At 41.2% G+C, this 122,533-nt stretch overlaps 1 protein-coding gene across 3 annotated transcripts; it reads right to left on the bottom strand.

Annotated features, from left to right (window-relative positions):
* Window positions 1–63,523: 63,523 nt before the first annotated feature.
* On the bottom strand, window positions 63,524–115,410 carry PCGF3 (polycomb group ring finger 3). 3 transcript variants are annotated; one of them, XM_063320091.1, is made up of 10 exons: window positions 115,083–115,410; window positions 92,502–92,544; window positions 85,479–85,596; window positions 78,538–78,634; window positions 75,735–75,790; window positions 74,652–74,762; window positions 74,078–74,166; window positions 72,692–72,829; window positions 70,701–70,781; window positions 63,524–68,900 (listed from the first exon to the last, which is right to left on the bottom strand). In XM_063320091.1, the coding sequence occupies exons 3-10, from the start codon at window positions 85,585–85,587 to the stop codon at window positions 68,853–68,855; spliced, it is 729 nt and encodes a 242-aa protein (XP_063176161.1). In that variant the 5' UTR covers window positions 85,588–85,596; window positions 92,502–92,544; window positions 115,083–115,410; the 3' UTR covers window positions 63,524–68,852. The 3 variants fall into 3 exon arrangements, with proteins under 3 accessions (XP_063176161.1, XP_063176162.1, XP_063176159.1); XM_063320092.1 differs by lacking the exon at window positions 92,502–92,544 and having other exon boundaries at window positions 115,083–115,409; XM_063320089.1 differs by lacking the exons at window positions 92,502–92,544; window positions 115,083–115,410 and having other exon boundaries at window positions 85,479–85,611.
* Between the last annotated feature and the right edge of the window lie 7,123 nt (window positions 115,411–122,533).

Genomic DNA, 122,533 nt, shown 5'->3' with positions numbered 1-122,533 from the left:
ACATGGAGGGCGCAGACCAGAGGAGAAAGAGAAAAGCAGCCTCCCAGCAAACATCTAAAAATGACCCCAAGTGGGTCCTAGAGGAAGAAAGAAGAAATCATCAGCATGAACATCCTATTCTTCCTGGCAAAGGACTCCAGATGCTGACAGGTCACAAGAACATTCCCCACTATCACCACTGGTGTGAAACCATCTTTAGCACCAACTGAAGATGCACTTTAGGGTTAGAGTCACAAGCCACAAGAAAGGCTTCAAGCTTCTTTGTTCTTCCACTTCCCTGAACTGCTCACAGCCCTGAAGTGATTAATCTCAACTCTGCACCAACTAGCTAGCAGTCCCTGTTGCCCTGTCAGAAAGAGTCCTCTGTGAAACATGCTGTCAGGGAAAGTTTCCCAAAAGCCCTGAGAATTCAAATGTCCCTTCTTAATCTGACTTAAAAAATGCTGACAGATGGCTGAGTTTCTCCATCTTCCTTCCTTCCCTCCCATGTTTATTTCAGAAGAGTCCTGCCTACATGAATCCAAAGCACATTGTGAAATGTTGACGTGCCATTTATGTTGCTGACAGGAGAAAGCCAAAACCAGTAAAACTAGAATGACAAAGGGCTTCCTACCAACTGTGTGAGCCTTCCTCAATCTAGTGCAGATATTTACAAATCCCAGTGTTTCCTCTCTACCCATTAAGGCTTAGAACGGTTGTGTCTTTGTACCGCGCCTCCAGGAGACTTCCAAGCAAAGCATAAGATCCCAATAAGTTTAATAGTCAATACAGGGTCACTCTAGCAGAAGAGGGAGGGGGTTTGTTTCTAGTCCTCCTGCAACTCTGATAGGCCTTCACAACATGGAAATAAATTGAGACTGGGGAAGAATCAGTAAGCTAATACTCCAAGTCAGGCCATAGTGCTCACATTGTCAATGGTAGGTTATCAGCCCTGGGTGCAGAGGAGAGGGAGAGTAGTGAGATCTTCCTACACTGTTATAAATTTCAGAAACTTGGTCTCCTCCCCAAAAGTCACTAAGTGTCAGGGTCTTCATAAGGGACAGCACACCCTAGGTTGGTAATAACCCAACCTAACTGCCAAAAAATAAAATCACCCCAAACCAAATTTAGACTCTTTTGTTTTGCCGTGCTCTTTGCACTGCACTGCTAGCTTTCTCATTGTCAGCAGAGAATAGGAGAGTTTTTTGAGCATTGTCAAAAGCATGATGAGAACAAATTTACATGAGAAGCACACTGTTTATAGACTGATAGAAATGATTACCCTTCATATGCCTTTTGCTACACAGTCACACACACCCTGAGCAGCGCTGAGACAGCACAGCAAAGTACTGTAGGCACAACAGAGGACAACGGAAATTCTTCTCCAAAGTGGTACTGCTATTTTGTTAGGGTATCATCAAAATTTTTCCCTAGGGTTTTCAATTTCATCTCATGGGATAAGCTCATACTTTGGCACCAATTTGTCCATTTAGTTCCTCCTTCAAGAAAACTGTAGGAAATGCTGCCATGCCTTAGTTCATGAATCCCTGTATGAATCTTAGTGAGCACACCATCTCGCATCCTGCTAGGCCATTTGTGGTGTGCGCTGTTGTTATGTAACTTTTGTGTCACATCTTGTAGCATCACAGCCACTCGTGGTGCAGCATAAAGTAGAGTCACACTATTGGTGATGCTGCTGCTAATAAGTCAAGCTGCTACCTGGGCAGAAAACAAAGCTGGCAGTCCGCTTCTGCGGACAAATAAATTATTCTGTCTGAATAATGTATACTTCCTATGTAGCACAAATGATCAATGGAAAAGATTTTCATGGATGTAAAACTACTCTGCCCCTCATTTCATGTTTCCGTGTTTGCCTGATACCTTCCCTCTGCCAGTGGTACATACACACACACACATATATATTTATATATTTAGACTCTGCTTATAACAATGATGACCAAACAGATGGAAATTGCTTGAGATGACACGGCTAGAATAAACAAAAGCCAAACACAGATTGTCAGTCTAGTGGATCATACTATGCTTTCTGTAAGGGAATCCAGTGCCTGCACAGCTCTGCAACATGCATCAGGACCTAAAAAAGGATATTTCCCCCACCACGAAGTAAACCACAGATAAAATCAAGGCAAAACCAAAACAAAGGAAGCTTTTTGTGACGAAAACTTAAAAAAAGAAGGAGCTATTCCAGTATCCCAGCCTGGCCCTCATATCATGCATCTGGGTAGTGACAGCATCCTAGCAGTTATACAAGCAGGCAAACAAACAAAGGTTCATGTTTGAAAATAAATATCCCCTGAGCTATGTATTTGGCTATCTCTATGTACCTTAATCATCACCCAGGTTACAGAAATGTTGTTATATCAACAACTCCTGGTTATATTCAGGCAGTGCGTTCATCCTCTCCCTCCATGTATATGTCTGTGTGTGTGTGTGTATGAAGGCTTATACATCAGCCTTTCTATCTACAGTTTGTTGTTTATTTTGCATTTAAATATAGACAGGCTACAGGTGAAACTTTCACTGTGACATGGTTTTGTCCTGCAGAAACACGCTCAGCGTCCTTTGGAAGGCTTGCTGCAGCATACTGTGGTAGACACTGTGGAAACAACGAATGGCAAATTGTTGGAAAAGCAATAGAAGCCTAAGAACTGCCAGCAGCAGACAGTACTCCCCGCCTCACATCACTCAGGAGAATTTTCTCTTGAAGTAACCGTGCAAAAGTGTTGATATGTCATCCCTCCTCAAAACCTCTTGTTTACAAATAAAAGTAAAAAGCCATTCTGGGGTGACCATCAGTATTCTCTTACAGACAGCACTATTGATGTGAGAGTGCTATGCCCATGTGCCACTGAGGTTGTGGGGTGTCAGGGCAAGCAGCATCCTTCACCGTCACATTGGCTGCTGAGCATAGCGCCCCTGACTCCCTGCAGTAATGCCAATTTACTGGAGCCATGGATAGGTTTCTTTACTCCATCCTGCAGAGGAGCATAGAGTAATTCACAGCTGGAAAAGGGTCCAGCCCTCCGAGTACAGTGCCACATGTCAGAAGCAGGCTCTAAAATAGCAATAACTTTACTACTTTACTACTTATAGATCCTACACTCTTCACCCAGTGATGATGAGCATTACCAGGCTGGCGCTGAGGTTTGGTTATCAGAGATACTTCAAACAAGCTATATTAAATTCATATGTGTGTGTGGTGTGTGTGAATGTATAAATATATAAATCTGTATTTGTATTCAAGAAGAATGGATTAAAACTGCAATAACCAGCAATGATGTACCCTTGCACATTCTTCTCTTAATTATGTGCCAAGATGAAGCTTTAATTTTTCCAGGTTTTATTGGTCTGTTCTTGCTCTATCATTATCTTGCAAATGCAAAGTGGCTAAAGGAACACTGCCCTGTAGGGCAAATAAAACCAACACGTGCAGCAGGACTGTCATGTTATTTTAGGGCGTAAGCAAGAGGTTTACTCATCATGATTGTATCATTTTGTAGAATGTAGTGTGAAAAAGAAACATGAAAACACTTACCAGGACAAGATGTTCCTGCCACGTCTCATTACTCAAGCTGAAAGACAGTCTTGCACCAGTACAAAAATACCTGTAATGTCTTAAGCAATACTTGTGACAGAGCATCAGTTATGTCTGATAAGAACAGAGGAATTGAAAAAATGTAGGGGGAAAAAGACTAGCATGGAGAATTGTTACCAGCTTCAAAATTTTGACCTGCTATCATCACAAACATATTTTCAGCACAAAAAAAGGAAAGGGAGAAATTTTCACTGTAGTGGTGCCTTGTCCCACAGGTGTCCCCTTGTGTCCTTCAAGATGTGTGATTTTAAAAACCACACACAAAACTCACAGCCACACTTGTGCTTTTCCAAGACTTTTCTTGATATGCTCCACACACAGGTACCAAAATGATTTGGAAGCGGTCTGTTTTGAGAGGGGTTATCTAAGAGTAAAATTTTATTCATTGTGATTTGGCCATCTGCTCATTGAAGAAACACTTCCAGCAACTGCAGTGTCAGCCTTCATTGCTGCATCTGTTTCTCTACAGAGACCCCTTCCTACCCCAAAACTCTGGTGGAAAACAGCAGCTATAGATAGGAGACATGATGCAGCAATCCTTGGAATAGTAGCAGGAAATGCATGGTATGTAGGACTGACAACTCTCCTACACTTTCAAGGTGGTAAGAGGTTGCTGAGGGCAAGAGAGCACTTTTGAGAGCGTTGGGGCAGTCAAGCCCCAGGAATGAAAGGGAAAATGACAGGACAGATCCTGACACTCCAGCCAGAGACCTGTGCTTGTGAAACAAACAGGAAGAGATGGGACTGTGCTGACATCAGAAGGTTGCCGCAGCACACTATGTCACTTGAGATGATTGACTATCCTTGCTGTCCTCTGGTAAAAAAGATTGCAGCAGATCCCTTTTTTCAACCTAACATTAGCACTCAGCCTGATATCCCCTCTCACCATCTTCTCTAGCTCCTCTGCACCAATAAATACCTCTGTTTCTGTGGAAGAGCTACATCTGTGTGCCTACAGTCAAAGGCATCTTTACTGTACTTCACTTTACAGTACATCTTTATTCCTGACCTGGATAGCTACACAAGCAGTTGCACAAACTATTCAAGCACTGATGTTTCTATATGTGTGTTTACTACAGCTCACCTGCCTTTTTATTAAAGAATACCACTGCGCAATGTTGCTTGCTCCAAGGATCCAGAACACTCTGATACCCTGTATCTTGACAGTCCATGTCCAAATATGGGACTCTTCAAACTTTCCTGATGACTTTGCTCCACACTTTTCAAGCTGGGCTCTAATCCTTAAGCAAGAGTACTTGCCAAACTACAATCACCAGGAAAACCAAGCCAGAGGTGCAACAGAGCAGAGAAGAGATGCCATCGATTTACAGGGATGCACGCAAAAAGGAGAATTGCCGTTGGCTGGAGGTGGAGATGTCAGAGCACACACCATCTCTCTATGCAGCCAAAGCAATACCTTTGGCAAAGTCACTTCTCTCCTCTCTGTCTTGCTTGTCCTAACACTAGCTGCCCTAGCCTATTTATCTATACTGGGACTATACCAGTTCTTATCATGTGTCTCTACACCACAGTGAAATAGCAAAATAAGGTCCTGTGCATCACAGGATAATAGTGCAGATGCAATGATCACGTGCTGAAAACTGAATTGGATGCACTCATCATTCCTTTAACTGCGACTTCCAGAGGTCCGCCCAACTTTAAATCTAGCATCTAAGGAAAAACAGCCTCGAAGGAGTGGGAGACTCAGACGTCTGGTACATACAAATTCCCACAAGAACTACTCACTTTACAAAACATAATTTCCTGCAGACAGTGATTACCCTTGACCTTTCTGAGAGCAGGGAGAGGAGCCTAGTACTCCTCTACACCATGGTGCAAATCAATTCACCTGCCATTGAACAAATCCAGCTCCATCTTCTCCCAGCTTGGTCCGGAGACGTCTCTGCCCCAGACACCTGCAGGAGAAAGAGTTTAATCCAATTCACTCACAAAGACCAATACTGAGGAGACCTTTGAACACTTTACAATGCTCCCTTTGAAGCAGGAGAGGGAAACTTTGCAATCAAGCATTAGGTAAAGAAAATTCAGCTACAAACAGCTTTTATCCATGCTTGTACATCGGCTGCAGGATGAACAAAAGCTTTTTCCATTATGGTCAGGTCACACCTGAACACAGCTGGCTCCATGGCAAAATAGGGACCAAGCCTGCATTTGAGACCAACAGCATGGCTGCTTTCAGGGTTGAGAAGGGAACTGGAGAGGATCTGGGCTGTTCTCAAGCGTATTTGTATTTTTCAATAGTCGTATGGATGCAAACAGCTGAAATGGGACGATGCAGAAATGTAATACTAATGGACATGTTAATGAGCCTCATTAATGAGGGATAATGATATTTTTAAAAGGGAAGCCAACCAAACCTGCACAATGTAGGGGAGAGCTTCCAGTGAAGATGAATGTATCAGCAACTCTGAGAGTTGTTGATCTCGGTAGAGACCATGAGAAGAGAAACTCCTCTAAGAAAGAAACATCTCCAGAGTGGAGACTTTTGACACAAAGTGGGAAGGCTTCTTGGAGGAAGGACCTCTCCATACTTCTGTTTCTTTGTATAATTGTCTGCAGCCCTTGTTTGGGAGAAGATAACCAACTAACAGACCTCCAGGCTAATCTGGAATGAACTCTTCATCAGAATCCTTGCCTTCCAGGTGCAGTGTTTTTTCTCCTTTTTTCAGTGTTGTATCTGATGACAGATAGAAATCCTGCTGCCTCCTTTCCAGACTTCTGAAAGAACCTTTTCTATCAACCTATCAAATTAGGAGCTCTGCCTAAAGATTGGAGTACAGCACACTCAACACTGCACGTAGGCAATGGAAAACACCCAGGCTATCGTCTTACCTGCAGTCAAGCCAATAGTAAACATGCCTTAGAGCACAGTGAAGACAAGACCAATTCTAAAGTGGAAGAGGCAACGATTCACAATTTATGCATTTATCATAGATACTTCATGCCTAACTGAATTAGTATCTTTCCTTAATCACTTATTTTCAAGACAAAGGAAATGCACTAGTGTTCCTTTGTCTGGATTTCAGTGAAACATTAATCAGCTGCCAGATACAAAACTTTTACTTAGGATGGGGAGAATGAGAATTACCAAAAAAAGCTGGAGTTCTGGAGACAACTGGCAAAAATAAGACAAGAGCAAATAGCACCGAAATAAATGAGCTTGAGGGATACTGAACACCTGAAGTAATTTCAGGGAAATGACATCCACCACACTGATGCTGCTGTGTGACACAAGGTTTCCAGTACAAAAAAGTTTGTTCCATGGCTGGGAAAAGACAGTGTGGGGAGAATAAGTTTCTTGAATGTGTTTCTGGTGTCTAATCAAGGGCTGAGCATAAAATATTTTTTTTCTATTGGCAGTGACTTGCCACTCTCTCTAACTGAGACAGACATTTTACTAAAACTTTACAGCAATCTTTACTTGAGACTTCTGTCCTTTTATAAACTTGGCTGAAATCAGCTGACAGGTTCAAAATTTTGGAAGGGAATAGAAAAACTGGTATCTTTTTTCTGCACACCCACACTCATTATTCCATAGCCTTTTCCCTCTAGAAAGTCTTGTTTAAAATATTCGTCTATATATAAATAACATCTTAAATTATTTATAATGTATCACATTTAATTATAATTAAATATTAATTATAATACTAAAAAGAAGCAGGCTAAAAAGAACATTCGAAGCACCAGAAGTGTAAAGCATTAAACAAGGTTGTCACAAAGTGATGTTCTGCATTGCTACTAGGTGTTCAGATCTCCCACATATTAACTCTTTCAGCTTCCAAGCCTTTTGTTTGATACTAAATTTGCAAACTCCCTTCTCTGAAGGACAGTGGAAAAAAGACCAGGTGAGCTGTCCTGGAGATGTTGTCTGCTGTTATTGCTTACAGTGTTGAATCTGCCTGCTTTGAAGATAGAATAAGACAAACGTACGAAGGGACAAGGAAAGCCAAAGTACAACATCAAATACAGCTTCTGTGGCTTAGCACCAAGTGTCCAATGTTGCAGATCCTCTGTGCTGGTGGAGGACAAAACCAGTACCTGTGCAGTCTCAGGCTCTGCATAAGATTGCTATCCTCACGTGCAGTCCTAAAGATAATTAAATTAACTACAAACTTAGCCAGGAACAAGCTGTGTTGATTGCACAGCCTCTGTCAAGCAGAGGACAGATATTAAACAGTGTTTTGCTAGCAGAAGCAAGCCCTCTGTACCTGTACTTTGTGGAAGATGCAGAACAACTTTTACCCCAAAGGTATCTAATCACGTGGCTGCAAACCTAAGCCCAAATCAGTATGATCTACAGCAGGGTACATCATCTACAGCTTAGGTACCATTGAGAGTAAAGAGGGAAAATGGAGGTGGAGAGAAAGGTAGCGAAGCCAGGTGGCTCGAAGTAATTTCTCACTTTCCCCAGTTACTAGTCCAGGCTATCTAATCTACTGCATCTTCTGTAGTCAGAAATTATTATTTTAGGGCAAGGAAAAAAAAAGGAGAGAAAAAAAGATAAAGCCTTAGTTGTGTTTCTTCTGCTGAAAGATTGGACTCCTAACAACAAATTCTGTAATCCTGGAGGTTCAGTAGTTTCCCTGGTTCAGTGAGATAACCAGAGGACCTCATTGTCCAGGTGAGGAGGAGGGTACTCTATTCAACTAAAATGTTTCATGAGTTTGGTAGCATATTTTGGCAAGGATGAAACCACACTTTATGACAGGAATCAAATGGTGCAGAAAGTACCTGTCTTGCTTTTGAAACAACTGACAACATGCTCAGATACAGAGAAAGTATACCTCTTGTAGGGCTTTCAGCTTCACCTAGAGATTTAATTTATCTTCCTGGTCTACTCTCCTGCTCCCTTGGTAGCATATTCACTCTCGTCTCACAGTCCCTCTCCTGTCCTGTTCCTTTTCAGGAGAGGAACTAGGTTTTAATCCAGCTGAATGGAATCCTCTTCTTAACAGGAACTTCTAGGGGCTTGCATAAAGCCAATAATTAATAAATAATAATTATGCCCACAGCACACAATCATGGTGGCAAGGTTCACCTTCGCATTTCCTGTCTTTCAAGTGCCCACCCATGCAACATTTATACCCTTTTAACACAGGTTTTCTGGGGAAGTTTGAAATTGTTTGTGAAGCACTTTATGCATGAAAAGCCTCTCTTTAAATGACACATATTTATTATTAATAGTAATAATGCATGTGTAGCAGCAGGCAAGACCAATTGCCTTTTTGAGGAGCACAGATGCTTCCCACCAATAAGAACAAAAAAGCCTTTCAAGCTCTAGCTTCAACAGAAATATACATAACCCCTTAGGTACCAAATTCTTGGATTAACATTAAATAAAGTACAAGGAAGCCAGAGTGGCATGAAGGACAGTTAAGCAGTGACAAGATGCTGGCTAATGTCCTGTACACTTGGGACACTCAGTGATCCATGACAAAGAAAGCCTCCTAGCACTTAAATGGGAAACGGATTTTCTAGGTCCCTGCACACTGTGAAATAAAAGAGACTCTAGGATGTATGTTATTTCAGCTGGCACAAATAAAAGCAGCAACAGCCTCTAGCACAAGCTAACAAGCAGCATGTCAGTCCCCTGTCTGTTAATCCAGTCAAGATCTACACTTCTTCCCTTTGTCCCAGGAAGCAACATGTGAGAGGCACCTATACTAGAGACATGTCAACAAGGTCTCCCTCTTCTTATCCTGCTCAACAGGGAAAATAGTGTAATCTCCTGAACTTTTCCTGTACTTCTGCACAGCCCCAGCCAACTGCTGAAGTAAGCAGACAAAGAAGAGTCCAGGTATCTATACAATCCCTCACCCCATGCTGGTCCAGTGAAGGGCAAAGTTGGCTTCTGTTCCCCTTCCTGGTCCTTGTATCTCACCTGAGCAACCTTAGGAAAAATAATGCAAAGGCAGCAAATGTCATCAGTGCTTAACTTCCAGGCAAGGCAGTGGCATTAGTCCCTCCTCTGAAGAGTCTGAAAGGAAACAAACAGGGACCACCATGTACCACACAGCCACTGGAGCAGCAGGGCTCAGGGCTAGGACTGGACCATCGGATCACTCAGCTAGCCATGTTACTGGTCAACTGGCATCAGATAGCCTCCTTCCCTTCCAGAGGGCTACAGATCAAATCTTTGACTTAATGGCTTAATTTGGCAAGCCACAGCTAGACAAGCTCTGACAGACTAGAGGGGAGTTTGTTTCATCAAGTCCTATTTTAGTTTCAAACCCTGTTCTGTCCTGGCATACCACCCTCCTTCAGAAATTGCTCCCGCAGAAGCTCTTGCTCAAGACTCCAGTTACATGGAGGGTAGTTGCATGCATGTGGGTAGTTCCTGAAGACAATAGAGTGAATATTAAACAGTGTTCGTCCCTGTATTACTGATTAGTTTTCTACTCTTGTGCTTGTCTAAATTAGACTTCAAATTATACGCAGACATTCACACTTTCCTGCCTTCCCCTCCCCTGAATATCTAAATTCAGACTCATGGGCATATCCCTCCTCCTCTCTGCATTGGTAAAGATGCCAATGTGACTGCTGCCTGCTTGATGGCAAGTTGCATAGTGCATCTACACCTGCCTCAAGCCAAAAATCACCAGCAGTATTTGATATAGCTCCAGATTGTTCTGGGGCTGCCAAGTTAAAAACTGACTGGCATCTGCAAAAAAATGCATGACAAAACTCCTTCCAGGACTTTGCATAACAACTTGTCTTGGTGCCCTGGCAGGAAAGGCTAGCCAGCAACCACGCTTGAGGAGAATGGCACTCAGAGAAGGAAAGTGGGCTCAGTTATGCACCATCTTCCACCTGCTCCCCACTCTGAAGTTCTGTGGGGATGCAAGGAAATAAAAAACCTGCAGGTCCAACACTGTTCCCACAAGCCAAATGGGTACAGGAGGTGCTGGCAAAGCTACTGCACTGCTCACTTACTCCTGCTTTACCAAAGACTAATAGAAAGCTGTGACTGGACAAAATGCGAAAGGACAGCTCTCCTCCCATTTCAAGAAGACTCCATCTCCACCTCACCCTAGAGAGCCTGTACAGGCTCTGTCTGAAGAGTGAAACACCTGAACACTGACAGGCTGGTATTGATTACTTACATGGGATCCAGAGTCCCACTGGGGAGCAATCACAGATCACCACAACCATTAAGGGCATAAACACAGTATTAGAGGTCTGAACCGCAACGACTCCAACTCCAAGCCCATAGAAGTCAGCCAGAATTTTTCTAATGACTTCCACACACTCTGAAATTTGAAAGAATAAACAATTCTGATCACTATTTTGCTAACAGAGTTAGCCATAGCTAAATATGTAACAACTATGTAGTTAAATAGATAACGCAGTAATAGCTATATAGCTACTACTTGAATCTATATCAGCTGTTAGTTATGCTCATAAGCCCTGATATATTCTCCTTAAGGTGGACTTAAGTGATGAAGCTTCTTTCTGGTTTTGGAACCAAAACCTGCAATTTTTTTACCCAAGAACGCTAACTCAGATTGTCTTAGTTGTGAACACTGTTGCATAAATTTCAGCAGCATGAAGGCATTAGCATACAAAGGGCAGCATTAAACAGCGGTGAATTAAGTCTGATGGCAATACTAGTCAAAAGAACCAGGTTGCGAGTCAGATATCTTGTATCATTTTATTAATGAGCTGGAAGACGAGGATCAACAGCACGCTAGTTAAATTCACAGAAACACTAAATTTGGAAGTGTTATTACCATCCCTGGGGTCTCAGAAGTGGTATGAAACACAGACAGGAAAAATAAATGCATGGTTCACTTGGAAAATACCACATTCCTGCGTCTGAGTAAAAGATACAGCTCTTCTGTGGAGAGAGAAGATATTTCCTTGAGGGCACATAATTAATAAATAATAGCTTGTCTTCTTTACAAAATGAGCTTTAGTGGGGTTTGAACATAATTATTGTGCTTAATTTGCACCCTGAGAAATGCTTAGGGGTTTTATGTCTTTGTTTTGGGTGTTGGATTTTTTTTAGTTAATTTTGCTTTGTTTTGCTTTTAAAGCTGTAACTAACCTTTCTTACAACAGCCAAAAGCCAGGTCACATTCTTTGTTAGGGGGGAACAATCCAGAGCTCAGTGAGTTCCGCCTTACACTGAAAGCAAAAGCAGACACAAGGATGAAAAAACAATTTTAAACTTCAAATTTTCAATTTTGTGTCATTATAAACACTTGGCCTCCCTGTCATTCCCATGGTAACTTTTATGACACCTCCTGCTTACTAAACAAAAAGTCAGAAATACCTTTAAGGCCCCACTTTCACAAAAAATCTGAAAATCCAAGATCAGGTGAGCTTTTACCTTTCTGCTCCACAGGAGATTTCCATCTTCCCTAGACTCACCCTCAGAGACTGTATTTTGGTTTGACAGGTATACTGCCCTAGCGTGACTCCCCACCTGACACTGTCCTCTGGCACTTGGAGCTGTAAGTCCTGCACTACTGCGGGTCACACTTTCATGTAAGCTGAGTGGCCTGGCAGGGAACAATTTTGTCTTGTGCTGTCAAGAGTTAGCTGGGCCGTTCTTTAAAGTATAAGCAAACTAAAAGGAATCAAGTGACAGTGACTTTCTGTTGGCTCTTGGAGTCCCATCCTTCCTTGGCCTGCTCTCCTGGAATTATATGGGGAATTTCTGCAGAGCAGATCTGCCAGCACACAATCAAAATGACATCCCTCAGAGGTCTGGTGTCACATCAAAACACAGTGGAGCCTGTATGGACATAATAGACCAGGGTAACCTGCTCCTTTCTTTCATTAATTCTCAGGAGGTCAGCCCAAAATACACAGCTAATGGTAACCTTTGGCAGAAGACACAGTGTTTAGTGAAGGTCTTTCCTTTGCAGACTTCCCTTTGCAAGACTGCTGCAAGTATTCTTCGATGGACAGCCAGGACCATGATAGTCCCTTCCACCAGAGATTTGCCTTCAGGGTCTTCAGAGCTGTTAGCCTGCAGGAGGATTCCTCACCTGTCTCTGACACGCTGCAGCCTCCACATCCTTTGACCTTCAGACATAGCTTCCCAAGAGCAGAACAAAGAAATAGACACTATGCATATGTCTTGCACAGCTTTTTCTCTCATTAGGTCCTTTCTTGCTGCAGCAGCCCCATTCTCTTGGTCTGCCTTCATTTCTTCTTCCACTCACTGAAGAAAGGTTTTCTCCTTCTCCTTTGGCACTCAGACATGTTCTCCAGTCCTAGGGACAGCTTCACTGTTCCACAGGAGTCTCCCAGTACTTCTCTTTCACGTTTTCCTGATAACAGGCTCCTCCACAACTTGGCCTGCCCTGCAGTACCCTCACACAGATTGGTTCCCACCAGATAGGCTTTGCATCCAAGCATTTTTCACAAAGTCTCCATCAACCTCTTTCTTTTCCAACCTAGGGGTCTCCTCTTGTATACAATCTCGTGGTTCTTCCAACTGCCTTCACTGTTCTGCGCTTCTCCTCCAAGTTCTTTTTTCTGCAAGTGTCTTGTCTGTTCCTAGTCGTCCTCTTGGCAATTAACAACTCCTTCACTCATTTTGATCCCACCTCCCTTATGTCACTCATGACTAGGCAAAAAATTCACTCTGGAGTTGCACATCCTGCATCAGAAATATGGTGTGCACTCAACAGCACACACATATATACCATATGAAACAAGTCAAACTTGTGGGGATTGCCTATACTGTGTCTTAATGTATTTACAATACAAAATCATCAAAGCTCCACCCGGGAAAAACATGACTCAGTTGCTGACATGAACAGTACATGAATTATATTTACAAACCAGTGGGTCATAGAATCGTAGAATCACCTAGGTTAGAGGGGACTTTTCAGATCTTCTAGTCCAACCATCAATGTAACTTTGACAAAAACCATCACTAAACCATATCACTAAGCACTATGTCTACCCATCTTATAAATGCCTCCAGGGATGGTGCCTCAACCACTTTCCTGGGCAGCCTGTTCCAATGCTTAATAACCCTTTCCGTGTAAAAGTTGTTCCTAATATCCAGTCTACGCCTCCCCTGTTGCAACTTGAGGCCATTTCCCATACTTGGGAGACAAGACCGACCCCCACCTGGCTACAACCTCCTTTCAGGTAGTTGTAGAGAGCCATAAGGTCTCCCCTCAGCCTCCTTTTCTCCAGGCTAAACAATCCCAGCTCCCTCAGCTGCTCCTCATAAGACTTATTCTCCAGACCCCCCACCAGCTTCGTTGCCGTCTCTGGACCTGCTCCAGCACCTCAATGTCTTTTTTGTAGTGAGGGGCCCAAAACTGGACACAGTACTCGAGGTGGGGCCTCACCAGTGCTGAGTACAGGGGGACGATCACTTCCCTAGTCCTACTCACCATGCTGTTCCTGATACAGACCAGGATGCTCTTGGCCTTCTTGGCCACCTGGGCACACTGCTGGCTCATATTCATCCGGCTGTTGACCAACACCCCCAGGTCCTTTTCTGCCAGGCAGCTCTATAGCCACTCTGCCCCAAGCTTGTAATGCTGCATGGGGTTGTTGTGACATGCGGTAGACAGAATTTTAGGGTAAATTTCAGTGTCTAGAGTGAGACACTAACAGTGCTGAATCAGCACTGCAATAACCATGAACAGCAAGTGCCACAACACTGGACATCTCCTAAAAACACCATTTATAGAAATTCCCATTCGCCACACGGGGAACCAGAAGATATCTTTCTCCCTGGGCATAGGTTGACAGATCTGTTGTAGTAAACATTTCAGTTTGCTTGCAGTTCATGAACATTCAGGCTTGTCAATCAGCAACAGGAGCAACCATCTACCTGCCCGCCCAGCATAGCAAATACTGAAAACACCATCCACAGGAATGCATTCAGACAAGCAGACACAGTGGGCAGGTAACTTTGTGCTTTGTACTTGGAGAATGAGGTGGTGACGTGGATATTGATCTAGTGAAACAGGGAGCTAGATTCTGCTTTCTCCCACCACTGCACAGCCTCAAGAACTTTCTTTTATAGGCTCAACTGCTAACTATTCCCCCGCACAGTATACTCCCACTATACCAAAATGGTCAGCTGGAAGCAGGGACAAACTGCCTTCACTCTTGTGTTGAAGTTGACATAAGCCACCTCCAGCAGTTCGGGAACCATGTAGCCACATCAGTACAGGTTTATTAGCTGACGAGGTTGTCTTATTTCAAAGTCTGATGGTATACTGTTAAACCGAGTGAAGTTAGCTTGTATCTCTTTGACTAATGCTCCCAGCAGAGGTCTGAGGATATTTTCTCACTGTTTGTTCAGTTACTATAGCCTCACAGCAGACAAAGTATTTGCCTTTTCCCTCTGCTTTTGCTTTGCCTGGAAACGGACTCTTCAAGGATGAACACATAAGCCAACAGCACAGCAGAAAAGCTTCTCTAGGCACCTCAGAATTACAAGGCGCACACATTTCTGCACAGCAAGGAAATTTGTAACCTGTGGAAGTAACTGCACTGTGGGGAAAAATAAAACCTCCCAATTGGTTCAGTGCAGGTTTGCCTGAAGTACAAGGGGACCTGACAGAAGAACAACCACGGGAAACAAGACCTGTAGGCTCAGTTTGTTGTGTGTGATTTACAGAGTAATATCTGAAAGTTAAAGCAAGTTCAAGCATCAGCTTTCTGGTACTGAAATGTTTGTCTTCACAAACTTTTTTAGTATAACAGCCAGAATCCAACGGTCAGATTTTCCATATATATTTTATCTGCTAATCATAAATAAGGGCCTCTTTTTTGCTCCAGACTAAGTTTATCAGAGTATTTTTCATTTGAACTTGGCAATGACATTTAATTTCCCCCAGTCACATGGCAATTATTAAAAATCTTACAATTGTAAGTTGATGTATCATGATTAGAGCAGGACTTCTGTCTCACCACAGAGACCTGTAATCCACGTATCCATACATTTTTCTTCATACTGATCTCTCAGCAGCAGCAAAAAGCTCAATTACTGCTAAGATCTCCTTGCAGCTTCTACATGCAGGGGTGAAATTCAGACCAACTAAAGTTGTTCCACTCCCTCCTCTGTTTCAAGCACAATGAAGATGTGCAATCAGAGGACAAACCCCCTTTCAGCCACGCAGCTGCCATGCTGGAGAGTAGAAATGGGCCACAACTCTAAAGGTGTGCTGCCTGTGCTGCCTAAGGGGAAGGGAATTGGGGTCATGTGGAAAAGGGACAGCAGTATCTGCTGCCAGTATGCAAAGCAGGAATTTATAATTCTAAGGCTGAGAGGGTAGGAAAGAGGCACTCCACACCAAGATGAAAGAGCTATCAGCAGAATATATAGATGTTGGCAGACATTATTTTCATAAGCCAGTCCAGGAAGCAGACAATTCTCCTGAACTACCTGTTACAACTACCCTAAGCAGAGCTCATCAAAATGCACCTGACTGAAAAATACTGTTGATCCAGGACAGAAACAAAAAGCAATTGTACAGGCATGAGTCATTTGGCAGTGCTCTCTGCAAAATAAAAAACTGTGCTAGATTCTCTCCCTTCCTTCTATCAGCAGAGGATCCACTTGCAGAACTCTCTGCAGACAGAGATCTTACTTGGTTTGCTTTGGAGAAATAAATTCAGCCCTTAGTGGGGGTGACCCAGCTTTCTTTTCTGAGAGCAAAAGAGCTAAATGCAGGTTTTCGTTACTCAGTTCAGCCCGAAGCTATCTTCAGGCTCAGAACAGATTTCAGAAAAAAAGGCAGAGTTAATCTCTTCCCCACCCTCGCTTATCTCCTCTGTTCAAAACCGTCTCTTCTCTTTGTTACCCAAAACAGGGCCATATTATGTTGAAGGCTTTGGTACCCCTTGTGGCCTAGGTACAGAATTGTCACTTGCCATCAGCATTGACTACTGTGACTTGCTCAGCAGCTGTTCATGCCTGTTGCCGTCCTGAAGAGACTGAACCCTGCACAACCATCCTGTGTTGTCTACAATCAAAATTTCCCACTATCTCTAAAGGTAGGATGAGGAATAATTACATTAAGAGAAAGGGCTTGCCCACATCAGAACTAACTCAGAAGACAGCATTTCAGTCCTAACTCCCAGTCCCATTCTCATCTGCTTGCATCCAAACTGCTCTTATCATGGGTGTTTTAGTTGTTCAGCCTTAGCCAGCAACAAAGAACCACTAAGCTGTTCTCTCGCCTCCCCCCCCAGCCACGGAGGGGAATCGAAGAAAAAGGCAAAAGTCGTGGGTTGAGACAAAGGCGGTTTAACAGAACAGCAAAGGGAACAGGAAAACACCAACAATAACACTGACAGAGGAATATACAAACACGATTACAGAACCACCGCTCACCCACTGGACCTGGGAAGTCCCAGCCAGCTCCCAGCGGAGACTTCCCACCCCCTCCCCTGGCAGCTCCAGGCTCCTGCCTGGGCATGGCTCCATGGGATGGAATACCTGTGTCCCTGCCGGAGCCTGGGGAGAACTAACCCTATCCCCGCCAGAACCAGGCCAAGAAATTATCTTTGTGGGTTTAAGTGGACTGTGCTGATCACACAGCAAACTCAAATGGGAAACCCCAGTTAGCCAGGAATTCTGGAAGTGATCATGGACTGGCCAGAAGGCAAAGATTTAGGAATATCACCAGAGGAGGAGGTGACACATGTGGAAGAGGCCCCGCCATATAATAATCTGCCAGTATATGACAAGAAATATGCTCTGATGGGTCCTGCTGGACTGTGGGAAAGCATGGAAAGTGGAAGGCTCCTGTGTGGAGGCCTAAACGACGAGTCGCAGAAGCCACTGAAGGATGAGGAGAATCAAGTCAGTTTGCAGAGCTGAAAGCCATCCAGCTGGCTCTAGACATTGCCAAAAGAGGAAAATGGCCAGTACTTTATCCCTATACTTGTTCATGGATGGCGACAAATGCTCAGTGGGGGTGGTTAAAGCAATGGAAATAGAGCACCTGGCCATGCAGAGGTCAATCCATCTGGCCTGCTGAACTGTGTCAAGACATTGCTGCCCAGATAGATAATCTGATTGTGAAAGTATGTCTTGTAGATGCCCATATACCCAAGAGTCAGGACACTGCGGAACAATAAAACAATCAGCAGGTGGATCGGGCCGCAGGATCACAATTCCCTGCAGTGTAGCTTTGCTTTCTGGTGAGTTCTGCCCAGACTCAATGCAGAGAAACATCATAGTGACAGACAACATGGCTTCACTAAGGGCAAATTGTACCTGAAAAAATTTGGTGGCCTTTTGTTATGGAGTTACAGCAATGCTGGATAAGGGAAGAGCAACTGACATCATCTATCTGGACTTGGCAAAGCATTTGACACTGTCCTGTAAAACTCCTTGTCTCTAAATTGGAGAGACATGGATGTGATGGATGGACCATTCCGTGGATAAGAAATTGTCTGGATGTACACGCCCAAAGAGTTATGGTCAATGGCTTGATGTTCAAGTGGTGACCAGTAACGAGTGCCGTTCCTCGGCGGTCAGTACTGCAGCCAGTGTTGTTTAACACCTTTGTCGGTGGGATTAAATGCACCCTCAGCAAGTTTGCTGACGACACCACACTGCACGGCACAGTTGACACAGTGGACGGGAGGCATATCATCCAGAGGGTCCTGGACAGGCTTGAGAGGTGAGCCTGTGTAAACCTCAGGAAGTTCCACAAGGCCAAATGCAAACTCCTGCACATGAGTCAGGGCAATCCCAAGCACAAATACAGGCTATGTGGAGAATGGATTGAGAGCAGCCCTGTGGAGAAGGACTTGGGGTTGTTGGTTGATGAGAAGCTCAACTTGAGCTGGCAATGCGTGCTTGCAGCCCAGAAAGCCAGGGACAGGTTGTCCAGGGAAGTTGTGGATGCCCCATCCCTGGAAGTGTTCAAGGCCAGGTTGGTTGAGGCTTTGGGCAACCTGGTCTAGTGGGAGGTGTCCCTGCCCATGGCAGGAGGGTTGGAATTAGATGATCTTGAAAGTCCTTTCCAACTCTAACCATTCTATCATTTTATGTGAGCATTGGCACAAGAATAAGCACAACAAGCACTTTATGGCAGTCACATAACTCAAAGTGGGAATGGGAAAGGAGGTTAAGTCATTGCTTAATTTAATTTATTTCTGAAGTACGTCAACGAAATTTCAAATTCGCTGGATCTTTTTCCATTCAGAATCATGGGTTTGTTACCAACAGTCAGTCTCAGTGAGCAAAACATAGGAATTTTCAATCACTCACTATAAAACACAAAGAACTATTTAAAGGCATTTGAAAATAAGTTATTGGGAGAATTAGATCTGCACTGCAACTTTTCAGACTGTCTTCTCAAATCAAAAAGCTAGCAGAGAGACCTGTGTTTCATCTCATTGTTATTCAAAAGAGTTCAAATCAATGAAGCTATCAAAAATCAGAATGGGTTCCCCATATTAAAATTATCAGTCAAGTGTTGATTTTTAGTGCTTGATTACATTGTATAAGCACTTCAGGTTGCTTAACTGATTCAATATAAAGTCATAGAACTGGTGAAATGCCGAGAATAACACATCATCTAACAACAGATTCCAGGCTCTGAATGCAAAATACCTGTAACCAAGAGCTGCAGTTGTGGATCTGTCATTTGGTAGAGAGGTTTCCACAGGTCATACAGTAATTTGGATCAAATCTCTTTTTCAAGAGATAGAGATACATATGGAAATTCATTCAAATCCTACCAATTCTTCATCTGATTTAAGCCAAGAGATTTGAGGTCCCGTTTGATTTTCTCTGGTGCATTTTTCCACTGATTTATTTATATACTACTTCTCGTCTGGTCTTCAGATTGTCAGTTCAACAAATCAGGCAGCCCCTGCTAATAACAAGATGGTTTGGATGCATTAGTCAATTAGGTGGTAAAGTGCAAATATCCAGCATTTCCAGAGGGTCATACACACCACTTGTTCTCTGAATTTACTGTTGATTTCATAAATATAAAAGTATTTATTAAACCAAGAGAGAAGATGTACGATTGTATCAACACTTGATTAACACTAAAAAATAAAGCTGGTCACTGTAGAGGTCTATTTTCCCGTTCCCAGCCCAATTTGATTTTCACAGCTCTGCCAGTGGCATTGCCCCACCTATAAACAACTGCTAAAGTCAGGAATTAGGTATGAAGAAAACTCCCCGATGCAGTATCGTAATGAGACCACAATGATTAAGACAGATCCTGAACGGTGGCAAAGAAAATCCTATGAATAGTGGTTTACCTAGAATCTTTTGTCTTCCAACTTCATATTCATTCATTTTCACACACCTTATTGTGTAGAAAGATCTCTGGGAAGCAAGCCATTTTGTGTGGATATTTGTAACTCTGTGGCAGACTTTCAGCAAAGTACGTATGTGGTAGTCAATGATCTCACCTGGAGCACCCCAGCATCCTCCAGAGCTGCACTCTGTCACCACTCTGCACGTGCTGACTCACACACAGGGCTCTGGGAAAATTACTGTGAGCAGAAAATATTATTTTGCCATTATTTCAAGCTGCTGTTTCCTGATGTTCCTAGCCTTGTTGGCAAATTGCACAGTGTTGGTAAGTGATCCAGTTGACGTATCAGTTTCTTTACCCATGAAGCAGGTGCAGTACTATTCAGCCTTGTGTTATGACTGCAGTGGGCAGAAGACAATGCCAAAGTTTGACCAATTATTTTCCCCATGGTGCTTTATCCACCTTGGGATGTACTGAGTTTTCAGAGCATTAAATATATGCCTATACCGGAAATGGAGTTAGGGATGTGTTTCTGGAGCAAGGCTCCCACAGCACCGTAACGCTGCATTTCAGGATCCCATCCACCGTTTGCACACCACACCATTAAGATACTGAACATATCTCTCAGACTGCCCTGACCACACCTCCTGCATGTCCCATCCCTTCTAATCAATGCATATTTTCACTCCTGCTGTCCCACTCTTTCTCTTATCTCTGTGAGTACATCTATCCTCTCTGTCTGTGCACATCTCTAGACCTTAAAGGAGCAGGAATATGCTTTCCTCTAAATTGGTATAGCACTTAATACCTTACAGAAATTGCCAGGAATAAGTCAACATCAGTTAGGAGGAAAAAAATAGCAATGTTAGCTGAAAAGGCAGGACCACACGGTTTGCTGCTGCATATTTGGGGAGGTACAACAAATTCCTTGTTAAGGTTGAAGGAGTACCTGTGCACAGCAATGACCAAGGTCGCTGTTTTCACCAGTCCTTACTTTCTTTCATAGGCCTGGAAAAGTCAAGTAACATATTGAAGTAGCTACTCGTGCTGAACCTTTGGCTTCCTATTTCATCAATGTTCTGCTTAGTTTGTCCTGGTACCTTCCCTAAATTTCAACAGGCACACAAATCTCCGATGCTGGAGAAGAAACATGAAGTGAATTTGGATTATTTTATATTTTTGGAGCACTACATTAAAAGAAGCCTCAAAACAAGCATTGTTGGGACCTGTGGTCTCACTCTGGCAAAAATTTAGCCAATTACAGCATTAGTTAAAGTAGTTCATATAAAGTGAAGACATATGTCCCATTAGCAAAACAAACCTCCACGTTCATTTTTCTTCTTAATGGGAAACTAGGCAAAGCATATGATCATATCGCTAGTTATGTTGGGACTTTCAGTCGATAAAATAAAATTTCACTAACAATCCTAATTAACACAGTTTTATGGCTATTTTGTCACTAGGCAATGTATAAAAATCTCCTTTTTGAATTTCTAGAATCATATGACTGATTTACATCCCACTAAACATAGAACACACTGGAACTAGAAACACCTGAAATAACCTGGAAATTCCAGTTTCTCAGCCTCTCTCCCTGACTAGTCCTGGACTCAAATGTATTCAGGTAGGAAGCTGTGGGGTTATTCTATAGATTAAACTGGGAAACTGAGTACCCATATCACTTGTATGTTGCCAAATTCGTGGATATATTCAGGGCAAAACTGCAAGAAACCGTCAAATCTCATTTAAGTACACCAGAAAATTTGGGTCCTATGCTTTGTTCTGTAGTTGAAGTACACCATCAAATTCAAGCACAGACAATTTCAGCTGGAAAAGAGATTTTTGAAGAGAGCATGGATTCAGAGGACTCAGCTCTGATTTCTTGTAGCAGACTGACAGTGAAGTGAATCTTCATAAGCAAAACTATAATGGCTTACCTCCTGGATGTTGTGCAAGGATTAATCAAATAAATCTCCTGGCTTTTAGGAGCATGTGCAGAATTTAAGTTTGCATTAGCTATATCATACAGACACTAGTGCACACAATTTTTTCGTGTAGTCTAAGAAGGCAATGGAAGGCAACAGGTTACACTTAGAACATGTCTGGAAAAGGAAGTAACAAATTGATAATAGCCGATAACCATATTCTTTTATGGTTTTTTATTTCTATTGCATTTAGTCAGCAGTAAAGTTGAGACTGGGCACTAGAGATCAGAGGCCAAGAAGCAGCAAGCCGTGAAATCATGCAATGTAAACTGAAAACAGATAGAACTTTCTTTTTAGTTTCGAGACTCTAATACTTGTTTAAACTTTTTTTTAGAAGACACACAAAACAAAACCAACAAAGAAACCCCAAAATATACAACCAAAACTACAGGCCCACATCCACTGAATCTCTTTGGTGAGAGAAGGATTTTACAAGTAAATCTATCAATTTGGAAAACTAGGGTATTCACTTTAGCATCTAAATGGAGTCGAGCACACATGAAAATGGGAAACTACTTTGTAAGAGGGTATGGTAGGAGACAGCATCTGCTCCTTTAAGGGTACCTGATAAAGGACCTTTTCAATGCAAAGCATGATAATAAGAAAAAGGAGAAGTCATAAACAAGAACATTTAGAGACACAAATTTGACCAACAAATTGTAAGAGAGAGAGCAACAAGAAACAAACCTGTTCAGTCACAAATTGATAAAGGTGTGTGGAATGTGGGAATGATTATTTCTGTGAGATAGTCTGACTGAGAACCTTGTCAAACAGGATCATAAGGAAAAGGGGAAAACAAAAAGTGAAACATACAGAGACACAAACCTGCAAGACAAACTTAATTGCGACAAAGACAAGAAACAAACCTGGTCAGTCACACCAGCTGATGGGCTATCAAGAAACTGCAGGCAAATTTGGAACTTTGTAATGGGTAAGGATGCAAACCTCAGGGTCCAGGATGTTGGAGCAGGAAAGTGGGACTATGCCAGCCAAGGAGGAAACGTGCAGGGGAAGAGGGAGCGGGGATGAACAAAGAGCTGGGGTAGACAGACAAGGGTACAATGAGGCCAGTGTCCTGTATACTGTGGCTGGTCAGTGTGCTTGTCCAGCTGAGCCCTGCGCCTGGTCACCGCAGTCTGTCCTGTCTGTTCTTAACTATTTTGTGTAATCTCACTCTCTATCCCAAGTGTGTGAGTGCTGTGAGGAATCAGTGCCAGCTGCTGGGGGACTGGTGTGAGAGGAGTGATCCTGGCCTAATAGAACCAGCTTTTAAGGTTCAAATTTCTTCCTGTCTTGCTGTCTTTTCTCATCTGCTATGAAGCCCAAGCTTGGCTTTTCCTCCTATTTCCAGTGTCTCAGATCAGAACTACCTCCTTTTAATGTGCCATCTCTACCACCTGTCTAAGGCATTTCTTTCACCTTTTACATACCTTCATCAGCACGGAGTTAAGCTAGAAGCTATAATATACATGCAGGGGAGAAATCCACATACTAAAATCTTGATCCTTGAACTTGGATGCATTCCCTTAGGACCCAGATGTGTCTGAAGAAGCTGGTGTAAAATGCAGGTACCTCAGGGCACAGTAAGGTCCAGGGCCACTGTGTCTTGAGGTGCTTTCTGAAAAGAAAACAGTTCACAGTGCGGAGCTGCTCTCCACTTCATGACTCAGGACAGAGTCCTTCTGTCACCATCAGCCTCACAACGGCTCTTCGCATTCACCCAGCAACATTGGTAAGAGGGGACCACTCCAAATGACTCCCCAGAAACTTTGGCATCTCTAAAGGATACAAATTATATTGTGTGCTTAAGACAGACCCAGAACTATTAAAACTTTACAGGACTTCACACACAGGGTGACAGCCAGGAGGTGTCCTGCCAATCTTCTTCTTTCCAGTCCGTTCCTGGGGACTCTGCTCAGTGTTCAAGACAGTTTCCGGAGTTTGGTGGTTGTGACTTTGTCCCTGCTGTCTGGAGAAGACAACCAGCTGAATAACCTGGTGCCTCAGTACCAGATAACTCCACCATGGTGCACAGTCAGAAAGCCAAGGAATATCAGTATGAAACCATTACCGGGGCTGGGACCCTGATTTGCTTTGAGAGTCATAACATAAGTTCACCTAGCAGGTCAGACACACAGATCCATGACAGTTCTGTCTGCACTCCCTTACTTGAGTCACTTTACATCCAAAAAAAGTTCTTATCTGAGAACAATAATAAATTTATCTTTGCTAGGATGCCGCAAGGGGTGGGGTGGCGGGGGGGGAAGCCCGTTTATTCCATAAAAATCTTCTCTGCTGAACCTTTAAAATTCAAGTTCTTCAAGTCTAAACTAGGAATAGTTCTACAGCTCTCCATTCATATTCCAGAGGTCTTCCCATGAAAGAGGGGGAGGCAGGGGAAGAGTTGACTTCCAGAAGCATGAGGAGCACCAACACCCAGGTGTTAGCTGCTAATAACTGGGGCTGACAAAGCCTGAAACATGGAAACCTGTGGTTAGGAGACTGCTCCAAGTTTTCACATAATCTATCACAGTGCACAGTCAGTGCAGCCCTGGGCAGAAGGTGGCAGTGGTAACCACATTGCATCTGTACACAACTCCCATGGGACTCTCCCAAAAGCATGCATTCCATTTTGTCTCACTGCTGGCAGTCTTTGACAGAAAAGCCAGAAAGATCCATTTAGAGTTGAAAGTAATGAACTGTGACAAGGTTACAGCACAAGTGAACAAGGACTACAGTGCACTACAACACATATCTAAAGTACTAATTACCTTATAGGAAGGGGAAAGTATTCAGAGTAGCACAAAGAAATGGAAAAAAAGGAGAGAAAGGATCCAGGGAAAGATTCAGGGTGTTATCAGGAACTTCACCTTGTCAGTACCAAGTCTGCGAGTCAATTTTAATTGGAAGTAGGAAAGACTGCACAGAGACATCAGACACACCAATAAACTGGACCCTGAAATACAGCGCAATTAATTGTTGTACCTAAAGCAAGCAGAGAAGTAGAGGATTAACTCATCATATCTTACATGTACACTCCTTGTCATCCCTGAGCCTTTCCTGTCTGTCAGATGACCAAGAGACACCCACTGACCTTTAGCAGAAAGCTACTCAATGTAGCAAGTGCTTCCCAAAAAATACCTCTTGTCCCAACTCTCCGGAGAGCTTTTCCAAGGAAGGGTGAGCTGACTTCTTAGATAACAGTATTTGCTGGACCTTGCAGGAAGTTTATCATCAAACTTTACTTCTTTTTTTCTTTTTTTTTTTTGGACACAGTTCAAGCACAAACACCGCAGGAACTAGCTTGGCTCACAAGGCATTGCCAAGACCACCTCAGAATGAGAAGACCAGACCTCATAAGCCCTTCAATAACTTTATTTTTCACTGTCATCAGTGAGAAAACAAGACTTTATAATAAAATAATAAAACCCCTAAATATCTAAAATGTTTATTATAATAATTAGATAAATATATACATACCGGTTTTTTTTAATAACAAGAAATGTCTAAATACCTAAATACCTCTGAAGGCACAACTGAAACTAGAATCTCAGCCCATTATACACTGCCTACTTGTACCTCCTATTTCAGCACCCCAGAGCAGAAAAAGGGTCTCGCCACCTCTCCCACGTGTCACCTAACGTGCAGTGCTTGTATCATACAACTGAGTTGGTTGCTGCCTCCAGGTGACCTAAGGGTGTGGGATCGAAACTACAGTAGCACACACAAAAATGCCAGGGGAAGTTTCTGATAATCTGAAAAAGCAGTCACCTACTCCATGGTGTGAACTTGCCAGAAGCCTCCTTTAATTGGCGTATTGCATGTAACAGGCATTTGACTCCATGCACTGTCAGGTGCAAGGAAATCCTATAGACAGACATAACTGGAATTGCTAATCTGCAGCCATAGCAACTGGTATGTTCCTGCTGAAACACAACAGGCTTGGGACTGGCCCCAGTGGGGGACGATGGCTTCTCCGAGAAACTCCCCTTATCCTTTGGTTGGCAGCCACATGAGAATTTCTGAGATATATTCAGTTCTATTTAAAAAGCAAAAATCTTCTGCATCAATTGGGAGTTTTTGTTTTTGTTTTTTTTTTACCACATTGTCAGCAGGTCTTAATGGATCTTCTTTTCAAGAAAGAGGGCTTCTCTGAAGGACATCTACACAATATGTAAAAAAACACCAAAGCCCTCTGATAAGAATCCCTTTGTCTTAACCCTGGTAGCTTAAGAAAGGATGGAGGCCTTGGAGTTGACTGCTACCTCCCAGCTCATCGCAAAAGATGATTAACTCAGGTAGGAGAGACTCCTGCTCTGGGATCACAGCACACTTTTTTTCAACTGTGCCAGGACTCCCATTACAGGACTTTATCCCACACACTAGGAAGGGCTTGCAAAGCTGCGTCAAGAAAAATCGGTGCTGCAGAAGATGCAGGGGGTCTCCAGGTCCCTCTGGGGGGGGTGGCCTTCACAAGGTGGAGGAAATGTGTATACCTGCCTCGGCTCTGTCAAGTCAGAGTGAGGGTGCTGGAGGGAGAAGACAAGACCAATGACAGGACTAGAAAAATCACAGTAGCCTCCCACCTTGAGAACTAACAGCTTGGGGTTCTACCTCTATCTTACCATTTCCATCACCCCATCCTCCTGAGAAGAACTGTCAGATCAGGTTACCCTAAAATGTTCAGCAATGTCCCTGAAGCCAGCTAAACCAGAGGAAAAAAATGTCTTGTTTGGAAAAGAGCATTCTTCTTTTTCTCCTCCATGACTATTTAAAAATCTGCTTTGTAATTTCAGCTTGACAAAGTGCTATGAATCATCACTTGTTGACAATTAATTTCTGAGGAGTGTGGAAAACAGACACTTCCTGTTAGCTAAGGAATTAGGAAATCCTTGGTCCTTTTGCCAGTTGAAGTACAGAGCTCTTGACTCAAGATGCAGTGGACAGTATTCCCTAAGTACACTTTGTATTTTAAGAAGCTAAGGAACAAAGCATAGATTGGAACTAGAACGCATTGTGTCTGCCCTGAGTATTTTTAGTTAGATCATGATCCAAACACAAATGGAAAGACTTGTGTTTAATGTAAACTGTGCCCTGAACGAATACGTAAGAAGAGTTCTTTCCTCTTCCTAAACTTTTCAAAGACTGTGGTTTTATTTGACCCAACCACCAACAAGAGAATAGCACCATCAGAAACTACTTTGTAAACCCCAAAGCTACTATAGAGGCATCCTTCTCTTGTCAAAGGATGGTGATTAAGATAGCAAAAAGGAAAGTTATAAAAGAACTGTATTAAACTAACAATAAAAAAGAATATGTAGTATCACTGGCAAGTGATATCACAATAAACAAGACCACTGGCAAAAGCAAAATACCTCAGTCCCTGGGAAAGAAGGACTCAAGCATTAGCATTTTCTTCTTTCTGCTTTCAATGCCATTCCATGCTTAAACACACAAGCTTAAAAGCACTCGAACAGGCATAAATTGATGCTCAATGAAATAACAAAGTTATCCAGAAAGCCGTTCCTGGAGGGGATGTTTTGGTGGTTCTGACAAGAGATTAATTTCCACTTGATAATCAACAATCACTTCTCTCAGTGCTGGCTGCTGTGCAGGCCTTTGGACAAGAGATTCTCTTCCCTTCAGAGGAGAAGCATTTTTCTCCTCCTCTTGCAGAGCTGATATGATAAGGCCCACTGGGCTTCTTAGTTATTTCTTTGCATTTAAGAAATAACTACCTTTCACCTGTTTCCAAACACAACGAAGTTCCTACATCTTTCAAGCAAAACCTGTAAGATCTTTCTCAAAATCTCTTGCAACAGTCAGTCACAGGGAAAAGGGACTCTTTCAGGGTAATCTTCTCCCAAAAGGAAACTCCTTCCAAAGCACATGCTGAAGAAACAACTCTCTCACAGAGCAGGTGCAGAGGAGACCAAAAAGATGTAGGTACACTGAACATAAACTGCACATCAGGCTACTTAAGAACCAAGTGAATCACAGAAAAATTAAAGTTGGAAGAGACCTCTGGAAGTCTATAGTCCCACTATCTTGTCAAATCAAGGTTCATTTCAAAGCTAGATCAGGTTGCCCAAGCGTTTTGTCTAGGTAAGGGTTGATCTCCCCTGTCTCTACAGCCCCTGCCCTGTTGCTGCACCATTCTTATGGGGAAGCAGTTTTTACTTACACACAAACAGAATTTATACTTTTGCAACTTGTGTCTTTTGCCTCTTTTCCTTTCACGGTGAAGAGCTTGACTCTGTCATCTCTGTAGGTCACTGCAGGTAGTGGAAGACACAATTAAATCCTTCCAAGCCTTCTTTTCTTCAGGCTAAAAGAAACACATTTCCCTCAGTCTCGTCTTGAACATGAAGTGCACATGCTCTCTAATCATTTGATGACAGATTGCGCTGGACCCACTCCATTTTCCCAATATCTGTCTTGTAACAGGGAGACCAAACCTGGACACGTTTCTCCAAATGCAGCCTCAGAAATGCTTAATACAGGGAAATAGTCATCCACCTCAGCCAGCTGCTTATACTTCACTAATACAGCCCACCACAGGATGGGCCTTCATTGCTGTAAGGATATACTGCTTACTTGGGCATTATCAGTGATTGGAGCTCCAAAGAAGACCAGAGGTAAGACCTGCACAGCTGAGCTAAAGTGAAATACCTTTTTTGTGAACGGGAAACCTGGAGCTTAGGTTAAAAGCAGACTGGACTTTTTCTGCCCTGAGAAACACACATTTTGTGAATCATTCAGAGAAACTGCTCTACTGCATCATACACTTGCAGCCCGTGCATGGGAAGACCAACAACAAACATCTGATGGCACCTGTATTTCAGCAAGATTTCCTGCTAGGCTCATTCTCACTGAAGTCCACAAGACCTACCCAGCCTGTACCTGTGGACCAGGCACAGGTAAACCTGTGCTGCTGCTCTTCCAAAAGCCAAATAAAAGATACTTGCTTTACAGTCACTTCACCTAAGATTCCGGTGCAGGAGAAGAAGGACGAGGCAAAATGAGACATCACCTCTGCTACATGGTGATGCACAGACTACAACAGGGTCAGAATCACCCTTTCCAGGTGACTTTTCATTCTGAACTAGGAAAAGAATGAACTCCAACATGAGACCAGACCAAATGAGCAAAGGTTCTCAATTCTTGATCATCAAGGGAGAACCAAAGTTGCCCCACAAGCAGAGGAAACCAAACTAGCCAAAAAGAAATTCTCTTAGAGCGAGATACCAATCTTTCCTTGTGTTTATACTCATCATAGGGCAAATATCCATTTTTGGAGAAAGGAGAGCACCTGTCCTAAGGCCAGAGAGAAATATCAAAATAAACACTACCTTACAAAGAAATATTCTATAAGGGACCACTTCTCCACTCTGCTGCTGTTATCTGTGACAACAAAAAACCAAAAACTTATTCTGCTCACCACTTTGATTCACACAACACCAAGTGGATGGCCACTCTGAACAGGTTTCTCCATTTGGCCAGGCAGGTATAAACTCTCTTACTGACGTGGACACCTGAGTAGCGAGTACAATGAACACACATATGTCACTCACACATCTGCAAATGTGTAAGAAGCCAAAAGAAAACACCAGAAAATGGTGAGGTTTTGTCTTATTGTGATGCATCCAGGAAAGGGTAGCAAGACCACATGCATGGAGAAAAAGTTGAGAAAGATTCCCGCACATTTCTATAATTCCCTTAAGACATCCCATAGTATGTTTGCACGGTTCCACAAGCTCACTCAAACATCTCGTAATAAGTTTTCTCATTCCTAGGAGACCCTAGATAGTCTTGTTTCCCCCTCTTTCATTAATTGGAAAGTTCTAGTTGAAGGTCTGCTGGACCTAACAGCTCTGGCCAACATATGAAGGCTTGTGTATCCACCTATTTATTAATTTTCCTACCTCTTGAATTTGTCTCTTATGCTGAATAGCCCTTAAATGGATATCACTATAAACCAGATATCCTTATGTTCCACACATGTTAATTAGAGTGCTGTGTGCTGATAGTGCTGTTGTAATACTGTGAATCATGCAGATAATCGTGTAGACCTTGTACCCATGGCAAGAAGCAAAATTCTGCACCAAGAGAGGTTGGTAGTTCAATTGGGGATAACAGGTATAATAGTATGGCAATTGGTTTCTGCTCATGAGTGTTTCCCCAGGATCACTGCTATGAAAACGGCCCAAACTGCCAGAAGGCTTCTGAAGACAGAGCCTGCTGCTAGAAACAGCTCTGTATTGATGAAGAGCCAGTTTTTCTCTGCTTCTTTCATCTCAATTCATAATTTCATTATACGAAGTTACAAAAAATTAAATACATCCAATTACAGAATTTCAAAATGCATTCAGAAATAGGAAGGGGGCAAGCCCACAATTAGCACAGTCCTTAATGCAGTTTCGTAAAGCTTATAGCATTAAGTTGCAAAGTACTGTAATTTACATAAACAAACAAAAACAGGGGTGGGTGTAGAAATGTTTGCTTCAGAAACAAAATAGATGTCACAAACAGCTCTAATACAAGACTTTACAACAGGCTACAGCACGGATAACATTGCCTAGTGATTCTGGCTGCTGCCTGCACAGACTCAGCTTCCTTCCAGATGGGACAGCATTTGAGAAAGAGAGGCTGGAAAAGGATGCAGTGTTTCTATCAGAGGTTCCCACTCCAGGCACAACAGCTAAAATATGCCAAGAGCTACAGGACAGCTAAGAAAAATCTCTTCTACATCAGTGTCTGGCTCCAGAAAGAGCGTCAAAGAACCGAGATGCAAAACGGGAACATCACCCCTTATTTTAAGTGACAGCCTGTGACCACACTCCTGAAACTTCAGCAGGAATATTAAAAATCTCAGCTTTTTCACTTTTTGCTGGACAGCAAATCACTACATTGAAAGGGTGCTCACAGGAGCCCTACAAATGCCAGCCCTCCCCTGTACCCACCGCCGTGGTAAGAGGTGTCTGGACCCCATAAGAAGAGGGAAGCATAAATCGCTCTCTGAAGCCCTTTTTGGGGAATAACAACCCTTAACTTAATTGGGAAAAGCTACTCTGCGCCGTCATCAAATAGATTGTCAAATGCCCGATTAGCATTTTGGCTGCTCAAGACAATGGGACCAGTTAATCTCAAAGCTCCCTTACAGCCTGTGGGCCATGCTGTCTAATTTGAGTGTGTAGAGGTCAGTCCTGGCCCCCGTGGCCAGTTTTCCTATGAACAACTGGTCTTTCAGGAGATAAAGAGAACATGCCAGTCCTGCAGACTCCTTTTCAGCTAACTACCTGACAGGCAGGGGCTCTGGGGCTTCCAGTGTACTTAAGGCATGCTGCTGGAAACTAGGAGAAACTTGTCTCAAAAGTATATTCATAGGCTGCAAGAGAAAAGTGTCAGTTCCCCTCTGCGTAAGAGTGAAAAATCAGTGGAAATGTCACAATATCCCCAAAGGACAGAAATCCCAGTTTTAACCAGCTCACCACTGAAATTTGTCAGCATTCTGGTGCCCTTGCTGCCACTCCAGAGAAAACAAGCGCATCTCATCTTTCCCATCTGTGCATGCAAGCCACAAGAGGCTGGAGAGAGGAATTACAAAGTGGTTCCATCTCCTATGTCTTCAGCCTCCTCTCATTAAAACTTTAGCAGATCACAGAAAGAGTACAACAGCATCAACCGCAAGGAAGGCTTTTACTGGTTAAAAAGTGTGAATATTGGTATTTAAGAATAGTAAATGGCCTTTAGAAGAATTAAATTCCCCAACAATTTCACTGCTTAAAAATCATAAAAAATTCAGTTCTGCTATAGTTCTGTAAATGTCACATCAGCAATTTCAAAAGTGTATTCCAGCTGTTTTCCTCACAGAACTGTAAATACCCTGCATTTTAAGTAATATTATGCAATCAAAGGCCTGAAACACTTGCAGATGTCATGCTTCCTCAAAAGGGTCAAAATATTCCAGGGAAATGGTTTAATTATTTTAAGTCCTGTATAATTTCTCAACAGTTTTCAAAAACATGCATTGTGAGTGGTGAATGACACAGGACATGCCTGGCCAGCTTCCCTATTCTGCTGGTCCCATGCATTTCGTACAGGAATCATCCACCACTGCTAAGCAGCCCTTCTGAGCAGGGGAAAAGGCATGGTGGCACTGAGGAGCACTGTCACTTTTCACGCACAGAAAAACTGCTTCAGTTTAGGATGAAAAAGGGGCTCTACTTTAAACTACAGATAGTTTTTAGGGTAACATCAAGAAAATACCAAGCAATTTTGCCAAGGTGTTTTATGCTCAATGTCTTCTCTGCACTTAATTCTGCTGCTGCGCTCTTCAAGAAGTTGGATGTGTACATGCAGCGAGTCTAATATTTCTGCTTGCATCCACAGCCGGAAATATCTATACCTTATGCACACTAATACCTACTTCCATTAAATTCTATCAAAAACCTTTCTGTTGGGGAAAAGGTTCCTTTCTAACTTTCATGGATGCAAAGAAATGTGGGTGCCCTATTTGGTCTTCCTGGGGTTGCAAGAAAACCTTCACACTTCCATAGGTTTTGCAACTTGAAGACCATTGCTTTAGGCTTACCACCACCACTTACAGCAGTGCTGGTCCCACAGGGATAGTCTGTCCAGGGGTTGAACACTGGGCCCACAGTATGACTGGAGATGACTGGACCATAGAAAACAGTTCTTACGGTATGGCTAAAAATCCCTAAATGCACACATATACACTCATTCATTCTTCTAAAAGGGAATGTTGGGAGTCACCTATATTTATCACTCACAGCGTCTTCTGGAAGAGACTATGAATAGCCAAAACACAGACCTGCTTTGCTGAGTCTGATCTGTCAGGTCATTTGAACTCTGTTGTTTTTAGCTCCCTTACCGCAGCCTTTGTGGGAGGCACATCTGTTGACCTAAATCATAAAAGCCAGCAGCAACCAAGTTCCTCCACCCCTGCCTTGCTAGTGCAGCTGTTAATCTGCTGTAGGTCAGGACAAACCTGCCTTTACACTACCATTATTGCATTGTCAAACAAACAAAAGGCAAATCAACCGTGTACCTTCTCCCCATCTAAGACAACAGCTAGCTGTGCACTTCTTCTCCTGTTGTGTGCCAGAGGACCGTCCAACAGGACTTCAGCCAGTCAATCTCTAAACAAGAAAAACTTACCCTAACTGGGATTACCACAGCATGTTCAACATGTTCCCAGTTGCTCTATATGTTAGCCATGGTCACTGTCAAGGGAGACAGCATAGGTATTCTCTCTGTGCTCTGAGTCACCAGGCCCACGGCCTGAGTGGTGCCTGTCCTCCAGTGGTGTATCCAACCATCACTGTCCTGACCGCATGGCTCCCTCAGCAGCTATCACATTCCCTTGGGGGATGTCTACCATAGTGCATTCACAGTGCAACTCACTCTTAAGTCTGAGGAGCAACATGGGGGCCTCACTGCCAAATCCTACTGGGAGCACCCAAGAGCTGGTCCCAAAGGAGAGTTTGCCTGGTAACACACTTCTCTGGAAGACAGCTTACAATTAGAAAGTTAGAAGCCATTTGGAATCTAGCTGGAGGTGTCTCCCTCACAGCTCTTCACACATCAACACCTTCATACATCCTCTCAGAGAAGCAGCTGGGTCCCAGCTGACATTAACAGGCACAAATTTCCATCCTGTTCCTGGCACTGCCATCTGCTGAGTAGAAGTACCATGCCAGCACATGCCAACCCAGCTCAACCAAAACCAGAGCACCAGTAAGGATCTTACAAATCCTTAGAATTATTCTCGTCTCCTTCCCTTCCCTTCCCTTCCCTTCCCTTCCCTTCCCTTCCCTTCCCTTCCCTTCCCTTCCCTTCCCTTCCCTTCCCTTCCCTTCCCTTCCCTTCCCTTCCCTTCCCTTCCCTTCCCTTCCCTTCCCTTCCCTTCCCTTCCCTTCCCTTCCCTTCCCTTCCCTTCCCTTCCCTTCCCTTCCCTTCCCCCCGTGCACTGGTTGGAAGTCATTGTAAAAATGTAATGCTCTGAAAGGTTAGAAAAGGTCAAAATAATTTAAAAGGAAATCACAGACTTAGAACAGGCTACAAAGCCCTGTGGACTGACATCTCTGGCAGGAAACACAGCTATGGAAATCACAGTTGTACTGGCCATGGAAACAACTGAAGACTAAGACAAATATTTGGGATTTTTATCTTTAAAACACTTCAGGGGCATTAAAACAGTCAGAAAAGTAAATTTCCTGGGCAGGCCACAAGCCAAGCATCTTTTTTCCACTCCAGTGCACTTTTGGATAAAAGGAAATCAACAGTAGCTGTGAGATTCAAAAGAAATCAGCTTATTGAGGTGTGAGCACAGCTCCCCAACACCCTGAGGATGTCTGTGACATCCCTAGGAGCAGGTCAGCCTGGCCCGAGGGCAAGTGACACCAGCCTTTGATCTCTGATAAATTGAAGTCTTGGCGAAAGCAGGGGAAAGGGATGCATATAGCTTTGTTATTTGCTATAGCTAAGGAACCTGCTTTTAAATTCCTTTCTGTGCAGCAAAACTCAGAGAAGATTTTTTTTTTCTAGCTTTCTTTGAATTGCAAAATTCATTTTTCTGCTTGAGAGATTTTCCTTCTTACAGTAGAATGGGGATATCTTCCTTAGGAGACGTGTCTCAGTATATTTATGTACACTGAGCAATATAGTATAATTATGTTTACCAAGGTACTCTAAATTGCTGAATCACGCATATTTGGATTTCTGTCCTGCAGTGAAGTCCCAAAGCAGAGGCCAGACCTTTGCAGCAAACACGGGCAGCTCTGCAAGGCACCTGCTGACATGTGGATGTCACTGTTGGCCTGCTGCCACAGCACCCACGGACAAGCCCACTGAGAAACTCGCTAGAAGGTGGAGCCTGGGAACCAAGATGACATGTCTGACACATGAGGTGTCAGACTTCGAGAAGGTACTCTGTCCTTCACAAGACTGCACTAAATTGCAAAGATAAGGAACTGGAACACACCTTGCCCAACTGTGCATGAGAGCTAGAGACACAAATGCTGGTCATATTACGCATACCAAACTGGGACCATCCTTTCTCAAAGATTTGACTGCTTAGAAGAATATTTTACACTATAGAGCCAGACAGACTGTCATCTTCACTCACTTTACTGGCACAAGCATTGCCAACTGCCAGCAGCTCTTCCTTGTCATACTTCTGGATTAGAAAAAATGCCAATTCACTTCAAAAATCTATTTTCAGATCCAAACATAATATGAATCCAAGCTCAACTCCATCTCTGATCCACGGATACCAAATGCTGCCTAAGATACTTGGCACACCAAACTAGGAGACTGAACTGGAGGGAGACTGAGACATCTTCCTGTCCCCCAGACTGCCTGAATTTTCTTTCAGAAAAGGAAGTACTTCCAATTTTACAGTGGAATTGCTCACAAACAGAGACTGTGAAACACAAACACCTGGGCAGGGCTTTGAACAGAGTATACACAGCCATTAATATCTGTTACTTTTCTCTCCCTTCAGTTTCCAGAGTTCTCTCCCTGAACAAATGGTGCACATCTTGAAGATGTTCTCTCCATGACCAATTTAGCTGTGACAGCAGTGTTGATTCTGTCAAGCTTTTTTACATTTTATTTGGAAATTTATCTCGTAGACTGTAAAGTTGCAAGCACAAGCACTGACATAAATTTTGCTGCAATATAAAATAGATTGCATAAGAAATAAACAGAAGCTTAAAAAAGTAGTACTGAAGCTTAAAAAGCTTTTTTTGAGCTACTGAAGCTTAAAAAGCTTCAGTAGCTTAAAAAAAGAGTACTGAGTACTCAGTACTGAGAGACTCACATCAGCATTAAGGCACGCTAACTGCATTGGTAAACACTGTAATAAGCAAGAGACAGTATAATTATTTTTACCAAGGTACTCTAAATTGCTGAAATCTTCACTGTCTGTCCATAAAATGTTGCAGCCTTTGCTTTAGGTTATAGAAATATCACCTAGAAGAAACTGACTGAGACTATTCATAAACAACCTGTCGGAAAGCAGGCAGAGGAACATTCTTCTATTCCCTTATGTCTAGGAATCAAAGATTCCTATTGATAGATTCAATCCCAAAAATTCCCCCGAAATCTGGGGAATTACAGTATTTTTTCAAATGTTCATTAACAGAGAAATTGCAAGACAAAAGAAACATCCCTTACCAAGTACATAATGAATGGATTTAGAAAAACATGTGTTGTTCACAATGCTCTTGTATAAAATTTGACCTGCTGGGGCACAAGAATAGTCTTTAGTTATAAGTGTATGTCTACACCTATTCTCTGCCAAATACCAGACACCAGAACTTCAACCGAATGAGAATGGGAAAACTTTACACATGATCTAACCTCCCTCTAACCCTTTAAAATCCTGGAGGCTCTGAAGAAAACATTTCCAGAATGATACACACATTTCCTGGGGAAATCTCTGTACAACCCCTCATAGGCCTTTTATGCCTTTTTTGTGTGTAGTACATGACGAAAGACACACCAGTTCAGAGGTGCTGTCTTGTCTCAGCATATATCTAATAGGTAAACTAAAATATTTTTTAAAATAAAGTGAGAGAAGAATGTACAATTTGGGGTTAGGACGGACCACTTCTTAGCAGAGATCTTTGTCCTTTGGTACAGGAGGGATAGAGTTTACTGGTAAAGGCAGGAATAACTTCACCAGTGTAAGCTATCTCAGAAATCTAGATGTGGAAACAGGGACCACATAACTGAGCGTAACGCCTCTCTCACAGCTTCATACCCTAAAGCCATCTGCTTGCTTAAGAGTGCACTGTTGTGGTTTGGGCCGGGTTGGTCAATGACAAGACGGTAGATGCTCTCCCCCACCTCTCACTCCAAATAAAGGAAGAAGAGAGATGAAGAGATTTCTGAGTTTAGAAAAAAACTAAACTACATTAATGACATATTAATAATAATATAAAAAATGAAATAGTGAAATAGACACAATATATACAAATATACACAAAACCGTACCAAGCTCACAAGGGAGATATCACTGGCAGGCACCGGGGAAGTTCCAGACTGGACTCAGTGACAAATGGGAACTGGAACACACTGACCGGGATCAAAAGGCAGATTAGCTGACAGGGTCCTCCTCAGACATCAGTCACTGAAGAAAGAGAGACATTGAAGAAGCAGTCTATTGAAGAACAGCCATTGGAGAACAGCCAGTGAAGAAGAACCCACATGGCACAAGGCAGACCCATCCAAAACATAAAATTCAGGGAAAAAGTAAACACCAAATAATTGCAAATGATGATGGTGAGGAATCTCCTCAGATCCTGATGAGGAAATTGATGCAAGTCTCAAAGAAGACCAATGACAGATTAATGGACAACTGCATCAACTAGCCAAAGGGTAAATACCAAAGAACTAGTCTCATAGGATCAGTCAACCAAACACAAGGGTTGGAATGAACAATGGATCCTGAAGAAGGATAAATAAACCCAAGAATAGTCATCAGACTGCACCCTGTAGAAAAAGATTCATTTCTGCCAATGGTCCCCACAAAGACTTATTAAGAAAACAGGAGGTTTAACATTTTTCTTTGTTTTAAAAATGTTTGTAGCTCAGTTTTGGTACCAAATTCACTTCTTTTGAAATGCATGTGTGCAGAGGCTGATGGCTTCTTTCTTTTCTATTTTCAGTCCACAGTTTATTTTTAGACCTAACCTTTTGTTCTGATCCAGCAGGGGAAAAGAAATAAAGCAGTGAAAAATCCCACAAGGCAGAAAAAAAAAAAAAAAGGTGTTGCAGAATACCAATTTTTGAGGAAGACCTAGAGTGACCTCAGCCCTTCATCAAGCCCGCATGAGATTATCCCTCTGACTTTGCCTGTGGCACTATTTTAGCCCCGTCTCCTTGCCTGTGGAGTGCTATAGCCCTGCTCTTCAGAAGACTTCCTCTTGACCACATCACACACGATTTCTATCTGTTCCCAAGACCATTGCAGGTTGCTGCAATGTGCAAAAGCTCTATAGCAGGCAGGCCAGCTCAAACATTGCCTACCTAAAATCACCATAATTTCATAGATCAGTGGAGACTGGCACAGTACATCAGAAAATTGAATTGTGTAGAAAACACTGTAATCTCAAAACATCACTTTAGTGACATAGAGAAAGGGGGAAATATTTGACAGAAATAATACCAAATAAAGAAATCTGCTTTACACAAAATCCACTCAAGCACTTCTGTGTACAATTGATGTCACTGCTGACAAGTTAATCTGTTTATACTACATGGGGAAAAAATGAAAGCAGGTTTTCACTTGCAACTGGAGTTCAGCTTGATTCCAGGATAGTATGGACACAACAAGTTTTTCATTTTTGCTTCCTTAGTCTCATTGCAAAAAACATTTTTCACAAGCAGACTGATGTGAAAAGTCTTAGTCACTCTTAGTTCACAGTGCAACAGGCATGTATAAATTTTGCAGGGCAACATGTGCTGGCATTAGAAAGCTAGACTTTGGGTTTTATCAAAATTTGAATATGCATAACTGCTCTAAATCACAACCTGCTTTGGCCTTCCAGTTTCCCTTCAAACCCAGAAACTGCACCAAGAGCCACTTACTGCCACACAGTTGAGAAACAAAATTGACTCTGAAGCACTTACCCAGCATGGTTTGAAGGAAGCAGCGTTGGCTAGGGATGGACAAAAGCACGCACTGCACATGGATTGTGATTATTCAAGTCCTTTCACTTGAAAAACAGCATTTTTAACAGTCTCAGCTCTTTCACAAAGGTCCTGCCTAGCTGATAAGGTCAGTAAACTCATTTATTGCTTTGTACAGGCTGACTTAAAGCCTTCATAAACACGGGGGTTTGGCAGAGCAGCAAATGCTGGTTGCTAAACAGCACGTCTTTCCTCTAACACACTAACAGGGGAAACAGCTGCGTGAGTGGAGAAACCCATTGCTCTCCCTCCTCTCCAAAAGATCTCACACAGTCCTCACAGGCAGCCAGCATGGGAAGGTACCCTCTCAAGGGCAGCTCCCAGGGAATACTGTATTGCAGGCCATAATGTGATCCCAAAAGATCAAAAACCTGATGAGAAGCAGCATCCGTTTTCTTGATAGTGAGCAGCCTAAGATGACAGGTTCCACTGCTGTGCTACCAGAACAGCAAAACAACCAACTAAGTCATCTTCCAAGTGAGGAAAATTCGTCCAGCAGAGACAGACTGAAGAAAAGTGTTTGCAAACACTGTTTTTCTAGAAGAGGGACAGCCATGTCTCCAGCCATGTTCCCAACCACTTTCAGTGGCTTTCCCAGCTGAAAGAGTCCTACAGGGTCTCCAGAAACATCTATCTCTGTCCCTGGCCCTCTTAAGGTTGTCCAGTTTCCTCAACCAGCTGCACACTGAAACTCTCCGCACAGTCAAATGGAGCCCTTACTGCCCATCTGCTGGAGAAGCACCGTTTTAATGTAGGAACACCCATGCTGAATTTTGCAAATACTTTTTTCTTCTCACATATAATCAAGCAAGCTGAGCATATGGACAAGGCAGTTTAAGTGTGTTGCAGTCAGGGCCAGGAGATGGCATTTGTTTCCATTCTGTGCAAAGTTCTGTCAACAGAGAGCCAGGAGATTTTGTTACTAGAAAGCACCATGTCTGTGGGCTGTTTCTCCTATGGCACAACCTGACAGCTCCTGGTTCACAGTTTTCAGACACATTAGGAGACATTCCAGCTCCTGGCATCTAGACACAATGAAGCTTCTGAAGAAGGATTTCTCAGTGTGTTGCTGAAACTTGCTGCCTGTTATCCATCATCATCTGTTTTTTCATCTACACTAGAAGTAGGCTCTGAATCCTTTTACCAGTTCTTTCATATGGTTTATATGAATTTCAGAAAGCTTTGGGAAATGCATAATTTTTTTTCCATTGATACATACACAGCTGAAAAGTTGTTTTCCAAACAACTCCAATTATTTTTTTTCAAGTGGCATAAGACACAGGATGGCTCAAAAGACCAGACTCATTCTCCATGGTGACTCCTACTCTATAACACTCTTCTGCAGATACAGGTTTTGCACTTTGGTTGGCTTTCTTCCTATGGTTTCAAAGATTCCCAGTTTCCATTTGATTAAAGCATGGAAGAGGCCAGAGGCGGGTTTTTTTCTAAGTATTAGATGGTGTATCTTTGAAAGGACTTATAATCTTCTCCCAATTTACAGACTCCATTGGCTGGGTGCATGCACCGCAACAGTTTTTCTTTATAATCTCTTCTCACCTCTGCAGCATTTGCCCTTTTCTTTGTGTCAAAACAACAGAGGATGATTTATACTGCTCATGTGAGCGCTGCAAGAAGAGCAATAAGGCCATTCTGAATCACATGCCTGGTAATTCAAATCAAAACTAGAGCACAGTGCAATACAGTTCTTAAAACAAGGGAGATGAAGAGGCATGCCAAATCCAGTGCATTTCTACATCTGTTTCCAGGATGTCATAGGGCTTTGTCATGAGGAGAGTAATGGAAACTGTGAACCTGACTACTGTAGAGGTCCCTAGGAAGAATTGTGGTTCAGCTTATTAACTCTCAGAGGCTTGGGAATTGCAAAAGAGCGGATACTGTCATGAAAAGGCTGTGACTGTGAATTCATCATAGCAGTACCACTACCCATCCAACAACTTTAGAGAAAGCCAACTCTACTCTATGGATAAGAACAATGTGGTGCCTAAAAATTCATATGTTGAGCTCTAAGTATGAGTTTTGGGGGAGGGAAGGAAATCTTAATATATCTGTACATGTACACTGTTCATTTAATGAATATGCAAAGGAAAGATTTACATCTCTTTTTCAGTCACCTAAAGGAAAACGCCTTTGTTACTATCAGACAAGCACTGTTGAAAACTGAGCAGAAAAGTATGGAATCAGCAATAACAGCTTTGGAGAGGGTTGAAATCACAGCATTACATTTTAGAACTTTGGAAGCCTTTACGATCTGGATAGAAGGTTGCCATTTTTCTATTATATCAACACAGAAATGATCACAAGGTATTGAACACTAAATGCATCTCTAGGCCATAAGGTTTTCAAAGTAGCAATCGTTACTTTTTTCCTGTCTCTTATAGCCTCTAGAATAATGAAGACTTCGCTCTATTAGTCACACCTAAAATTATAACTTTCTGCTATTACTACTGATGATTGTACTAGGCTTTTGTCCAAGTGCTGTACTATGAGAAAAGTTCAATGTCATATTCTTGGGGCAAGAATGGTACAGGAAGTTTTCACACAAGATGTACTGTTTCCTGAACAGCAGCTGCTGGAAGCTACCCTGGAGGCCAATAACAACCCAGGCAGTCTTAGGGCAGATGGGACATGCCCTCATGATGAGCAAAGGTGAATGCAAAAACTGCTCTTGATGCAACTCTGCAATTAATAGCCAAGTCACATCTCCTAAGCATGTGTTTGCTTATGCACAGGGAGACAATTAGCTATACAAACAAAAGCTTGCACTGCCATGAATCTTTTTTTTTTTTTTAATTTGCCACAGTAGTTCTTCACCTATCAAACACCACCACAACTTGGGATAAATATGCCTACCACTGTGAGTCTATCGTCAATGGTCCTTTGCCAAAGCCACTAACTTTGCTATGTGACTTTATGCTGCTGCTTCTCTTATTTATAAATCATTAACAAGGAGGTGGAAATTTTCCTAGTTTTTCCACTTTCTGCATTAATTTAGCCAAATGTCAGGCTATGGATACCTGTGTGCCCTTCCCAAAAAGCAGCATTCTCTCACTAGTTCTCCTATTATCCCTAAACATCTTCACCTAAGTTCCTCCATGTAACATTTGTCTTTGCTCTTCTGCCATTCCTAGCAGAGAGCTGAAAGGTACTCTGTTCCTTTTTGCCAAAAGCTCTAATAGACAATGAAGAGCCTACGTGGCTGCTTCTCCCTCTTTTATTTTCCAGCGTGTGCACAGATAAATCTGTATTTACCTGACGTAGTTAACATGTCCAGACTCTGCTGCTGACTAGCAACCTCTCTAGAGACCACCAGGTCACCAACAGACAGAGACATGAGATCTGGGGAGCCACAGACCTCCAAGCATGCTGTCTGTATCAGGTAAATTAGCAGAAAGCCTTCTAGTGAGCAGAGCTGGTAGGCACATGTAAAAATCAGAGATACTGATGGTGGGTCATAGTGGTGTTTGTGAAAGAAAGCGGTACCTTACAAACCTTGAAACAGTTTTGATGGCTCTCAACACAGCCCTTAAGAGACTTGAATCTACCATGGGATAACAGGTTAAAGTCCTCATACAGCCTTAAACACACAGTTAAAATTGAAGAGATGGAGAGTAGGAGAAAGCAGTAATTTCTTTCCAACAGAAGAAAATCCCCAGAGAGGTGCGCGTTAGTGACCTTTGCTGTTCAGCACAGCCTCAGATAAGCTGTAAAAGGTCAGGAGAGAAGTAGGAAGGACAGAGACTTCACTAGCCTCATCAGAGTTATCCAGACAAGAGCTGGCTTTGCATAAGTTGTTAATATTGAGTGACTAGGCAATAAAACTGCAGATCAAATTCCATGTAGATAAGCATAAAGTGATGCACATGGGTGGGGGAAAAAACACCATCAATTTTATGTATAACATTAGGGCATCTGAGCTAATCATGACTGCACAGGAATGAGATCTTGGGTGCTGATACATCAAAAACTCCAGCTCTGTGCTCAGCAGTAGTCAAAAACATCACATATTCAGAATTATTACAAAAGGAGTAGAAGACCCTGTAGAGAACATCATAATTATCTTTCTGTATAAGTGAATAAAGCTTGAATGCTCTGTGCAAAGTTTTTTTCACTCAAGAAAATATATTGGATTTACAAAAGGTGCCAAGAGAGCAAGAGCGATGATCAAGTGTCCAAGACAGCTTCTGCCTCAGGAATGTCATCCAAAAATGGTCGGAACAGAGGGAGGGGTGTAAGACATTGGTTACAGAGTGTTACGATACTGAACCAAGAAAGGGGAAGCTAATGAAATGACAAGAAGCTCAGAGAGAGTGAAGTTCAGCTGTGTCCTCTGGTAAGAAGTTGGGAACATCAGATGAATCTATCTGTCATAAGTTCAAAACAAATGAAAGGAAGTGACTTTTGAAACATGTAGTTCATCTATGTGACTCCCTGCTGCAGGATGCTAGAGTTTTACGCAAGTTCCAAGAGAAACCTGGAGAAATTTACTAATAAAAGTTAGTCCAGGGCAGCTAACTTAGATCTGCCATCTGCAAGAGAGTGCTAGGAAAGGATCATGCTTGATCCATTCTTATACATGTCTCTTAGCATCAGCTGCTGACGAGGATACTGGGTCAGGGCCAGACATTTGGTTTAATTTAGGTCAGTTGAAATTACCTTCTTAGGTTCTTATGCTGACAAAACTGTAAAGCTTGTATGAGAAGAAAAGCATTACCATCCTTAGCAACAGGACAAGGGCTTTGGGTCTGCCAGAGCTTGTTAGCAAGTTCCAAATGGTTCTCTCTGTTCTTATGTCCCATCTAAAGCTGAAGTTGAAATTGTTTTAACTGGTGGATAAGCACAAGTTGCAATGGTAGCTCACTACAGCTATAAACCTGTAGTTTATAAGTATATAACTATATAACTATAGATAAGTATATAACTATAAAACTATAGTCTAACTATAGACAATAACTTGCTTCCCTGACCTGTTAAATGTTGTCATTGCATTTATTCATTATGCATCAGCATCAGTATCTTAGAGAAGGGGTTACAGAACATAAAGGAAGTAGTTAATAGCTGCCGGAAAGTGGAGTTTACAGGGTTAAATAACTTTGGTAACACTGAAGTCATTCTTTGCAGCATGTTTTCTAGGCCGTGTGCAAACCTATCTAATTATAGATTATAATTATAAAGCCTACCACTCTGGAATACTAGCACCTGCCAAAATCAATAATGTCAAAAGGTGCACATAATTAAAAACAATATAATTGTGATCCTGCCAAGAATCAGCGCTGGCACACTATTCTAAACAACTCGGAACAGACCTGTTCCAGTGGGTTCATCAACATCCTAACTAAGTTATGGCCATTTTCTAAGGTTTGTAATTACTGCAATCAAGTAATGCTCTTTTCCTCTTATTCATTCTTTCCTCTAAAGAAAAAAGTGTTCAATTCCATTTAACCTCAAAGTGCTCATGTTCCATGTCTTATGAGTAATTTCTGGCTGTAGTCTGACCACAAATCACACTGTCTTCCCCCTTGCCCTGCCCCTCATTTCCACTAAAAGTTTCAAGGTCTTCCATTTGGATTGTTTCAACTTGCTCCAGAGGCAGGCCTAAAGCAGGAGTGGATGCTGTGAGTAGCTCTCTTGAGCGGTCTCTCCATCTCTTTTATTTCCGTTTTCAGGTGCCTTTAGTGCTGCCTTGTGTTAGTAGTGATGGACCAATCATAGCATATGTTATCCTATTGTGAGGGAGGCTGAAATCTTTACTTCTTCCATCTGAACCAGAAAAATTTCCTTTTCTCCCTCTCAGAGTTTCTACCTTCCAGAGGTGGGAGGGAAGCAGAGCTCATCAGCATGATGACAAATTAAATTCACTTGCCAAAAAGAAGAATCACAAAGCTGCACAGGCTAAATGACAAGGCATCTTCTGAAGCCCCTCTGCAGAGTAACCAGTGAAATCTGTAATTATTTGCCCTCATCCATAACACGTGTGCCTTGCACACACACATTGTTCGATGAACCTGAGAGATCAGACTGCTGCATTAGGGTCCTTGTGTAGGGAGGGGAAAAAGTTTGCTTATTGAAGTTCTTTCCTGTTGATATGGCTATCAAGATTTCCAACTAGCCTTCTGTCCACCTCCCCTTGCCGAGTTCCAGGAAATCCATCCCAGGCAGCCCTCTCCAACTTCTTGGTCCTAGGAGCATTACACATGCAGAATAGAGCTACTGGTGACTAACCAAAACGTTTGCAAGACGGATCATACAGCTTATGGCTCCAACTGTTAGGCTGCATACCAAGTATCTTTCCAGGTTACGTTCTTATGAACTGTTCTTTTGGACCATGATGTAATCTGTTACCCATTGAGGCAGAGAAGCAAACAGCCAGAGCCCTGCAACAGCTTCCTCAGAAACATCTTCCCAGCTTCTGGCTCCAAGACTGGTCTGCAGACCTGAAGAATACTAATGGCAGCCATGTGTCCATAAGGCTGCTTCTGTAGAAGATGTAAGCTAACAGCTTACAACAACATCAGCATGGCGAGGGGAGGAGTGGTGGGGGAGGGGAGGTGAAATTTTAAACCAATGAGAGCTTAGTGCAGTGTTAGTGTCCGACACTTTGTCCCCCAGCCTGCAGACCTTGGAAGGATTTAATTCTGTACCAGCCCAAAGGGACACAGCTTGCTTACTGTGTGTGACAAATCTTCTATGGATTCAGAGCAAAGAAGCAACTCATGTTTTAGCACAGCTAGACCCAAAGGATGTTCCTCCTCGGCTCTCCCCCGAAAGACCCCACTGGGATCAATTTCCCTAGCCAGAGTTTGTGACATGCCCAGCTATTCCTGCAGCAAGGCTTTTCTGTGATGTGAAAACAACCTTGCTGTCTTTCTGGAGATGGAGTAAGAGGATGCTGGCATGCCCCACTGCAGATTGCTGCGGGTTTGGCCACAATGATCAGCCAAGGCTGAGATCACTGAATTGCTCTCTTAGCCAAAAGCCATGTCAGGACTTCAGCTGCTCCAAGCCAAGGATCCATTGGGCAATAGCCAATGAAGTGTGAAATACAGTATTTTGCTCAGAGCCAGCCCATATGATAAGACGCAACTGCAAAATTCATGCACTGTTGAAGGAAATTTGCAGATGTGTGACAGGGCTATCACTTCCCCATAACTTCTGAATTTAGTCTGTCATAATGATACTCTCTCGCTCTTCCCCCAGCAGAGAGCTGTCAACAGCTCAAACACTCGTCCCCCATAAATCCTCCCTGGGACCAATCTTTTTACTCATTTCTCTGGTGAGGAAAGGAAACAGGGCTCCGAACAAAAGCTTGTAAAACTCTTCATCACTATTTACTGAGTTTGCAAACTTAGTAAATAGTGGTTACTTCTGTCCCAAATCAGCCTAAGGAGAAAAGGAGAGAAGATATTTCCTTCCCATCTCTGAGCTTCTTTCTTTGTCCAGGCTGAGATCAAGACAAGCTCCACAGACAATGTGAGGATCCCATCCACTCTATTGCAAATTCCCTGCAAGAACACAGAATTGAAGACAAACACTATTCCTAGCCAGAGAACAATGTATTTTATCTGTAAGTCTGCAAACAGTATGTTTTAGTTCAAAGTCTAGTGTAATTCTTTGTAAAAAACAGATATTTCCATTCATTTTCTAGAGCTTGGCAGTACATTAAAAAATTACCTATTCTGATACTCAGTTTTTCCAAGGCATATAACAGCAATAAATCACAGACAAATACGTAAAAAAATAAATATGTAGTGGTACTGTCCCCTGTACAAAATCATTTGCATGACTTCCTTAGTCTTGATAGGTTAAAAAGTTTAATTAAAGAAGAGCAGACTTATCAGACCACTTGCAGAAAACTCATTTAGCATAAATTTCAAGGTAGAACCTGGCTCTCCTGGGGCAACTGTAATTCACTTTTTTGACCTGACTTCTGGAAGTCGACTACACAAAGCAAAGGTATAAAGGAGTTACGCTGAAGAAGATAGCTGGAAAATGTGCAGTGACATTCTCTGCATTAATAAAGCAATGAGACAAAGACTCGCACTCTCAAAAAAAAAAAAAGATAAATACACAACAAGTTTGCAGGAATGCAAATTAAGTCTAGATGAAGACATTTTATTCTGTGTTGAATTAACAGATATTTTACTACATTCCGTAGCACTACTCTGAACAAACGTTTTTGTTTGTTTGTTTGTTTGTTATAAGGGTGAGGGGTTTTTATTATTATTATTATTATTATTATTATTATTATTATTTATTATTATTATTATTATTATGTTATTGTTATTGTTCTTCTTGCTGTTGTTATTATTACTATTACTATTATTATCATCCACCCCAATGACATTACTGCAGTTTGACTTTCAGCCTGCGGTCTGCAAAATTAAGTAACGGAATTGGAGCGCGGAACAGAGCCTCGGATCGATGCCGAGCCAGTTTTCGCTGAAGTACTTGTGGCAGTTTCGCCAGCTGGACGGCCCCTCGGTGTAAATCAGCGGCAAGCGGCGGCAGCCATCCGGCAGGGGAGCTGGAGTTTCCCCCCAGCCGAGGGGCGAGCGGGGGCTGGCAGGGCGGCGGCGGACCCGCGGGCTGCCGGCTCTCCGCACGGGGGCGCGCTGCCGGCCGCGGCGGCGCCTGGTGTCGCCGTTGGGGCTGTCGGCAGCCGGGATCAGGCAGGGTCTGACCTTCCCTCTCGGAAGGCGCTCGCTTCTACCTCCTCGGTGGGAAGGGGCTGGCTGGGGGTGCTAAAATTCCAATCAAGCGCCGGGATTTTGTCAAACCTTGAAGTTGTCAATTTTGCGGTGGTGCAGGGTGGTTGCCGGGGGCGGGTTGGAGAAGGAGGGGGGGGTCTTGTGAGAAAGTAGACTTGTTCCAGCGCGGCGGAGAAAGTCCGAGACTGCGGGATTCCCCCAGAACTGGGCGAGGTGATTCCTGTAAAACAACTTTGCTTTGTGCCAACGTTGCCTTAAACGCCTCGTGCGCCGAAAATGCGTCATCCGAAGTAGGTTGTATGGAAGTGAAAAGTTAAGTGTGAGTCACTGCACTACCATTATACACGTATTTAATTAAATAAACCACTCTCCCAAGAGGAGGTATGAGGGTTCTTATGAGAACTGTAAGGGATGGATATGTAGCAAGAAAGACCAAAGTTTTTGAAAAAGCTAAAAGCTAAACTAATAGCTAAAAGCTAAGCTAATAACTAAAAGCTAAATTATTAACTTTCTCTTTTGCACCACCTTTTTGCTTAACGAAAGGTGTTTTATTTAATAAAAATGTGATCCAAAAGAGGAGGATCGTTTTTTGGAGACTCAATATATTACCCAGAAGTGCTTATGTCATTTGCTTTGTCTTAATTTAAAAGCTTAATTTAAAAGCTGTTTGGTTGGTGACCTATCAGTTTCAGTTGCCTTTCTAAAAGAAATCTAATATGATTTTTTTTGTTCAAATAACCCATGACAATACTACAGCAGATCTGAATCAATGAAATGGCCCAGAAACCAAGATCAAAAAAAGGTGCTCATGCCAATGATACATCAGAGTCATTAGGACTGATTTACCTGTCCACCTCTACGCACTCGGAGAGAAACGCTAACCAGCATGCGCGGGGACACAGTCTGAAAAACACAGACAGTCTGCAGGGAATGAAGAAGGCGCAAATCTGTAGTGACAGAGGAGGGGTTTTATTCAGCTTTCCACCAGCAGCACCTGCCTGCTGGCCAGGCCCTGGAGGTCCCTGCACGGTGACATTGGCTGCTGATAGCACCAAGCTGCTGGGCAACTGCACAGACACTCAAGTCAAAGGCCTGTTTTCTGCTGAAAAACTAAAATAGCCACATGCCAGTCAGCTTATCAAAGCACAGTATTGCCTAGAGCATAGCTGTCTAAAAGACAAGGCAAAGGGTGGAAAAGTAAAAAAGACAATTATTTCTGCAATTTAGCAAACTTCGGTTACCTCAAAAAAGTGCTGCCGTAAGTGGCCTCAGAAACACTAAGAAATACAGTAGGTGACTTCACAGTTCAAAAGCTGTGCTGTGGCCAAGCTACTGTGTGCCTTCCCTCTGGAGGCACGTGTTGGTTGTTTACCATCAAGCTACAGGGCAAGATCAAACAGGTAGTGGTCAGAGCTGACATGGAAATGCCTGTTTGGTGTTTGATCACTCTGGGGAAAGCTAAGTCTCCTCTCAGTGGCCCACAGTAGGAGAAGCTGTGAAATAAACGTTCCCTGGGGCTGAAGCAGAATATCTCTCTCTCTCTCTCTGAGAGAATCTAAGTCAATGTCCGATGCCTTGCAAATTTTGCTGTGCCATGTTGCATCTCTCGTATAGTAGTACTGGACAGCACCACCAGATCACCATGCAAAAAAATAAATACATCTTTAATTTCGCAGGTGTCAGTCCCTTGAAAGCATTCCTGATGTTTTTGTAAAGATGAAAAGGCTTTCCGGAAGATCTGAAGCCTTAAGAGAAAAACCTGGGATGTTCATATGCCATCTCTGTGTTCTAGGTTCTGAAACAGGAAAAGCCTTTCAAAGGCACGGCAGGAAGGAATATTTTGAATTATCTGAGCTTTGGGAGAGGTTCTGAAGGGCAAGAAGTGGGTGAAAACTGTGATGCATTCTTTCTGCAATTTTTACATGCCTTTTGCTAAAGCTTGTATAGAAGTCACACACATCCCTCCAGAGCATTCTGGTTCAGAGTTTGTGTAGTGACACATAAAGGTAACTCGCAGCCTTGGCGGTTAGGACTCCATCCCTGTCCCATCAGATTATCTGTCTGTGAATTTGCCTTTTTGGGCGCTGCACAGCAGACTTGACTTCTCATTGCTTTCAAACAGTGCCACTTCCCGGTTTAGTTGAACCACTGCACTTCTGCAACCACTCATTTGTAAGAAAAGCTGGGATGTGGACTAGACCTGTTGTCCTAGGCAGGATTCGGACCAGGAACCCAGCTTGCACTACTATAACAGGCTAAAGTCCTAGGTCTGGACGTGAAGGTGCTTGACCCAGAAGAAAGTCTGATATTCTCCTTTCAAAGTTTGCTCATATCCCGAGGAAAGTTTCAGTAACTTCTGGGGGTACCCCAACCAGTCCCAAATTCTCCATTTACTCTTCCTAACTAAATTTGCTTAATGATCACCAAGCTACAGCATGCTTCAAATGTCCCCAGCCAGCTCCCCAGGACAGATGGGAGAATCTCTACTCATTACAGAGCTAATTACAAAGCCTGCTGAATTTTACACCCTTCTACTATCTTCTCATCACTTCAAATATTCCTCTGGAAAGTTAAATAAAATTCACAACTATGAAATACCCAGGAATTGCTGCTGGCTTCCCATAGCTGAGTGCACTGCAGACATCTGAATTGAATGTTTCCTGGTGCCAACAGCTAATATGCTTCAGATATTAACTATGAAATCTCACAGAATCCAGCAGTCCTCCAATGTCTCTTTCAGGCAGGCAGTGGTCAAGCTTAAAAAAGAAATATTTGAATGTGAAGGGACACAGAGAATATTTAATCACTTGCATGCAGTGCTTCTTAGGGTACTACAAATATTTGGAGAACGTAATCTCTGTCTTTCTCCAAATGTAAGATAAATGGTTGTAATGAAACTGCAGTGGGTGGGTATTAAAAATACCTCCCTGAAGAGATCTTTAGAAGTAGTTTATGTGACTTTCATGCAGCTTCCTCTAGTAGTGTTTATAACCAGCCCAGCCATCTGAGGTGCCCTTGAAATATTTCATTATGTCAGCATGTAGCATTCTGCAGACACTGCTGGTTCCCACAGGCACAATGCACTTAAAAGACATCTTCCTGCAAAGAATGCATATTTTTCAGCTTATGGTTATGTTCCAGGAAGCCCATGAAAGCCTGGAAGGAGCTCCAAAATTATTCAGAACTCCAGGACTAACCTGACGTAGACCTACAATCAGTTTCTATTGTGGAGTTGGATAAGCTCAGCTTCACTTTACCTCCAAGCTTACTGCCAAGTATCAGACCACGAGAGCTCTGCTTGTTCTGGCCTCAGTCCCATTCATTCTGTCCAATACTGTAATCGGTGAGCCAAGCTCATTGAAGTACCTTCATGCTCACACGCTGCACGAAAATAGCATGGCTGGATGAGGGACGTTTTACAAAATGGTAAGCATAATGCAAGGCTGACTGGCCTGAAGGGAAGACATCAAACACCACATTAAACCGAGCTCAGCTTTTGTTGCACTCCCTGCACTGGGATGTGTCCCACTGAGCCTACAATTAGCTCAAGAAAATTGGCTTTTGAGAGCCCCAGAATGAAACTGAGTACGACCTCACCTCAAAGGGAGGGGGGAAGGAATGAGCATGTGCAACACATCGGGAAGATCAGCTGTTATATTAAAAACGGATGTGATCTGCAGTGTACTAGTCTCTGATTCTGATGACAACCAGGAGCTGAACTGATGAGGTATTTCTATCGTACGTCAGTTGACACCAAGCGGGGCAAGTACACGTCAGAGTCCGATGGAGGTACAGCATAAAAACAGCCATTAGTTTGAGTGCTCTCTAAACGACAACCCTACCTGCTGCCACACAACACAAACAGTCCACCCCTGACTGTCACCCCACTTCCAGGCCGTCTAAAAAGCCTGTCACTTTGAAAAGCCATCAGGTAGCTGCCACGCTGCTGTTAGTGCACTCAGGGCCTGTGGGCAGCTCAGCATGTGCTTACTTTGCCAGCTATAATCCATTATTCTTGCTATGGAGAAATAGATTCCACACCCAGCAAAGCCGAACGCATGAGGAGAGGAATCTGTGCAAAGCACTTATGAAACGTCAGGATGATAACCTATAGAGGCTTTCCAGAAAGTATTATTCTTCCTGCAGCAGTGAGCACCACCACCACATTATAGAGAATTAAGCCATCACAGTACCTCTCACTGGTGCACCTGTATCACCCCACTTCACTGTATATCCTCCTGGCAAGACACTTACAACCAACCCAGAAGCATTCAAGTTTTTTTTTCTTTTTCCAAGACTTAAAACAGTCTTTTGTTTCTATTTTGAGGAACGCTCCCTCTGCTGGAGGCCTGCAAGTTACAGAGCTGAGGAGCACAGAAACCCTGACCTCAGATACTTAACAAGTGAGGAGGAAGGTGTCAAAAAGCTAAGGGAGTCCCAGACAGCATCACTGGGGTTCAGTGATCCAAACAGGTATCCAGAGTAATTTGATAGAAAAGATGGATGGGACAAACACAGACAAAAGGCCAGCCATCCCACCTAAGCCCTCAGCTCTGCTTGAGCCATTCAGCTCAGATTGTGCCAGTCATGGTCCTCTGGTGAGGACCAGTTTGAGATCTCTCCATTGGAGGGTATGACTTTAGCCATAGGAGAGACACCTCTGGCAGCAAGCCAACAAGCTTCACTCCAGTATTTAAAGGGCAGGGGAATACGGCAGGTCGACAGCTAGGATTCTTGTATTTAGAGTTCACAGGTCTCCAGAGCAATATTTTATTGAGCTATTTCCAAAATGCTGTTACATTAACACAGAAAAGACAACTTAGTAGAGAAAGAGAGATGAGGAAAATATCCTTCTACTGCACTGCACCACATGAAAAGACAGCAGTGGTTTGTCCAGGGTGCCTGGATCTGAGCTCTGTTTTAGCAGATTTAATCCAGAGTTACACATATGTGAACTTTCTTGATGCTTTTTACAACCTTTAATGTTGCTTCTGCTACAATATCTGTCCCAGTTCACTGGAGCTGTATTAAACCCTCGTGAATAAAAGCTTACATGCTTTTCCTCCTGGGTATTTGTCCACTTACTCCTCTGCTAAAGACCTATTCCCACCATGAGTAAAGCAGACTGGCCGGAGGAGAGTGTTTTCCAGACTGGATTCCCTATCAGGTTTTCATTCAGGTCATAAAAACTTTACATCCACTACCCACCCCAGCCCCTGCCAGTAAAATGTCACCTACGCTCTTCTAGCTGTGGCCATCAGGGTTTCATCTTTGCAGAACAGCTAAGATGGGTAGGGATGCAGAGTGGAGTTCACAGTGCTGGCAGTGAAAGTGATACTTACCGCGTATGTTTTCCCGGTAGAGCTCAGCTGCATCAACAGGCCTCCTCAGTGAGACCGAGGGAAACACTGATGGAGTATTTGGAAAACTACAACAGTCACTTGTTCGGGGGAAAGAATCTTTAACACTGACTAGTCTGTGATAGGTGGAAATAAATTTAATCTACAGGTTCCTGAGGAGCTAAAAAGAAATGTTGCATGCCAATCGAGACTGGAACCAGAAAAGCCATTAATACCCTAAAACCTGAATGCCACAGAAATGCACCACAGAAGGAAGTGCCAGGTAAACCGAGAAACAGCACCCCTCGTCCCACCACCAGGCAGTTTACTCAGCTGTGAGCTCCTCTGAGCAGCTGTGTTCCAGTGCCCAGTGTCCCGCACACAGCCTTGCCGTTATGAAGCATTATCCACTGCTTTCTCTCCAAGGCTTTTCTTGCCTTGCAAGAAAGAAGAATTGCATTTAGGTGACGGCAAATAGATTTCTTCAAAGTGCTTCAGGACCTCAAAAGCAGGCAGGCACCCTGCCAAATTATTTCACAGGAAGTATTTAACACAGGCATGCCCAGGAGAGTTTCATTCTCTTGTGTGAACAAAAAGAAGTAAAAAAGTGGTGTACTTCCCATTCCCTGCAAAGTAGGTGGGGGCTTTAAACAGAGTTCATTCAAAATGTCTTGGAAATCTCATAATCTAGTTCCAAAATAAATAACTTCTTTAAGCAGGGGGAAAAAAAGCTACTTGATTTAAGGATTAGTGATAAAAACAATACTAAAGCTGAGGGAACTTGGTGGTGCTTGAGCCATTAGACAAAATACATGTTCCCATAGGGCCAGCAGCATGTTTGTGACGCAGTGCCTCCCTGCCCAGACCTCACTTCTCTGCCAAATTTATAAGCGTCAGGGTCACAGGTGCAAAACAAGACGATAGTTTATTCAAAATGGCATCAGGCAGCAGAAAAAAACAGGTGGTGGTGTGTTCCTAGCACCATGACAAATGGTGACAGTAAAGTAATTGTCCAATTGACAAAGGAAATGGGCTCCATCCCTGGCTCTGGCGCTTCCTGTCTGTGGTCACCTAGCTGATTGTCCTCAGATAAAAGCTAGGCAAGTGCCTTGTTCACAAAACACAAAGATGTGTGGCAGGTGGTTAATCCCATGTTGGCAGACATCACCTCTGCAGAATAACCACCAAGTCTGACTGCCACACATGAAGCTGAGCTGAGAACGTGCTTCATCATCATCCACGTGAGTATGACTTGGCAGCAGTGAGCATCCTGTCTGATCTTTCCAACGTGAGAAGTGGGCAAGGCCTGCAACCATCGCTCCTCTCCTGCTATTCTGTATGTGCACAACAGCAAAACTGAATCACTTTTGCACCAGGAGGAATTTTTTTTCATCTCTATTTCATTCTGAACAGAGCCAAGCAAATACTCCTTGGAGGATATTTACTTGCTGTTGGATGCATGGATTCATCCATCCAAGTCCTATGGATGCCTGCAGGCAAAGGAACTCACTAGTAGACATTTCATTTGAATTACTGCTCCTTAAAAATAAATAAGCTGGTGGATGGCAGTAGGAGCAAAGGAACAGGAATGGAGAGGGTTTTTTTGTACTGTAGTTAAACATTATAGTTTGGCATTTGACACTGTCATTTGAGCATTTCAATCATATCACAGCTGTCCCAGGGAGCCTTGAGCAAGATGGCATTCTCTAAGCTAGGTCTAGTGGGACAAATAAGCAACCTGTGGGACCACAAGATCCTATGCAACTCTGCCGTGCTTGCACACCCCTTGTGAGACCTGCTAATACAGCCCATCTTATACTCCACCAGTATTCTACTGTGTCAGGAAGATGCCTCTTATGTCAGATGCACATTGCACAAGATTGGCAAGACCCTGACACTGCCACATGGGCTGGACCTCGCACCTCAGTCTTTGCATGTCACTTCGCCTAACACATCATTGTTAGGTTACGTGCTTATAGCTTTAGCTCATACACACAACCACAAAGGTGCACAGAAAGACACTGGCAGGGGGCAAACAGTACGCTGTTGAGCTGCTCCCAGGCCCACCATAGGAGCCACCAGACCACAAAAGGCCCATGTCCACAAGCCCAGAGGAACACAGGGGCACAGTGGCAGGCAAATGAAGGACTCCTGGGGAGCCTTGTCCAGTCCCTTCCAGGGCTGTCCCAGGAGAACCATCAGCCCAATGTCCAGGTGCGATACCTATCATGATGAGTCACGAGGAGCAGCTCTCCAGATCAGGTGTCTGAGGGGGTTTGCTGTGTAGTGCTATGGGACATACTACGGGATGCAGGGGAAAAGCAGTTTTGGATTGCACAGGACTCATTATGCGATGTTCAAGGGAGGAACCGAAGGCAGGAAAAGGGGGAGGCTTAGGTGATTTGGGGAGGAAAAAAACATAGGAAAAAAGAGGAGTAATGGGATTAAAAGGTCCAGTTTTGTGTAAAATAGTTGACTCGTCAGTAACGATGTCTAACCATCCCCTGTGGAAGATCAGCACCTGTCCTGTCTTCATAGTGAATTCCTTTCTAATGCCTTCCTGGGTGGGGGGTTCTCTTCTGTGTGCATGTGTCTCCACGGGGGCCTGAGTGACAGCAACTGCAAGTCAGACCATGAGTTGGAGGACATGGTGTGCCGGCAGCTGCAGCAAGCATGGCTGTGCGAGTGAGTGTGTGAGAACTAGCGAAGGTCAAGCCCCACAAGATGGTCAATAGAAGTGGCCCAGGACAAGGGGTTGAGTGGGTCTGCAAGGGCCATCTCCCTGCATGAGAGTGCCTGTGTGTGTCTAGGAGTGAGACCACAGAGGGGTCATCTGTGGGACCAGGGGAGTCCTGGCCAGCTGTGTGTGTGCGATGAGCAACTGTATGAGCAACTGAAGTGGAGCTGTGGCCTCAAAGGCATGTCTGTCCAAGCGAGAGCAACGGGGGAGACTGAGATCCAGGGGCCAGCTACTGGGCAGACCAGGAGTCTGAGTCCAGCTGTTGGAGGGACCCACCTTGTACCAATTAAATTTTCCTGTGAATGACTATATGTGAAGTTCAGAGGCCCCAGCACACACAGACATACACAAGCATGTCCATTCTGCACCTTTTGTTACCGTTGCCAGTTCTGAGCTTTTGTTTCGTCTTTGGCTTCTAGATAGAAGAGCCTGCGTTTCTCAAAACTTTGCTCTTCCTTAGATCCCTCAACACCAATACTGTAAATCTGTTCATTGACTAACAAAGCAAACTAAAATCCTTGATTTCATCCACTTTCTGCTCTGTCAAGCATATGCATCTCACTTGGTGCTGTCAGACCACAACCTCTTCCCTTGGAACAGAGTTCTGGGAATTGGGTACAGCTTTGTATGTTGGACTGCACTGGTTCATTTAGGGGCAGATTAAGAAAGATGAGGATAAACAGTGACTAACCCCAAAGCAGGACTGAATGAGGAAGTTAAAGAAAGGCATCTAAAGACAGCTTTTCTGCAGTATTGACAGACAGAGGAAGCTGACAGTATTCAACAAGCTTCACTGCGACTGAAATCTGGCTGTGCTACATGGAAGCAACATTGAAAACAAACACACTTTTGTGAGCAGAGTGCCGTTCAGCATCTGGTTCTTTTGCGACATAGTATGGATGTCTTTTGCTGTTCTAAAGCAAGCTGCCAATGGATCACCAGCTGGCAAGGAACACAGTTTTGGAATAGAAACCCTTTGCAAAGTAAGAGAAAAAACAGATGCATGATCATCAAGGGAAGCCAATAGCTCATATAGATCAGCATTCCTGCCTGTTAAGCAAAAAGCTGGGCTTAAGCATGGTGGAGGACAAAACCAAGAGGCTTCCTGAATTACAATTATTATGGTGAAAAGATGTATTAGCATACAACCCAGCGTACGTGGGACAAAATTAACTGTCACTAGAATGCATCAGATTATCCGCAGACACTGCCCACCCCATCCACTTCTCTGCAGATGCCTAGACTCAACAGTTATAAAGAAATATATAACTGCTTTCATGCTGCAGTTCAGATTAGAAATCCACCATGCCTTGGTCCAACTATGTGCTCCCAGGGTGGTGGGGTTTTTTGTCATCTGAGCAGTCCAAGACTGTCCTGTCTAGCATTAATAATTCCTGAATGAACCAGACAAAAAAAACATACCAACATTGTAAAGGAGCTGCCATTGTGTGTTACAAGATTCCCTAAAGCAAAACAGAAGGAGACATGAGAAATCCAGACAAAGTGTTCTTTGATAGATAAAGAAAGAAAAATTGCAGCTAAGGCATGAAAATCCAGATCTAAAATAAGCAGACCCATTTCTGGATTCCAAGACTGAGAAGGCTTATAAAAGGTGGAATGAGCAAGGACCCTGAACATGGTCTAAACCTATGATGACTTTGAATGCAGGAACTGAGCCTAATATTAATTGCGTAACAGTGGCTGTCCTTTCAGATCCACAGCCACAATAATTATATTTCGTATTTTCCAGTCTGTTAGTCTACGCACAGTTGCAACTTCTTTTTGTGAACTGTGGATAAAGTTCGTAAGTAAAAAAACTAGCCTCTGCTCTCAATTCCAATCACAAAAAACAGATGACTGTACATAATTTGTACCATCATCAGTACCTATGTACGCAATTTGTACAAACAAAACTGATCATGACTAGCTTTCCTGCACCTCACTGCCTCTTCTTCCCAAACACCCTATCACTTATAGCAGTCAGTTGTATGGGCCATCCTCTGTCCCACAGCTACTCAGAATCCCACAAGACGTATTCATTCAGCATCTGTTCAGCAGCAGGATGCTTATTCCCCACTGCCCTTGGGGAAATTGAGCGGAGCTGCTGCTTGGCGGCACAAGCCTGCAGGTTGCACTCCAGAGTGACCAGGGAGATCTTTGCCTTGAAGCCAGGCAGTGGCTGAAGCAAAGACACACACTTGGATGCCTGACCCTGCTCTAACCAGGCATTGCATGACAGCTGGCACCTGTGCTAGGAAGATGTCTGTTTTCCCTGGGACAGTCACGGAAGCAGATTAAACTTCACCCCTAGCAATCAAAATCTACAGGAACATGCCGGTGTTCTGGCCAGCAAGGACAGATGCACCCCAGAGACCAGCCATGCACCGGGTGATTGCTGCACTGTGCCAGAAACACACGTTTGTGCTTAAGATGCCTCTGCATCTCACATCGCCTCTGCAGGGTTGGGCATCCCCGTCACAGCAGGGCACCAGCACTTCCCATGCCAAGAGCCACTGTGCCAAGCACCTCCGTCTCCCAGCACGAAGGAGAAAGCTGAACTGCTTAGCTGTGCTTCATACAGAAGTTCTCTCGTTTCCCTATTTTTCTTTCTAAGCATGCCCATGTGAATGCATGGCTTATGCAACTCTGGTTTAACTTAACCCAGGCACTGTTAAACACCCAGCAGTCAAACTCAGCTTTTCCAGCAGCTGCTGTTGTTTCCTTGGCTTTGCTATTTTGCCTAGCATGACAAAGTTTAAAAGGGCCTGCACTGCTCCCAGTTAATGCTCCAGTACGTGCTCCGTTTCAATAGTAAACAAGGAATACACAGCAGCTTTGCCAACAGTTGGAACCTGTTCTCCTGAACACAGAAAGACTTTGTTTACAGCTGTGCCTGCCATTCAGACCATGTCAGTTCCAGGGAAAAGTACAGCTTCTATTGCTCAAGACAATACAGAGAGCATACCAGACAGGGATTTCCAGTTGCAGTCATCAACTCTAAGAAAGCAAAACATGCGGCCGGACTCATGTTCACCTGGTCCGTTAGCCTCATTAGTAATTTCAGCTTCATACAGTCTGCCAGATATCTAGCTCCTTTTCCTCTCACCCTGTCTCCTCTCGTCTCTTCTTATTTCCTGGTCGCATAACCATGATAGACCTACAGGCAGGCCTGCTTTGCAGCCATGTTTCACGTGTTCTCTCCCCAATGCCATCCTGTGAATCATAAATGGGGGTGGATATGTTTGCAAAATTACATCACCATGCCCAGTGCGGGGAGCACTGGACTAGCAACTTGTACAGCTTTCTTCACCCCAAAACAGCATCAAGAGCACTGGTGCACGTTAGGTCTGGCAAAGGAGCTCGCCGGTCTCAACCTCTAAGCCTTCTACTCTTTTGACAAAGAGAAGGACAAGTTCAAGTATGGTTGTCACCGTGCCCCCTTCAAAACATCACCAGGATGCACAGCTCGGATATCTAGGCTGTGTGTATACCTGCAGCTGGACTTGTCGTCTCGCAGGAGCAGGAAGCTGCTTTGCGGAGCAGACAGCAGCAGAACCGTTTCCTTTTTCCCTCCTCTAGGTGGAGTGAGTGAAGCAGCAGGAAAGTCAAGCGTAGAACCAGTTACAGCTCGCTAGAGCTTCCTGCACAAGAAGGCCCTGAAGGCGAGAGCCTGGTGACAGGGAAGACCCTGCTGAAGCAGAAAGCGGGTCATACTCTTCTGCCTCCTTGACTGTAGCTTGGGTCTAGGGTACTGCTAAGGTGATGGCAGGGATGAGCTCAGCAGATGCCTCCACTTGCACCAGGAGGTAGAGGGGCAGATGGAACCAGCACAGAAAGATGTTTCCCTACAGATGTAGTAATATTTTCACACCTCAGAGCCTGAACGAGCAGCTGCCTGTGGAAAAGTGGAGAAGGGCACTTTGCTGCCATACCTCACAATGAGGGAGCAAGACTGCAGTCCCAAGACCCCCAACCCAAACCGGCTGCTTGTAAGAGTTTCTCATGTGCTATAACATTCAAGAAGCCTGAAAAAGACAGACAGGTGAATTCACTTGAAAGTACACAGCAGAAGTGCTGGTGACCCTGTCACTGGATCTAGAACAGCTTCACCACAAGACTGTCACCTCTAATAAACGTCCACGTGCTAAGACCGCAACATCAAAAAGACCATGGATCAGGGTAAGTGACCAGGGAAAGATGAAGAAAGTTGATGAGGCCTTCTCATACCCAGCAAGAAGAGCTACCCCACCAGAGACAAATCCAGTCAACCCATCAAAGCCAAGAAGGAAGCAGGAGGAGAAGGCCCAAGGCAAGTTGAAAGCACACTTTGCTAAGGAGGACCTCAGAGATCTGGCCAATGATACTGAGATGCCAGTCAGCTATGGAAAATGCTGAAGAAAGGCGCCATCTAGTATCTCAGAACTGTGAAATTTCTGCAGGGCAATGTGATATATATCACAGTTGCCCATCACAGAACCCAAACTCCCCTGCTAGCAACTCTTCACTTATTTAACCTCCACCATTCTGGCTAAAACTAGCAAAGTTCCTATAAGACTTTGTGAACCAGAGTAGAACTATGTAAACCTTGTCTGAACATGAGGATCCTCTAATTCAGAAAGCTCTTGAAGAAAGCAATGGTGAAGCAGTCCCTGTCATATAAAAATACACGCAGACTTGGGACTGCTTGTTTTCCAGGGAGAGGAAAGAGGAGACCGTTTCTCCAGAATGAGAAGTCAGTTGTCTCTCAAGTCAGGACACACAAGATCTGTTGAGATGCCAATGGGAGAGGGTCCAGAAACAACTACTCAGTGTCTTTGGTTCAAACCAGCATTATCACCATTTTCAAGCAATGCACACTACTGCAATAAAATCCAGAGACAGCCTCAAAGCTGAGCAGAGGGAACAGTCGAAACCATCAGGTCTCAGATGTTGCAGCTGTAGACCATTAGGCTGAAATGAAGCAGAGAAAGGAATCTTTTCCAAAGGATGTGAAGGCAGGACCAGGGCATACATTCTACTTGACATCCATGTTCACCACTGTACTACCAGTCTGTTTCAAGGCACTCCCAGAAATCAGCAAAACACATTTAAAATAATAATCCAAGTAATGCTGCTATAATCCACTGCAGCGGGTTACAAAGACATTGCTTAAGTGGGAAATCAAAAGCATTTAGAGAATACAGTGTATTATGAATTACACCGAAGCAGAATTTTTGCTCTGCAGCCTCCTGAGAACCAGCGGAAGAGCCCAGAAGCAGAGGCACTATTTGCTGCTTCAGCAGTCAGCATTTTTCATGACAGCGATGGAGATCTTCATATGGTGCAGCCTTAGAGAATCCATAATCAAATGCTTTGTAGTGTCTTGAATGGAGGAGTCAAAATTCGGGCAAGGGACAGTGAGCTTTGCATCAAAGGAGAAAATAAGTGAACGGCCTTGAAGACTTTAATGAAAATGCAGCTTCCCTTCCCCCGTGTGTGTGAAGGAACAATTACATGCTATAGGCAGAGGCGGAAAACAAGCAGCAAGGCTGCATTCCCTCATGGAAACCACCCCGTCAGCCTTCCTACTGAAGCCAGTTGCTTGGATTTTTGTTCTGTTCTTGTTTTCACAGGTATGGTGTATGCTTGGATACACCAACATACAATCATTACACACAACATAGAAAGCGTAAACATGCCTAACTCAAATCCATCAATACAACACCTCTACACAGTGACAGCACAAGTCCAAGAATACAGTCATGTGAAAGACTGTTTAGATTGTTGTGGCCCACATTTTATTTTTAATACTGAATCTCTCAGAGTACTCTTGTGAATTTTTTTTTCTCCACTAAGGAGAAAAAGGAGAATTTCACTGCTTGAGTTTCTCACTGAAAAGCTAACCAAAAGGAAGCTTGAAGAAAAAAAATATTCGAGAAAAGAAAAAGCTAAATGAGGCAGCTGTTAGAAGTTAAAGACACACAGGGACTTTTTTGATAAAGATGCAATTCAGACGTGGTACTGAACTAAGCTTAACTGAGCTGAGATCAGTTTAATTTGGAGTGACAATGTCTACACCAGCGTTCAAACAGCTGCATTTATCTTAAATTTACATATTCAATTAGTATGGATTACTTTTTCTGACTGCTCCAACCTCAAGGGCACCCCAAGGAAGTTAATGCACAAAAGAGAGATATTCCACGTGTAAGTACTGGTTTTTATAGCAGAATACTCAATCGGTGGCACCAGAAAATATCAGTTACATATAAAGCAAGAAATACCAGTTAGAGCTTTGTCATGTTTAATTACCTCTGGGGGAAAAAACACAGTTGGCTCCTACTAGCTGCACGGCCGATTTATGCTTTCAGGGCTAGCTAACACAACTATTAGCACAATTTCTTGTTGGGCATTTTGGGGATTTCAGTCAAACTGGGAATTGTTTTTGCTCTTAGTTATTAGATTAGCAACATGTTCAGGCAATGAGGGGAGTTAGTTCAGTTTCATCACATATTTCTGTTGTTTAGGTTTTGCAGTCTAGTTTTAAATGACTCATTTCAAACTAACATAAAGTAATGGTAATAAAAGATAAAACATCAAAGAAGTTATTTCTTCTGTCCAAATCAAAGGCAGAGAACGGTCTGAATTTCTACAAGTGTATTTTACATGGAACAATACAAAACAATTTTTGCCACAACCATTTCAAAGGTCACATCCACAACAAGATGCTGATGGTGATGCTTTAATCATTCCTGAAGTGAGGTATACACGTAAGTCGTTCCTCCTGCAAACCTGAGCAATTTCTTCATGATGTATGTGCCAATTAAAGAGACCACAACTTGTGTACAGCACCAAGTGACTAGGTACTTCTGCTTGCAGAGGAGAAGAAAGCTTCTGTCATCTCTTAACTACTCCAGCATTTACGGAGGTCAGAAAATCTGTAATCACACTCCCATGAAACAGAACCCCCCTATTTGAGCACATTTTCTCTAGGCTCCTGTAATAGCTGCTGAAAATGCAAGAAGGAAAGAAGCAGGCTGAGCCAGGCCCATCACTGGTTAGTTCACAGATAGATGGAAGCAACCAGTGGTACAAAGTTTAGGGAAGCGCTAGAACCATTAATGAGAGCATGGAAAATTTACCAATGTAACGCTTGCTCAATTGGTGACAACATTTATTCACTTTTAAGTGACTATACGGAGGCAAAGGGACCTTTCTGCAGTAAGTCTCTCATGCTGGTATTTAAACGATGCTAGTAAATGGCAAATGCCCGGCTTCTGCAGGACAATTATACGTGGGTACCATCAGTGCAAATAAGAAATATGTGTATGAATAAACACCTGACTTCACTGACTTGGCAGTTCCTAACAAGCCAATAGCAGGAATAAAAGCCCTTCCTGCCCTCTCAGTATGTACAGAGCAGTTCACAAGCGATAAATTTGCATTACTGCATGTAAATACTGCAAGAAAATCAACTATTGTAGCATCCGCTTTGCAGTTTTACTGTATTATCTCAACTAGGCACTTCAATTACCTAAAAATTCCCCCATACCTTTGATCTGTTCAGGTATTAAAATACATCTCAAGGATCTTAAAGGAAAAAATCTCCTGAAGTTACAAAGAGGGCAGGAACCAATGTTTGCCAATAACCATAAAATACCATTTTTTTCGAAGGCAAAACATATTCAGTTCATTAATCAATGCTTCCTATAAGTAAGAGACTTTGTTCCCCCCCCATCATCTTACCAAAGTAACATAACACAAAATCAGAATGTGTGTAGATATGTTTTTCAGTTTGGCATGGGTCTAAGTGACTGTGTTGCAAAATGCTGCAGTTGTCCCCTGTGCATCAACATCACCAGTTAAGGGTAAGACTGAAAATAACACAAACAGGTCGCATCAGTTCTTTTCTATCGGGACACATGAAGACATGAGGGAAACTGCGTTTCTCCGGTCTGTAGCTGAAGCTATTTAGTTTCTTAACTGGCAGTTACTTGCCACAGAAATCTTGCCATTCCATGCAGTGGAACAATACTTTGGGCCACACTTGTGTTTGGAGTAAAAGGCTGATTATGACAATGCAATGCCACACCACGACTGTTTCGGTCATGCTGTGTTTGTTCAGTGCTATGACATTATGGCGGCTAGCTCCTTATCTTCTTGGGGAAAAATGGTACAATAACTTCCAGCCTGACAGTATTTCAGTTAGTTTCTCTGCTTTTATTAACAAGCATATAATATTAATTGGCAAAACACTGGATACAAGCTTCACTATCATAAAATCAAAACATTAAGCAATAATCCCAAAAGGCTTATTCAGACAAAACTAGCCACCAATAGTACAAAAATTACACAGCAACACAAAGCATAAAAAATTGTAAACTTTCAAATGAAGCTAAGCCAAAAATATGGTTTTACACTGTGACAGTTCCAGAATCTTTATTATGCCACATACGAGGATAGAGGCTTAGTGGTTGCACTGGCTTATTGTCCCTTAACTGTAAAATAATCTTGTTGCAGAAGGAAAGAACAAACTCTCCTTTTGTCCCGATAAGTAATTTGAATTCAAGATTGCATTAAACCAATGCTTTGACTTTCAAATAAAAATATTTTAAAAAAAATAGTGGAACATCAGTATTCAGAAATCAGGGCTCCTTCCTTCAGCCACACCTAACCCTTTGCATGAATGGTCCCGTTGGTTTATGTGTGTTTCCAGATTAGTGAGGTTCAGTTCATTGTTCATAGTGTTTATAGAACTGGACGTTTAGTTCTTACCCTACCACTAGGATCCAGACAGGTCATTGTGGCTTTGAAAGATTTCCCGGAAGCCCTAAGGATTATCGAACATGGATCAAATAGCAGGACCAGAGCTTTAACTTCTATATAAATAAAGCATAACTCCACAGTAAAACATTACTGTTGACTTGCCCACAAGACGCGAGCTCCTAGAAAGAGTTTGCACTGATGGCAATTTTTGATTAAAGCAGAGACTGAAGCATTGTTATATGTTCCTTAACGTTGTTCTCTCTGCAACTTTTTACTTCAACAATGGATCTCAACATGTTAGTTACAGTTAATTACATCTTACATAGAGATTCTAGTGTATGGGACAATTTTTTGCCCTGTTATCAACTTTAGGCAGACTAACTGAAGTGTAGGTTGCATTAACATTTCCAGTGAAACAACCAAAACGAAGTAATTACCTGAGGAAATACAGAAACTTGATTGTTCTGTACAAAATGCTTTTTAAATACTTATTAAGAATCATCTTGCTGATGTACAGGTTGGCTTTTTCCTATTATATTTAGCTCAATAGTAAGATGCATAATGCTGTAAAATAGGCTAGTTGTATGGTTATATTTATCATCCAGTAGAAAAAAATGCAATGAATCTCCTAGGACTGTGTTGTTATAAAGACAATAAGAGCCAGATAAGCTTTCAAAGGCTCATAGCCTATTGGAAAAAAATAGCACCATCATAGTTGTAGTCTGATATTTTTTATGGTTCCATATCCCCACAAGTGATAGTGTTGTGTACACTATTGCACAACCATTAAAAATAAATATTCCCAGGTTTGATGGTACACAAATATACCAGACATAACAATGGCACAAAAAATTTTCAGATAGGCTGCAAGTCTTGCCCATTGCTTCCACAATTCACATTAAGGTTTCTTGCAAGATCATTTATTTTAAAATATTGCTGACAGATAGTTCTTGTACACAAATTTAAATCCCACACTTCACTCTTAAAATAAAAAAAAGAAAAAGAATAAATCAAAAAACAACCCCCCCAAATAACAGCCCCAAATAAACACCCATTTGAACAAGTGAGAAAAGCTATCTAGATTCCTTTTAAATTTAACAGTAAGCAGACGCTACATTTACAATTTAAAAATATGCCTAATAAATGCATGTTTCAAACCTATTGCACAAAAGCATAAGTAATGCTCTTTATCCGTACAAACGAAAACATACAAATAAAAGCTACTCAAACTCAATGTAAAAGGAAGAAGCTTGTAAAAACATCTTACAATTTCATTTTATATGCCCGTAAATAAAGCTGGAGCACTGAAACCAAAAATACTTCGATGGTAAAATAAGACAGAAAGCTTAAAATAGAATAAATAATTTTATAAAGTTAAAATTTAAAACCCCAAATCTTATTTAAATTCAATATTATATATTCTATCTGAATTCTCTATTTTAATGAAACTATATTTAATGAGACTCTGAGCCTGGGTGATTCATCAGTCTCATTGCTGCTGAGGATAATGAGGATAACAAGATAGTTCTTCACTGCAATTATTTACCAGCTTAAGTAATTGTGAAAACTACTTCACAGTAACAGCATCTTCACGAAAGTCAAAGTAAACTAACATGATCTCACTAGAACCAAGAGATATCTATGCTGAGTCCAACTTTTAGTCCAACTTTGAACAGTAACAGCGTTATTTTACCCAATATAATCTTGATATAAATTAACTGTCTCTTAAGCTTCACAGAAGTGAAACAAGGCTGTGAGTCAAAGAAAATCTGCCTCTCACCTCAATTCAATTGCATTGCAGTCTTTTAGTAAGGCTAAAGGCAATAAATGTACGGTCCAGACATCCCTTCTGAGGGAAACAGTTTCTGTAGTGAAGATGTTGTGACCTGTGATTTAGAAAAATAACTGGGTGGTTTTGTATTTGGTTGAGGTTTTTTCTTCCTTTTTACTGGTGAGGTTTTATCAGATAAGGACATTGCAAAAGCAGATATATACAATTATGAGCAAAAAACCCAGCTGTATGCATTAATACTGTTGTGATTTTATGTATCCATATAGGTATAAACAGAGTTTTCAATATATTGATAGCACCATAACAAATTCAAGTGATTCTAAAGATGGTTATAAACTTATAAATATATGTTCTGTACTGTAGATTGTAGATTGCTACTCTTACTGTAGCAAGAGATAGATTTGAAAGGCTTCTGGATTTGCTTGTTCATAACTCATTTCTCAAATGCACAAGTACACAGGAAACTACTAATATCCCAATGTCCTTTAACAGCACTGCATCAACATCTAGTCGTACAAAAAGCTTCTGCAGTACACACACTCTGAGGTAGACAGATCTCACTTTTTTTTTTTAAATGTATATTTATACCCTGATTAAGGTGATTAATCAGAATGCTGTCTGGCAGCCTTAATGTCTACATCAGGTACAGCCAGTGTCTGTATACTCAGGGTGCACAGAGGGTGGACACATAATAGCACTGTTCATATTCGCAGTGCCTCAGTGGCTAGAGCCAGTCCCTTATTTACACTAAGACAGCAACAACCACATATGCAGCTCCAGAAAGGCCCAGTATGTCAGTTTGTGTACACATCCATACCATCTGCATTTGCCGTTTCATGAAAAAAAATCATAAGAATGGTAGACCCATGATCTCATTCGTTGTTTTCTGCCAGTTCAAGTAATGTTAAAGACAGAAAAAAAACCCCTAAAATACATATATTTGAGTCTACAAACAGCATGAGAAAAACAGAGCCAAGTTTGATTCCATTGCTCATATGCATGCATGCACAGACACATACACCCCCCTCCCATGCAAACCCAGCCATCCAGTCCTGATGTGGAGTTCTACCTAACCCAAACATACAAATGCAGCTATCTTATGACCTCATCTGCAAGGACAGCAGCAATTTTTGGCCTTTGTGTGGCTTTCCTTTCCACCTCCACAGCTCAGTAGGCTCCCTTTCATTCTCTGCTCCCATACTTTTTGATTTCCTCCCCGTTCACACCTGTGACTGGAACCCTCTTTTCAAAGGTAAACAAAAGTTGGAGCATCACTTCTGCAGCAGCAGAGCTGAGAACGGAGGGCTGGAGACTCCAAAGAAGGAAATTTTGGGACACACGCTGAGGAATGTGGTGCTTTGAAAACTCAAGAAGAGGAAGAGGATTTAAAACGCTTGTATAAATCTCTTGTAGTATCAGCTTCCTATTATCGAGTAACAAGTAAAACTCTATAGCAGAAGAGGGGAAGGAGCACAGTTAGACGAAGCAGGGCAGTTACAGGCAAACTTTTTTTCTTATCCAAAGACAATTCATCAAAAAATAACAGGGTTTAATAAGAAGAACAGCAACTAGCATTTTCAGCTGACTGGAAAACTCTTCCAAAAATTAGAAGGTTAACTATTTCCAGCTGCCAGTAATATGTCATAGCCTGTTTTCAATGACTTGACACCCATGCCAGACAAATACTCTCACAGTCATACTATATGTGCTATTCTGTATACAGCTTGCAGAAATCACTTTCAACTACTGTTGTTAAAAAGCCAACTATTTCAAAAAGCCTTATAAAAAGTGCAGTGAACCCTGCTAAGTGCTAGTGTGGGTGCATTCAAAAACACATATAGTTATATGTGTGTCTAGATGTATGCACACATACATACAACGCACGTGTATTACCTTGCATCCATTACAGCTGATGCAAGCAAAATTATCAGTTAAGGCAAGAAGGTGCTAAAATAATCCCCCCCTGCCTCCTCCCTCAAGACAGCTAGGAATTGCGCTAAAGAAAATGTTATGGTTTCATAAGAAAACAGGTGAAGGAAATATAAAGCTGCACATAATGATCTGAGTAATTTTTAATCAGAGAAATGAAAACTGTGCAATATCACTGAAAGTTGCCCAAGGACAGTGTTTCAATAGCTAGTGAGAGCAAATTCTCTCCACATTAAAAACTGATTTCTGCAAGCCACAACTACATAAGAAATGTTTATTTTTTAAAAAGTTCACAAATCTAGCACTTTTGAGTATTTGCCATTATGTGGTGCAATTTATGCCACAGCACAGCATCAGGGCACATTAAAATCAAATTAAATGATTTCTATTAATCTTACCAAATCTACATGCATAGGGGAGTAGCAAAACTACTAAAACACAAAGTGAGGGAGAGCAGTAATTGAGCAAAAATGACAAACTTATTGGTTTCCCAGATTTTCAGAAGTTTTCAATGCAGCATAATAAATTATCACCAGTCACTAGGTGCGTTCAATGCTCTACAGAGTAACTTGAATAAAGCCAATGCAATCAGGCATACTATATAAGACAGTAACAATTTGCAAAAATATAGTTTTTAAAAGATTCAGAATGTGAGAACTAACTAAATGCAACTTGGTGTCAAAAGTAACATTTTTAAATCACCCCACAACATTCTAACTTATTTCTGTGTAACTGTAAGAGATAAATCAGGCTAAGATATATGGAACTGTGAAGTGTTTTCAGTATCTGTAAACTTAGTGCTGGTAGTGTCTTGTTGAGTTGCGACTTCTTTCTTCCATACAAAAAAAGTATAAATATTTTCTGTCCAGAAATCTAGGCAGCACATCCCTAGAAGAAATACTCAGAAGGACAGTCCACTGTGAAAGCCCTACAGTCTTCCAAAATTATTCGGCTGGTTTGTGTCATGTAATTAGTGATGCACTAAGAAGGTGCCAGATGATAGTCTCTGCAAAAAACTCTGTCCAGAAGGACAATAAAGTTCTACAGCAAGTCCATTTTGGGTCTGTAATGTAGCAGTAGAGGTGCTTTCTGCAAGACAGAAACATCAGGTAAGTTAAGAAACAAAACCAGAACTAAAACTGTTCAGTAGGCAAAACTTTTGTTAGGTAAACTAAAGCATAAAATGTACTATCAGAGTAACTATGTGATCTGCCAAAATTTCACCAAGGCAAAGATAAGATGCAATTTCACCTGTGAAACTCCAACAAGAGATGAAAAATCCTTTCCCTTTTCTCTCAGGAGCTGATCAACTTAAGATCAGTTCTACCAGATCTGTTTAACTTGGAAAACCCACTCCCAGTAAGGGAGAAATGCAGATGTCAAAAAAGCAGCATAAGAGGATGTGGTACTTCATATTTAACAGCTCCCACTTGATTCCCCTTCTATAAATGTACTCATTGCCTTTTTATGGATAAGTGAACTTCTAACATCCACAACATCCTGCACCAAGGAGTTCTGTGTCTCATGTAAAGAATTGCTCGCTCTTCTTTGTTCTAAATCTCACACCTCCTAGTTTCATTTTACATCCCCCACCTCTTTCACTTGAGCAGTTTACAGTTCCCTTTTCCATGTGATTCACAATTGCATAAATTTCCATGATAAAGGTGAATAGTACACTTGTACAGATGCACATCGATTTGATGCTCTTGTTTGGTTCTCTTTTCCCCTGCCCATACAAATCCCTAACATTTGCTTTGTGTCCTTTTATATTTACCTACATCGAACTTAAGGTGTTCATTAATCACCTGTAGTCAGAACTGTAAAGGCTTGCCTCAGCTCCTTCTGATCAATCTGTCTTCACTATCCTAAGTAACCACAATGTTGTCAGTGCACTGTTACTGCACTGCACTCTAATCCCTTTCCAGGTCATTCAGGAACATCATACAAAACAGATTCTGGTAGGATTCCACTCATGACGTCTCTGCATTTCAAAGACTGCACATAGACTTCTATCCTGTGACTCTTATGCAAGTGAATTATTTTTCTACACAGACAGAAAAACGCTTCCCTACTGCTACCTGCACCTCTTCTAGACATGCAAGCCAAAGCCATCAAGTGTTTCTACCTCAGTGTACACTGTAAGCTTGGACTGTGTTGCTTGTCCATTACAATCACTAACTCCTAGTTCAAATATCCCCAGATACACATACACTGACTCTGTAGGTGTGACTTTTCTCCTAAATGTTTGATTTTGCAATTAATTCTTACACCCACTTCACTTGAGCTGCCATTACTAATATGATAGTAGTCAGAATGAATGGCCCACTGTTTACTATTGAGTTTCAAGGAAGTTGTTTAAATAAACCACAATAAGCAAGTCAAAGATGTACTACGACATTTTTAGCAAGCCTTGTTTATGCTTACTAAATGCCGATACAAGTTCCCTTAACTAAGGCAGAGAAGCATTGCAATTATTGCCTCTCCTTTAGAGGTAAAATATCTTTCTTGAGCTACAGAAGATAACTACGTTGAAAATTTCTGCCTTTTCTGCATCACAATCAATTTCTCACCTACATGGATTAAAACCAGTTTTACCTGAAATAGCTAAAAATACTTTCTTGTGTCTTCTACTTCCTTTGCTAGACTTAATAGCAATTTGACAATTGATGCAGTGTTCCCTTTTTCCTTGCAATTAATACTTAATGGACCTGTCCTTCATTTCCTTGGAAACAAAATTAATACTTGATGCTTAAGGATGCTGTATTAGCTATTTATCAAAGTATCTTTTTATCGAGTTTGCAGTTACTGCAGTATAGTTCCAAATGATGCCAATTTTATGAACATTTTATTTGGACACTTCATGATTTACTTGGAATCGCTGTGTCATACCTTAAATCTCCATCTAGTAACAACTACAAACTTGAGCGTGTGATCCTTCCCAAGAATCTCTTCGTTGCATAATATGTCCAGCTGACAAAAAAAAGACGACAGTTAATTTAGTGGGACACAGTACACGATGCAACGTATTTCAGATAATACTACAAATGTCTGACAATATTTCTTTTCTCTGAAGACACTGGAACCGTTCATCTTGCAGTTGCTCTGCAGACAAAAATAGTACCAGGAAAGAAAAGGTACTTTCTCAATATAAAGTGCTGAAAGACCATGTCTGTGCCTACCTAGGAAATATTGCATGAACTGGACTTAGCTGTTTATCTTCCCAAGCAGTATTAATGCCCTTTCCTGAAAGCTTTACATGTTTTTAAAAAGGCCCAATAAAACAATCAAAGCAAAACAACTCACAAGTGACAAAGATAGCTATGCTATTTACCATACTATGAATTTTTTTTACTTAACACCAGCCAGGTGTCTTTCTGCTACAATTATACATTTTTAAAAAAAAAAAACCTGTCTGCCACCTTCCTCATATACTATATTTATGGGGTTTTTTGCACATACTCAATAGCTATTTTTACTTTCTTATCTCAGTGCTGAAAGATCTTGGTATTATAAACAGTGAGGATATAAACACAAAAACATGAGGATCATATGACTACTAATCAGCAGAACTACAACAGCTGAACATGAACTAAAAGACGGAACATGCATGACAACAGAAAGTTCCACCAAGTGGCTTATATTAACAACGTTTTAGCACACAACCCAGAAAGGCCTGAATGGACACACAGCCCACTTTCATGGCTTATCTAATTGGCAATAACTCAAACCTGCAACAGTCTACGGCAATCAACTAAGTGCCCACAAGTTTAAATCCTTCTACTAACTGTACCCATTACACTGATTACATCCAGTACACTTATTACACCACAATTTATGTACACTTAAGAAGATAGGGAGGGATAGCAAAAGAATGAACAGTACTCCTGGAAGTTTGTTCCTTCGGTAAAAGCCAAGAAGGTTGTTAAGTCACAGACTGGCACAGTGGAACGGAGGGATTAAACACACACAAACACACACACAACCCCTTTCAAACAGTGATGGTAGCTATGTTGCTGCTGGGCTACTGCCAGGGGTCAACCACTTCCAAGCCAGCTGAGGACATGACAGGAGATACAGAGCAGAGTTTGGGGACATACTCCAATGATAAGACAGTCTGTTGGTTTGAAGCGTACAGAAGCTAGGAAGGAACAGTGATACAAACGTAAATTGACTGTTGAAAAGTTTGAGCAGAAAGGTGTTGCCACATTGGACTGGAAAGCAGATGATTTGATTTGCATGACAAATGTAAATGAGATCCAGTGAATAGGTGTCTGGAGACTGCAATAGAGACCCACCAAAGTGGTAAACAGAGGCTGCATTCATAGGTTCGCCACTGTTAATTTCAAATCTGAATTTGGAGAAGTGCAAAGAATTGCCTTTCTTTGTGTACCTTTCATCATAAATTCTTCCCACGATTCCAAGTATTCCCTGCAAAGGAAGTGAAAAGTACGTATCTGATAACACCCTCCTCATGGTAGGCAGCAACTTTAGGTTGAGCTTCACTGAGAGCACACAAAGGAACAAAATATTTGTGATGCTTTCTCTTAATCTGGGCTTCAGTAGCGTTTGTCGCTGCCTGTCCCCTCCAAGGAGTGTGAAATCTCTGAAAGGGTGGGGTATACCTGACTGCAAGCTGACAAACAAAGCACGTTGCCAGGGTCCATTTCAACACATGTGGAAGCACATAACCAAGGCTTTTGGGTCAACTATTTATACACGGACATGAAAAGATGCACTGCAAACTACGTGACAAGTCCTGTGTAGACCCAAGAAAGGACAAGAAAATAGCTAGAAAAGACATTCATTTGCAAAGGAACAATCCCACACTTTTCATAAGGTATTTATATCTGCAAAATAATTTTAAAAAATTAAAATATTACCTCATTAAAAGAAGAAAGGTTAAGCTTTTTGGCAATGAATTTCTTTAGATGCAAGACTGTTGCTTGTGCTGAGCAGCGAATCCATTTCCGTTTCAATCCACGCAATTTGCTGCTATTGCATTCCAAGCAGATGCTTACCTTCAAGAAAAAGCAAGCTGTCAGGGTTGGCTGGAACAATTATCTGCAGTCCTTATTATGTATTCCATATGCAGTCTTTATTAATACATCAAAGTGAAAGAAGTACAGTACCAGTATTACTTAAACTCAAACGCCTGTAGACCTATTAAAAAAGAAATTCTAACATCTTGTCAGTTTAGTGATAAGCATTACTGCAATGAAAACAGATCTCAACAAAGAAGTTTAAGAAAAATTTTTTTTATGTTGGAACAAGGCTGCTCCAGTCCAAATTCACAGCTGCCAATAGCTCAAGAGGATCCTATGTCAAAAGGTAGAGTAAGATAAACACTAAGAACACTATTGCCAATTTTTAATGATTGCTTCTAACATAACTTCTTGCTTTTAATGCAACTGCTAAATCCAGTTTAAAACAGAATTTTAACATACGTTTAAATGAGAATTTAAAGTTTAGAAAGAATGGATACAAATGGCATAACAAATTTTTAAAATTCTAAGAATTATCTCCCAAAAAGTCCCTCTAACTTCTGTTCTTCAATTCTCACTTCTTTTCTCATACAGCTCTTCATTACTTAGTCTTTGTGATGATTTACTTTATGCACCATGAGGATCTAATGCTAGGTACAATCTCTTTGAAAGTTCCCTTGCATTACAGTTGAAAAGAAAATTAATCCAAGTTTAATTTGCTCCAGACACACATAACAGCAAAACATAGAAGGGATGGCTTGTTTACCATAAAAGGAGGTTTCACTTTCAAAAGTGTTTTGTGTTTGAAACTTAATGGTGAACTACCTGGCCTTCAAACTACTTTTATGGTCAAGGGCTAACACTGTCTTAGTATTAGACGTTTAAAACAAAACAAATAGTAAGTTAGTAAAAGAGTAAAAGGTTTTATTCACAATTATTGATACGCATTCAGCTCAGAATATAACAATAACACTAGGATACATGCCTTCAGAAGGGAAGCCACATAACCTGAATTTATTTTGAGAGAAAATAAATACACTGGAAACTCATAAACAGTCAGAACTATCAAATCTTCATGCAAATGTCTTTAGTGTATTCTCCATTCCTGCCAAAACCCAAAGGTGAAACTCATGCTTACACAAAAGCATTGGACAACGCTGCATCTTGTTTGTGTCACGGGACAGAAAAAAATACTTTGAGATAGCTATTTTTCTTCTCTGTTAGCTTAACAAAGCACTAAAGCTAAAATAAAAGCTAAAATTAAAACATGCCTTATGAGCTCACCTGTTCGTCACTTCGGTGGTAGTCATTATCTTCTTCCTGTTTTTCCTCAGAAGTTTCTTTGTTTGCATTTTCATCTGGTTTAGTTTCACCTTAGATAAAAAAACAGATACATGGGATAACACTGAGCAGCAGCTTGTAATGCTAATATGATTTAAACTGCACAGTTCAGGACTGCAATACAGAACAAACTTTGCTTTTCCCAAATTATGCTTATCTACTCAGGCAACACTGGCTGCCAACAGCCCCACAGATGAAAGAGAGGAATACACACAGAGCACAACCTTCAGTCCAACTGCGAGCAGCCCAGAAGCTGGGTAACTTCACAGAGTCCCCATGTAGGCACTACTATGGAGGTCTCCTTTGCCAAGAGTAATATGCTAGGACTGGCTAAACAGAAAGATTCTGTGCACAAATAAGGGATGAAGCAACAATCCTACACTTCGCACTATATTGTGCAGTGTTATAAAACAATTGTGATGGTAATAAATCAACTAGGCACGTATCTCCAACAGGTCTGTTCATCAATGTACTAGCCATCACCCTCCCAAGACAGAATAAATAAAGGACCATTTACCATTTCGATGGGAATCTAGGTGCTGTTTTGTAGAACAAGTCTCCCCTTTGATGTCCCCTGGAACTTCCATGCCCAGTTTGTGATAAAATTCTCTTTGCTTTTTCATTTCCGCTGTTTAAAATTGTAAATATTAATCCCTGTAATAAAGTTCTAATGCAATATTTACGAAGTTATTCCAAATCCCTTCCCTCTTAAGTGAAAAAGGCTTGCCAACAAACAGTGGTACTGCCATGATTTATTGCTCTTCTATCTCTGGTCTTGTATGAAGTCATGCCTCATCTTATTTTTCAGAGTTAGAATGCTGCAAAGTCATCCATATAGCTACTATTATAACAGTCTATTAGAATGACATAGCATTTAAAACACTATACCTTATTTTGAATCCCTCCCATGGTATTTCAGTCAAACCATTGTTTTTGAATTTTTATTTGTAGTTCTGATTTTCAATATGCTAGAAATATTTTTAAATAATCTATTTAAGCTTATTGATGTTTGAGAATGTTCTGGGTTTGCAGTTTAAATGGATTAAAAATACTCAATTTAAATTAATGTTGTAACATAGATTAAGACAAGAATTACTGAGAAGTTACTATAAGGTCCTTCTTTAGTTCAACAGATCCAGTCTCAAAGAGGATTATAAAAACCCAAATTGAAAGTTACCTGCTAAGAAATGACTTACACAGTAGCAGAAACTTCACTGAAACTAAAAGCTGTTTTACATTACAATCTACCTCTGAGAATTCTAGAAAGCTGGCACAACAGATTTAAGTACACAGTTTAAAAAGAACAAGTGACAGTTACAGTGTGCCACCATTCAAAAGCTAAACTACTATTCTGCTTTATATAATAATACGTTTTGAAGAAATAGCCCATCTTTCCTCCCATTGCTCCCACCCCCAATTGCTGCTAGTACAGTTATGAAATTAACCTAAACACTAGGAATAACACAAATGAAGGAATATGGTTTTCCATTGTATTTTCACCAGTTCCACCCCCTCCCAATTTAGCTTTTTTTTTTTTTTCTCTCAAGTGTTAAGGAAATATGTGCAAAACTATCTCTAAAAAGGTGATACCACCACTTACCTTCTTGGAGGCCTGGCACAAGTTTGTAAACAATATCTTGCATTGTTCTATCATGACTAGCAAGAAAAAAACGAAATCAAAAGTTTAGGTCAATCATCTTGGTTAAAAGTATTTCTCTTTAAAAAGTTCCAGGACAAAATTGATGTAAAATCTCCAAATTTACCTAAGAATAATTTCAATTCTCCCATCAGTATTTATATCAAACAAGAGAGGACAATAACACGTAACAAATTATGAAGAAGTACAGGGTAGCACAGAAACGCAATGGAAGTTTGAAGGAGAATAGTCCTGGACATGAGGAAGACGATGACCCATGGAACATGGCCTCCTACATCAAAGCAAGCATGTCATTAATAATGTCAAAATTTGACAACTTTGAGGTAAACTCATTTTTATTACAAAAGAATCAAGGATCATCTGTTTCTTACCTCTACAGACTCATCTCTTAGATTTCTAGATCACTTAGTTACCTTTACTGTGCTTTTCCAAAAATGCGAGAAAACAGTTCACAGGAAAAGATCACAAGAATAAAATTTTACTTTCCTCTTAAAAGCCAACATTTTAACTGTGAGCAACATCATGTAGCTCAGAAGCCTGTATAGGTAGTGTGGCTCAAGTAAAAGAAGGGCAATAGTCCCACTGCAACTGGAGCAGTAGGACTCATTAAGATTCTAAACTTTAATTCCAGCTCACCTAGACAAAATTCCATTTTAGTCTAACATAAGTCACTGTCTGAAAGAAACAAAGTTCCCCAAGTACCCTAAGAAACAAAGTACCCTAAGTTCCAATTGATAAGTAAAATCAGAAACTTTTCAAATGTCTGTCTCAGCTGCTGCAAGGTCCTTACCCCAACAGAGCTTGCAATACAAAATCCTGAATCTGACTTAAATAGGAGATGAGGCTTACAAGAGTAGTTTCAGGCTTTTGATCACCTGACATGAGCACTTCACAGCAGCGGAGACTAGTGAACATGTACATAAATGTTGACAAGTCAAGAGATTTAAAAATCAACCATTACAATCTTTTAATATATCACTAGAAGAAGAATCGAAGTATCTTTAATTCTAAATTCATGTCATTTCAACTAGTAGCAATCCCATTTGCACAGGCTGGGCTTTTCAAATGTCAAATATGGATTGAGGTCAAGGGAAGTGATTTTGCCGCTCTACCTGGAGTGCTGTGTCCAGCTCTGGGGCCCCAACATAAGGAGGACATGGAATTATTGGAGTGACTCCAGAGGAGGGTCACAAAGATGATCAGAGGGCTGGAGCACCTCTGCTATGAGGACAGGCTGAGAGAGTTGGAGTTGTTCAGCCTGGAGAAGAGAAGGCTCCGGGGAGACCTTATAGCAGCCTTCCAGTACCTAAAGGGGGCCTACAGGAAAGATGGAGAGGAACTCTTTATTGAGGAGTGTAGGGATAGGATAAAGGGTAATGGTTTTAAACTGAAAGAGTATATATTTAGGTTAGATATTCGGAAGAAATTCTTTACTCTGGGGGTGGTGAGACACTGGAAGAGGCTGCCCAGGGAAGTTGTGGATTCCCCATCCCTGGAATTGTTCAAGGCCAGGCTGGATGGGGCTTTGAGCAACCTGGTCTAGCAGAAGGTGTCCCTGCCTACAGCAAGAGTTGGAAATGGATGATCTCAAATGTCCCTTCTGACTCTAACCATTCTATGATTCTACAGTTCTAAGTGTCTTTTATTCATTCTTGCCTATTGGCATCTACTTGTCCCTTCAAAGTATACACTCATATAGGGAATTATCAGTGTATCATATAATGTATTATCAGTGTACACTATTATTCTTCAAATGCAGAGATGGTATAACTAGTTTCAGGCGCCTGAATCAGGATCAGCTTGAGCAATATAAATGTATATAGAACATCAACAGTTTTCAGTAAAAGTGAAGACAAATCAGACTCATTTTCTACAAGCATTGCTTCAGAAGTTGTTAGAAAACTGAGAAAGGCACATTGAAACTGCCAGAAATGAAAGCAAACTCTCACAAAGGTAGGCAAAACACTACTTGATATGCAACAGCTCATGCAAACACACCGCCACAATGGATTTCCATTAGCAAAAGATACCACAAATCAGTAAAATTAAAGGAAAGCACTGAAGGAAAAGAAAGGGAATGTCTTTTCTGGAAACAAAAGAAAGAAGAAAAAAAACACCAAAAACATATTAAAAAAAAGGAAACTGATGAACAATACTACATTCATGTTAGGTCAGAAAGTGAGAGCAGTCTGTGTGGGGATCAAAATAGAATGAAGGATAGGATTGCTCCATTCTAGAGATTAAAAGATACTTTTCTAATATTTTTGTTGCCATATTCTTACCTGTTCCTACGAACTAAAAAGACCTTTGAAAGATTAACTGAACAATAATACTGACAGTTATTTCTCTCATTACCCTGTTAGACACTGAAAAGCACTGTTCAACAGACTAATTATTTTGAGGGTTTTGTAAAAGTACAATTTCTACAAATGTTTCATTTATGTAACTTTTATGACTCAAGAACACAAAATGAGGAATGACTAAATCCCATTAAAACTCACACAGAAATTAAACAGTAAAGCGCACACTTTGCTTGCTTTTAAGTCTGAAAGAAGCTAACAGAAGTGAAGGATTTGCAAATTCATAGCAAAGTTTGATCCTATGTCTCCTTAATCACCTTCAACCTTCTTTTTAAAGGTTTAACATGCTGATAAGGAAGTAGGAAAATTTAGGAAAAGTTGTACTATATTAAAGAGGCTGAAACAATCTGGAGTGAACCTTGTTGCACTTTTGATTTCATACTTACCCAATATACTGTAATGGGTGGCTCTGATGTATAACAATTCTACAGGTTGGACAGGTGTTGTTTTCCTCCAAATATTTCACTAGGCAGCTTCTACAGACTGATAACAAGGACATTCATAGTTATAAAGAAATAAAAGAAGCAGAATGAAAAAAAAAGAGTTTGTCACAGAAATGCACCTTACTAAAATTTACACAAAGTTAATTTTTTACACCCTGTAAGCGTGATGTCTAATCATGCAGAATAGTTTCCAACATCTTTGTCGTGGTTTTGGCCAAATTGGCCAATGGCCAGCAACAGATGCTCCCCCCCCAGCCTCTTATACACAGAGAGGAGAGATACAGAGATTTACAAGTTTAGAAGAAACTAAACTACTTTAATGAAATATTAATAATAAAATTAAAAGGAAAATAATTAAATAGATACAGTATATATAAAACCATATTAAGCTCCCACGATGACATCAGGCACTGGGGAAGTGCCAGACTGGGCTCAGTGACAGGTGGGAACTGGGTTCCAGAAACACTGATCCCTTTGATCCCTCAGCTTTTATACTGAGTGTGGGGCAGATGGGATAGAATACCCCTGTTGGTCAATTTTGGGTCACCTGTCCCATCCGCTCCTCCCTGCAGGTGGGACCCCTCTATGCTTTTCCGTTTCCAATCCTCCAACTGGGCAAACAACAAAATTAGCTGACCTTGGTTGTTACAGCAATAAGTACAATCAAGGGCCTCTCTGCATACCATTCCTTGGCACAAACTGTAAACATTGCTCTTATCACTCTGAAAACAAAACGTTTTCTGCACAACATGCTGTTAATTTCAGAGAGTTAGAAGAGGCCTGGCTAAGAAATAAAATTACTGAACAGAAAGCTGGTTCTGTTTTACTTCGAACCAGGACAATCTTTCAGTAATGTTCTTGATAGAGCGAATTGATGCAATAGAATTAAGGCATCTGTACCTAGCCAGAGTCTTCCTAGTAAAGCATACAACACACAATTCCACTCTGGAATTTACTAGAACAGCAATTTCTAGCAGCTCGACATCATACTGCTTGCACCATTCAGCTTGCACAGATGATATAACAGGAACTATATACCATTAAGATAATAAGCCTATTCGCTTTAACCATGGCCATATACAGAAGTAAAGTGTATGGTGGCAATGACCCTAAGACAAAAAAATTATTCCAAAGTTGGGTACTTTTTAAAAGAACAGAAAAACTTTCCAAAAGTGGATATCTATGTGCTATTTTAATTCTAACTTTCACAGAGTACACAGCAGTTAAAATTACACGGGCACAGACCTCCAGTATTTATAAAATGTGCTGGCAGAAGCCACTAAAAAAAGTTGTTCACTATAAAGCTGCATGGTTTTGAACTGTTTCCATATGCATCTACACCATAATCTGTATCTCATTCAAAGTAAAATATTTACACTTCCTCACCCCACCTCTCCAGAAACAGTACTCATAAAGACACTACTACGTGATATCCTGACTCATTTGAAGTTACAACTCAAAAATGTAGGGGGGAAAAAAAAAAAGAGGGGAGGAAATAGCTTTTATTCAAAGAGCAGCAGTTCATGTAATCTTCGTATTAATGCACTCATTCTTATTACATAAAATGAAACAATTTCTGTAACTACAGTGCCACCTACCTCTCAGACCATATGACAGTACAATTAAACAAACACCTGTTGATACCAAAAAAATTAGCAGCCGTCAACGAAGCATAGCAAGTTTGCATTCTAGATTGCATTTACATGTTTAGGATGACAGTACCGTTGCTGGTAGAGGTTAGACCAAGCCTCACGGCTTTGCACACTAAGCACAAATCTCACACAGCAGTCTGCTCCATTGCAGCACCAGAGCAGTAGATCCATTTGCAAAACTGAAGCCAAACCCCAGTCTTACCAAGTCAATGAAAGCAGAACCTGACAATGGAAGCAGGGACATGTATCCTGGGAAGAGTATAGGGACGCTGCCCAGTTGTGTAGGGATGAGGTCAGGAAGACCAAGGCGCAGCTAGAGCTGAATTTCCAAGGGACGCAAAGAATAATAAGGGCTTCTACAGGTATGTTAGCCAGAAAAGTAAGGTCAAAGAAAACATACCCCTCCGATGAACACAAGTGGCAAACCGGTAACAATGGATGAGAAGGCTGAGGTACTCAACAACTTTTTTGCCTCAGTCTTCACCAGCAACCTCTCTCCCCACACCTCTCCAGTGTATGGACCACAAGGCAGGGACTGCAGGAGAAAAGTCCCTCCCACTATAAGAGAAGATCAAGGTTCGTGACCAACTGAAGAACCTGAAAAGACATAAGTTTATGGGACTTGACGAGATGCATCCCAGAGTCCTGAGGGAACTGGCCGATGTAGTTGCCAAGCCACTCACATCGATATTTGAAAAGTCGTGACCATCAGGTGAAGTCCCTGATGACTGGAAAAAGGGAAACATTGTACCCATTTTTAAAAAGGGTAGAAAGGAGGACCCTGGGAACTACCACCCTGTCAGCCTCACCTCCGTGCCTGTGAAGATCATGGAAGAGCCTCCTAGAAGCCATGGTAAGGCACATGAAGGACAGGGAGGTGATTCAAGACAGACAGCATGGGTTCACCAAGGGCAAGTCTTTCCTGACCAACCTAGTGGTGTTCTAGTGGAGTGACTACCTCAGTGGACAAGGGAAGAGCTATAGACGTCACCTATCTGGACTTCTATAAGGCCTTTGACACAGTCTCCCACAACATCCTCCTCCCCAAGTTGGAAAGATATGGATTTGATGGGTGGACTATTCAGTGGATAAGGAATTGGCTGAATGGTTGCATCCAGAGGGTACTGGTCAACAGCTCAAAGTCCAGATGGAGATCAGTGACAAGTGCTGTCCCTGAAGGAACCGTATTGGGACCAGTACTGTTCAATATCTCCATCAACAGCCCAGACAATAGGATCAAGTACACCCTCAGCAAGTTTGCAGATGACATCAAGCTGAGTGGTGCCACCTGAGGGACAGGATGCCATTCAGTGGGACCTAGACAAACGCAAGAAACGGGCCCACGCAAACCTCATGAATCTCAACAAGGCCAAGCACAGGGTCCTGCACCTGGGCCGGGCCAAAGTCCAGTATCAGTAAAGGCTGGGGAATAAAGGGATTGAGAGCACCCCTGCCAAGGAGGACTTGGGGGCACTAGTGGATAAATAGGTGGACATAAGCCAGCAATGTGCACTTACAGCACAGAACTGTATCCTGGGCTGCATCAAAAGAAGTGTGGCCAGCAGGTCAAGGGAGGTGATTCTGCCCCTCTACTCTGCTCTTGTGAGACCCCACCTGGAGTACTGCGTTCACCTCTGTAGTCCTCAGCACAACAAAGACATGGACACATTGAAGCAGGTCCAGAGGAGGTCCACAAAAATGATCAGAGGGCTGGAGCACCTCTCCTATGAAGGCAGGCTGAGAGAGTTGGAGTTGTTCAGCCCGGAGAAGAGAAGGCTTTGGGGAAACCTTATAGTGGCTTTTCAATACTTAAAGGAGGCTTATGATAAAGACAGGTACATACTTTTTGGTAGGGCCTGTAGTGACAGGACAAGGGATAATGGTTTTAAACTAAAAGAGGGTAGATTTAGACTAGATATAAGGAAGACAGTTTTTATGGTGAGGGTGGTGGAACACTGGAAGAGGTTGCCTAGAGAGGTGGTAGATGCCCCATTCCTGGAAACATTCAAGGTCAGGCTGGATGGGGCTCTGAGCAACCTGATCTAGTTGAAGATGTCCCTGTGCATTGCAGGAATGTTTGGACTAGATGACCTTTAAAGGTCCCTTCCAATCCAAACCATTCTATGATACCTTCTGAAAAAATATCTCATTTCAGTACATCTTCCAGTTTGGACTAGGTATACACTAACTCCTCCTAAACTGAACTTGTCACAAGTCGGCTCAGGTTCTTTATCAGGTTCGTTAGTCTAAGCACAGCATCTAAATAAATGCAACTACATAGCTTATGGAGGGTGGTGGAGTCTTTTATATTGGTTATTTTTTCACAGGGTCAAGTTGGGGTTAATAAAACTCTCCTGAAACTGCAAGTCCCACGAGTATATGACAGTTGATATAGGAACCCTTCTAAGGTCTGAAACAATAATATGTCTACAGTTTTTTCATTATCTAGCATTTCCAAAGTCTCCAATCTCCATTTATGCAGATACTTGGGCACTGACTGTAAGCTTGAACTGAGCTGTACATTTTTTGGTTACTTCTACAGTACGCTTAAGCATATCAGAGAACTTTCATTAGAAAAGGAACAAGTAAAGTTAATCCTCACTCACTTTTTTTTTTAATCTAAATGGTTTCATTCCTCTTGCCTTTTTTCATTTCCGTATCTAGTTCAACAATACAGTTGGTCTTTCATTGTTCTCATGAACCCACAAAAGGATACCTCTCATAACATAACAAAAATAACACAGGGCTTTCCCTTTCAAAACATACAAGGAGAGCTTTAACATGTAAACACTACTGAAAATCAAATTACAAATGTAAAAGTTTAAGAAGATCTGCATGTATCTGCTAACCCATAATTCTAATCAAGAAACAGATGCAACTAGAAAAGATTTAACACTGAGTTAATACTAATGAAGGTTTTATCTACTGACTTAAAGGCCTGTCTGGTCCCAACAAACTAAAGATACAGTAGAGAAACAAGTAGGAAATAGAGCAAAAAAGCTTGTTTTCCACTGAATTGTGTTTTACAAAAGAAGTTGGCCCTGTCCCTCCAAAGGGCTGGCCCTGATCCTCTAAGTGACTCTCACCAAAGGACTACTCAAGAACCACATTTCCTACTGAAGTAAAGAGTCTCTGAGTGTCTGAAGGACAGGAAGTTAGAGAAAAATGAAGAAAGGTAAGAGAACTGTGCAGTTCCAAGTAGAAACAGAAAGAAAGAAAGTGGTGTAATTCAGCAGGGAATTCATTATCTCATCAGACAGGGCACTTTCAGGGCAGATTTTGCAAGGATGGTTTTCCAGGAACATATATTATTAACAAGCACAATACAAACAATGCCAACACGTATGAAGTTTTTTTAAGAAGACAGGGCTGTACGCCTCTTCTCAGAAAACTGTAATTCTACGTGACACACAGCAAAGTAGTATTCTGAAAATATAACCAGCCAAAATAAGGAAGGACAAGCCACAAGAAGAAAACCATACAACAAAAAAAAAAAAAAAAGGAGCAGAAGCTAGTAATGAGCTTTCCCTGGCTTTTGAAGCAAGCACTGCAGCCCTGTGGATTAATGTAAAAATTTTCTCTGTAAGCAAGTGTAAAAAATAGTGTAAATTATGTTAGCTGAGGGGTTTCTGGGGTTTGATTGTTTCATTTTATATTAATGGAATAACGAAAAAAGACCCTCTAGCTCTTTCAGCCATGTTAACTTATAATACTGGATTTGTATATAATCTTGTAATAGCAGCAGTAAAAAATTTGGTGCAAAACTAAGTAGATGTCTAGCTTAAGGATCTCTACACTCCAAAAAGAACACTATGGAAATTAAGATGTGAAACAGATGCAGAAGGAACAGGAGAATAACCAAAATGACATGGAAGGGTGACAAGAACAACAAACTCATTAAAGCTGAACTTCTACAGCTGAACAGAACTTATACATGAAATAAAATACAAAATATAATCTCTCACAAATCATGAGCATTGTATTTCCCCTTTGTAAGACATTTTAGGTGAAGAATAACACTGCTGAAACTTTTCATTTTGTGGAGATGAAGCCACTGCCACCAAATAATTCCCTTCTAAGAAAGTTTAGTACTATGAGTCATTAAGTTATACAAACAACGTACTAGCTTTATCAGAATAAAATACTGTGACAAGCATTTTAAAGCATGGAACGCTTGAAGTTGCATGGCAAACACCATTTAATAGACTAATACAGGTGCATATAAACAAAACAAATGGTATTCTAAGCTCTGAGCAGATAGAACTGCACAAATGGAAGCTCCTGGGTGGCAAGGATGCGTTGGTAAATTGCAGGGACTCTGAAGACACAGCTAGAAAAAATACTTTTGGTAAAACCCTGTAATGTAAGGTGTGAAGCCATCTATGTGGCTGCTACAGAGGATATTTAATGTCATTACAGCAGGTCTTCTGGACTGAAGGTTAATTCCTCCGCCGACACCTACCTTGGCAAAAGAATATGTTTTGATCCTCAGTTTCAAGACAGAAAATAGTTTTGGAGTTACCACTTTGGACTATAAAGGTGCTTCTCCTCAGAAGGAATCTTTCTGCATCTTTAGTTGGAACTGTTCTAATATGCAAGTTTTTCATCAGAATATTGCGAAACCCTACCACTTCTCTATCCCATGATGGCAACAACAGAGATGCTGGGATGGACTCACACCTTCAGTTTTCCTGAAGCCCAAGGCTTTGCAAGGTATTAGGACATACTTCACCTATGTGAAACTACAAATTTGCAAAGTAACGTAACAATAAACAACTACTTCATGACAACATTTCAGAGCAAAAGCTTATTTCTAGGGTACAATGCCATATATTTATTCTATATCGATAAACTATGGTGACTTTTTGCAGAGGAACAGGAGAACAAGAAACACTTGCAAGGCTCCACGTGGAAAATGTATGCTATGTCAACTGTCACAGAAAAAAGAACTAGGTGTTCCACATTCCTTTAGGACAGACTGCATTCACGAATGCATACATTACCACTAATTGTATATGGCTTCAATTTTAATGTTCTCTTCATTTGCTTTGTTAAAAAAGCAAATAATCTGTTAAAAAAGCAGTGCCTAGTAAAGCATGCATTATTTTGGCTGATGTACAACAGATTTTTTAATTTCAACTAAAAACCATTAAAACATGTTGCAAATCAACTTTAAAAAAATAAAACCAAAACCAAAAACATTTTCTTTAATTTAATTATACTTCTACTTACAAGTATGTAAGCATTCTGTTACAGTAGTAGCATCAATCAGGTATCCATTGCACAGACGACAGGTTATATGGGCATTAATGTCCCAAAGCTTAATCTTTCTTGTTAGCATCTTTGGTGTCTGCAGAAAAGACATATTGTAAAGTAACACAGCTGTAGTGATCAGATTAAAGTCATTTGGGAATAAATTATTAACTAGAATTAACCCTAAAGATATGTTTATACAGCTTTAGGATTTCATTTACTGTATATGCACGTGCACACACACATGCACAATGATAATACTAACTTTTAACAGACTTCACAGAAGTGAAACAAAGCAAAACACATGCTATTTTGCAAGTCAAAATATCAATGGCATAGAAAACAGTCTCTCCAGCATGCTATTAATAAGTTCCTTCACCAACCAAGAGACTCAGACTTGAGGTGAAAACCTACTATTCTAATGATCTATGTCATCACACCTAGTAATGGGGAAAAATTCACAAAGATTTGGAGAAAATCCTCAAAGCAATTTGAGAATTGAAAACATTTGATAATTGAAAAGTCAAAATAACTGATTTGGCATAGTAGGGTTAACCACACTTTTGCTTTGTGCCAGTATGTTTAAAGCGTAATTTTGAAGTTGTGTTTCAACAATGGAGCTGAAGAGGATGGCATAACCACCATTAAAAGGAATAAAAATCAGAAATTATAAATGAAATAGCTCGTTTAACTTTTTTTTGCAACAACCCCGATTGCTTTTAGAGAAAAGATCACACAAAGCCCATGTCTTAACAAACTGATACCGTTTAAATATAGCTATATTTTATTTTTCAAAATATATTGAAAAGAAAATTGTACTGTTACCATAACTTGACAGCATTCAAGTTAACCACCAGAGCAGGCTAAACTGGCTTACAGCCTATTACATTTGGTTCCCATACTGCTGAAGTCACCAAATTACATTGTTTCCATTAAAGTGACTTTACTTTTCCTGGATCACAACTACTAGTTTTCATTTAGCTCAGCTTGGAAAACATTTCAGAATTTGAGAAGTGACACGTTCCCCAAATTGCACATAGGAATATGTTAATAAGGTTGTCTGATCTTCAATTTAATTTGTTGTATTCTTTTTCTAAGTTCAATGAAGTGGTACTAAGCAAAAAGAACTATCAAAAGGCAGGCTTTCACAGTAATCTGAACTATACCTGCACTGAAGAAGTACTTTATGTTCCATTATAACCTACAGATATGCAAGTGCAACACCCACCCATTAAAATCTGCATTGTCCTATACAAAAATGACTAGCAAGACTTCCAGTTCTCATGGCTAAGAAGTAAATGACACAAAAATCAAACTTATTTTATGGTATTTGAGATTTCTTAATTAGTGACTACCTAGTGACTAGCCATTACAGAACAAGGAAAGCATAACTTGGTTTTGTAGTGCACAAGGGAGGTCAGAATCTACACTAGGAAACTGAGTTACTTTTCTAAATTGTATTTTATCAATTTATTTCTAACCAACTGAAAACCAGCCACATATTAAATCCTTGGAAGTTAGTATATGAGGTCTCTGAGTAAAGAAGCTACTGCATGAAGTAAGTACATTTCCATGGCACACGAGAAGAGCTATTCAACATCACTCTTTAGGAGGAGTTCAGGAGACAGCTTAAAATCACCAGTTAAATAGGAAGTCAACACATTGGAAAACATAATTCATGACAGACAAAAGAGAAATTAAGCTACAAGGATACCTAAAAAGGCAGTATCAATACAACTCCAGTTATTTGCTTAGGCAGGAATTCAGAAAAAGGTGTTCAGGATCACCACAGACTGAATCCAAGCACTAATAAGGCAGAAGAGCCAAAGATATTATGCTGAAAACTGAAGCAAATAAATTATATATTTTCTTGAAAGAGCACAACAATTTTTCCCCACTACAGTAGAGACAAGCACTGCTGCTAGGAAAAAAAAAAAAAACACAACAAATAAAAAAACAGTTCAGATGGGGTATAATATTATGAGAACAATGAATGAACCATACAATGAAGAAAGTAAAAATACTACAAAATGGTAATAAAGGCCATTGTGCCATAAAAAGAGGATAGCAAAGACAATATACACTTCACTGATGGAATGGAAAAAATCATACACTTTTTGGCAATGGAAAAATACATGTCTTCTAGAATATCCAGAGCAAGCCTGTCAAATCAACCTTATGAAAATTTTATAGACCTTTCAACAATGACACAAAACCCCCCTCATTATACTTTTGAGGAATAGAAACTGGGAACTACTGGAAGAAGCAACAGAATGGGAACACGTTTTTCCAGGGCATTAGACACCTCAGTTTCAAAACCACACAAAACCTGAAGTAGGAGAGTTCTCCAGCTTCTTGCAGCTGCTGGAACAAGAGAATGATCTCTTCTCTGCATATGCAAAGGCCCAGAGATGGTAGCTTCAAAACAGTTTGAATCTTCAATAAGCAATGCAACTTTGAAGTCTGTAAACAAGCTGTGAGTGTCAGACTCAACTTTACCCTGCATCTTGTGCAACTGAGACCCATGACATCTGGTCTCAAGAAAAAGAAGAAAATTGGAATGCCTCTCTCATTTTTCAAAACAGTTAACCTGTAACAACAGGAGGCCTTATTAAAAATATATTTAAAAAAAAAAAAAGGGCAAGCCAGGACAGTTCATATCCATTTAGAAAGGAAGGGAGAAACTAGCAACGTAATGCTTGATTACCCAGATGTCAGTTCAGTTAGACTACATATTTAAAGACACCTTGAATTACTTCCCAGACGGAAAGAGGCAAAAATAAAAATCAGCAAAACTACTAAGATATATAAAGAAGAAATAGAAGGACTAGCATTACAGCCTCACAAAGGAAATTAAATTCATTAATAGCAGCAACAGATTAAAAACATAAAGTAATTCCACATTCATCACCTGTCTGTTTTATATCGCTTCAGAGAAAACTAAATAACATAATTGCAAATTTCACCATCAACTACTTTTTTATCATTATTAATGTATTTGAAAAGAATACACAGTCATACTACAAAATATGAAGCTAAGCCACCATTCACAATACTCAGGAAGAAACTCTCAATGTGTGCAGATGGTTAATATAGGACGTTTTGCCATGTTCATATATGAAATATGTTAACAACTACTAACTTAGAAGGGGTACTAGTCTATTTGAACCTTTGAACCACACATCTGCTCTTGGGAAGTAGTCCCAACACTCTCATGTTCCTACAACCTACTACCAAACAAAAGTTAACAGACACTTTCATCATGTAAGACAGCCAATTTCTTATCACCACACCAAAAAACCACACCAAACATACTTTTCAAGTAACCATACGTACACTGAAGTACACTGCTGCAGGGGAAAAAACGTGGATTAGATCTGAAGATTAGAAGCAAACAGAAGGTACAAAATTTCCAAAGACATTAATGCTGACAAGCATGTCATAAATATATTCCCAAGCCCTATTTCTATGTCATCTTAACTCCACCTTAATTATTATAAGGACTACCTGTTATTTCAGCATTGTGAGTACAGTAATAAATTAAAAATCTATTTATTACAAAATTAAGATTTTACATCACTTTAATCAGCTTGCAAGTTCCAGTTTAAATATTATTTGGGTTTATCAATAAAGCAACTTAAAACCTAATTAATTTTTAACCTGCTGGGCTCCTGTGAAAGCAAGATGACATCTACCTTGATAAAAACTAGGTATCCTTCAGAAGTCTCAGCATCTGTTTTTGCTATTTATGTAGCACTCTCAAAGAGCAGCTTTTACCATACTAACATACAGTCACACAAAGAAAGGAGGAAAAGCATGTTTACCAGCTCCTGGATTTCTTTGAGCACTTCTGAATGAACTGACATCGTTCTGCTTAGACTACTGACACTTCCTGCACATAGAATTAATCCATGTCAGTAATCTCATACAAACTGCATCTGAACAGCAAGACTGCACGATGTCCAAAGCATGAAGTTTTACTAAGAACCACCAAGATTAGCCAGCTTGCTTTAACAAACCTATTTTTCTATTTTCTAGGCAAATCCAGGTTTCCTTTTAATACATTCCCTTTGAAAAGGGGAACGACATTTTTCCAAATCTGAACTCCAGGTCCAACCTTCCACAAATCTCATCATACCATTTCTCAAACAGTGACAGGTTGAAAAAAAAAAAAAAAAAAAAAAAAAAAAAAAGCTAAAAGTGAATGCAGAAACTTCCAGAACAAGTGATCTAACTTTAAGAAGAAATAGAACAAAAGTCCAAAACCGTCTCTAAATTCACAATCCCAAACGAGCTTGCAGGTTAAGAACACAGAAGTGTTCAGACAACTGGATAAAGCACTGAGCAACCTGGTCTGATCTCATAGCTTACTCTTGCTTTGAGCGGCTGGATTACATGATCTCCTGATGTCTTTTCCAATCTGAATTATCCTATGATCCTATGAACTTGCTATCCTATTACACTCCCTTCATCTATCCATGCGATAGACGAGCTGAATTTCTTAACTGTTTTGACTGCTCTCAGACTGCTCATCCAGTACTTCAAGGAACTGTTGTCCTATCATAATCACATAGACATCAACTCCAATGAAGTTAGCATGAGCTCAACATTTAAAATTGGTTGCTTTAAAAAATAAAACTGGCAGAATCAGGTTAAGGTTGAAGTCACACACAATAGCTTCAAGTAATAATAGGAGGGGACGATAAGTTTACTTTTCCAAAGCACCACTTAGGCTGATGTCTTCTTGCATAAGTTTTAAAAATCAAAACAAAACAAAATGTACCTCTAAATTGAGACTTCTTTGTTACGGAGACTTTACAAACTCACTAGACTGCATGGGAGCTAGTATGAAAAGCAAACTTCTATAATAAACTGAGAATACTTGAATTTGCCTTATTTTACAATGTGACCAATCAGTCACTACATAGATGCATGCTCAAGAGCTTCTGAGTCTTTCACAGGATCACAGCCCAGTTCAGAAGCAGAAGACTCAAAGAAAGTTATCATCCCATATAAAAGCAGACAACTTCAGAGGGCAGACCAGAATCTGAATGTTTACAACGTAGTTTTCTGAACCAACTTTTTCCACAGTTGAACGCTGCAAAACTTAGGCTGTCATCAAACCTCTAAGGCAGTCAGCAAACAACAGAAATATCATACCGTACTTTAGTTTTTAGGAAGCCAAAGACAAGGAAAGTAAATTGGTAGGACACAGCGGTTCATTAGGTCTTCTGCACAGTTACCTTCTTAAACAGTCACTTACTACAGCAAGCAATCTCAAATAAACTGTAAGAACTGTAGATAACTTTCAGAGACTCTCAATCCACTGAGTGTACAATGGCATTTGATGAAAAAATTAAGTTTCTCACTCTTTACCTAGCCAACAAGTGAACATTAGAGCCAAAGCATGATCTTTCTCCCTTAAAATCATGCTGCTGAAATAGGAAGTTGTTACTCTAACTTCTCAGTTCTATAATCACAAAACACTTCTCAGCTACAGATATTTCTTTAAAAAAATAAAAAAAACACAAACAGAAACACAACAAGACACACCAACCTGTCTCACCTGTTTTTACAGGAAATGTAAAACACACAAAAAAAAAAATGGCCCCTCAGCAGGTTATACAGGTTTATAGGATGATGTAGATTAGAAGTAACCTCCAAAACTTGCACTCAAAGTAGGCCCACTTAAAATTAGTTGCTGTGGGCCTATTCCTGCTACATTCAGAAAACCTTCAAGAATGGAGATTCCACAGCCTCTCTAGGCAACCTGCTTCAGGGTCTGACCACCCTTACTGCCAAAAAGTGCTCTTATTGTCTCATAAGAAAGTCCGGTGTTGCAACCTGTGTGCAGTGCCTCTCATCCTACAAGAATAGCCCAGCACCATCTTCTTTATTTATGTCCACAGGTATGCTGAAAATAGCAATAATATCTTCCCTTATTTTTAGCATCATTTTCTTTAGGACCTTTGTAAACACAGCATAAAAACCAGCAACACCAGAATCTCACTCAATAGCTGAAGAGCCACTTTTAACCCAAGTTGTTAGTACTTCACAGTATAGGAATTATTTTTGAGTCAGAACAAAACAAATCAGGACTGTACTGCTTTAGAGAAACAGGAAACGTTCTAAAGTTTCAGAGACCTGAATCATGCCTAAAAAAGAATTAAGAGGTCCTGTTAAAAAAAAAAAAATGAAAACAAGGAGAGCCCTGAAAAGACTGGGTGAAACCAATCTTTCTCTTAGAAAGACAAATAAAGCCTACTTTCCTAAAATTTGCCACTTATGAATCCTGAAATGGATGGGAGACACAACAAAAGAGCTGTTCAATCCAATTTTGAAAAGACTGCTTTCTTAACAGCTGTAAAACAATGAATTATTCAGAAATGACATACCAACAAGAGAGAAGAGGCAGTCTCCTTAAGTGCTGGAGCATGAAGCCCCAAACAAACACAGAAAATGTTCGAAACATCCAGCTAATACACAAAAACAATCAAAAAACTATTAGTATTTCTTCAGCTTGGTTCCAATTGACATTATTCTATACCACACTGTTAGCATGGTGTCAGCCTCCCACTGTCTGCTAAATCTTACATCACACCAGGAAGAAGTGACGGAAGACAATTACAAAGGCAGTTGGACTATATTCCCAATTGAAAAACAAGCAAACAACCAACCCCCCACACAGAGTCAGGAGAGGCTGGCAGGGGATATGCACACGTCAGATAGTCAGCAGATTTTCTCCATGCTATACTTCATCCACTAAGGCAGTATTGTATTAAGATTATCAAGCAAAAAGGTAAGCAGGGTATGTAGATCTCCCTACTAAAACTGTGTCACCATTAAGACAAGCCTGAGTGTCGCTTTACAAGCTTTCCCCTTTCAGAGAGATTTCAGCACTGAAAACTAATATTAATGCAAGTTTACGAGAGGACTTAGAAATATGGCCTTATCATTTATATATACACTAGTCAGGAATATTTTGGCCTACATGAGGCATACCTCTTAAAACAGCATTTCTTTTCAGGGTCTGCCATCCAGAGACCTGAAAAGACAGAAAAATAGTCTGAAAGTTAACATCCAAAATTCCTCAAAATTCAAGTAGTCCTGTCATCATGTGATGGCGAAATGAAAAGAACTTCATTATCTTCACAAATAACAGGGAAAAGAACCAAATAAATACGCAGAAACCTTGAATCACAACCTATGGACTAGATAGTGATCAGTCTGTAAGAAAAGATTTTAGACTGAAGATCCACAGCCAGATGAGTATTATCTCATTTTTCAAGCTGTATTTGCAAGTAATCTGCTCTTTGTATCTTAAGTTTCAAAAAATATTTTCAATAAAATAATTAATATTTTCCAGAATGTCTAGATATTTTCCAAAATAAAATTATGTTTTAAAAAAACAACACCTTTCCATCACCTTTGGCCAGAGGATAATCTCAAGTGAGCAGATAAGTTTGACAGAAGAACGCAGTTTTTCTTCTTAACTTGATTCACACAGGAAATGCTCAGATCCTAAAGAGACAGGCATAGAGTACTACTACTTCCACCTTCCTGCTCCAAAATATCAAAAGCATATCCTGTAGTTACCGATTTTACTGTTATATTGCTAAGGGAATTATAAATACAATGATACAATAAGATATAAATGATAACACTAGGTGAGAACTTAGTACAATGCAAATAAAGATCTCTTAGCAATTCCACTGTGAACTTCTTTGACTGCATTCAGAGGAAAAAAATTACTACTAACTGAAAGCAATGCAGACTTGCATGAGACGCTCTTTTGTTAGAACCCACAAAAACAGTCCTCACTGAGGACAGAAAGACCTCATATGGACAGGAGAAGACGCTTCAGAAGGCATTTGCCACAAAAAGAGATCTATTTCTGCAGCAAAATGTGGAGAACAGAGCAGGCACTGCTCCCGAAAAAAACAAGTCAGAGGCTTATCACCATTTCAAGAGCACATCACAACATAAACTTCTGAGTAACAATCTTTCGAAGGAATTGTCATGTATCTTCTCTCACTGCTACTGGAAGAGGACAAGGTAACACTTTGTTTCAGCTGGAAAAAGGAAGTGGCACTCAACTAGCGAGGAAAAAGCCAACAAAACAAGTCAGTCCTAAATCACCACCATATTCTTCTTGTTCTGGGTACAGGAAGATAGTGATGTACTACAAAAACTAAAGACATGGAAATTCAGTTCATTTTTGTATCTAGACAGTCATTAGAGACTAGGCAAGTCGATCCCTCTACTGATCCTGCACACTAACAACTCAGAAACACGTACTAATATTACAAAATGATTTTCTTTAAAGGATGGTTCAAATGCTATGACTGCTCTTGATGACTTAACAGATTATCAAACTGTAATTCTCATTCGTACCACTAAGTTTTGCAAAGCAAAACAGGAAGTTATTCTTACCAGGTACAAATCCAGAACGACAGTGAATGCCTGAAGGATTTGCAAACCACTACAACCTTGCTCTATTTCATAAGGATAAGCACATATATTTTTTCTTTTGCTGAAGTACAGCGTAATAACGTTACTTCATTAAAAAGCAGAAGTATAGTGCTAACGGTGGAAAAAGCCTAAAAATAAAAAGCTGTATGTGGCAGATGCTAGTAATTTTGCTGAATAATTACTGAAGTGTACTAAGCTCATACGAGACTGTACACTGAATGACAACGGTAATAAAAGCAGCAGGTATACCTCAATTCACAAGGACGGTGTCATTAAAGTGAAAGTCACAGCTCTAAGAACAAAACTTTACAACAATGGTGCTTTGCTCAGACCCAAAACTTAAGTGTGGCAAAGAAAATTTTGAAATCTGATGCTCATGATGGCCTGGCTTATGCCAGGCATAAGCCTTACACACTTTTGTTAGTAGCTGCATGCAGATGAAACCCAGTAGACAAACCCAGGTGGACAATGAGCTGAATTAAACTGCAGAAAAAAAAAAAAAAAAAACCAACAGAAAAACCAACAAAACAAAACAAACCAGTCCTTGTATGGCTGCCAATTAATTATTCTCAAAGATGTTCAATAAACATTGATAAATTAACTATTTAAATATTAATTTAAATATTAAATACTACTAAACATATTTAACAACTGTTTCCATCTAATTCCACAATCTACATTAGCTGAACAGGCCTGCAAACACCTCATTCCATCAAGACAGAATCCAAAAAAGGCTCCTGACATTGTGAACATAAGCATGTAAATAGAAAACTAGTGCCTAGTTAAAAGGGACGTCTAATTCATACTTCCATTATGATGCAACTGAAGGCAGTGTTGTGTGGTCACGAGGTCAGAGATTATGAAGAAATACCAGTACAGAATCTGTGCCTCTTCAACTAGCTGGATTAAAACATAAAAATAGCCTGTTATTGTAATCAGTTGGAATAGGAAGATATAAATTGTTAATGGCTGAACAGACAGTCCTCTGTCCCTAAGGAAATTTATTTAGTAGTAACATATTAGAATAATATCATGGTGACGTACAACAGATCAAAAGAATAATGGCTAACTGAAATGAATTAAAAAAAGCTCACCAGCTTAATATGAAGTACCTTGCATTTATGCAAATCTTGCCGTCACAGGGCAAGAAATCTCGTATTTATCAGTCAGAAATTTATTTCAAGAAAACTGTAGCCAATACAGCCTGTACAGTACCCCAGAGAATGATGAGCATATTACCTCAGGTGAACAACTTAAGATGCAGGACAGCTTTTTTAAAAGATGTAAGGATAATGAAAACCATATTTGTGGTTGCTTTGGCTTCACATATCTCAGTTGTTTATATCCACTGTTCACAGGTTTACATTGTTGAATTTTTACTTTCAGATTCAATGTATCAGCCACTTAAAAAAAAAAAGAGAACAGTAGCTTCAAACATACTTGCAATGAGAAGGTTGTACTGGGTTTAGCAAACTGCAGTAACAGAAGAAAACTTCAACAAAATTCTTTATGTTGTGTTTGCAAAACACCACTTAATAAAAGAAACTACTAGAAATAAACCTTTTTTTCGTTGAGCAGAAAGAAATATGGTTAAAGACTTAAATTTCCTTTAGCAAGTCAAGTTATGATTAACAGCCCATGTGCAGCCTTTTATGACTTACTTTAACTGCATAATTGTATGTTAAGGCAGCAAATGTACCCGTGTACTCTTTTTAGTGTCATGCCACAAATTTCTCACATCTCACTGGAACTTCTCACAAGCCATTTTTCCCATTTCCGGCAAGGTATTAACACCGCCAGATGGCACCAGTGCCCTAACTTCAATAAAACAAGTATACATCTTCGCAACTCAACATGGAAAAAGAAGCCCCCGTCCCAAAAACAGAAAAACAAATGAAAAACAGCCTTTACACATTTGTTGTCTCCATCAAAGATCTACTTTTGTCTCCAACAAAGATCTACTAAGCACAAACACAGCATGCAGTTAATTCGAATCAGTACATAGTATTTTGACATTATTGTGAAACCAGCACTACCCCCAGAATACAGAAAGCAGCATGCGTCCTGATGCATTTGTTCAGAGGGTTTTGTTAACATTTTAAGTTTACCTTATGTTGATTGGAATACTGTATTTCAGTTCTGTGACCATTTCACAGGCGTCCTGAGCAATTTGCAGAGATCACAGCAAATACAAACTAACTGACAGGTCAGGTTTCTTCAGTTCCAGTGGAAATTAAGGTATTAATTTTTCATCATCTCAGAAAAAACAGAGAGAGATGTCCTGCACAAATACTACACTACATTTTCCACTTTTCTGAGTATTTGCCTCACTGTTACATTTGCCTACATGTGTACTGACCAGTCAACAACACATGCTTGGCCTTCTAAATCTCCCTGCTCCTCTGTTTCCCCATGTTTGTTCCTTCCTGAATCACCCAAATACCTCCCTTCCCCTGCCTTTGGCTCCTCCCCAAAACAACCCTTAAGTCTTCTGCAGTCCCCTGCACCCTAGATGTCCCATACCCCTGGCAGTAACATCTCCAGCCCCCAGTCCAAAAGGTGTTCCAGCATTGCGTCATTGTCATGGGTGTCATGTCTGGACAACAGGGATGATGGCTCTCTAGGGAAAGCCCTGGTTAGGCTACACACATGACGGGGGACACCCTCCTCTGAGTCCTTAATTTGGGTTCCTTGCCTGCTCCTGTGCTCTTCTGGGCTTGTGAAGATGGGCCTTTGATAAGCCCATGGCTCCTGTGATGGGCCTGGAAGAAGTTAGGCAGTGTACGATTATCCCATTTCCCCTGACATTGTCTCGTTGCGCTCCTTTGCGGGTGTGCAGATGAGGTTTACCACGTAACCTAACAGATCTCTCTAAATATGTTCGCAGAAGCATGTTCCAACTAAATTAGATGAGTTTGACACACAGACTGCTGGATGGATAAGGAACTGGCCAGATGGCCACCTCCAGTGACTTACAGTCAATGGCTCAATGTCGAAGAGGAAACCAGTAAAGAGTGGTGTCCCTCAAGGATACGTATCGGGACCTGTAGTATTTGATATCTTCGTCACTCACATAGTGGGACTGAGCGCACTCTCATCAAGTTTGTGGATGACACCAAGATGAGTGGTGTGGTTGACATGCTTAACGGAAGGGATGTCACCCAGAGTGACCTTGATACGTTTGAGGAGTGGGCCAAACGGAACCTTGTGAAGTTCTAAAAGGCTACGTGCAAGGTCCTGCACCTGGGTTGGGGCAATCCTCCATATCAATACAGGCTAGGGGATGAATAGATTGAGAGCAGCCCTGAGGAGAAAGACTTGGTGATCCAGGTGAGCAAAAATTGGACATGAGCTGGCAACATGTGGATGCAGTCCAGAAAGTCAACTGTACCCTGGGATGCATAAAAAGAAGTGTGGCCAGCAGATCAAGGGAGGTGATGCTCCCCCTTCTACTCTGCTCTCATGACACCTCACCTGGAGTATGTTCACAGAGTTTATTTCTTCACAGAGTTCACCTGTGTGTCCTCCAGTACAAGAAAGACTGGACTTGTTAAAGCAGGTCCAAAGCAGGGCCACAAAAAGTGATCAGAGGGATGGAACACCTCTCCTATGAAGAAGGGCTGAGTACGTTGGGGTTGTTCAGCCTGGAGAAGAGACATCTCTGGGGAAACCTTATTGTGGCCTTTCAATACTGAAAAAGAGAGAAAGATGAGAAAGATGAAGAGAAACTTGTTACCAGGGCCTATAGTGACAGGACAAGGCACAATGGTTTTAAACTGAAAGAGGGGAGATTTAGACTGGGTAAGGAAGAAAGTTTTTACAACAAGGGTGGTGAGACACTGGAACAGGTTGCCTACAGACACTGTGGATGCCCCATTGCTGGAAGAGTGCAGGGTCAGGGGCTGGAGCAACCTGATCTAGTGAACGATGTCCCTGCCAATGGCAGGGGGATTGGACTAGATGATATTTGAAGTTCCACTCCAACGCAAACCATTCTATGGTTCTATGATGCTAAGCAAAATAAATGTTAAGCTGCTCTTCAGTCCTGCAAAATGGGAATTAAACAGTTATGGGGGTAAGATGATTGACCTATAGCCATATTTGCATATTGACCACAGTATTGCTATTGCTCAAGTTAGCCCTTGGCTATTGTGTTGTTATCTGTCTCACCTTTGAGACTTTTTTTTTTTTTTAATCTCTAGTCTTGGTTCCACAACTAGACAAATGAGTGAGATGTTTTTTCACTCCCTCCGTGCAACCAAAATAAGCTCTGCCTGAATACTTATGTAGTAGAATTGCCTGTACATAGTAAGTATAACTCAACCTTCAACATCACTCACCAAGAGACTGTGTTAGTACTGGGTTTAATGCTAGTCAGATTCTTAAGTCAGAAATTCTTACTATTCACTACTCATTACACATTACTCTTAAGATTTTAACAATTTATTCATGATCAAAATTCAAAGAGTAGTACATGACAAGTCAAGCAAAGTATACATAATGTGATCTTTAGCTAACTAACTTGACACAACGTCTGTTATTTTAGAGAATTTAGATCATGATTAATAGTAATGTCAGCCACCAGGTAATAAAAAACAAAGAAGAGACTCTAGTATCACATGGAAACATCCTCTGAAAATGACCAGGTACTACTCATTTCTTTCATCTATTATGAAATTCGGTCTTCTTTGGAGGAGACTTGACTAACAGGTTGAAGAGAAACTACTTAGGGTGTAGTCACATCATTACTAATAGTTACACTAGGGTGGCTTAAGAAATGTCCACCCCAAAGCAAAATACATTCACTTTTATACGGGTCTCATTCATTTCAATGCAAAGTAAGACACCACTGTTAATAAATGACATGTAAAAACTGACACAAATGTTTGAGATAAAGTAAAAGTAATAATAAGGACATAGTAGCATTAAATCTACCTATTTAATCCTTATTCACTCCTCATACTTACCTTTTATGGTACAATGACAGACTGATGTGTCTGATACTTTTCCATAAAACACCTGTTTCTGTCTACACAAAATGAAATATGCTCTGCAGTAAGTTGTCAAAACAGCGAAGATGACTGTCCAATTTTTCTGTCTTGCATATTATTAGTAAAAGATGTAAGGAGGGGAAAAAAGTCAGAAGAAATAGCAATGCAGTTGAAGACAACTGAATGACTCAAAATTGGGTCTTATGCCCCTTCACACAAATTTTGGTAACTTATTTTCTGTCATTTCACTTTGCAGAGAGGGATGAGAAACATCAAACACCACCTCCTCACAGCTGTTAGAGGAATCAACTTTCTTACAAGAATCACAAAATGTAAGTACTACCAAAATGTTAAACATATTTTAAAAAAATAATAAAATAGAGCCATTCAATCTCAGTTTGGCATCTAATCATAAAAAGCTCGAATTTACTCAACACATGTTTAATACCAGGGCTGGACATTAAGACATTTTAAAATATGGTTTATTTAAATATTTTCTCTTACACATTGCTTAGACTTGGAGTCTGTATTAAAACTGACTATATTAGAGTCCTGAACAATCAAACAACTACTACCCGCTTGCTAAATTTTAGCTAAAAATGGTAACACAACCGATCTCTCAAAGGGTCTGCAGCCAAAGAGATATACAAACACCCAAATTATGGAAGTTAGTTCTTTTCTTTAACTTTTCACCTGACAACAGATGATTATAAAGCACCAAATTAAGGAAGACACTTTAAAAATCAAGTAAATAATTAACTGTTATTCCTATAATAAAATCAACTAAATACGATAAATACCAGTTTGTCAGTTAAAAGGCAAAAGACTAGAGTTGTATTATGCAGTATTTTACTGTACTTTAAGAACTAACTCATCTACATCTTTGTCTACCCATTAGCATAACAGAACACTGCAAAGAAAATGGACACCCTCCCTGCCTTAAGATTTCTATTTCATTTTCAGTAAATGTTGAGTTTTATTATATTCCTAGTAGATCTGAATTCACAGTCACCATGACTTAGAAACATAAAATCCCCCATTAATAGTGCCTTCCATCCAAACATATGAAAGCACAAGTTTCAAACATTAGCAATATTTACTGCTGACATAATCAGATATATATTAACCCAGAATGTGTCATGGGTCAATTTCAATAGCCACTGTAATTTTGTACGACACTGGTGAAAGATCTGAAATAATGTTAATTCTAATTCTACTTGAACGCATTAAGGAAGAATGGCATGAAACTGGACCAAGTAGCAGGAAAGGTTATCACAACTAGGAGAACACAGAGCATGAATGAAAAAAAACCTCTGTCTTTCCTACCTTCACCTATCACATCCTGCTCTGAGAGTGCAGTATGACTGGTACTTTTAAGGACAAAGCAGAAAGAGTTACTTAAGCTAAAAATATACGATAGAATGAAAAACACATGCATAAACTATCTAAGAGTTAAGTTTAGGAGGACTTTAGAAAAACGTTCCCAAATATCCGTAATAGTCTTACATGTCAGTTAATGTAGGTAATCAGGAACCTCGTTTACTTAACTAGAGACAATGGGAGATGGTGGAGACATTAACGAAGTTAACTAGACGATCCAGCCAATATTTCAGATTTATATTGTTTCTCTAAGATGGAGCCCCTGATACAGCAAGGTCACAGCAAACTCAGGAAGATGCCAATACATACACATTTTTCCTTTTCAGTATGCCAACTGCAGATCAACAAATGCAAACTATGTCATACCTTCAACTTTTTGATTTTCAGTGCATCCATTATTAACCCCCTCTTGTAAAGGCTACCTGTAACCTCTTATAATCTTTCTTGTGGAAGCCCACTACAGAGTTTTGTTGAAAATGAAAGCGCGTTTAAAATGTAAAAATGTGACTTCAAAACAGCACAGAAGTTAAGCACTCTGCTTCTATCAAGCTGCAGACAGACTTTGGCATTAGCTACCTTCAGCTCTGAAGGTGAAAGCAAACACAGTGCAAAGAAATGCAAGACTAAGGTTTTCCTGATTTCAAGCAATGATGATTGAAAATTGCCTTATATGAATACGCATAATGCATTAATACTAAATGGGAGCTGGCATTTTAAAAGGTTCTATTTAGGGAAAAAAGCAGTAAGAGTAAAAAGTAAGAGAACAGCAAATTTTTTAAAGTAAGGAAAATGTATATACACACTAAATGCAACCTAGCCTACTTACTTGAGCACTTCCCATCTATCATCACAACTGTCAGCCCCAGTGTGTTATTCCCCATATCCTTCCTCCTCCACTCTTTCCACTGTCTCAACTCCTCTTACAGAGTCAGGCAAGGGATAAATATGTATTACATCCACACAAGACACACTGGCAAGTGCAATTTCGGAAGAGATCACATTGCCGTAATTCAGCAATAGGAGGCTTTTCGAGTTGCAACAGACGGCAGGCATCTCTTATCAGAAATAAAACATGATCAGGAACATAAAAGAATACATGATGTGAGAATTTGTTTATAGTTAGTTTCAATTTTCTTTTAATCAGAGTATTACCTTAAAAAGCTATCGTTACTGCAGTTACAGTGATCTATTTTGAGCTTATAGATTTTGATACAGATTTCATTGTATAATGATGTGTTATCTTCAAATCAATACTCAGAATTCATTGGAACTAATCCAAAAGACTGCTGCTATGCTACAAAAGAAAAAGGGGAGGGGAAAAAAGTAAAATATAAAAATGAAAAAAAAAAAAAGGAAGAAGGAGCTGACCAGTGGCAAAAGCACTCATCCTAGAGAAAGAAACGTTAATTACAAAAATTATGCATTCATGTAACTAGCCAAGAATGTACAAAACATAAGATTAATCCAATTCTCAGAATACTTTAAGAGTGGCTAAAAATAATTTTCTGATCTTTTCTTGAAGTATAATAAGATATTAGGGTGGGGTTTTTTTGTTTTTATGGTGGTTTGGGTTTTTTTTCCTCAAATAAAAGTAGACATCTCAAAAGTAGTATACTACAGTCAGGGTTGTTAAGTTGTATTGGCGTCGTGTATTAATACCATAAAATTACCCTGTAAACTTCAGAAAGAAAAAAAAAAAACATTGACTGAACTTCACTAGGTTTCTTGAAAGGACATTAAAATCGCAGTGAATCTATTACCACAAAAATACAGGGACATTTAGAATCATGACTCTGAATCATTTAAGACAGAACAAAGTTAATTGATTTTTCACATATACATGAATTGTCATTTCCAATTCTTTGCCGAGCAGAACCTTTAGCATAAATGAAATATTAAGAACTTAAGTATTTTTAAAAGAAAATTGATCTTCAGTATGCTTATGACAGTAGAGAATAATATTTGAAGTGGCCAATTCTATCTTTTCAGGTGCTTTTACAGAGGAATCTACAATACTTCATATATTGATCTCACTTTTAATGCCTTACAAGATAAATACATTGTGAAAAAATTATTTTGGTCACAACAGTAGCATGGAACTTTTAAAATCCTACCATGAAGCTCCTAACCAGAACTGTGTCACCTAACTTGAAGCCAAGCTACGCTGGTGCTTGTTTGCTATCTTCCTCTCTCACTCCCCTTCCACCAGTGGTAGTCATACTAAAATACCAAGAGGAAATCATCACTTATTAGAGAGGGAACAGCATCGGCTCCTATTCTAGCAGGCCCTTATTTAGTGTCAGCGTATATAAGCCTCCTGCAGCATGCATAATTCTCTTGGTAAGTCTTTCATTCAAGTATCATCTATTACATGTGACAAACTTCCCTTGAAAGGCAGTGGACAGCCAGCCACTATGCTGAAGACCCAAAAGGCATTTCCATTGACCTGCAACGGAGCAGTGGAGCAGCTGAACCGTCAAGACACTGCAAGGCCCTCTATTCCACAGCTGTGCAAAGAACCCTCAGGGCCACTTGCGCTCTGTAGAATCAAGGTCAAGAATAAGCACTTGTCAATCCTACAAAGGCAGGGAAAAAACAGCAACCTGGACACAGTAAGATTGCTCAGCAGAACACTCCTTTTCTCCTGTGGTACCCATGTGAATTGCGCTCAAACTGACTGAGAAATAGGCTTCAATCGTAAGCAGCACTTAAAATGAAACTGCCATCAGAGTGACAAAAGCACGTATGCCTGTAGTAGAAGAATGAATAGTTGAGAGGAATCAGGAAAGAAATGGCATGTTCAACAGGTAACAGAAATGAAAGTGAAAAATAGTTTGAACTATTTTAGGAGGAATAAAAGGAAAGTTATTCTCCAGGAAGACAAAGAAAATTAAACACCAAAGTGTTATCTAGTTTACTGTGTGGGTTTTTTTAAATTCCCATTTATAGTGAAATAAAATACAAAGACAGGGAGGAAACCTGCACTCATGCAATAAGCATAAAAAAAAAATTCCTCCAATACAGTAATTCTAGCTTTTTCAGCTCTTGGCTTATTTTGACTTGCTGACCGTACCACCATTACTATACTAAAACTAAACAAGAACATAAAGAGCAACCCCGAACCACTGATATTCTAACCCAGCCACCTTAACAGGTTTTCTATCTTTACAGCTTTTCAACAGTTAAGCACAATAACTTTATCCATGAGAAGCAGCAGACAGCACAAAGGTTTGATAGTATCTTTTACCAAAACACAGACAACATTCATAACTACATTTCAACAGCCATGTTTCTCATGGGCCATATGTTCTGAACTCATCTTAAGATGTTTGTACTGGGGATCAGTCACACCGCATAAAGGAAAGATTGCGCCTCACACCTTTAGCAGACTTAATGAAAGCATTAGTGACATAAGCTTTATATCTCTGAAATGTCTTTAAATTGCTATGTGTTCTCATGTAAAACAAGCACTACATTTTCAAGTCAGAATGCAGAAAACAGCATTCTCAAGTACCTGCCCAACTGACCGCAGATATTTTTTGTCTTTGAAGAACTGAACCAACCATCTTCCCCCAACCCAACTGCAAATGGTTGAAGATTGCTCCAAATTTCCAATTTCAAAAAGGTTCACAACATTCTTAGCAGGCTAAGTGTTTGAAAACTTACACCTGTAGAAAGAATTATACCTTTAAAGCCCTCACATTCCATTTATTTTCATTTCCTCGTCATTATTAGACCTACTGTTCTGCATGTGTGTAGGAAGGGAGGTAAGAAGTTAAATGTCTTGCAATACGAAAACATGCATTATCTTCCACAAAGAAATGACACTTCACAGAAAAGATACCTGCAATTATCAAAACTTGTTTTATTTTGTTGGGCATTGGTTTGTTTGTTTGTGTTGTGTTGTTTGGTGGAGGTTTTTTTTGCTTTATGTTTCACTGGCCATGTTGCAGTAAGGAAAGATTTTCAAAATTCAACTGTTAAGATATTTTTTCGCTGCATAACCTAATAAAGTTCAAGAAAACCTTATAGAACACATGGAATATCATTCAATCATTCTAAACTTTGCATTAAAGTCATTATTAACAGATAGTTCTGCAAACTCTGACCAAAAAGCAGAGCAACACCATTACAACATCACTATCTTGTCCATCAGTCCTAACGCTGAGGCATGACACTGGTTTAAGGGACAAGGACTCTTGACAAGAAAAATCCAGTGGAAAACAATAACGTGAGAGGATTCAGCACTTATAAAACTGCATTCTTTGCTGTGACCTAATCACTGCTGTGACCTGACTTTTGGTGTTTTATTTAAAACAGAGACAATTTTGTCAGCGGTAGGCAGAAGCTGAAAGGTCTTAATTATTAACACAATAAAATAATCTCACCATGAGACTAGTTTAACTTGTGTAAGGGCTTTGACAGCCTCCTTTCTGTGGTTTTAGAAATTACTGGCTGCAACAGTTCAACCCCCCTTACAGAAGCAAAAATTCCTTACACATTGGGTTCTTGTTTTAACAGCATAGAATCTTAGCACAAACCACTGATAAAGTACCAGCTCGATGTAGCAGAAGAGCAAGCGGAAACTCTTCAGGAAAAAAGGCAGATGAAATGAGAGCTGGTATAGATGCACCAACTCACCTGTCAGCCGTAATTCTCAGGTGCTCTTCTTACAGCATAGATTAGTAAAATCTCCCAAAAATGATAGTCTGTATTTCCCTCCTTATGTTCAGTAAACCTGACACTTTAATAAGGAGTAGACACGAAAACGTTCTCTACATTGTCAAATACCAACAGCTTAACCGAATCTCAGAAAAAGTAAGCAATTACCAGTTTTCCTTAAGCCAACATACTCAGCACATGCTGCAGCTCTTACACAAGCTTCACATATTACAGCTAACAACAGAAATAACAACCTCTTGAACAGAAGTTTCCCTTTCCAGCCCTGCATATAGTCGTTTTGTCACATGCTCCAGTCTGTCTCTATACAGCCAGAAGTATAGAAAACACATCTTTGAACAGTACAAAAGTTAAATTCCTCTTCCTTATCCAGTCATGGCAATGATACTCCGCATCCTCTGGGATAGTTTAGTTTTAGTCCGTACACAAGTTGAAGACATGCTCTGCATTTAGATCCTTGCACAAAGGCAAGGCATAGATGCCAGCTTTTATAGGTAAGGGGAGATTGTTGGTGAAAATAAAAACGTTGCAACAGAAAACCAACAGCTAAGCAGCTAGTTCTTTCCAACTTCAAGTAAACAAAGACAGCACTAGCAACCAGATAAAACAAAGCAATAGACTTAGTAAAAAATAAAATCAGAAGAAGAATGGATCAGTAGAGCAACTTTTTTTTTTTTTTCTTTTGGTAAAAGAGACATCTATGTGGAAAACTAGTATGAAAGCAGACAAATAACCATTAAATGGCTTTTATGCTGTGAGGAGTCAGGCAATCACAACAGCATTTCACATGGACATAATGATTCTATGATACGCTGGAGAACCTTTATATTCCACAACAGCAGGAAAGCAGTGGCAAGACATCTATGATCTGAAGCTTTTTATATCAATCTTTACTCATTCAACAGGTAAAGGCATCCACCATTAAAAACGTCACTGAATTTACTGAATTATCACAGAATTGATCATTAGCTTCCAAAGAGATGGCTGTTACCAACAAAACTCTTCAGCTGAACATCAATACAAACTACTCAAAAACTGTAGGAAGAAAATATTCTCTGAAAAGGTTCAGCCTAAGCAGGGTCTGACAGTCCATGCAAGGAATAAATAAGTAAATAAATAAACACTAACTTGGCTTTGCATCGCAGTAATTCCATTCCAGGTATACCTCAAATCTCACCCCAGGAATTTTCAAAAGCAAAACCACTTTCGTAGACACTTATTGTTTCCTAGAACAAATTTCAAACACTAGATGAATGTGTGACATGTACAGTAAAAAGGGAAGAATCAGTCTTTCAGTGCAAGGTGTTAACTACTGCAGCCTGCTATCAGTATCTACAGGCTTGAATTTGATTCCTCTCTGCAATCCAACAAAAATTGCTTTTGGAGATTGAACTATGCCATAAGGGACAATCAAAATAACTTACAAACACAGGTGATTAAATAGATGACATCTTCACTGACACGGGCTCCATCCATTCTTTCGAACACAAGTTAATAAAATACCTCACAAGAAACATGTATCATCAAAAGTTTGGCTGACAAGAGCAGAAGGGACTCTACCTCACAGTGATCTCCACACAGCAAATCCTGGGCATCTGAAGGACTTTTTGTCTCAGGCTGTACCATGTGTAGATCTCTTCACACATTATGAGCATTTTAAGAAGTAATTTCAGAGGAAAGAGAGTTCATTCCTTTGGTTTTGGATTAAAGCTGGCAGAATAGAGTGCTGATGTATTTTATTTTCCCTTTGCATGCTAAAATTGTCAATGTCTGCAGATGGCAATAATGGATGACTAACTCAAAAAAAGGTTACTTATCGTGGGAACCAGTAAGTGGCTAAGGAATCTGGGGGAGATGCAAAAGCAGCTCGTTTTTCCCTTGTCTTCGCTCTTCTAGTGAATGTATCTTACAGCAACATCAGATCTAATAATGGAGGTTACAGAAGAGGAATCCGGAATCTTTTAACTTATCTTTATACTCTGTATTCCCACATTCTAAAGACAAAACAAATCTCCATGACGCTTCCCAATCACCTCCAAAAATCCAACTCAGTGTCAGCTCATGCTTGTGATTGCTGAAGAAATGCCCTGAAAGAGTAGTGGCTTTGGAAGTCTACCTCAGGTTCCACTAGGCCAGTATTTGGTGGAGCAACGGAGCTGAAACATGGGGACAGAATGTAGTTTCCCTTCCCAAAGAGAAGTAGCAAAAATACTTCATGTGAAGACCATAATCCATTTACATACTTGACCACAGAATGGCTTGTATAGAGAGTTAGTCCCATTGCATTGTTAATTTCAGTAAAAAAGAAAAAAGGTCAAGGTAAAATACCTTTTTGTCAACAACAAAACAAAACAAGGCATTATCCTCTCTGTATCTGTAACACTTTGTCCAAATCCAAGCCATTTTTAGTCATAAAATCTTATTCACACAAACTATTATCACCCGGGCAAGACAACCACAAATAACTAGGGTAACCATTACACATTAGAGCAAACATATTCCTGATAAACAATTTCTGGTGGTAGCATCTAAGATTATGCCTAAAAAACTGCATTAAAAATGTCTGCAATTAATACTGTACCTTCTACATCTACATATTTCAAAGGCATTCATAAAGTGAAACCTTCAAGTACCAAGATTCATTTCATACCACGTGGATCAATATACACAGACTACTTCTGCTAAATTCTATCAAATCTTGAAACGCTCTGCCAAGCGAGAAAGTGAACTGAAGAAAATTAGCTCCACTGGCTACCCAGAAGCCTTTTTATCTGGTCCAGTGCCATTTATACTACCTCAGATGTAAGTCTATACAAATCTAGACTAGTTTTCTTGTCATCAATGGTTGAAAAAAGAAGTCTGAATGAAGCATTTTATGAATATAAACACAAGACTTTTCTGAAATTGTTACAGAATGACCCGATCTTGGGAGGGCTTTCTACTTCATTCTAGCCAGTCAAGAAGTAGAAGTACAAGATTCGAAACATAAAATAAATAAATTGGAATGCAGATAAAATACTCACTCTGGTGCCACCAAGCATAATGCTGATACTAACAAGGATAAATGATACTTAAAAGCACCTTTCAATTAAATTGCTCCTGCTCAATAATAGTTAGATTGAAACTTTTGGTAAAATGAGGTATTATCACAGTTTTTCAAATAACTAGATTTTCTATTTCATTGCAGGAACAGACATGGATTGTAGCACTGAACTTCAGAATATGAAGTACAGATTTCAAGGTAAGGTAACGCCAATTTATCAAATCCAAACACATTGAGAAAAGAAGGTTGGGAAGGAAAACATATACATGGATTTTCCAGGAAGAAAATGCAGAAATATTGGGCTTCTCTTTGCAATTTGTCTAAGAACAGTATAAGCACAAATCAAAGAACTTCATTTTACCAAGATTTTAACTAAACAGGTGAATTAATCATCACCTTCTGGCAACCCAATACAAAAAGCATGATCTTAAGGCATACATTGATTTAAGATGCAAGGCTACTTTGCAATTAGTCTTAGGAAACTGCTACAGGAAAAGGCAGTTTAGTTACTTATTTTATTCAACAGATGAAATAAATCCATGCAGCTATTCCTTAAAAAGGTAAATGTTTATCTCTAAACTGGATGGATTTCACTTACAGAGTATAATTTTCTACTACACTGTTTCCACGCCAACACAAAAAAACTTTTCCTTCCATGAGTGCAGACTTTTGCACAGGGCAAGAGCAACTTGCACTTGTGGATAAGAAATTCTAAGTGAGCATTTAACAAGTGGTGTTATGCTTGCTCTTCCCTGAGAAAGAGTTGGTAAGGCTTGAAAAACAGTCAGTAAACAACCAACTAGTATAATGCTAAAGCAAGAAAGACTAAGGGAGTCACTCGCTGCAGCGCCACAAATGGGGAGCTTTCATAAGTGCTGCCAAAACCAATCAGGCAAACGCTGTCACTGATTTAGGGTCCACGCTTCAGAATAAAGGAATAATTCAAAGATGGAAAGAAAAAAGCATTCCAAGCATTAAGAGGACTGATTTCACTACGACGTGTTAACAGTCTCTTAAAGTGAGGAAACAGTATTAGAAATATCTTTAACAGATCTGGGTTTAAGAAAAGTTACCAGTTTAAAATAGAAATAATTTGATTTAGAACAGGAGCGCATGTGTTTTCAGCAGTGTGCATGATTAGTTACTTAAACAAGCACATAAAAAGTTCCCTTACCTCTTGCCTATTTTGAATCCTCAAATCAAGATTGGAGTCCCTGTATCTAGAACATACTTTATATTTTAGGAAAAATTTGCAAACGAAAGAAAACTCAGTTATTATCACAATGGAACAGTATGAAATACAGTAACCTGAAACATACAGATTATTGTTGAAATAAGAAGTTAAGATAAGTTTAAGGTAAGATCCCAGTCCATTTTGACCTTGGCCCCAAGATATAAATTTAACTTCCAAATGTCTCTATGTCCGAATGATTTTGGGGAAAAAAGCATGCCACTATGTTAAGTAAGAAAAAAAAATAATCCCATTCCTCAAATATATTCTACTGATTGCCACTGCTTAGTACACCAAATAAATTTGTTATAATACAAATAAACATTTTGTCTAGTAAATTAAAATAAATTCAGCAATGTCCTTCAACTAAATGAACAACTGACCCATAGCTTTCATTTATGCCAATCTGTGTACTCACACTAATAGTTCAGATACAACAAGAAATGTCAGGGACTATTATTCATAAATAGAGAATATATAATTTAGACAGCTGTATTGTACCTTTCAGCTTGTTCTTTTAGGTGACAAACTAGAAAAACTGGCACAGCACATTACCTGAAAAAAATCAGCGAACACTGCACTGACAATACTTATATATTTTCATTAATAAATGACATTTATGGTTACAAACATTGTATTAATGTCTGCATTAATATAATGCACCTGTTCCAGCATAACACCACACGTAATTCACACCAGATTTGCACTATACCTGGTAATATCACAATGATTATATAATAATTGAATAAAGATAGTATCATACACTGACTGTCTCGTTATACACAGGGTGAAGAGAAAGTTCGTAACTAAAACAGAAAAACTTGATAAGACAGCCATTTGCAAGTCAGCAAATAACATTCTCGCAACCTGAAAAAATAACCTTCCTCTCTTAATTAAGCAAATACTACACAGCACATTCTCACCCACATGCAACATACACAGAACGTTTCCTACCTTAAATCAAAATGAATTTATGCTATTCACAAAGCAAACATATCCTCAGTTTCCAACAACAAGGATAGCCTCAGTTTCAAACAAGGAGGATCCTTATTGCCGCCAGAACACAAGTACTTTTAATGTAGACAAAAGTTCTACATTACTGTCAGTCACAAGGACAGAATACGAAATATTTATCTGCTAACGTCAAACTAAATATATGTCTGTATGGATAATAATAAGTCTCCTTCTTGCCACTTTGCAGAGAGATGGAAAATAATGGTAGAGATAGTTTAAATAAGTTCTTCCACTAGCAGCAAAACTACAAAAAGCCTGGTTTTCTTCACACTTGCATATTTTTTCCTTACAATCTTACCCTGCATTGTAGTAATGCCAACAAACGCCTCAATTATCTCCAATTCTCCCCCCCACCCCTTTCTCTCTTCCCTTTTACTGTATTTATGGCTTTGACATATTAACTAAATTTACAGTCTAATACAGCCAGCTTGCATTTTGTTATGGCTTAACCCCAGCCAGCAGCTAGGACCATGCAGCTGCTCACTTACCCGCCCCTCTCCCCCTCCCAAGAAGTAGTTTCAGACATCATTAAAACATCTTTACTAGCAATGACCAGAAGAGAACAGGGTTTAAACTACTAAACACTCAAGGATGCCAGCAGTTTTAAATCCCCTTGCATCTCCAAACACCATTATGAATGCAAGCTTCCATTTAATAACTCTACTTCTACATGCGTACCAATTGGACAATAATTCCAAAACAAAAAATAGAGTAAATGTTTATCTTATAACATAAAAGATCTCATTAAACTTTCTTGTAAACTGGCATCATCTCTTAAGACAGTACCTGTATTAAAGAAAAGTGAAACACTATCAGCATGCATGCTTTTCAAAACATCATGCCCACATGCACTTCTTAGGTCATATGTAGCTTAAAGATTCAATGGAAATGCTTCTACTTCTTACAGAGTTTCCCAGAGAGTTCAGGAAGTTAATCTGGAATTATTTCAGTCCTGGGAGATCATTACCTGACAAAAACCTGGTCAGACTCACCTCTGTGCCTGACAAGATCATGGAGCAGATCCTCTTGGAAACTATGCTGAGGCACATGGAAAATAAGGAGGTGACTGGTGACAGCCAACATGGCCTGACTAACGGCAAATCACGCCTGACAAATGTGGTGACCTTCTACAATGGGGTTACAGTCCTGATGGATAAGGGAAGAGCAACAGAAATCATCTACCTGGATTTGGGCATAGCATTTGACACTGTCCCACACAACATCCTTGTCTCTAAATTGGAGAGACATGGATCTGACAGATGGACCACTCAGTTGATAAGGAATTGGCTGTACGGTCACACTCAAAGAGTTGCAGTCAATGGCTCGATGTCCAAGTGGAAAACAGTGACAAGTGACATTCCTCAGGGGTCAGCACTGGAACTAGTGCTGTTTAACATCTTTATTGCAACACAGATAGTTGGACTGAGAGCACCCTCAGCAAGTCTGACAATGACATCAGGCTCTGGGGAGCATTCAACTTGCTGTAGTGAAGGGATGCCATCCAGAGGGACCTGGACAGGCTTGAGAGGTGGGCCTGTGTGAACATCAGGAAGCTCAACACGGCCAAGTGCAAGGTCCTGCACCTGGGTCAGGGCAATCCCATGCACAAATACAGACTGGGCGGAGAATGGATTGAGAGCAGCCCTGCAGAGAAGGATTTGGGCTGTTTGTTGATGAGAAGCTCAACATGACACAGCAATGTGTGCTAGCAGCCAAGAAAGGCAATAATATCCTGGGCTGCATCAAAAGAAGCATGGCCTACAGGTTGAAGGTGGTGATTCTTCCCCTCTACTCCACCCTGGTGAGACCCCACCTGGAGTACTGCGTCCAGCTCTGGGGCCCCAATGTAAGGAGGACATGGACCTCTTGGAGTGGGTCCAGAGGAGGGCCACAAAGATGATCAGAGGGCTGGAGCACCTCTCCTATGAAAACAGGCTGAAAGAGTTGGGGTTGTTCAGCCTGGAGAAGAGAAGGCTCCAGGGAGACCTTATAGCAGCCTTCCAGTACCTAATGGGGGACTACGGGAAAGATGGGGAGGGACTCTTTATCAGGGAGCGTAGCAATAGGACACGGGGGTAACGATGTCAAACTGAAAGAGGGTAGATTTAGATTAGATATTGGGAAGAAATTCTTTACTGTGAGGGTGGTGAGACACTGGAACAAGTTTCCCAGAGAAGGTGTCGATGTCCCATCCCTGGAAGTGTTCGGGGCCAGCCTGGATGGGGCTTTGAACGACCTGGTCTAGAGGGAGGTGTCCCTGCCCATGGCAGGGGGGTTAGAACTAGATGATCTTTAAGGTCCCTTCAAACACAAACCATTCTATGATTCTATGAAAAGCCAAAATGGACACCTAGATTAAACAGTTATATGGGAAAAATGAAATGGAAGCTATTAATGCAAATGTAGAACAGTTCTTGGCAAGAAAGCTTACCTGTATCTCAAATATAAAGCTTAGAGATTACCTCCTCTTAAACACGTAAAAGTCAACAGAAGTAAGAGCAGGTTGGGCAGCTGCAGCAACTATAAGCTGTACTTTACGGTCTTGTGGTAGCTGAAGTCCTTCATAGCATAATTAATTTCTCTCATTCTAGGGACTAGTATTTGGCTAGCACAGTTACAAACTCTCAGTCAACTTTAATACATTTACAAGTGTTCAGTCTTTACTTTCTATGGTGACAGCAGAGTAACAAGATCAAGCTGGCTAGATCATTCCACAGAAGGAAATCAACATATTTTCCTTGAAAAGTGGTTTACAAAATGCTTTAAAATTTATTTATTTCCAAGCTTTCTGTAGTTGCACCCATACGCATCTCTTTAGAAAGCCCGCTGACCATCTTCTCACGCATCCTACAGGATCTCACCAAGTACCTTCAGTTCTGCACAGGTTCTGTATTCTCTTAAACGCATTATAAAATACCTACAATTTAAATTGAAATAGTAAAGCTACTGGAAGGATACAAGGTTTCTATTTCTATACACCTTGTCACCAACCAAAGAACTTTACAAATTTAAAGGCACCTTTATGAGACACATGATAAGTATCACAGTCTAGATTCTCATCTGACCTGCCACTAAAAGAAGAAACATAACATTCACAAGTATCCTACAAAACAACAATCAAGAACATTTTTTAAAAAACACACTACCTAGCACTAAAAATATTTGTAACAACATATTTGGCATATGCCCAATTCACAATGGAAGATACGTACACAGGATGCTCCTGAAGCACAAGGTTCATCTAATTTTTTAATTTTTTTTTATATTCAAACCTTTTAATCTACAAACTTAATTATTCTGTGAAACTCAGGAAGACAACTATGTAGGATTATTTTGAAAAATACCAAACATAGTATTTCCAGAAGAACATTCCAGGGCGCATACAGATACTAAAACAGAATTTCTTGAACTGGTTTCTCAGAGGGATGCATTTCATACAGAAGGCAGGAAACAGATGAACTGATTCGACACAAAGCATACATAGAGTGATAGTTTTGCAACAATTAAAAGAAAAAATCCAAGCACGTGAAGTAACAAAAGAACATTCAAGTACTTCATAAACCATAATAATCAAGCCTCCTGTGAGCCTTATTAACTTCAGGACATGCTAAACTTTCCACGCAGAACGCTCTGAAGTAATACCCGACAGACTAAAAGAGACCAACTTAATAAATCTGACAGCACCACAACTCACTAAAACTCAGTGGCTGAGAAAACAATCAGAATTTTGTACTATCAAATGTATACATATATGTATGTGTGTGTGTGTGTACTTATATCTTTAGACCTTAAAACAACTCAAGCCACAAGCATTCTATATTTTTACCTACGAGCACCACTTCCTTTCCTATTTCTCACAAGACTTAATCCGATGTGCCACTAGATGCACAGCACTAAAGCCAGGTACCTGCAGAGCTGAGGTCGTACACCCAAAGGACATGTCCCCCCTACTCTCCAGCTTACTGGAAACGGTTTCTCCACCACTACCAACCCCCACTCCACCCCTCAAAGCGGCCCCTTCTCCCAAAGCCATAGGGCTGGGGCCCTGCAAACCCATCCCTGAAGGGGAGGAAGGACTCACGGACAACTCGGGAGAGCTCCATCCACCCCCGCTCCCCGCCGGCAGCACCGCCTCGCCCACAGCTGAGCTGCCACGGGCCCCTCCACACCACAGGCAATTCCCTCGGGGGTAGGAAGGGGTAGACTGGGGGGTGTCAGGGTTGCCCTTCCGCCAGAAGACACGGGCCACCTTCCCCTCGGGCGGGGGGCAGCTGTCCAGACAGACAGACGGACAGGGACAGAAGCTCCCCTGGCCCACAGAAGATCCCCTGCTCCGGGGAAGGGTGTTAGGGAGGGGAACACCACACAAAGTCCTGTCGTCCTCCCCCTCCCCGAGAACACAGCGTGTTCGCTGCGGCACAGAAAGTTCAAGCACAGCCCCCCCGCCCGAACCCGGACACCTCGGGGGCAGAAGGCCCGCTCCTCCGCAGAGCGCCACCCCCTCGGGGAGAGAACAGCCTCACCCCGCACCCTCCGCCCGCCCCGAGCACACCCGTGCCGGGAGTCCCCCCGCAGCCCCCTTCGGCGAACATCTCGGAGGGAAGGGAGGGGGGCCGGAGAGGGTGTCAGGCCCGCCCCGCCCCCGAGACCATCGCCTGGCCTCACACGGCCCGCGGCCCCCACAGCGGGGCCGGGGAAGGCCTGGACTTCGGCCTCGCCACCGGCGGACCCCCCCATTGCCACCCCACGCCGCCCCACGGCCCCGGACTGACCTGACGGAGGAGGGGCGCGGTCGCCTCCCGGGGCTGGCGGGGGGTTTTCCTCCCCGCCACCGACCCTCCGCTACCCGGCCCGTCCTTCCCCGGGCGCCACCACAGAGAGAAAGGCGAGGACGCGAGCTAGGTGACGCGAGACGGAGGGAAACACCGGCCCCTCTTCCCCCTCCCCCGCCAAAAAAATTAACAACAAAAAGAAAGGGGAGAGAGGGATAAAATTAAAAGGCTCGGCCCGGAGTTTAAAACAAAGAGACGGAAATAGCCGAGCGCGGCCCGAGCGGAGCCGAGCGGGGGCGCCGCGCTCACGGCGCATGCGCGCGGGGCGCACGTCCGGGTACGGCTCCGGCCGCCCCCTCCCACCGAAGAGCCGGGGTGGCCCACGCGCCCGCCCGCGCCCCCGCCGCGTGTGGGAGTCGCCGCCGGCAGGCCCCGGCCCGGCCCGACGACAGGGCGTCCGCGTTCCCGGTGTGCCCGGCCACGGAGAATCGGTGGCACTTGTGAGGTTAATGAAGGTGATTGGCTTCTCGACAGGGTAAGGGCCTGTCGTTGCTCCAAGCTGTCTTGTGTCTCAAGGTTTTTCCTCAAAAGTCTTCTGTCACCGGCGAAGGCGGGAGGTTGGACAGGAGGTGGGCGGACTGGCGGCAGGAGGCACAGCGTGGTGACAGACTGCAGGGGACTCAAGCGCACCAACTGATGAAATGAAGAAGATTTTGTCTTCCCGAAAGTCAAGAGGTGTGAGGTTCCCTGGTCAAGAAGCAGCATGGGTAAAGCTTGGGACGCCCGTGGTTCAGCTTCACACCGTGCGGCTGGATGCTAAGGTTGCAAAGACACGTACTTAAAAATTCACCTGTCCAAAGTCTAAGACACCAGAGCAAGCTTTACATTCCCAATTATGCATATATTTAGAATGCAGTGCTTTAAAATACCTACATGTTTCCCTCTTTCTTTCCTCCCTGCCAACTGAAAATGAGCCACAAAACAGTCTTCCACCTTGGCTCAGAACGCAACTGGAAATGGCCTGCCTGACGTGGCACAGCCCTAGAAGATGTTTTCCTCCTTGTTCAACAAATTACTAAGCCTTTATTGCGTACCAAGACTTCAGGGTCTGCGCTTGGCTCTAGGAGCTGTGTTGTCCAGATGCTAAGCCTGTGTTAGCAGAAAATATGCCAGCTACCGTAGATTTGCTCTGTTTAACTTCAAGGGTTGTGTGGTTAAATGGATGCATCTTTTCTGTCGGAAACTTAAATTCTGATTTCAGTTTGACCACAAATGACTTTGCATGGGCCTTTGCTTGCAGAGATATATTTTAGAAAGTAATAGGGCCACCTGCCTGACTTCTGGAATTGGAGTTCAAGTAGCCAGTAGCATAAGTAACAAACTATAAGAATATGCAGGAATCATAGAATGTGTTGAGTTGGAGGGGACCTTTAAAGGTCATCTAGTCCAACCCCCCTGCAGTAAGCAGGGACATCTTTAACTAGATCAGGTTGCTCAGAGCCTCATCAAGCCTGGCCTTGAATGTCTCCAGGGATGGGGCCTCCGCCACCTCTCTGGGCAACCTGTGCCAGTGTCTCACCACCCTCATTGTAAAGAACTTCTTCCTAATGTCTAATCTAAACCTACCCTGCTCTAGTTTAAAACCATTACCCATCGCCCTATCGCTACTTGCGAACGGCCCCTCCCCAGGTTTCTTGTAGGCCCCCTTCAGGTACTGGAAGGCCACTATAAGGTCTCCCCGGAGCTTTCTCTTTTCCAGGCTGAACAACCCCAACTCTCTCAGCCTGTCTTCATAGGAGAGGTGCTCCAGCCCTCTGATCGTCTTCCTGGCGCTCCTCTAGACCCACTCCAAGAGGTTCATGTCCTTCTTGTGCTGAGGGCTCCAGAGCTGGACGCAGTGCTTCAGGTGGGGTCTCACGAGAGCAGAGTAGAGAGGGAGACTCACCTCCCTGGATCTGCTGGCCGCCTACTTTTTCTTTTTTGTGCCTATCGTTTCCAGAGCCAAACACTGCAGATGGGGAAAACCAGTGAGACTGGAGTCTGTGGGTTTTGTTTTTCTCTTACTATAGATATTTTCCGAAGAGTGTACCTGAAGCCAGGTGATATGGCCATGGCTACTCAAACTTTAATGTACCCCTTGTGACAAGACCGTTGTGACCTTCAGAGAGCTAAGGCAATGGTTTGCTCTCTTTTCAACCTCATTACCTTAACATCTGTTCTAACGCCTTCGGCAATGCCATTAAAGAGTGTGTTAGCCCATAAGTGATGTTTCTGAAATACAAGCTTACCCAGATCATAACTGGGTAGATATGAGTGCCTTGTCTGAACTGCAGCACTCAGTATTAGAAGTTAAACTTTTTCTTAGCATTGCAGTCAGTGAGCTGTGATCGAGCTACAGAAGTTCAGAAAATGACTTGGGGTGGGGAGGGTTGGGGGGAGAACAGGGGATGGAAGATAAAAAGCATTTAAGGGATTCTTTCTGTTAGTTTTACGTGCGTTAGTCCTCACAGTTTTTACAGAAACAAAAGCATAATGTGAACACAGGTAGATTGAAGCTCTAGGTTCTGAAAGCATGTATTTCCTAGTGGTTTAAGCTGTTTCATGGTTTCATGTATTTCCTTCTTGGTTTCAGCTGGGATAGAGTTAATTTTCTTTCTAGTGGTTGCTGTGTTTTGCCATTTGGTATGAAAGGAAGGTCAATAATTCATAATGTTTTAGTTGTTGCCAGGTGATGCTCGTATTTTTCAAGGACTTTTTTTCAGCTTCCCATAGAAGCTGAGGAGTACAGACAGAACAATAGAGTGGCCAATGGAATATTCCATACCGTAGATGTCATGCTTGGTATATACATGTAGTTAGCCATTAGCCAGGGACAGGGGGAAGCAGTGCTTGTGATCACTGCTCGGGATGGTGCCAACTCACCAGTTTACTAGGTAATAAGGGTGACTTGTGTCTTGTGTATTCTTTTACCAATTTTATTACTGTTACTGTTATTTTCCTTTTCTAATATGATTCTATTAGACTGTCTATCTCAACCCATGAGGCTTTTTTCTTTTCCCTTTCCCCTCCTTTTCTTCCTCTCCTCCCCACCCATCTGTGGGAGAAGGGGGAGTGAGCAAACAGCTGTGCAGTGCTAGTTGCTGTCTGGGATTAAACCATGGCACCTAGCTAAAACAATTAATGGAAGAGAATCAATCTGCGACCACTTGACAGAAAAAAAACCCCCAAACATTTCAGGTAAAAGAAATTCATTGTCTCCTTTATGACTTCTAACAGTGAAAAGGTGTTGGTCAGCATGGGCACATTAATGGTAATGGTATAAACAGGGAAATGGCTAGAAGCCCAACAAAACAGGATATTTTCATGAACAGTAGTAAAGGACAAAGTAGGCAAATACATGACAAAATGGTTCTAGTTTAAGTCTGATCATAATACAGTGTTTACGAACAATAAAGTTGAGAACTAATATTTCCAGTAGTTGCTCATTTTCTTTCCAGAGCAATAGACCTGTATTGATCCTGTAGGCCTGAGGACTAGACTAGTTGCATCCAAGGGTGCTGAGAGAGCCTGTTGATACCATTGCTAGGCTACTCCCTCTCTCTTACCTTTGCAAGATCATGGTGAGCGGGGGAGTCCCTCAGTACCAGAGAATGGTAAATATTTCACTCATCTTTGAAAATAGCAAGCAAGATACTTCAGGGAACTACAGCCTTACTTTGGTCCCTGAGAGAATCATGGAGCAAGTACACCCATGCCATTTCTGAACACATGAAGGAGAAGAACATGTCTTACTGAAGGTAAATCAGGGTGGACCAACCTGATTGTCTTCTATGATGACATGACTGGTTTTGTGGATACAAGGAATGTGGTGGATATTGTGTACTTAGACTTTAGCAAGGCTTTTGATACACTCTGTCACAATATTCTTGCCTCACATTAGGACATTATGACCTGGATAGGTGAACTACTAGATAGGTGAAATATTGTCTGGATTGTTGGTCTCAATACTGGTTGATGGGTCATGTTCTGTCTGAAGGCTGTGACAGCATGAAGTTGTTCTTTCCCTGGGACATGTTTAATATTTTTGTCACTGACTTGGACATGCAGAAATAAGTCTGTGGACAGCACCAAACTGGGAGCGCAGTCTGTATGCCTCAGGACAGGGCTGTCATTAGGAGCGACCTAAACAGGCTGTAGGAATAAAATTCAACTAACGCAAAGTCCTGCACCTGGAACAGGCTTAACTTCCTGCAGTGGTACAGGCTGGGGTGTGACCGACTAGCTTGAAAGCAGGTATGTTGAAAGCGCTTTGTGAATTCTTGGGAGCAGTAGGCTAAACGTGAGTCACCGGTGTGCCCTGGCACTGATGAGAATTAACAGCATCTTGGGATGTATTAACAGGGCAGTACATTGGAGGAGGTGATTGTTCCTCTTTATGTGGTACCTGTTAGAATGAGTCTGGCATAGTGTGTCCAGTTTTGGGTGCATCAAGATACTGACAAACTTAAACCCAACAGAGGTCACCAGAATCATAGTGGGTCTGGAGAACATGTCCTGCAAGGAGAAGCTGAGGGAACTGACTGATAAGCTTGATTGAGTCCGGTAGGGGCCACCAGGATGGTAGAGTCTGGAGAACATGTCCTGCAAGGAGAAGCTGAGGGAACTGGAATAGTTCAGCCTGGAGAAAACATGGCTTCAGGGAGACGAAATAGCAGCCTTCAACGCTTACAAGGAGGTCCCCTACAAAAAGTGGAGCCAGATTCTTTAGTGGGGCAAATGGCAGGAGAATGAAAGACAATGGTTGTAAAGTGAATCAGGGGAGATTCTGATGGGACAGAAAGGGGAAAAAAAAAAAAGATCACTGTGAGGATAGTTAATCTTTGAAAGGGGTTTCCCAGAGAGGCTGTGCATTGTGCGTCTTTGGACGTTTTCAAGAGCAGGCTAGACAAAGCCCTGCTTTAAGGAAGAGGTTGTACTAGAGACCTCTGGATGTCCCTTCCCATCTAAATATTTCTGTAATTCTGAGGTTAATTGTCAATCAGAGAAATCAAAATCATCCAGGAAAATTTAGGCTAACAGAAGAAAGAGTATCTAAAATGGCTGAATTTTCCTGGGAAGACAGAGCAACTTTCTCAAACTGCTCAGGAACAACATTGCCTTTTAGACAATGTATGAGCAGGCTGATCTGGGTGACTAAACTTTGTTAGTGAACTGTTTGCTGCTTTTTCCATGCTTCACCTGGCTGCTATTAGTTCCCAACAGGCCCTTACCAATTACTGCCACTCTGGGTACAGATATTTACCTGATAGTTGCAGCTGAAAACTGGGAGCATTTCTAATCACTACCTTTAACACTCAGTCTTTCCTAGACATAAATCTTCAGTCAGCAGTGTATTCACGTAGATTTCTTCATTCAGGTTCAAATGGCAGGCAGCAAGAGAACACTGTAGTAGTAATCAAAGATCTCAGAACTGGGCTCCAAACAACTTGTAGCCTAAAACCAAAGAACCCAAACATTCACCAGCTTTTGTCTTCTAGATGAATGTACCATGCACTTATTATTTAAGTAACCTGTTCTTACACGAAGTATCTAAAAGATTTGGGCATTAGCAGCACAAAATCATGACTTCATGATGAACACCCAATACATATATTTATATAAGTATAGATATACATAGATATATGTGCAAAACTTGTATTTTGACATCTCCTTTTTTACACCTTTTCCTTTCACGCTATCAGGTTTCTTTTGTGGATATCTCCACACACACGTGTACTGCCAACCCCTCAAATGCATGTATATTACAGGCCTGCATTATATTGCATTATCCTACACTGAACCTTTGCATCAAGAGTATAAAACTTTGCTCATCACCAACTTTTGTAAAGTTAGCATGCATTTAATTTAAAGTTTGGTTCCTGGAGGTGCAAGACACAAGTTTCTGTTCATACAAGAATATTTTACAAACTTGTAGACCATGTAGCTTTAGAGAAATGCTTAGACAATGTAACTATGCTTCAAGTGTTTTAATAACAACTAAATTATATACAAGTGTCGTTCCAGCATTAAATCAGTCATGATATTTTGGGAATGGAATCAAGTATTTTAAAATCTTGTGAAGACACCACTGACATTTCTGACTGTGGTGTTTCCAGCCGCATAAGCCTCCATTCTTCTGCTAATGAACAGATTAGTAATGCAACAGCAATGGTGCACAGCATTTTATGATACTATTGCAGAATGGATGAGCTTGGAAGGGACCTCTGGAGATCACCCATGACAGCCTCCCTGCTCAAAGGAGGATCAGATAGAGCAGGCTGTCTTGCTTCCTCTACTTATCACAAGATCAGTGTCTGCCATTCTTACATTGTAGGTTCTGCATGAACATCCTAATGACTGAATGATAACTTCATTCTTGCTCAGAAACCACTGGGAATCTTTCTTCTGAATGTCACTTTTACCACAAGTAAATTCTGGCTTCAGAGATGTAGTCTGCTAATCCTCTTATTTAAAAGCAAAGCCCTAGAGGTCTGTTACAGGAGGAGATATGATTTAGCATCTCCCAAAGACACAGCTGCATAGGCAACAGGCCCATCAACCTGGATGAAACTGACTAAAGAACATAAAGAACATCTGCTGAAGCAGATGAAAGGTACATTTCAGGTAGCCAGTGCCCGCCATGTCATGCAGCTCCAGATGGCTCCGTATGAAATGTTTGCTGAGCTGCCTTTCTGGTACAACCAATAAGTCCCCTTCATATGCTTTACCAGCGATGCTAACCTGAGAAGCTGACTTCCCCCCCCTTTCCCCAACCATTTGCTAGGAAGATGAGGTAGGACCTCATCAAATGAAGGGTGATTTGATCTGCCAAGGGCTATCTGTACTGTGTACTGTGTAAGCTTCTGACAGTTGAGCTGTGAAGACATACAGTGTCTGTCCTCCGAGGTTTTCAAATAGGTTTGACAACCTAGCATTGCTTTGTTGGTCTGACTGTTAGAAAGTATTTCCTCGTGTCTAACCTTGCTCTTTCTGCCATGATTTTAGTAGACAAAACAGTTCCTAGCTTTGCAAATTCTTGTGACATACCTGACATAACCGCCAGTCAGTCTTCTCTTGACTAACTAACCGCTTTTCACCTCATTTTGCATCCTAGGTTTTGGGCTTCCAGACTTTTGTGTTTCTTTGCCATAACTTTCCCAGTTATCTACCCCAACAGACCTTTCTTCCTCTTCAAAAGACCAGCCATTTCTTTCCAAGACAGACAGGCATCTTGCCTTCCTTCAGGAGAGCACCTGTAAGATGATCTGCTTTCACCATCTAGATGCTTTGCTTTAGTGTGTACAAACCCAGAGAAGCAGTTTGTTGACACAAATCTGACTTGGGACCCACAGTCTCCCAGGAACACTATGGTAAACAAGGGAGTATAGTCTCATACAAATCTTATGCTAGGG

The sequence above is a fragment of the Chroicocephalus ridibundus genome, chromosome Z, assembly GCF_963924245.1.
Source record: "Chroicocephalus ridibundus chromosome Z, bChrRid1.1, whole genome shotgun sequence".
Taxonomy (NCBI): Eukaryota; Metazoa; Chordata; class Aves; order Charadriiformes; family Laridae; genus Chroicocephalus; species Chroicocephalus ridibundus.
The sequence above is the reverse complement of the archived record's forward strand: the minus strand, read 5'-3'. Positions and strand labels throughout refer to the sequence as shown.

Coding starts and splice junctions, on each gene's coding strand:
- PCGF3 (XM_063320089.1), bottom strand. CDS start 85,611: ATGTCTTTTCTGCAGACACCAAAGATGCTAACAAGAAAGATTAAGCTT. Junction 78,635..85,478: donor AACAGAATGCTTACATACTT/GTAAGTAGAAGT, acceptor CCTTGTTATCAG/TCTGTAGAAGCTGCCTAGTG. Junction 68,901..70,700: donor TTACTAGATGGAGATTTAAG/GTATGACACAGC, acceptor TCTGTCTTGCAG/AAAGCACCTCTACTGCTACA.